A 109,863-nucleotide genomic window follows, 5' to 3' on the forward strand; every position below is an offset into this window, starting at 1 on the left:
GGGGCTTGTTCTGGGAACCTGGAGCCTCAGGCCGAGCTGACTGAAGGAGCTGACTGCCTGGAGTCTCGGATTCATGGAAGGAAGTGAGGCTGTTTCCTGATCCTGTCTCGAAGGACACGGGACACCGGGACGCAGAAAATCAAGAGCTAGTGATCACTGAGGACCCTCGGCCGGGGAGGGGAAAGCATTATGCTTCTGAAGTCAGACAAGGGAGGGGTTTGGAGGACAAGGTCTCAGACCATGGAGATAAACGTGGCCTGAGTATCGCTCAGAGGTGGAGGGGGTGACAGTAACCGCCCCTCCTGCAAAGCTGCAGTAAGCATGCAGATCTGAGCAACAGCAGTCAGCAAACACCCACGTTTCTCCAAAATAAGACCTAACCAGAAAATAAGCAGCCCTGAAAACTAGAGGTCAAAAATGCGAGCCCCAGAACCTTCCCTTAGCTGCCATTATGGAGGAGCCACTGGGCCAGAGGACAGCAAGGTACCTGCAACCTTCTGTAAGCCTCTGGTCATTACCATGGTAACAAGTGCTGATTTTCTGATTAGGTCTTATTTTTGGGAAAACAGTAGCTAACAAATTTAGAGGTACATCTGAAGTTTCAGAGGAAAATCCTTAAGTCTCAGTTAGAATCCTCCTGGGAAGCCCAAGTGACCTGAGAACTGCTGATTGCATTTTTCCCCCTGCTGGGGCACATATTAGGGTGACAGCCTAGAGGGGCAGAGCCTCTGGAACACACACCTGCAGCCTCCTGGCTACAGAGATGTACCCCTTTTATTCCTTCTGCACTCTTCAATCCAGACGAAATATTTCTAATCTGATCTCCAAGAAATCTTTGCTTACACCAAAGCTCATGGAGATATTCTTCTGGGCTTCCTTTTAGAAACTTTGTAGTTTTAGGTTTGGGATTAAATCTATAATTCATTTCAAGGTAATTTTTGTATAGGCAACCAGGCAGAACTGGAGATTCTTGTAGCTCTATTTCCGTATCCAGCTGTTCCTGTATTAGCTGCTGAAAAGGCTTACCTGCCTGGGCTTAAAGTGCCTGCAAACAAAACGTGCCTCCCAGTCTGAGCCCCAGCAGCTTTAGCTTGGGTGTTTCCTGCTCTCAAAACCCTCGGGCTGATGCTGCCTGTGCTCCGGAGCCTGAAGCCATTTGCCTCTTTTCTTTGTCCATTTGTTTGTTTCCCAGCAGAAACTCAGCCCCAGAACTGGCTATTCTCTTGCAGCTGGAAGCAGAAGTCCTTAAAGCTCTTACTCGGCTGTAGGCACAAGTTTTCTGGAAGCAGGGCTGGCTTAGCACAGGTGTGGGCTGCGGGCCGAGCACCTGCACAGCCTCCCTTGGATGGCAGTAATGTCCTGGCTCCCCACTCAACCCGTCTACCTGTACTGGGCACGCACAGCCAAGGCAGGACCAGCAGAGACAATGCCCCTGGCACACGCAGGCTTCATCTGCACAAATGATTCTTGCAATACTACCTCCTCTCCATCCTAACCAGAAGTTTACAGATGAATCAGGCCATATTCTTTATGCAGATTTCAGGACTCTTAACTTCATGGATAATTATATTTGCACAATAGTTTCTCGTGTGAAAGTCACCACAATAGTTCACTGTTGGAGAGCATTGAAGCTGAGTACACGTGCAGGGCTGTGGTGTGGCCTGGGCCTGATTGAACTGAGAACGAGGAGATGCCTCAGGGGGCAAGATAGGCCACAGCTGAAGCCTCTGGAGACTTCCTGGATAGTTTTCCTTATTAGCATCATCTGTTGCTCTGAGGGGTCCTTGAATCCCTCCCAAGATCCTGCTCAGGTTTCCTGCATTTTCCACTCAGCTCCTTGTTTGTTCTGATTAAATACGGGCTGCCCAGGGTTAGTCGGCTGGCCGGCTAGCAGTTACGAGCTCTGCCAAGGATTTCACTCTTCCTGTAGCCCTAACTATGTCCTGTGTCTCATTCCTTTGAGCCTTCAGTGTGCACCCGTTTGGGGGCTTGGGGGCCTAGGCACAGACCCAAACAGTCCAATTCAAAACAAAATTGTCCTTTGCTCCCTACCAAGGGTGCTTCTTCGCTCAAGCTTGGCACTGTACTGTGGCCGGCAAGGCTGACAGGCAGGATGTCTCAGCATGCGCACTATGTTGGCCAGGTAATGCGCAGCAGCCTCTTCCTCTGGGCATCCAGAGTTTATTTAGCAAATGGTTCCAGCAAAGGAGCCAAGAGCAAGACCCTGAAACCGTGTACAGCCAAGGTGTTTCTCTGCATGAGAGAAACAGTGCCATTGCCAGACAGGGCCAGGGCCAGCCTCCGGGGAGCTGGAGGGGTCCCACATTCTGCGCCTGTCTTCTCTCTTCCCAGTACATATGTCCACACCTAGTGATCATATTCATCGGAGGGAATCTGCACCTTCCGTAATGTCCTAATTCTTCTTCCCCGTTCCCCTCCCTCCCTCCCCATTTATACAACCTTTGTTTCCATTTTTCCTTCCCTCCCCACCCGTTCCCCTTCCCATTTGAATGCATTCTTCCTACTACCAAAAGCTGTTCTCCATTTTCCCCTTAGAGTTTCTCATACAAGAGAAACCCTTCATATTTAACCTTATGCGTCTGGTTGATTTCACTGAACCTGGAGGCCCAAGGTGCCCTCATTTTTTGATGGTGGTTGTCTTTCAATGGCTCTTCAGAAGTTTCCCTGTGTCTAAGAGTCTGTATTGTACCTCTTTCTCCTCTGTTTTTATTTTTGTTTGCTTTATTTGTTTTGGTCTTTTTGAAACAGGGTTGTGCTGTGCGCTTCAGGCTGGCCTTGAGCTCACTTTGTAGCCCCGGCTGGTCTTGAACTTGCAGTGATCCTCCTGCCTCAGCCTCCCCGAGTGTTTGGATTACCGGCATGGGCCACCATGCCTGTAATGCCATGGCATCCTGTCACATGCCTGGTCTTGGCAGCATCAGTCCATTCTTTTGAGTAGAATCCTTTACCAGCAGGTGCAATGGTCTCAACTCCTACTCAGAGTCGACTTACCAACAAAATCCATGCAGGAAGACACACAACCACTTTCCCTTTACCATCACGCACACTGTTGCGAGATTCCCTCCTTTCCAGGCCCCCGAGGGTCATGCTCCCAAGGACATGATGGAGCCATACCTGAAAGCCCTCACCCCAGGCATCTGCCTGCCGTCCAGCAACTGATCGGAGGGACGTATTGATAACTGAAAGTTGTGCTCAAAATACTGCATGCATGAGCACCGCTGCGAGAGCTGCAGAGGCCCACAAGGGCACGCGGTGCTCCCAAGACCCAGACGTGCCAGACCTTGCCGGCGGGCATTCTGCACGTTGCATGCAGTGGTCTGATGTGTCGGTGTACACATCTCAGCGTCTCTGTGTTGTTAGAGGCTCCAGGAACTCGGTGTCAGTTCTGTGTGTTCTGTGCAGGTCTGGCCAGTGGCAGAAATCTCAGCCAGTCCCCCAAAGCTGGCTTCTCCAAGGCTGGGTCCCTTCCTGGGCAAGGACACAGTCACACATGCTGGCATTGCCACCCCAAGTGCCTCCCCGGCACTCTCTGACAGAGTCCCACTCCCTCTGCCACCCATTCACACCCTGTGTCATTTCCTACTTCCCACTTGGCCCTTGTCGGTGAAGCCATCCCTACAACATTCACGACATTGAGGGTTCCAGAAGTTGGGTGCTGACTGTGCCATGTGGTCCTACCTGACCCAGACACGCCTGTCACCATCTCCTGTCACCCACGATTCTGCACATCAGCATGTGGAAAGCCTGGAGGCACCATGTTCTCATTTCCCCTAAGTATAAACCACTTGTTCAAAAAGATGTCACCTTATGTGTCCCACAGCAGGGCGGTCTGGATGCTCCAGCCTCCCTGACCACGGATACTTCAGGTACAGCTTAGCCCGGGCCCCAGATACTCTAGCACAGTGTGTTTTCTTTCTCATCGACACATACCAGTAAGACAATGATTTCATAACCTGTAATTCAGAGAAGGCTATTTATTATTCTCTTCTGAATCTTAAGTTCTTAATTAGAGAAAACCTCACAGCAAACAGGAGCTGAGCTTTGCATGTGTGTGTGTGTGTGTGTGTGTGTGTGTGTGTGTGTGTGTGTACATGGCAGAAAAGAGTCTGCAGAATTAAAAGGATGAATAAACTCTTCCTATTCAGCTGACCACACTCACACTGGCTGGAATTCTGGCTTGTGCCATCCTTTCTTTCAACAGAATTATGAAGCCAAGTCTTGAAACTTTCCTTCCAGATTTAGGAGACCCTAGTCAATGTTTGCAGAATGAATAACTGAATGAAGAGGCTCAGCCAAGAGCAGTTGGAACAACTTTGTATAAAAGTTTGAGCATCCAGGTGTGGTGATGCATGCCTATATTCCTATCCCTCTGTGAGACCGAGGCAGGAAACTCGCAAGTTCAAATCCCACCTGGACAATTTAGCAAGATGCTGTCTTGAAATTAAAAAAATTAACAAGTGTTGAGGGTCTAGCTTAGTGTGAAGGTCCTAGGTTCAATCCCTGATACCACAAAATAAAATAAAACCATAAGAAGAGAGGAAGAAACCAAAGCATTCCAGATTCTGCCCCCGGAATCAGCCCTGAGGCAGAAGAAAGCTGCAATTCAGCCCTCGGACTAATTAATTCAACTCTGACAAGTGCGTGCAGACATAAAAAGAAACAGTCGAAAATTCAATCCTAAAAAAGTGATATGGAGGAGAAGGTTTTAAAGCCGGTATTCAGAGGCCGGTGCACAGGCATGCCTACCTGTACTATTCTCGCATCTCTCACGTGAGTTGAAAATATCTCGAAATAAAATGTTTTGCAACTGTTGAGTGGCACAGCAGACTGATTGACACAGTGCCGGTGGGAGCATCCTTGCAGGAGCCTCAAAGAGAGGACAGCTCGGATGGGGGTCAAGATCTGTCTCAGGAAGGCCCGGCATGTGATAGTGATCAGGACCTTCCTATGGGCAGCCAGAGAAGTCAGTGCTGGGGGGTGGGGGGAGGAGGCCCGGCTGGGGAGACAGATGCCCAGGCACCCTGCCATCTGCCAACTGGAGGGCAGTGGCCAGGACCTTGCCTCGGGCTCCTGACTCCAAACACCTGGCTCTGGGAAGCAACGTGGTGGCCCAGCCTGGACCCAGTACAGAGTGCCTGGCACTGGGCCCAGAGGCTGTGCCCAGCAGGTCCGACCTGGTAGATGAAATACCACAGAAAAGGGCGCCACACGTGGCTCCCTCAGAAGCCCCCAGCGATCCCAAGGTGGCGTGAATAACCGTGGGGAGGGTGGTATTTGGGGACATCAGTGACAAGAGACAGCCTTGCTCCAGCACAGCCAGGGCCGAGGAGCTCCCGCTGCAAGTCTCATCCTGTCACGGGCTCAGGGGGAGTTCCTGGGGTAGCAAGGCCTTTCCCCACGAGAGCTCTTTCCACGCTGATTGAAAGTTGGGACACTTGTCATTTTAACGTTAGAGGGGAAAGTGACAACAGGGTAACACTGGGGGTTCCGGGTAATAGGAATGTTACCCAGATATTACCCTCTTATATTCTTAAAATTCCAAATGATAATTATGGTGAGGTTGGCAGGAAATGGTTCCCTGGCCTCGCGTGTGTCCTAACCCCTGGAGCTAGTAGCTATGTCCCATCTCAGAGTCAGGGAATTTCAGGTGCAGCTGGGATGAGGGCCAACCTGGAATGCACTATGGTTGGACAGTGTTGCCTTAGGCTTGGTGTCCAGCCTGCGGTGTCGGTGGAAGGTGGTGGGACCTTTGAGAGGTGGGGCCAAGTGTAAGGGAGTTAAGTCCCCGGGGATGGCATTCAAAGGGCCTTTCCTCTGTTTCCTTCCCACTGCTCTAAGGAGAACAGCCTCTTCTACCACGGGCTCCCGCCACCATGCCCTACCTCACCCTACGATGCAAAGCAACAGAGCCAACCAATCACGGACTGAGACCTCTGAAACCGTAAGCCAAAATAACCCTTTCCTCTTTATAAACTGTTTCTCTCTGGTATTTTGTCATAGTGACAGAATGAGATCTAACACAGCCACTCACCTGACCTCAAAATTTAAAGGGAGAGAAAAAGTATAGGGAGATTACCAGGGTAATACAGCCCAGAAAGATGGTAAGGTCCCTGCGCATGAAAGACCAGGACTGAGACAGAGACAAAGTCAGAGAGACGCCTGAAGATCAGCCAGTGCTACAGGGTCGGAAGATGCAGGGCTGGAAGAGAAGCCTTGAGCCAAGGGCACAGCCAGTGAGACTGGGAGAATCATGAGAAACTTTGAAGTAATTGGTCACAGCAGCCACAGGAAACTGATAGAAAGGGATGGAAACAGAGCTGTGGTTCGGCTGTTCATAGACATTCTTCAGCCTGGGGTTCTTCTGGACTCAGCCGTAGAACACAAACTGGAGGGACGTCATTAGCTGTCATTGCTTGGAAAACGTAACGAGGCTGATTACACAACATACAGCACCGAAATCCACCTGTCGGCCTCGCCTGTTCCAGGTTTGGGACCGGTTCCCTGGGCAGAGAGCTTTAAACACAGGACTGAGCTTCGCTACGGAACACTGGGATGCGGTTACTTCAGCCTGCTTGTATGTCAGCCCAGGATCAAGGAAATGAAAGGTCTCCTAATTCCCCAGGTGACCCGGAGTTCCAGTGTGAAGGGCCACCTGGCCTGTGAGTGCCTATGTGTTTCTGGGTGACAACTCTTCGAATGGGCTTTGCTGAGACCGTGTAGGGGCTGAGTGGCCACTGGTCTGTCCTCACCCTAAGGAGACAGGAGGGCCTGTGTTGGGAGTGGTGCCCGGCACGTGGCAGGAGCTTGGACTCCATCCTCTTCCTCCTGGGTCTGGCAGAATACAGCCGACATACAGAAGCCCGAGGTCATGGAACAGGTGATATTCAAAGTTCAGAAGCACAGAGGAGGAGGTGTTACAGTTTGTGTCTGCATGGCCCCCGAGCCTCATGCAGTCATGGAGGTGGCTGAATCTGGCCCTTGTGACTGGTTCCTTGTTGGATTGGTGCTGGGATTGGCGGTGTGAGTGCTGCACTGGCCCAGGACTGGGTAACCGGCCTACAATGTAGGGGACGGAAAGAGGCATGCATGTCCCTTCTCCTTTGTCCTTCTTGTTCTTGTCACTTGCAGCTGCCATGAATGGCTGCCCCTCAGCCACGCCACCCTGCCTTGGAGCAGGACTGAATATGAATGAAACCTCCGAAAACTGTGAGCTAAATAAACCTATCCTTGCCCAATTTTGGGTGTCAGGTATTTTTTCTCAACAATGAGAAAAAAGTAACCAAGAGGAGCTGGGTGTGTGTCACATGCTTATAATCCCAGCACTTGGGAGACTGAGGTGGAGGATCTTTGCAAGTTTGAGACCAACTTGGGCTACAAAGATAGCTCAAGGCCAGATTGAACTGCACCACAAGACCCTGTCTCAGACAAAAAAAAGAGGAACCAAGACAGGGGTTTAGTGTCTTTGCAGAGTTAGTAGTTTGGCTCAATCTGAGGGCACAGAATCATGAGTGGCTGTCAAGGGCACCTGGGCACTCTGGGGAGGCAAGGAAAAGGGGTGTCGGGGGGTCCAGTGCCTCCACACAGTCACTGAGACTCATGTCATCGACCCCCTCTCCAGGACCCTCCCAGGCTCTCTGTCAGCTGGCCTGACTTGGGTGGGGCCCCTCTGAGGGTTCCATGGGGTATGATCAGCGCACAGCTCCCGAGAGCTCTGCGAAGCACAGCCGCCCTCCCTCTGGGGGACGGGGCCTGGCACATGGCAGAACAATGTTGGTGGCCATCACAGATGGTGCCTGGAGCTCCAGGTGTTGCCACTACACGAGAAGACTCTTGGGCCGGGGCCCTCTGCTCCCCGTCTAAGGCCTTCAGAGGCAAGGCCCCCCAAGAGACTGAAACCTGAGCGATTACTGGTTTGATGAGCCCTGCAGAGCTTCCAGGTCAGCCTTTGGCCTGGCCCTGGGCAGGGGCTGGGTCTCTGGGATCACCAGACCCTCGACCCTTCGATTCTCCACTTGTACCACCGGCCTGAGACAAAGGGGGACTGAAGATTATGGGGGAGCGGGGCAGGGAGGAAGTTAACATCAGGGCCAAGGGAGAAGAAGAAGGAAATGGTCATCAGAAAGATGCACTGCTCTTTAAAATAAAAAATTTAAGAAAAGAAAAAAGAAAGTTAAGCTGTTACTCTCTGTCTTAGCCTTTGGCCACGTTAGACTTCCATCATAAAGTCCAGTAACTCAGACTCCGGCAGAAGGCTTCCAGAGACCAGGGGGCCTGAGGTCCTGGGGGGGCCAGCAAAGAGTGGGCCCAAGGCATGAAAGGAACACCATTTCCCCAGGTACGGCCTGCCCAGGAACATGCAGGTTGGGAAACACCACACCCCTGAAGCACACAGGAGCAGGAAGCCACGAGGCACCCTGCAGGCAGTGTGGCCAGGCCACGCATCCTGAGGCTATTGGAGGAACACCTGTGCCCTTTTAGCAGAAAGCTGGCTTTCCAAAGTCAGTGGGGAGCACTACACATTCTCTCACGGAATAAAGAAAATAGAAGAAAATCCACCTGCCCATGAGACCCTGTGAGTCATGGGAAGCTACCCCAGGTATCCAGACACAGAGGCCAGGACAGCAGGGCCGGGCAGCAGAGCCCAGGAGCCCTGCCGCAGGGACTCATCGCCAGGCAGGTCCCGGAGACTCTTCCACAGTGCCTTCAGGACCTGGAAGTGCCCTGCAGGCCTGGGTTCGGGAGAAGCACACGGTGGATAAGGGCCACAAAGAGACTTCTCGCTTTGGAGTCAGACTTGGGTGTGAATCTGCCTCCACCCTAGAGTCCCATACTGGCACTAACCCCTTCCTGTCTCAGCTTCCTGGGGACGGCCAGCTGCATGTCATGGGGATGCTGAGGGGATTAAGGGTGAGAAAAGGAAGGAAAAGATGCTGGGACACAGGAACTCTCTAAGTTGCTGCTGTGTCTTGCTTTAGATTAGAAAGAAGTGCGGATGCTCGGCCTAGGACTCACAGGCTTCCCTCCAACAGGACACTGCTCATGGCAGTGAAGAAAGGCCCGGTCACCCACATGACTCTCTCTGTCATGTGTCTAAGTCATTCTCTCCTGCAGTCACAGTGGCTTCCAGGAGCTACAGATCAATCAATCAACAGATATTTTGTGACGATTTGCCCCTTCCTTCCCTGCCAGGCAGCACCACTTCCTACCCTTGACAAAGCTCCCTGTGCCCCGCCCGAGATGAAGAGCAAGTGGACCTCGGCTGGCCGAGATGCACAGCTCCTGGTCCACCCTTCGCCTCTGGTCCTCCCCTGAATGACCGGAGTCCATCACCAGCCAGCTGCTTCTCTCCTTGATGGGTCCATACGAGTTCCTTTTCAACTTTACCACTGCCTTTTTCTTCTTGGTCTTTTGGGGTGAATGCTGTCCTGGTCTATTAGTGACACAGCCATGACACAGACACTGTCATAAAGACACAGGAGAAACTGCTGGGCCTTCACCCTGTTACTGAGAAAGGATTTGTTTTATTCTGAGGGAGCCAAAGACTTACAAGTGGTTTTTGCTAAAAGCTATGGTTCTTCGCTTGGGCCCAGGGGAGGTTACAACAGTGACCACCCTCTTGTCCACTTTATTTCCTCCAAGTGCTGGGTGTAAGTAGGGTAAGTCCACTTCATCCCCTTGCAGGACTGAGCACATCCAGGCAAGCAGAGCTGAAGTCACGCTTGGGTCTCAGGCCCCTGCGCTCCGGTGTTGGGTCTGCAGTGTCCCTCCCAAGCCTCACAAGGCAGAAGCAGCAGGTTGCAGGATGTGACTGAGCTCCAGGGGCGTCACGGGGCAGGCCCTGGAAGTCGTGTCCCTCCTCAGCCCCTGGCTCCTGCCCTCACTGTCTGAGTCCCAGCTGTCTCAAAGTGAGCCGCTGTCCCTCCACTGTGCTGCCCTTAGCCTTGGAACCAGCAGCCACGATGGCAACTGAGAGCAAAATAAAACCTCTTCTCCATTAAGTTGTGGGTGTCAGATGTTTTGTCCCAGCCATGAGGACAGTGACCAGGGTAAGACAATCTGGTTGCTGGATTTACCACACCTAGCTCCAGAGCTCCTCCCTGGAGTGACGCCCCTATCTCCAGCTGCTGTTTTAAACCAGTAACAGTGAACCCATAGAGACTGAGGGCACCCAAACCCAGATTTACCTCAGAGCGCCAGCAATGCAATGGAGCCTGCGTGCTGAGGTTTTGGCTTATAAAAACAACACATACATTAACATCTTCTGTCTTAAAAGAAAACAACTGGCGTGCCATAGGTTCCCACCACTGGCCTAAACCTACAGCCACCTAGTCCCAGAAAAAGCAGAGCCCCCCAGGACTGAGACTGCCCCAAGTGGTGACAATCAGTTCATGAGAACAGAATACTCCTCAAGCTGGGAGGACCCCAGTGCTGCCACACCAAGACTGAGATAAGGGTCAACAGGACCCCACCCTGCTGTGCGCCTGAAAGCGTGGTCACCATTCTGAACAGGCCAGTCCAATGGCCTCCTTTGTACCTGTGCAGCTTTCAGTTCCCCAACGTGGGCCTTTTCCCTACCTTCTCTGACTTTCCCTTAAGAGCCCTGCTTCCCTTTATTTTCTCTTACTTTCCCATTAAAACTCTTGCCTCTGAACTAATACTGCTGTTTTAATTTCTGCTCCCATTAAAGCAAGGACCCATGGTAACTGGTGATGTCCCGACCCTAGGAGCTCGGGCTCCGGTCTAAGACTCCGGTAACGAAAGTTTAAGCAGCCGAGCCTGAAGCAGGCGCGTGGCAAACACAGGTACGCACAGCTGAGTCCACACAAGGCGCTAGGCCAAGAGGAGAGAACTGGTTTCAGAAAGGTCACGTGCTGAGATGCAGAGGACCAGAGGGAGGGAGGGAAGGATCCCAGCCCCAGCTGTGACTGTGTCACCTATTCCCGAACCCCTCACGGGTCAGGACGGTCTGCTCCCATTTGTGTAACAATCTGTGCGTTCACGGAAGCTCAAGTCTGTAGAGGTCCTTCCTGCAGCAAGTCACTGCAGATAACCAGGTTAGGAAACTTGGGGGAGGGGGCAGGCAGGGGAACCCCACTCCTCACTCCTGAAATAATGGCCCCGGGCCAAAGGTCCTGCCTCTTTATACTGTCACTCCAGCAACCAAACTTCAACATGAAGATTAAGAAATTTCCAAGCCACAGTCAAATGCTCTAAAGGACATGTTTTAAAAAACCCAAAACAGTGTAAGTTTTCAATTGTGATGAAGTCAAATTTATCTGTTTTTTGGTTTTCACATGAGGCTCCTGGCTCATCATTTTGAGCTCTTTTGTCTGACAGTAGTAGGACAAGATTGTGAGGACCCGGCCCTCATTCTAGAGGGGTGCTGCCCACCCTCTACAGGGAGCCATGCTGCCCAGAGGGGCCACGCCTGCCAAGCAGACAGGCCGGCCAGCTCCCCGCCCAGACTATCTCTCGGGGACACTGCGGCACACAGGGTTCTCTTTATCTTACCTTCGTGACATCCTTTATATTGTCCTGGTATGTCACCCAAGTTCTGCAGCTGCTTGAGCAAGTTAACTGTACTTGACAAGAGGTTGTGGAGCCCCAGTTTATACCAGTTGGTCAAAGCACGGGTAAAAACCACTTAGGGCTTTCTGCAGGAATCAATGAAGTGGGGGTGGCAGTCTTGGGGACTAAGCTGACAATCTGACACCACCAGGATCCGAGGACACGCAGCCGGTACCCACCAGGGAACCGTTGGCACCGAGTGTGAGAGACCCCGGGGCATCTGGCATCACAAGCACCTGTGTGTACGAGGGGAAACTGAGTCTGGCTTGGTTTTCCTTCTATATCCTAGGGTGTCATACTTAACAACTTGGCTGTAGCTTTTATAATGTTTTTGAGAGGTCTTTGAGATGCTTTTTATAGATGAGTCTAACTTCATTCTTTTGCACATGGATATAAATACAGTCCAACTTAATATAAAGATATTCCAACACAGTACTGTTCTTACCTCCACCCGACTGCCTTGGCACCATCTGAAATCAGCTGCATATAAATGTATGGGGTTTTCCTGAACTCTCAATGGATTCTCCAGCTGGTCTGTTATGTTCACCCTTCTGCCAGCACCAGTCTTTTTTTAAAGGTACTTTATTACTTCGTGTTCGAAGCCCCTGCAGTTTACAATCATCTTGGAGAGTGGTCAGAGGTACACACCCGGCTTGTTTCTTTTTTTAATCTCCTTACCCTTCCCTCCCTCCTCCATTTTTCATTCTTGTTCATGTTACGGTATGTTTAATCAGTTGAGGTTGTTAGGTTCCTGTGCATGGCACATCCTTATTTGCTATTTATTTCCCTGCCCCTCCTCCTCACTCCCCTGCCCTGTCCTACGTCCCTGTTGCAAGAGCTCTCTCCATGCTTACTTCACTCAGCCATCTATTTCCCAGGCGCATCCATTTCCCTCCAAATGCCTCACACATGTCATTCTTCACAGCAGAGCAGTGTCCCATTACATAGATACCAAATTTTCTCCTCACAGCCATCCGTCAGTGGGAAGACAGGCTGCTTCCAGGAGGAAGCTATCACACAGTGCGCTGTTGCGGACACTGGTATGCCTGGACTGCTGTGGTACGATGTCTTAAACTCTGGGGAAGACATGAACAGGGACCCCCGAGGCATGTGGAATTTCTACTGTATTTTCAGGAACCTCCATACTGATTTCCATAATGGTTGCACCAGTTTACCTTCTCACTAACAGTGAAGGAGGGCTCTAGGGGCTGGGGATTTAGCTCAGTGGCAAGCAGGCGGTTGTGAGATCCCCGGTACCGGAAAAAAGAAAGAAAAAAATTTTTAAAAAACCCAAAAAACAAAAGCAGTGAAGGAGGGCTCTTTCTCACCACAGCCTCGCCAGCACTTGCTCCCATCTGATTTCCTAGTGAGTGTCATTCTTTTTGGAGTAAGACAGAAACTTAGCATTGTTTTAATTTGTATTTTTCTGAGGGCCAGAGATGTTGAGCTTAAGAGTCCCCATCATTGTGAATTGCAAAACTGGAAGATGTAAGTCTTCTGATTTTGGTTTTTACTATTCCTGGTCCCTTACATTTCCATGTGAACTTTAAGATAAGCTTTTCATTTCCTTAAAAAAAGGCAGCTGGAATTTTAATAAGGACTGTCTTGAATTTGTAGATAAATTCGATGAGTACTGTTATCTGAATATTAAGTCCTGTAACCCATGAATCTGAGATCTTTATGTCTTCTTTAATGTCTTTAGTATAAAAGCTTTATACATTAAGGAAACATCCCTATTTTATTATTTCTAATGCTAATAAAAATTGAACTGTTTTCTTAATTTCTTTTTTGGATTGTTCACAGCTAATGCACTGAAAACAGCTGTCTTTTATAGATTTATCTTATGTCCTATAATCTTACTGAATTAATCTGCTCTAGTAGTCTTTTTGTAGATTCCTCAGGATTTCCTGTCTACATGGTCCTATCACCTGCAAGGCACCTGGCCTCTCGTTTCCCATCTGCTGTCTCCTGCTCCTCCTGCTGCTGTGTCCCGATGCAAACCTCTGGTGTAGCGCTGCAGAGCAGCGGTAAGAGCACATACCTTTCTCTTGCTCCTGACAAAAGAGCAACTTGGGGAGTCATTCCTTAAACAAAACTTGAATATTTTCAGAGCTTGATTGAAAGGAATCAAAGGCACCAGAGAGGGACTCACCTGACAGAGGCAGAGCTAAGACAGGCAGGCAGAAACAAGGTTGCTGCTTTGGGAGACGGAAGGACACAAAGCAGAGTACAGAGTAAGCTGGGCCCGAACGTGGGCAGCTGCTCCTCACCTCTCCTGGCAAATGCAGAGACGAGCCCAGCTGATGAAAAGTCTGCCCAAAGAGTGGGTCCAGACCTGGCTCTTTACTCCAGGAAGCATCCCCAAGGACCTGCTCCTGCCCAGAGCTCTCCCTCTGTACCCTGTCCTGCACATGCCCTGGCACATGTGGGCATCTCTGAAGGGTGAAATATGCTGAAAACACATAGTGACTGAGGCACATTTCTTGATCTTGATGCTGAGTGTCTGACACTCATTTCTTCCTGGAAAGGCAGGAGGAGGGAGACGAAGCCAACTCTTTCACTTGCTCTGTCCTGAAGAGAGGACAAGACCTCCCGCCATCACGGCTGCGCCTGAGACAGGAGTGACAAACTCTGCCTCACTGCACAGCTAGCGGCCCCTGTCCCCTGTGGGAGCCCCCTGAGAAAACAGCCACTGCAGACAACAAAAGTGGTTTGGGCAGAGTTGGAGTTTATTTGCTGCAGTTCCTTGGTGCTAGTTTACAAGGCAAAAACGAACGAACAGAAACAATTGGAATAGTAATTATAATTTTTTTAAAAACCCTGTCAGCAACTTTCAGTTATTTCTTTATATTCTATATTTTGACAAAAAAAATTTTTAAAACAAATACAAAATAATCTAAAAGCAAAACTATACATGGATTATTTACACCTCTGATAAATAGACAAATACTGATCCAGGTGCCTCTGTCCAGGAAACACCAGTGAGAACCAGCGCGAGGGCCTGGGCCTCCAAAGGAGCTCAGGCTGGCGCTGCTCTGGTTCTCTGCTGGAAAGCTCGGGTTTCCAGCCCAGACCCACTTCCACCACCTTCACAAGCTCAGGGTGAAGGCTTGAAGCCACGCCAGGAGGGAGCTATGGGAAGGGGCCAGATGCCACCCTCCCCTGCCTCCCACCCTTTTGCAAAGCTATTTCCAGAGATGCTCCCTAGCCTATGGCATCAGAGGAGCCAGTCCACACCACCACAGGACCAGGCTCCTGCGCACTGACCTGGACATTAGAGGGTGTGCCGAGGTCCAGCCACCACCTGCTCTGCCTGGCCATGTGGCAGGAGCTGCCCTTGAGAGTCCCTGAGAGAACAGCAGAACACTGCGTTTCATGGCTCCCTTCACACCGTACAGGAGGGGCGGCCCACTCACACACACGCTGCAGGGGAGAGGAGGGGGAGCAACCGACCTCCCACTCCACTGCCCCTGCTGAGCAGACCAGGCCCTGCCCTCCGGAGGCCACCACACAGCGCACCAGAGGAGCCCTCTTAGGGCCATTTTGAGGCAGAAAAGGCTGAAGCCCCACAGGAATCAGGTAAGACCTCCTTCCTCTAGAACGAGGAGTAGAGTTTGGGGATGAGACAGAAAAACCAGATAGGAACCAGTGAGGTCACCCCAGAACCTGTTGGGATAACCTCCTCACAGTTTTGGTTATTAGGTATTTAGCTCAAGGAAAATGCTGACTTTCTATTTAAAGCCCAGCAAAACCTGGGTTCTGAGGGAGACAGACGCCGGAAGTGTCCAGTGAGTCCCCTCCGCTGCTCTCCCGGAGGCCCACAGGCACTTGGGCGGGAGCTGCCTGTACCACCCACTGCAGAGCCTCCCTACACTGCTGCATGGTACCAGCCCTCTTTCGCCCAGAGGGGCTGCTAGGCAGCACTCCTGGCAGGTGGCAGCTGGCCCTGACAGGAGGAGCCACAGCAGCCTGGGAGCCCTTCTCCATGGGGGTCTCCAAACAGGCAGGGCAGCTTCTTTTTAGAAAACAAAAATAGATCTTTACAGTACGTGGCTTCGCTTCCTTTCCGCCTCTCCTCTTACCGTACAAGCACACAGCCAGTGAGTGTACGCAGTGCAGGGAGGAAGGCTCCACGCAGGAGGTGACCGAGAGGTACACAGGGCTCGCCCGGCTCTGCCGCAGCCCCGCTGAGCAGACGAGTACAGCTGCCCCGGGTCGGGAGCTCCACTCACGCTGGAGGGAAAGGCCGAGAGCCTGTGCTTGCAGGCGTCAGTCCCCTGCCAGTGACAACTGCCCACCCTTTCTCCCCGGAAGAAAAATGCAAAAGCTGAAGCTCATCTCTAGAACTCAGGCAGGGCCGGCTGAGGACGCCTCTGCCCTGCAGTGCTCATCCGTGGGTGCAGGAGAAAGCCGCAGCGCTGCAGGTTGCTCAGTGTCTCTTCGTGGAAGAGACCTTCTTTTTCCGTGCTGCAAGCATCTCGTAGAAAGGGTCCCTGCTGATGGCTGCTCTGGAGCACAGAAAACGGGAGAAAACCAAACAAGTAAGGGACAGAACTAAGTCAGTGTCCTCAACCCTTGTTTCTACACGTGGCTGTCAAAGAGATGCACCAGACACAGGACAAGATGGGGCTTCTGCTCATTCCAACCTCACACCTATGTTTGATGCCAGCTCCATGTCCGCACAGCCAAGTTCTAATCCAGACCTTATCAGCACACTGTGGCAGCCCTGCTAGGCAAGCTGACTGGGCCCCCGTTCACCAGGGGTGAAGTCTCCACAGCTCTCAGGAAGCACCAAGGACAGGTGGTGAAAGCCTTGCCTCCTGACGTGGCCTGCTGAGGGAACTGCCTGGTTCCTGCCACAGCCGTCACCCAGGGAAGTTGCCAGAGGCCAGGCAGTGCACCAGCCTGCCTCCTGCACGAGCCTGCCTCGTCCGCTCGACAGGGCCAGAAACTGGATGCCCTTCCAAGGGAGACAGCAGCAAGGAGCTCCACACAGGGCAGCCTTCCAAATGCAAGCCCACGACTGGCAATTAGGCGGGGCTTCCCCTAGGGAGACACACAAGGGGCAAATCCCAACGCCAGGACTGCAGGTACAAGAGGAAGATGAGTCATGGTCGGGTGACATCCGCGTTACTTACTTAATGCATTTAATCCACTCTTCCTTCTCTTCAGGTGTAGGGGCTGAAATCCGGTACACGGTGTGGTTCCCTTCCACCACCCGCCCATCAGCCTCCGTCTTACAGGCTTTGATTACTTGGTCTTTATTGTCAGGGATGTAGAGCTCAAAGCAGTTCTGTGATTAAAAAGAAGACAGCGATGGACAGATCTTAGAAAGCTGCAGCAAAAGCAAATGGTAAAATTATTTCCCAGAAAGCTCTATTCTATCATAAAATCCAAGCAGTACATATTTTCCTATGGCACAGAGGAGCTGGAGGCCACCTGTAAGGAACAGGGCTCTCAGCACAGGCCAGCTAGCCAGCAGGAGTTAGGGCCACGCCTAAGGGACAGGAAATGGGCTGAATGCAGGGTCTCTGAAATCTGACCTAAAAACCTTACAGTAGTCCACACCAGGTGTCCCGTGGGTACAAATAACCAGTTCAGTCAGGAGTGGCCCTGCTGACACTGAAGGAGGGCCAATCTCTGTACCTCACCCAAGTGATACTGACGCAGCGGGACCCAGCAGAAGTTGGCTTGAACCCCAAAGATAATTTAAAGTTAGCCAAAACTGAAGGCATGAAAGTACTTTTCAAGCTGTGTTTTTCTTAAAAAGAAAAGTTGTTTATTCAAAAAAAAAAAAAGCGCAAAAACTTTGGTTTTTCAAAGGACTGCTGTCCCTCTCTCTTTTCCCACTCTCCTTTTCCTCTCAGCAGAAACACTCACTGGTTTTTTGGAGTCCTCCACCTCCCGGATGCTCAGGTTCTCCAGGGGTATGATCCCACGGGGCTCTTTATCCTGAGGGGCAGTGCAGACAGAAAGACCATTCAGGGTCACACTTGCTCTTGAGTCCTCCCTCTCTGCTGCCCCCATGCATGACAGTGGCTATCAGCCTCAGCCCACCTCCAGGATATACAGTGAGGACAGGGCCAAGGCTCTAGGGTGTCACAGAGTACGGAGGTCCAACAGGTTCCCTCACAGCCCTATGCCTCCAGCTGGGATGCATAAGCTCCCGGCCTATGCCTTCCTCCTGCTTCTTACCTGGCTCCTCCCTCTCAGCCTTGGTGCTGGCACCAGCAGCTCCTGGAAGCCTTTGCAGCCTCCACCTAGGTGCTCCTGCCCTGCCCCAATGCCGGGACCGCAGCCATGTCACACGACTTTACACTTCACTGCCTCCACTGACCCTCACTGCTGGACTGTGGTAGCCCTCACGGCAGCGCCTCCTGCCTCTGTGCTCATATGCAGAATGGAGCCCATACCAGGCTCGCCCTTGTCTGATCTCTTCATCGAGGCCCATCCTGGCCAAGGCCCCGCCACATCCATGACCACACCATGGCTTAACACTTTGCAAGTTTTCATACTTGATCAGAGTAACACATGCACAAAATCGACCAGTCCTACATGTTTCATAAAAGCAAGAAGTAAAATTTTAAGTCATTCCCTGGCTCCCATGGCAACTATTTTCAATCTTTAACTTTTCTCTGAATCTTAGGACACCATGACTGCTGCTGTGTGTGGCTGATTTTAGCTCCATCTCTGGCTATGAACTTGGTGTGGGCCTATTTCTGGCCATCATGCAAGCATTTGGTAAGCTTTTCAACCTGGAAACAGTTTTTATCTGGAGAAAGTCTATATAATTATTTTGGCAAGGTTCACCTACTCATTCTTATCTTCTCTAAAACATGTGGGGTCTCCTCAACCAGTTCTTGCGCTTTTTTTTTTTTTTTTTTGAATAAACAACTTTTCTTTTATTCCCCCCCCCCTTTTTTTTTGGTCTTTTGGGGAGATTTTTTGGAATTTTTTTTCTGGTGAGATGTGAGTCTAGCACCCTGTTGACTTCTGAGGGCTTTTTGGACTGTCCTGCTGCAGGGTGTGCTGGGGACCTGCTCCTCATTCCCAGCTACAGTGTGTCACCTCAGAGGCTGCAGAAGGGTCTTCGCAGTGTCGTGGGGCTTCCTTCCAATGAGGTCCCTCTCCTCCAGCTGTGCTGCTAGGGGTTAGCTCAGTGATCGAGTATGCTTAGCGGGCACCAGACCCAGAGCTCCACAGCCAGCACCACTCCTGGACCACTGTGGGCAGGAGGGTCCACTGCCTGCTGACAGGTGCTCCATTCATGCCCAGTACCCACCCACCTCCCCACCAGGACAGAGTCAACCAACAATAACTTGTGTGGCATATTTAACTTAAGAGCAACTACTATTTTGTAAAAACTAATATTTGCTCACTTTAAAGAACTTAAAATGAGGGGCTGGGGATTTAGCTCAGCGACATAAGTGCCTGCCTTGCAAGCAGACAGTCGTTAGTTCAGTCCCCAGTACCGATTAAAAGGAAAAAGACAAAAAAAAAAAGAACTTAAAATGCTGCAGAAAACAAAAAAGGTAGAAGTGTTTTACAGCACTCCACATCCAATCACTAATGAATTCCCACTGCTGACGGGGTCATTTTATGGGTACACAGAGGACAAGGATAGGTTTTAGGACAATGGGCTACTCCACATGGTACTGTCAGATACATTCCACCTCAGTGATACAGACTTTAAGAAAAAAATGAAACAATCTAAAAAATATTGAACATCAAAGTAAATTTTCTTTACCCTAAGAGATATTTTCTAAAATGATCATATTCGAAGTTTCTTTAAAACAGCTTATGAGAAACCTTAGGAGGCTTTAATTTTAACAGCTCTTTTTTTCTTTTTCTTTTGTAGATAGGGTCCCACTATGTAGCCAGGCTGGCTATATACTCATGGGGACCTTCCTGCCTTGGCCTCCTGAGTGCTGGGATTACAGGCGTGCGCAACCCAGCTCTGAAAGATAATATTCTTCACACCTCTCTTTCTTCTGGTTTCCTTTCCATGCTGCCCAGATGTGTACCACACAAATCCTGCCCTGCAGCAAATCCATACCGAGACAAATTTACCCCACATCTCAGTACAGCTCTGCATTAGCTCTCCATTTCAGTGTACGTTAGCATCTGTTTGATATTTAAGACTTTTTAAAAATTTAAGTATATTCAAGTGTCAGTTCTTCAAGCATATGTATTAGTTCTACAGTTAAACATAGTAAAGTTCTATTTTCAGTATGTTTTAGCACCAGTCCTGTATTTTGGTGTATTTTGGCACTGTCAGTGTATTTTAGTATTAGCTCTGTATTTACGTGTGTTTAAGAATTAGTTCGGGTGGTGGGCGGACAAGCTGAGCCGGGGCTCCAGGGTCAGCCACGAGGCAGGCAAGCAGGTAGGAAGAGGGTGGCCAAACTCTCCAGCAGGTGTGGGTGGCTTGAGTCCTCCATGCTGTCCCCCTGAGGCCTCCCAAGTCAAGGAGCAGGAGTAAGGAGATGTGACCCAGAGGGACATCAGCTCCATGTACCACATGGTCACAGGCGTGGCAGTGGAGACCACTCCCACCAGGTTCAAGTGAAAGCCTAGGATTGCGAAGTCAAAACTGGGAACAATGCAAACTGCCACCAGCAGTTGGGCACACAGCAGCCTAGGGTTAATTCACACAGCCGCGAGTCGCGGTCAGCCACTGACGGGCGGCAGCACTCAGAAAGGCCAACAGGGATTTACTGATGGAGTAAGCTCTGCGAGACACAAAGACTAAAGACAGCGGTTACAGCTTTCCTGCGTCTAGAAACTCATTAGATAAGAATGAATAATTAATTAGTTGTATGCACCTAAAAGCTAAAACTCGCTAAGGATCCACCACAATCCCAAAAATTACAATTTAAAACCAACCTTTCTCTCTCTTATGGAAAATTATTGTGGAAATTTCTGGAATGTCTGAATACTCCATATTTAAAGGAAAATGATGATATAATCAATCCATCTCACACGGCATCTACCGAGGAAGCGGCTCCTTTGTATGACAAGACCCCTCAGCACTGTGCCTGCCACGTAAGTGTTGAGGCACACATGCTGCTTTCAAAGTTACAATGGCACCAACGCCTAATTTCACAGAAAGCTAACCCTAGCACTCTGGGCAGCCAACGCAAGAAGATTGCAAAGAGAAGCCCGACTTGGCCACCTGAGGGACTCCGCATCTGCAAAGTGTCCGGGGAGTGTAGCTCAGTGTGAGATGTGGGGTTCAAGCTCTGCTACTGCAACAGCAAAAGACCAATTGACAGATGAAAGGATATAGAGACACTTAGACAAAGGTAGTAAGTAAACAGCCACTGATTTACCTAGTATAAGAGATGGGCCATAAGGTCTTCTTATTAAAGGGGGAATTCAGCTTGTAAACCTTAAGACTTCCTTTTTTCTTTTCTTGTTTTGGGGGTAAAGGGAGACGGTCTCACTATGTAGCCCAGGCTAGCCTCAAACTTGCAGTGATCTTCAGTCTCTGTCTCCAAGTGCTGGAATTACAGGCATGTGCCACTATGCCTGGTCCATGCCCTCCCTTCCTTGGCAACACGACCAAAGAAAACTTCCAACCATTAACAGACAACACAATCTAGTGACAGCCACTTGCCCTGCTAGAACCTGCCAACAGCAAACCTGCTGAGCTGCTTCTCTACTTTGCAAAGCTGCAGCCTCAGAACCGCAGGCAGGCAAGCAGCTCTGAGTGACTGAGGTAGCTGAATCCATCCAGGGGCCTCAGGCCAAGCTGTAGGAGCTGGTCAACTGTCACAAACGGCCCAAAACAGGTCTCCCCAGGAACAACCACCAGGTACCCAGAGCCACCAAGGAGCTTGGGGCAACTCTCACTAGGCTCAGCAACACCATCCCAGACTTGGGCATCAGACATACAGAAATACCAAAGAGCCCAGGAAAGGTTTCCCAAGGCTCAGATGCTAGTACTGAGAGCCAATAAGGCCAGGAAAGTTCTCAGGCCAGCCACCAGCCCCCCAGAAAAATCAAGGGTCTCCCTCTCCCGAAAAAATCTCTCTAGGCCCAACTACCAAGAGCACAAAGATGCCAGAGAACCCAGGGCAAGTCTCACCAGACCTGATCATTAAAAGCCCAGAGACAGCAAGAGGCCCATGCAAGTCCACCTGGACCCAGCCACTGCTCCTGGAAATCACTCAGTGGGAGTCTTGCAGAAGCCTGGCCCTGTAGATGGTATGGGCAGTCAAGCTTCGCTCTCTCATGGGGTCCCTGTGCCAGCTTTCCTGAGCAGCTAGCCTCTCTAGGATCCCTCTTTCCCAGCACCTGCAGGACCTAGACCTTCACCTGACAGAGCTTCATGATGGGAAGAGATACTATGGTAACATATTCTTAACTTGCCATCTGCTTTGAGGATCTTTGCAATGAAGTTTGGAACGTGTTCTTTTGACAGTGAACAGCTTTTCACCACGATATGGGTAGATGAGGAGATTCATGTCACATATCATCTAAACAAAAGGTTCTGAGCTCTTCATTCACATATTCCCTTGTGTACCAGAACATCCTGGAACACCCTACCCAAGAGAAGATAACTTCATCTCCTGCAGAGGCACGCACCCGTGGAGAGGACTCTGTCATGAATGCACACTCACTGTGCCATCTGCACTGAGCTACAGTATGGGATTCCCATGCCAGGAATGTATGTGTGTCAACCAAACTCTTAGCTCCTAAGTGTAACAGATGGATCACAATTAAATGTGGGCAGCATTCCTTCCCACCAGAACCCATGATGCTAGTGGAACTGTCACCTACACATTCAGACCACACCCAGAAATGATCCCATCTAATCTTTCAGATCCTGAGAGCTGTGAGCAGGCAGTGAAGAAAAGGAGGCAGAGCCCACCAGAGACTGTGGCGAGGAGCTTTGTCCAGGTTAGGTCGTTAGGACTCCGCTGTGCTACAGGGAGAGGAAGTTACATAAAAGTACTACTGTTTCAATTGAAAAAAAAAAATCGTATTTATACAATCAAACTTGTGAAAAAAGTTTGTCAGTAATGATGAGGATACTGACCGAGTACAAAGAGAAAAGCATGTTTTTTGTTTGTTTTTTTACTTTTCTCTTTTGGTCCCCTTCCCATTTTATTTTCTTCCTATTTAACAATAATTAAGAAAAAAACCCCACATCTTCTTTACCCATTCCTCGGTTGATAGGAATCTGGGCTGTTTCCAAGATTTGGCTATCATAAACTGTGCCGCTATATACATGTGCAAGTGTATGTCACTGTGGTATGATACTTTTAAATCTCCTGAGAAAATACCCGGAAAGTGGAATAGCTGATCAAATGGGAACTCCAGTCCTAGTTTTTTGAGGAATCTCCACACCGATTTCCACAGTGGTTGTACCAGTTGAGAGAAGCATATTTTGAAACAGGCCTGTAAATCCTCCTTTTCTTGCTGGTCTGCATTCTTGCTTTCAGACAGAAAGCGGACTGTTCGTGGCAGGGTATGTTAAGCAGTGGAGATCTACTGTTTCAAATGCATCAATGAGGAAAACTTCCCGAAGGACATGCTAGGTCTTACTCTGCAGAAGTCAGTTTAGCATTATCTTCATGAGGGATAACCTATAGAGATTTGAAACTGCACAACGTATTACTGGACTATCATACACGAAAGGAAGGGTTTCCAGCAGGAAGTATGATCAGCACATTCTGTGGTGCTCCTAGTTACACTGCCCATGAAGTGGTGAGGAGATGGTTATGGTTTCAGGGTGCCTGGCAGGCCTGTGGGGTACGGTTTGAGATGACAGCAGGAAGACTTCCATTTGATATTGTTGGGAGCACTGATAACGCTGATCAAAAACAAAAGATTATCTCTTACAGTTTATGTTGCAAAACCAAATTCACATACAGCATTCTCTGTCTACCAAAGTTCCAAGTGGGGCTGGGGCTTTAGCTCAGCGGCATAAGTGCCTGCCTGGCAAGCATGAGGTCATGAGTTTGATCCCCAGTACCAAAAAAAAAAGTTCCAAGTGTTCTGCAGAGTTTTTCAACAAGGACCCAAAGGAATGATTGGGCTGCCATTCTCAAAGAGGCTTGGCTGACATCAGGATACCTGGTCCATGTTTAAGTGGATCAGAGAGGCGAATGCTGGCCACCACTCCTCCGCTTCCTGGGCTTCTCCTTTGCTTCCTCCCTCCCTGGCTGGCTCTTCACTGGCAGGCCGTGCTCCTCAGGAAGGATCTGCAGCGCGCATTTCCCGTTCTTCCATGTGACAGTGCTGCTGGGTAAGCTGTGCTTTATTAGATGCTAACATGGCTCGACAAAGGCCCCTCTTCGTCCCTCCCTCTGGACTGGCAGACCCTGACCCACTACCCTCAGGCACGAAAGGCTGATGGATGCTTTTTCTCTCGCCCCTTGCTGCATACTCAGCAGGCTGACATGCAGGGCCACGCCTCTCTAAGGAGTCACCTAGGTGGCTGTTTTTCCCGAAACACTGCATTCTTGACTTGCAAATGCATGCATGTTGTTTTCTGGTTTTCTTTCCTTTCCATGAAATAATCTCATTGATTTATCACATCTTTGATCCTGCAGGTACCAATTATTGTGGTACAGATATTAATTTAATGACCTATCTGGTTAAGCCTCAATGTTTTTTTGGGCAGGATACAGCACACCTTGATTATACAGTACTGTAACTTTTGCCAATTGTACAGTACAGTACTGCAGTTTCATGTTGTTATACATTACAGTACTGTATATACAAATAAAAGCAATCATCAAGTTGGACTTTAACTGTTTCTTTGTTCTGAATATTATAAAGTACATACTATATACAGTCGCTCACTTAGTGATCAATCCAGCTAAGATCTAATCAAGGGACTGGAACTGAGGGGTTAAATGAGGAATGTATTGCAATTGTCTCCTTCATAGCTTTATTCTACTTTTTAAACATTTATCTTTTTCAGATACAATCTGGCTGAATTCGTCCTTCTGGGACAGAAACAGCATTGTCATCTAATGTGCTCTACTCTTTAAAGTTGTAATTTAACTAACTAGTAAGCTGCAATTCTATGGCCGTACAGTTACATCCGAAACAGGCAGGTTGAGCTCCTCCTTGCCTGCAGCCTGGAGCCTCCCCGCTCTGCCTGTTCCGCCTTGTCCTGGGAATTCTCCTGACTCTGCCCGAGTGACTGATGCGCCTCGTGGTGGAAGTGCTTCCTGATCTGTGGTGGAAGACTGGGCATTTTGCATTCTAGCACTTTCCAGAGTCTTGCGAAAGAGTCTCGCGAAGAATGACAAGTGGTGGGAGGGCCCGTCTGAGACTCCCAGGCACGGCTCTACTCTGCAGTGTGAGTGTGCAGTTAGCGCTGGCTCACGCACTGGAACACCTCGTGCTGCGGTTTCCCGGTTGCACACCTGGTCTGTGCCTTTGCTCTGCATCACAGTCAGCGAAGCCTGTCTGAGTACTTCCTGTTCACCAGTTTCCAGCCGTAGCAGACTTTACTGTTCCAAGTCAGAGGGAACAAACACGAGATTCCGCTGTGGGACCTCTCAGCTCCCCTGAGCTGTTGCTATCTCCCACTGACCTGGCCAAGCTTTTTCCTTGTCTGGTCACTACTTTTCTCCATGTATTACTAGCTAATTGCTATCTGAGTTAGGTGATTCTGTGTGGAAATTTCAATTACCACCTTTAGCTTAACGACACCTTTCAGTTCCTACCCCATTGCCTAGAGGCACTAACACCACACCAGCCCTAGGAGGAGCACAGGGGCCCCAAACCACTCAGCATCACAGGGCCAGCCAGCACACAGAAGCGCCCTGCGTAGATGCCCAAGCCGGAGGGCAAAGAACAGACTCCAGACGAGACTCCAAAGATGTGAAGGCAAACAACGGGACAGGAGGGCAGACTGATTTACCAAGCAGTTTGCTCACAGAAGTGCTTCGGGGGTACAGCAGGAAGAATCTTATCATTCACTACCATTTGAAAATATTTAAAATACAGAGAAGCCGACACTTGTAGAACTCCCTAGGCACGGCAGCAGCCCCTTCGGTACAGTGCCCTCGTCAGAAATGCCCTTGAACCCATTTGCCGTCACCAGCAGAATGAGAGCAAGACTGACACTGCCATGCAGTTCCTTCCCTACGTGAGGGGCCGTGCTCATGTGACCTCCATGGGGACAGAGAACAGCACAGAGCACTGAACACAGGAAGACCCCCTTCTATTCCTCAAGGCAGCAAACACCAAGGCACAACCAGGAGCTGGCAGGCAGGCTGGAATTTTTATGTCTTTACTAGGGCACTCTTTAGCTCTACTTTTATTACAAAAGAGAAATCTAAATCTTATTCTTCAGTGCCACAGATGACTTTCAGCGCCATGAAGATATGGCTGGAGAAAAGGTCCAGCATCCCTAACTCAGCTGCCTGGGTTAAGGTCAAGACTCACGCACAGCTACTGCACCCTCCTGTGACCAGGAGGGCGGCAGACGCTGTAGGACGTCAGGTCACCTGCGTGTGTAAGTCTGGCAGCAGCTGCTTCGCTGCTGGCTGTCCAGGTACTCTATGTACAAGGGATCCCGAAAAGACTTATTTTTGACAAGACCTGTAGTTGTTAAGGCTTTTGGTGTTGACTAAAAAACAAAAGAATTACCATGGCTTAAGAAAACTTCAATTTCTTAAAACTGCAAGTAATCTCAAACTAACTTTTCCCATTTCACTTCGTTTCTTTTTCCTCTATTATTTTACACCTCCTGAGGCTTCTTCTGAATTAAATCCTTCAACATTTCCAGTACTCCAGAAAATGTGAATTCTCCAAATTACGATTATCTTCTTTTTCTTTTCCATGTGCCTTTCTATCAGGCCACGAACAATTTTTGGCAATGGGTCCAAGATCGTTTTTGCTAGCCCAGCTCTGAAGTGGCTTCCAGCACTGTCGGTCTTCTCCTCTCTGGACCTCTTGATCCCATCCACCTGGAACTAGGTATGGCCTGTGAGTCCAGCTCCTTGCTAGGCACTCTACACCCTGGCTAGGGCTCACATCCTGAGACTTACCTGAGTTCTCCCATTGGCTTCAACTCTGCCCTGACCAATACCCGAAGAGGTAAAAGGACAAATCTAACCATCTCCCCAAGGATCCCTCTCACCATGCTTGGTCTGAGTGGTTTAGAATTGAGCCCTGGCCCATCCCACATCAACACTGGTGCTCACCGTGGTGTATTCAAAGTAGTAAAGGCAGTTGTCAGTCAGAATGAACCAGCGTCTCTTCCAGGTCTTTACCCTGCCACCTGCAGGGCAAAAAGAGATGCACTTGGACAACAGACACCCAGGCAAGCACAGGCTACACCACACACACAGCTCTCTTCTTGGGGAGGGGAGAAGGGGCCGGGGAGGGTGTAGGGAGAACATTTAGACCATGGCAAAGTTTGCATCAATGACAAGGCACAGCCAAGACAGAAGCATCTTTCAGAGTGAGTCTATGATATGAGCAGAGCAAGCGTGTCCAGGTGACACCCCAAGATGAAATCGGACAGCAAGATGAGTGTGTGGGTAGGGAGTAAACCCAGGGGAATAATGACAGGGCAACGCAAATGTGCCTTGGGCTAAAGAAGCCAACCAAAGCCATGTGTGGCAGAAATGGGCAAAGAAAAGAGGAAAGGGGAAGGGTCAGCACCTTGGTGCAGGCTACGCTGCTCCTATTACCTGGGCACCCCAGAGGGTGCCATGGGCATGACTAGAGAACAGGAAGAGGAAGTGAGGCCTTGTGATCTCTGCACAATCACATTCAGCTTTTCTGGGCATGGAACCAAACTACCGCAGCTTTATCCCCTCCTAACTTACGGGTTGTAGTCAATTTCTACATTGGCCTTAGCCATCTGAGCTCGTGTTTTGAAAATAAAATCTCCCCAGAGCCGTGTTGAGAAATCACTGCAGGATTTCTCCACCAGGGAAGGAGTGGCTTGTATGGAGAACTTAGTTCAGCAGCTCTGCAATTCCAAGGTCTTTGCTGGACACTTACAATAAAAACATCTAGGAAAGGCGGTCATGGGCCAGCTGAGCCCTAACTGCAGTGCAGTCTGGTGACAGCTTCCCTCAGGCCTTTAACATTCTTCAGTAAGCAAAATGTGGGAGTCACAAAGTTAGGCTAGGCTGAACACTAAACCTGTCCAACTTGGATGATGCTACACCCCCTCTCAAATCATGATCAGGAGCACCTCTCTTCCTCCACTTACCTCGGGGTCAAGAGGAAACTTTCTTGACAAGAGCCATACAAAATCACTCCTATCCTTTCCTGCATCAAGACATGCATGGCCTTCCATAAACATGCTAAGCCTACTCTTCCTAGCACTGGCCCTTCTGCTCACACCTCACCTACAGACGGCACCACCCTCTGCTCCTCCTGGAGCATGTCTCGCAGGGCCCCATCCCAAGCCCTCTCATACTCCTCACCAACAGCTAAGCAAAGGGCTGGGCAGTTTCACAGGGACTGTTTCTAAATGCCAAGAGCTGCGGGCTTTCCCAGAGAAACCCAGGAGTGTGTGAGCAACGGCACAGGAAGAAAGTCCTCCTGCAGAAGAGCACAGGACTTGGCTTTTCCACCCCACTTGACAGTTCTGCTTTGGCCACCTCAACTTTAGGGAAGGGGCTTGAGAGAGGGACCACCAACCAGAAGGTTCTAAAGGACAGACTCGGGCTCCAAGGGTATGAGCCCGTAAGCTTGTACCACCTGCTGCCTGTCCCTTGTGGATATCAGGCAGTGACTCTCTTCCTCACAATTTGTAAGTTTTATAGAAGCAGCCCAAAGGTTAAGGGAAAAACCATAATGATAAGGACATGCGTGTGTACAGCAGGAAAAGCCAGGCAGAATTAGGATGAATGAGAAGAAAAAAGGCAGGAAATGGGTTCACAGCTGGAGCCAGTATGTCCTTAAAAAGTAACTCCCGCCCCCACTGCAGTCTGAGAGCTTGGGTCTCCCAGTCCTACGCACTGCCCTCGCAGGGTTGGCCACACCCTGACCACAATCTATGCTGACCTCCATGCATATCACAGGATGCCAACTCAGGGGACACTGCAACTTCGGAGATCATGGAAAAAGTGGGCCAGATGCCAAAAAGAACAAGATGGAAGGAAATCAAGGAGAAAAAGCAAAGCTGGGGAAAGCTCTCTGATTTATAAAAGCTTGGTCACCTCCCCTGGACAATTTGCTGTGTCACAGAGCTCTCTACATGAAGCGCTGCTGCAAACCCACGGGAAACATTTCCACGTGGGACGAAAAACAGACATGGAACAAGCAGACAGATAGCTGTGCGCCTAGAACAGTCCCTGTGGAACTCACAGGACCCTCCCCTGCTGTTCCCCATGACTGCCCATGGTTCCTTGAGAACAACATAGCAAGACCCCGAAACCTCTGAGAAAATGCAGGTGTTTGGAGTGGTGCTAAGTGCATCTCTGCTCAGGGCACACCTAAACACAAACCTGAGGAGTTCTCGGTCTCCCCCAAGGCAGCAGAGAGCAGACACCAACAATATAACTAAGAAGCCAATTTCAGGTTTTAAGGAAAGGATTCACTGAAAAAAAGTGGGGGAGGGGGGAGTGAAAAACCAAAGAAAACAAAATGCAAAACCTGAGGCTGTGAGGCCCTTCCCCGACGCCCAGGCACTGAATCAAAGATCCAGGTAGAGCTTCCAGGTTTGAGGCTTTAACGTTCAGTGGCATCGTTTCACCTTGGGAATATCATTTCCCTTCTCCATACAAAGGCAGACGCGCTGTCACCTAAGCTTGTCTTAATTTGATTATCAGTCATGGTGTCGGCACCTGACTTTGGGAAGCCAGGGTTTCAGTCTCCTTTCTCTCTCCTGCGCCTCACTTCAGAAACCACCTTCCATGAGGTTGACCCAGAGGTGTCAGTTTGAGTTCAGTACACAGTGCATGCCTGGTGACCCTTCTCTGCCTTACAGAGCTGCTCTAAGCATGGTCCCTGCAAGGCGGGGTGCAGCGGGGTCAATGCGCCTCTCTGTACCTAGCTGTCTGCTCCACTGTTTTCCTCCAGCACGGGAGGACATGGGCACTGTCCAAACCCTTGATCCTGACCAGTTCCCTAGGGACTGTACAATACGTTAGAAGCAGCGTTAACACTACCACCAGCAAGTAAAAAACAAAATAACCAAAATAACAAAATAAGAGAACACTGCAGCAATGACAGTGGCCTGGGCAGAGCGAGCGAGCAGGTTGCGGGGTTACATACCTCCTGGAGTTTGGGGCAAGGAAAAGGAGAGCCAAAATCATGGAAACATACAAATGAGGGAGAAAAGAAAATTAAAACAAAGAAATTAAAGCCGATTTCTTCATCTTAAAGTGCAATGCATCAGTCACATTCATGTCTGCCTGTGGAGGGGCTGGACCGGGACAGGCAGGTGACACTGGAGGCACTGCTGAACCCAGCGCCAGTGACGCCACTGATGATTTTACAAAGCTGAGGTCTGTCCAAGATTCAGAGCAAAGAGGGTGAAGATTACTTCGGGGAAATTTTACTAACTTTCTTTAGATGGCACTGTCAGAGTGTGTCCAAGAATGCACTCACATATACCCATGAATATGCATGTACATATGTGTATACACAGGAATACACGTGCTAATGGCTGTATGCATAAACAAACATATACACACAGTACAGATGGCTGAAGACCTGCCTCTGCAGCACGTAAACACACAGGAGCAATTCCAAGTGTGCTACAATGAAAACACAATATTAAAGAGTTTGGTGAAGGGCTTGGTAAAGGTTTAGAAAAAGTAATGCAATGATCCCAAAGTGAGCCCTACATTTAGTTTTTAAAAACAATTTTTTTTGAGCTAGGTTCTTTCTATGTTGCCCAGGCTGGCCTTAAATTTCTGGGCTTGAAGCATCCTCCTGTCTCAGCCACCCAAGTAGCTAGAACAACATGAGCACACAGTCACTCCTGGTTTATTTTTTTTTCTTTTTAAAAACATGGGATGTCTCATGAATTTGCATGTCATCCTGGTATAAGAACCAAGATAATCTTTGCCTGTTCTAATTTTAGTATGTGAGCTGTCAAAGCTAACACTTAGCATTAGCATTTAAACAAATTTTGCTGGAGGGGGAAGTAAATCCAAACTTGGATACACTTCTAAAATTTTGCACATTTTTAACTCTATCCTCTTGGCAACAAAAATGCGGAACAGAAGGTTGCCGGTAGGGTTAGTAATTTTAGAGCCCTAACTTCAAAGATTCTACCGGCTTAAAGGTATATGAAATGTTGGGCGATTTAAGAGGAATATAAGGCACTGATCAATGAAGTGGTACTTTACAGGGAATTTATGAATTAAGTCATAATCTGTAAACACAAGCCCTTGGGCTTTTCCAAGGAAATGCAAATCTTTCAGTGGTAGGAGTCTGTTCCAGTCTTCCCAGATGTTTCAGTTATGGCCAAGAGGGTAATGACTAGTAATGCTGGGCCAATAACCAAGGCGGGAAAGGGGGGGTCTCCAAAGGGACACCCCCTGCTCATGCGTGGTTATAGCTCATTAAAGGCAAAGGCAGGAGAAAACACAGGAAAGTGCTCTTTCATGGCCCAAAAAATGAGCATCACTACGTCTGAGAGTCCAGAGATGTCCCTCTGTGCCGCATGTGGACATGAGTGTGTGTCAAGACCCTGCTAGTTTTCTTTTTTTCTTTCTTTTTTTCAGTTTGGCTACTCAGTCACCTTCATAGCAAGGCAGAAACATGAATCTAGACATATAAATTCCCATTCGGCAAAGGAAAAGGAATACATTCTCAGCTTTTCTGAATAAACAAAATCATTCAGGGGGCTGATCTGGACGGAAAGGGCGGGGACCACTGCCCGGAGAATGAGGAAGAGTGCTGTGGGTTGAGCTGCAGCCAAGGGCTCTAGGTTTGCCATGCAGACTGCCTGTGGGAGCCAGATGCAGAAGGAGGCGATGATGTACGGAGTGGGGCGGGGGTGCCGGGTGTGATTCCGGGGTGGGAAGAAGGAATACGGACACAGCTAGCCACCCTCCCAGAATCAAGGCGGGACGCCAGGGCACCAGACTGGGTCCTTGGGAGACCCACCGGAAAGAACCTGGCCATGGGTTCAAGAACAGACACACAGGGCCCAGACACACGGGGCAGTGTTCATGGGGGCAGTCTGGCCCCACTGGTCTCTGTCCTGTGAGGCACTGGCTATGCAAATCACTCCCTGTAGAAGCGGGCCTTTTTGGAACAGTCTCTTCTGCAGGGCCCGTCACCCCAGCCCTTCTGCGCCCCATGGGTATGTACCCACACAACCTTCTTTCCTGCGTTTGGCTGTATGTGCTCCAACCCAGGACATGACTTACCCAGTTTTAGCAGCCAGCCTTCTCGGTCGGGATTGAAGAAAGTGTGAGTGAGATCATTTCCATCGTCTTCTGGGATCTTAAAGGGTTCATTTTTTATGCTCTCATACAGATTCTGAGATGAAAGATAACACTGCATGGCTCTGATTCTAGAAGTAACTTTTCTCCTCCCTCTCTCTCCACTGACTGCAGGGATGTGCACTCACTCTGCCCCCACAGTTAACCACATGCCCACAGGGCTCAAGACTAGAGGAAGAAAATGACCATTTCTGCCTTCTGGATGTTCCCAGGGACAAAGTCGGTAAGACGCATACTGGATAATTAAGAAGGAAAAGAAAGCAGTTTGACTTCTGCTCAAGCCTTTAGTTTACGGTTTACAAATGACCTCTCCTGTTCTTGCTGGGCCTCACTGCCAGCTTAGTGAAACTCACGTAATTAAATGAGTTAAGAGAGGAGGCACTCAACACCTTTCTCCTTTCCTACAAAACAATATTGTTCCAAGCGAATTCTTGGGCTGGGGATACAACTCAGCGGCACAGTACCTGCCTGGCAAGCCCAGAGTCTTGAGTTTGATTCCTGGCACCAAAAAAATAAAAGAATCCAAGTGAATTCTTCCCCCAAAGGAAGAATTCCGCTTACCCGGAGCAGCTCCTCAGGAAGGTCACCGCCATCGTTGATACCGCGATTCATGGCGATGAACCGCTCCACAGTGGGCTTATCTTTGACGTTGGGGTTGTGCAGGCTGGTGTTGAGCATGATGATGGCAAAGGAGAGGACGTAGCAGGTGTCTGAGACAGGGGGAGGAAGGCAGAGGGTGGTTAGAGACCTCTCCAGAGGGTTGGGAGTGCCCCATGGTGTCACAGAAAGCCAGGTCCCAGAAGGACGGGACAGACTGCACGGGCACACGTGTGGCCAGGTGTGTGCTAGCTGAAAACCAAGTGCGTGTGGAAGTACATGAGCCAAACAACAGGACATGGCAGGAAGTGTGACACACAACACATTGGCTAAAAAACTACCTATGACATCTCTGCTTTGTAATAAGGTACTCTGCCTCACTTCCTTTATATAAACTACCTTTATGTCACAAGTGTTACCTCAGAGATACATAATTTGGATCAAACAGATATTGATATATACAGAGATAGATCCAGACACCTCTCATTTAATGACCAAGTTTAGCTCCTGATACAAGCTTGTTAAGTGAATTGGTTGCTAAATGAAAAAATGCATACAGTCTGTACATTACAATATACCCAACAAAACAATGGTCAAAAGAAACTCCACTGATGATTTTGCTTTTATCTGCGTAACTCTTATTGCAGCACTGTAAATTGTATGAGAACATAAAACTATACTAGGGTACAGTATAATCAGCAAAATTGCAGTCCTATATAAATAAGGTGCACTGTACAAAAGAAAGACATTGAAGCTCTATAAATAAGATGCACAAAACTGTACCAAAAAAAAAAAGATGCATTGTTAATCCAAACAGCATACCTTGGTTACAAATTCAAAAAGCTGTTAAACAAGTAGGTCAGTAAACAAGGAATATCTGCGCGCATGCATGCGCGCGCACACACACACACACACATTTGCTAATCTTGCCATTTTCTCATCCCAGTACAAATTCTATATAATTTGGGGTGGTTTAAGTCTCACCAAACAGTTCAGGCTGGCCTCAAACTTGCAGTAATCCTCCTGCCTCAGCCTACTGAGCTGGGATTACAAGTGTGCACCACCATGCCCAGCCTAAAATATCGTGTTTTTAAAAATTGGTCTTATTAAAAAAAAAAAAAAAATTGGTCTTATTATGTTGGCCAGGTTGATCTTGAGCCTCCTGCCTCACCTATGTATCTGCAGTTACAGGCATATATGCCCCCATGCACAGCTTCTGAACATGTGATTTTTTTTTTTTTTTGTCTTTTTCATTTTTATCTGTACCAGGGATCAAACTCATGACTGCCTGCTTGTAAGGCAGGCGCTTATGCCGCTGAGCTAAATTCCCAGCCCCTGAACACGTGATTTTTGATCATTATGTATATCCTGGTTCAGAAGAACCCTTATATATATATCCCTAGTACCTGAATGTTGGGCTTAGGGTTGCTTCTAACCTTTTACTATCGTAAGTACATGATATACACATGCCATGAACTTCAGCCCTTTACTTTAGAAATTCTCCAATGTCACAGAAAGAACCCAGTGGGAAAATTGCCAGACCCAGAGGGCTGCCTCGCTCACCCGTGGACTGGAAGACCCCACTGTTGCACTGGCAGTAACGCTGGGCGAAGGCCTCCATCATCCTGTCAATCTTCTGTGCCTCCCCAGGGAGCCGGAAGCTCCACAGGAACTGCCTGGGGGAGAGGACAGTTTATCTGTGACTGCTGAGCCATGGGTAATTTGCAGCGTCAGAGGGTCCGGGATGTCTTCTGTCACAGCAAGGCTGAGCAGATGAACAGCAACAGTCCACACTACTGTTACTCTAACTGAAGGGAAAGTGCTTGCAACAAGTGGGAAATTAGTATCTTTTGACTTCACACTACAGTTCTCTCTAAGACAACAAAATTGAAATGTAGAAAAATGCTCCTTTTACACCCACACAACACACAGAGTGGCAGGTAAGGCAGTCACAATCACTCCCCCCCCCCCCCCACGTCAGAGGAGACCCATGGCCAGCAGGTCTAATCCTGCTTTCTCTTCATCTACCTAAATGACAGCACCAAAGGTAACCCTGTTGTTCACGCTTGCAGCAGTGAAAACACAGGACCGCTTCTCATAAGGCACCAATAAAGATTCAGTAAAAAATTCAAGTTTTTTCACTAGTTTCCTAAGTCCACAGTGCAGGTAGGTGTAAGCTGAGGAAGGCTGCATAGCGTCCCCCTGCAGAGTGTAGTCCCGTCCAGTCCCTGAGCTGCCTTCCACTTAGAGGCTGAGACTGCCTCCCTTCAGCATATCCTTAGATAGCTACAATTGCCCCCCAAGATGCAACTTCAGTCCAGCAGCCCACAGATGAACCCAGGGTCACAGGACCGCCTCTCTAGAGAGCCCCTGGGAACACCTACCGCAAAGCCTGGACGAGGTTCAGGTCTGTGAACTCGTGCAGCTCCACAAAGGCGTGCAGGACCTGGATGTTAAACTCATCTCTATTAGGAGCAGAAGGAGACAGAAGGAGGCAGAAATCAGACACTGATGCTGAGGACCCGCCTCCTTCAGGTAGGGTGCCCAAACTGAGTCCCAGCATCACATGGCCTCTGGGCACAGCCACGCAGTCAGGAGGGTGTCCAACTCACAGTGTTTACTGGGTGAACACAAAAGGTGCCCCCACTTCCAACGCGGTCCCTCAGGGCCAGCATGGACAGCAATGTGCCCTAGGGCTCCGGGTATGCAGGAGCTTGAGCATCAAGGCCTCACCTCTCCCCTAGGTAGTCGCCGATGGCCGTTTTGTTGAGCCCCTCCCCCTTGTAGAGGAACTGGGCGATGTCTTCACAGGTGTTCTTCAGCAGGTCATTCTCTATTAGGAACTGGATACCCTAGAGAAAGACCACAAAAATCCAGTCATGTCTGCCTGCAGCAGCCGGAACGAGGAAGGAGCGGGGCAGGCAGCAACAACATGGATCCTGGACACAGAGGAAGTATCTGATAAATAGGCACCAATGGATATATGAACAGGCCTCATGGCCTGAAGCCAGGGCCCCTGGGCTGTGCCAAGTGACAAAAGGCAGCTTGGGAGAAATACTTCTGGGTTCCATCTGTCCACCAGAAAACCCCATCTTAAAACCTATGGGCCCCTGCCAGTTCCTTCTGCTTACCTTTTTAGGGTCCATGTTAAATTTCTTCCTGCCCATGGCTACCTGTTTGTTCCTCTGCATGTTTTTCCTGGAAGACAACCACCAGCGCCATTACTGCTCTGGCAGGGGAAGTTCTGAGAGGCTGTGTAGACCCCACATGGAGTCAGGGCTACACACAAGGTTTTGTAAGAGTGGTCTAGGAAAGTACTGTGCATGATTTGGCCCAAGAAACCCTGAAACCTTCACTTTGCTCTGGGCTCATCTGCTTTTCTAATCCGATTTTTCAAAAATGTTACCCAGTTATAATTCACCTATCACTGTAACATGCCATGTTAAGTATACAGTTGCTAAATTGTGCTAGCATCATCATAATCTGGTTTTAGAGCTTTCTCAGCAATCCAGTGAAATTCCTCACACTCACTTTCAATTAATCCTTTGAGGCAGGATTAACTTTGCCCCCAGGCAACTACCAACCTGCTTTCTGCCACCACACACGTGCTTGTTCTGGACATTTCATAGGAACAGCACCACACAGTAAGGGAACTTTTGCAACTTTTTCCTCTCACCTAGTGTAACGTGTTCAAGTCTCCCCCATGCTCTGAGAGTCATCAGTACACGTGTCCTTCTGTGCTGAGTAACCCTGCTCTTCCACCCACGTACCAGAAGATAAGAAACCATCTGAAGTCTGCAGCCATTATGCATAAGACTGCCATCAGCATGTGGACACCTCCTGACGTGGGTGTGTGTTTTCATCCTGCTCAGACAGACACCTAGGGTAGGCACTGCTGGGCCATATAGTACATTTATATTATATTTACTTTTCAAAAAAACCTCTCAAATGAGCAGCATCAGGATGAAAAATGCAAATTCACTGACCACGCTTCTCAAAGTATGACCCACACCCCCGGAGTCTCTGAAGAATCTCAGGTCTCCACACATGCACCATCCGGGGGCCCGCTCAAGGCCATCTGTGAAGGATCCTGAGTTTTACACAACCCCACATGTGGACTCTAGCAGCAGATCCTGAGCCGCTCAGTTACTCAGATATTCCAGAAGCAGAGCCTAGCAATTAGAATTTTTAAGATTTCCTCCAATAATTCTGGTTTGTACCCTAATTTGGCAACGTCTGCCATCAACGACAACAGTAATTTTATAGCTTCAGAGAACAAAACATTGCTCAGAAATAAAGCACAGAATGCTACCGCCTTGAGGAACATGTCTGCACTGGCTAAGCTCACTGGCTGAATCCATGAGGGGCTCCTGTTTGAGGGTTTTGAAAGGAGCATGGGAAAACTGAGGACACCAGGACACTAAGACACCAGGTGACAGAGAACATGAAGGGAACATCAAGTTTCACTTCAGCTAGAACAAATGGCTGACACCAGATGTCTAGCAATTCTTACTGAATCTAAGCGGTTGGCTAATCTTTTTTTTCTAAATCCAGGAAGCTTACTTTGGTTTGTATTTCCAAACAAATACCACAAGGGAAAGCCTGCTTCGGGACTTCCTGTAACAGTGTGGGGCAACCTCATGGGCCCCACAGAGGAGGGTCCCTAATCAGCAGTGATCCACAGCGTCCAGGCCTCAGTGTGGTCCCTAACTGAAACCCTCCTGGGACTTAGAAAGCACAACAGACAAGCCTGCCTGTCTGCCAGCTACAGTCATTGCTCACTCTCGTGCTTGCCTGGACATGCCCAGAGATGGCTGACCACTTCTACCAGTTTCCTCTGAAATTTACAAAGCTTTGAATCTCGTGGTATAAGCACATCATTTCCATTTGATTAAATAGTATTTAGGGTCACTTATACAAAATGGTGGCATTAGGCATCAGGCCATCAGACAGCGGCCCTGTGGAAAAATCAGAATGGCCGTGGGTCCTATCTAACAAGTCCTCCCTGTCTGGACATGCTGGGATCTGCAGAACCACACCCATTCAGGACTTTCAATATTAGACAACTATTTTAAGTTTAAAAACACAAATCATCAAATTATAGCTGCCTGACTTACACCTTCAGATGCAGCTGATGAGAGACCCAGTTTTGATAAACTTGCTAGCTAGCTCACTGTACTAGCCCATAGTTCCGACATTTTCATTTTCTGGGTGCTCTATGATGCCCCCAGACGTTAAACAAGCAAATGGGTACCCTAAATCCTGCATGTGTATGTACACTAAAACATACAAAGAATATGCCAAAACCTGTCTGGATAACTGATTATGGGAAATGTGTTTTCTTCATGCTTTTTATTTTACCATCTTTCTGCAATAAACGTGTATTACCTTTAAAATCTGAAAAGTTTCTTCTAAAAATTCAGGTATACTTAATATTCAACACAATGTACACATCTTAAGTGTGCATTCCATGGTTTTGACCAATGCCCTCGTGACTACTGCTCCAACAAACCTGCCTCATCTTTCCTTGGGTCCCTCATGCCCCCTTCTGGCCTGCCCTCCCCCTGCCATGAGGAGGCAGCCACTGCTGCCATCTCCCCCTGCTGGGTTTCTTCCATCTCAGGACCCCATGAACTGCACGTGTGGTCCCCTGAGGGCGTCTCTGAGCCAATGCGATGCTCATGAGACGAAATCCATCCACACTGCTGCAGGCAAGCAGCCCCTGCCCTCTGTTCCTGTTCCTGGTCCTGGCCGTCACTCACCTGCTGGTCAGCAGTCAGGCTTTTTCTAGTTCTGGGCTGTTTCAACCTGAGAATGCTGTACTCTTGTATGAGTCTTCCTGGAAACGTGTATTCATCTCTCTGGATAAATACGTAGGAGTTGAACTGGTAGGAATTGGCCAGCATTTATGCTTCACATCACACAAACCGGTACACTGTTTTCCCGAGTGGTTATACTCTTATTCTGGTTTGGGCTCACCAACACCAGCTACCAGCAATCTCAGCCATGCTAGTGGGTGTAAAGCCACACGTCCAGGCAGGTTTATGTCACACTCCTTTACACCTCACCACGATGACCACTTTTCTTATGTCTATTGTACACATGGTTTTCTGGGCAATGTGCCTGTCCACCTTCTATTTGGGCAGTCTTCTGCTTTGTTTTGTTCTTGGTCTTCTTGAGACAAGGTCTTGCTTCGCAGTTTTGGCTAGCCGTGAACTGACTTTGTAGCCCAGGCTGGTAGAGAATGGGCAGTCTTTTTTAATTACTGAATTACATGTATTTCTTACATGCATTCTGAATATGGGTCCTTTCTTGGATATACGTATCACAGGTATTTTCTCCTACTGTGGTTTGCCTATTCATTTCCTTTTCACTAGTTATCCTTTATAAAGACAGAAGTTTTAAACTTGGAGGAACTAATTTATCCATTTCTTGTACACTATGGTTTTTAAATGAAAATAGGAAAGCTGCAACCCCAAAGTCCAAGACGACAGTTCAGAGACTAGAAGCAGTGACCTGAAACACACAGCCTCATTTGTCCCTATGGTACTACCCACCGGAGCTTGGAACAACAAATCAAAGAACAAGACAGAAGACTTGAGCTTAGCACAACACAGACATGGAACGCACTGCAAACAGTCCACTTACATTAGGCACTTCACAAACGGTCTAGGAACCCCATTAAGTTCTCATCATCTTACACTATAATTTTTTTTATTGGTACCAGGGATCGAACTCACAGCACGCTTGCAAGGCAGGCGCTTATGCCGCTGAGCTAAATCCCCAGCCCCTATAATTTAACTTCTACACTATCTTCCCTTTAGTAGTAGGGATGGAATGTGTGAATAAGCTAAAAAATGTACCCACATAACTGGGCACACCAGCCTTCAGAAATCTAATTAGCAGGGTTCATTAAGCTTTTCCCTTACATGAAGAAAGAAACAGAAACTCTGTAATTCAAATAGAGCAGACAACAAACAGTATTTCGCACAGAAACTGCAGCACACTTTAAGGCTTTCTGGGACCTCTGAAATTTTCTAGTTCCAATCTTCAAGTGTGAAAAGCACCTACATGCCCCCTCCTTACGAAGGAGAGCCCACTTTCCCCATGGGGACAGTCTGTGCAAGGAAAGGCCGGGCACCCCAGGAGTCTCACACCACAAGGCCCCGCCGCAGGGCAGACTCACCTTTCCTCTGTGGAGCCAAGGCTTTCAATTTCATTAGCGACCTCTGCGATCTCGTCCTTCAGTCTCTGCAAGGATATGGTCCAAAGTTACCCAGAGGGGAGACACAGACCATGGGACACTTCCAAAGCCCCATGTAACCCTGCCTCCAGCAGAGACAACATAAAGCAAAAGCACAGAGAAACAAAACTAGGCAACCAAAAGAAATCCAAAGACTGGGAAAATTCATGTATTCAAGATACTGACTGCATTCCTAGAACAGAGTAAGTCCTGAAGGGATACTGGGGGAAAAGGCAGCTCCCGGCCTCTGGGTACCTAGCATAGAAAAGGAGTCTACGCACCATGTCTACACACCATATACAATTGCACCTTTGCTAAGGAATGGCTCCCTCAACCCAGTGTCTTTCCTAACATAGCTATGGCTCACCAAACACAAGCGGAACAGAGGCCAGGAGGGACACTCTCCTCCCCACTGAGGCGCGAGTGGCAAAGGAACATCTGACCCAATCCTCGGTCAGCTGCCACCTGCCTTTGCCCTTCAGCCAGCCTTGAAATGAGGGACTGTCATAGTGAAGGGGGCTGAGTGAGACTTGCGCCACTTTCCAGCATTTACCAATGAACTAGGAACCAAAGGATCAGACAAAGTGTCATACTGCTCTTAGACCAGCACTCCGGTCCTGTCTTTTCTCTCATGCTGAGCAGCTCATTACTGCAGGCCCTCCTCTCTCCTGGAGTTTTACAAAGAATTCTAGAAGAGTAACATTTACTGCCTCAGGGTTAAAATAACTTAATATGTGGCTTCTGTGGCTTCTGAGTCTTATTTCCTATACAGCTTGGCAGTATGAAACCTAACTTGGAGAAACAATAAAATTACAAAATAAAATTGACAAAGTATCTCTTGGAGCCAGAAACTATACCAAGTCTTCATAAATATCAGCTCATTCAATACACATATCAACCTGTGAGGGTGTTTTCATTCTTACCCTATATGGAAGAAACTGAAGCCCACAGAACCAAAATGCTGCTTTCTAATTACCTTGCAGGAAAGTGGCAGAGGCAGGACCCGCACAGGGTCTAGGGAGCCTAGAAACAGCAGAGAGGACTTTGCTCAGGGCCCCTCAAGCTCTGACAACCTGCAATAGCACAGACCTCACAAACGACTTAAAACTCTTTGAGACCCTGCTTTTCTGCCTATAGACCAGTAAAGGTGAGTGCAGGTCCAAGATGCCTCTTGAAGACACTAGGGTCAGACATACAGTGTGGCACAGTTGCTTCTACTCCAGCCAGCCTCCCCACGTCCTCCCACCTGAATGTCGGCCAGCAGCTCCTGCTTCCTTCGCCGGATATTCTCCAGCTCTTGACGCTCTTCTGCAGTGAGGTCACTAGGAACTGCAAAGAGAGGCAAATGTTACTACCTTCATCTCACCAAAAATAAAGGCAAATCCAAGAGTGCAAAGGGACACAGGTCTCAGGAAGGAATATAGAAGCCTGCTGAGAAACGACCTCCTGCTAGGAATCAGCTGGCCACAGTTTACAGCAGGTTTGCTCAGGACAAGAAGGGACCCGAGTTACACAGCAGAGTTCTGAGAGAGGAATGCTGGGAAAGAACAGGAGAAGATGATGGCTGGGGTTAAGTTAGGCTGCAGTGGTCAGGCTGGTGCATGGCTGGGAGACTTCAGGCTGCTGCTGATCCAATCTTAGCTGCGTCATGGCTACAGACGAATGCAGAGCGGTGAGGCGGCACGCGCTGGTAATCCTGGAACTCTGGGCAGCCAAAGCAGGATCGCTGCAAGTTTGGGTCCCACCTAAACAGTTTAGTGGCTTAGCAAGACCCTGTCTTGAAACAAAAAATAAAAAAGACTGGGGAGGTAGGTCACCGCAAAAGCTCCAGGCTTAACCCCTAATACCAAAAAACAAAACAAACAACAAAAAACTGGAATGTTATGACCCTGTGTTGAACTGCAGTATGGAGAAATGGGTTTTGGAGGCAGCTGCAAAGCACATGAATGGCTCCATGCCATTCCAGGGAGGGATAGGGACTAGGAGACGCATATACAATAGAACAGCCCTTAACTCTAGAGAGAACTCTTCTCTTTCTGCTTCACATCCTTCTACACGGTTTGAATGATGTTTTAAGAAGTGTTCTCATCATCAGAGCACAGCTACCTAAATTCCCAGATCACGGTTCCTACTATGAAACATACACACAAATAAGTCTTCACATTCCTTTGAAAGGGGGGAGCCAGGAGGCCCTGCAAAACCAGCTCCTGGGTGTGCTGGGAACTAGGTGGCTGAATGGAAAAACAAGCACCAGAACACCAGAACTAGGCAAACCAGGTGTAAACCTTATTCCAATCTACCACAGACTACATTAGCCCCTTCAGAGAAGTGACTTAACCAACCTGGGCCACATTTCATCGGCAGCAAAGGGGACATGCATCACTGACTTTCCAGGGTAAAGACAAAACAAACAGTACACACACACCCCTTTCCCATTTCAAGTCCCCCGGTGGCCTGAAGCCATGACAGTGCCGGAGCCTGTGTTGGCTGTCTTTCCTGGAACACATGCACGTACTGGTGCCTTCCCCATCTGAAGTACACTACCTCGCGCTGTGCCCAGATCTCGTACAGTTTGAGGTACGGTGGTGCCTGCACGTGTTTCTTTCCCTCCTTCACAGTTTCACAGTATTTCATGAACAGAAGGATGGAACAGTGTGATGCAAGATATCATCACACTACTCCGAGGGCATGCAACCTAAAATTTACAGTTTATAAACTGCTTATTTCTGCAACTTTATTTAATATTTTTGGGTTGTGGGTGATCAAGGGTACCCAAATTCTCTGACAACTGGGGAGTAATAAAGTGCCTCAGATCCTCCTCAGTAAGGAACAGGGCACCCACAGGTAGGAGGGTGGGTACAGACCCTGGAGAAGAATCCAGGCTGGAACAACACTCACTGAAATTCCAGAGGGGAAAACAGATGAACCGAAATGTGATAAAGCACCAAAAGGAAGCAGCGAAAGGATGCGAGTTGTACTTGTCCACAGTCAGAACAAGGCAGGAGATAATCTTTAATTCTGACAAAATGATCAGTGATATAAGACTCAGCAGAACCTACCACACCTAACACCAGAAAGAGCCCCTTGAGAGCACCGGTTCCAGGAACAGGTCCGGGAATGGAGAAAGAGGACATCTGAGTCCCTGGACACACACACACACTACTGGTTTCAAAGTGAAAGACACAAAGTTAATCTATAGCTACCAGCAAAGACAGGCTTCTGTGTCCTTGTATCAGACAGAAAAGGCTTCTAGTCAATTTGCAGCTAGAATAAGCAAGGTATTTATTCTTGTTTATTTTGATACAGGTGCCTGACATTAATCATGTGATTACTTCTTCACCTTATACTTAAGTAACATTAAGTTATAATGCTGCTTCTCTTCTGATTCAATAAATCAATGCAACATCAATTTTGGGTTTTTTTGAGGATCTTGTGATGTAGTTCAGACCAGCCTTGAACTCACTCTACAGCCCAGTCTGGCCTCAACTCACAACAATCCTCCTGCCTCAGCCTCCCGAGTACTGGAAAGATGTGTCAGCCCTAGTGCCCAGCTCAAATCTTTTTTTTTCTTTATCGGTACCAGAGATTGAACTCACAACTGTGCGCTTGCAAGGAAGGCGCTTATGCCGTTAAGCTAAATCCCCAGCCTCCCCAGCTCAAATCTTTTAATTCAAGCCTTCGATCTCAAGCCACCCACGAGAAAAAGAAATCCCCATGACAAAAGGCGTGGTTTCATTTGACAGAACCAAGGGTTAGCAAGCGCTGTTGCTGGGGTATGGAGGAGGGGCTGGTGCCTGGGACTTTGGCTGCCACCCAGATGCTGGAGGCAGCAGGTGAGAGAGGCCTTCAGCAACCACATCTACTCTGCACAGGATCCAGAAGGGCAGAGCAAGAGCCCCTGGGCTAGGACAGGCCAGATGGCAAAGTGACAAACAACTGCTCCCTGCCAGCCTGCCACGTGCTGCGGCCACACATCTGTGCCAGAGAGGGGACCAAACCCTTTCTCTAGAAGAATGGATGGTGGGGAGGGCAGCAGGCTGTCCCCACCACCGGCGGACAATGGCAAGGGACTAGAGAAGGAGCTGTTCTGTACCTCACCACCTGCCCCTCTGCCCAGGGACCTCTGAGGGCCAGGGAATCTAAGCCCCCAAAGGTTAATCTGCAAGGTGTTGGCTGCAGCCAGATGGCCCTCCAGCATCAGGCCCCTCACCCTGCCTTTCCAAGTGACAAAAACAACAAGGGGCCATTGTGCTCACTGTGAACAGAAAAGCCACACAAGGGAAGCTTTACTTATTTATTTATTTACTTAAATGCTGCTCTGCAGATTTTAACAGTCACTGAAAGCAGAGCTGAAACGGTGTGCATACAAAGGAGGACTGTCTTAAAGGCACAGGGCACTCTTTCCAAGACCAGAAGGTATGCGGGCCCAGGAAAGCTGCTGCTACTCTCAAGCCCTGCGATCCCTGGTCTCCTGCCACAGCACCATTGAGGCCTGCTGAAGAAGCAGCTCCTGTGACAGCAGGTTCTGTGCAGTGGACACAGCAGGTGTTACCCAAACCCCCATGGATGCTGAGAAATCAGAGAGGCCTAGGCATGCGCTGGGACGGGGACCTCACTCTCTGAAATCATCCTGCTATCTGTAGGGACTTGTGCCTGCCTTATTTTTTCCACCAAAATAATTAACCAGCTTACTTTCATGCCCATTTCTCAGCAGGATAAAAGGGGTCACATTTAAATTAGCACAAAACATTCAGAAAAATAACTGAGAAGTGAGGTCCACCTGAAAGGCCCACTTCTCTTGATAGCAGAGAAGATAAATACACAAAAGATCAAACTGCCCTCACCAGTGTTCTGCTCAGACCAGAGAGACAGCTCGGCCTCCTTTCAAATCTAGCCCTTAGGGTAAGGAGTGAGGCCCAGCCTCTCCTTCGTGTGCTGGACACTGAATCAATCAATCAATCAATCAACCTCTCTCTCTTACACACACACACACATACACACACACACACACACACACACACACACACACACACTTTAACCCAATCCCTCCTTAGAAGAGCAGCAGTCGTGGGTGGGGAAGGAAAGCACGGTTCCCTCACCCTCCCCAGCACTGACACCTGCTCTGAGGGTTCAAGTCATTATTCACACACTCCACTTCTGTGGTCCCAAATGGAACACAGGAAACTGCCCGGTGAAGAACACGTACTGCTCTGGGCGACCCAGTGCACCACCCCAGGCCTTCCAGGAGCAGGAACTCCAAAGGCTGATAGGTGGGGGCAGCACTGGGCACCAACCAGCCACCCTCCCAACTGGACCCTGCTAATGGACCTCAAAAGCAGGCCATAGCCTGTTTACCTCTAGAGGCCCGAATCACTATCTTCTGGTAAATCTCAGTGATCTGAAATCTGAAGAAACACTTCAAAGTACAGAAAGAACTCAGGCTTTTGGATCTATGCCAATGTTTGGCAACTGGGCCTTGGAACTACGGGTCTCCACTGCTGCGAGGGCCAGGTGTGGGCTGAACGAAAAAGCAGCCACAGCAGGCCCAAGGAGGTGCCTATGAGAGCCTCGTATGCAGATCCAGCTTGCACTCTTCTCCAGTGTCTTCCTCCTAGACCACTGCTGCTCACTGTGCCGCTGACTCACACAGGTCTATAGCAGACCCAGCTCTTCCTGCAGGAACCACAGCCCCAGGAAATACCCACAGTTGCATGGGGCATTTCAAAAGGGCTGTTAAGGAGGCCACGCCTTGAGTACCCCACCCAACCAGTGGCACCACAGACTGCCTTAGGTCCAGAGCCCAGCCCTGTACTCACCAGCCATGTGAGCCTGGGCTAGCTACCGCAGCTGTGTCCCTCAAGGTTAACAGTAAGACCAAGAGTTGCTTCCAAAAGTGGCTCTTCAGACCTGCCTAACCTTTATATGGCTTTCACATCACAAGGCAACCCAGAGCACCTTCATGAAATGACTCCTGGTACATCAGAGACTGCAGGAGAAGAGGAACACACTATGAGGTCCCCTTGGGACTACAAGATGGTGAGACACTGGATAAAAGCAGCTGCAGACCCAAAAGAATCATGGGTCACTTCTGCAACGGGCAGCGGGCTGGTTTGCGAGAATGTGTTTTCCTCACTGAGAAGAGCAACTTTCAGCTTTTCCAAAACTCACTTCCACACCAATGTGACAAATGTGCGCACAGCATCAGGTCTTTAAGACAGGGATAAGGGTGCAACCAAAACTTTTAAGTAAAAGGTAGCAGCAGACAGAGGTAAAACAAAAACTGTAACCATTCAGAATTTCACTGAGTCACAAACTCAAGAGTTCTCAGGATACTAATCAGGATCACTAGGCAAGAGAGGGTGCATGATCAAAGTTAGAGACTCAGTAAGACACTGAGCAGTCCACATCACACCTTTATAGAAAGCCTGTCAACCCTGAGGGACCAATCACATTTCCTTCCTCACTAAGTTAGAACCTTAGCCTCCTTTCTGAATTTAACACTACACCACTGGGGCTTCCTTTTGAAAAACAGGAATCCTGACACATGTTACAACATGGATGAGCCCTGAAGTGACCTCAGTGAAACAGCCATCCACAAATGGGCAAATACTGGGTAGGTATGGCGGTGCATGTTTACAATCTCAGCACTTATGAGGCTGAGGCAGGACGGCCACAAGCTCAAGGCCGGTCTGGGTTACCTGGTAAGCTCCAGGCCAGCCTGATCTACAAGGCAAGACAGCCTTGACGAACAACAAAACCAAATAAGCAAATGGGCAAATGCTGTCCACAAAGACAGAAGTTAGGGCGGGATGTGGCCTGGTGGTAGAGCCCTTGCCTAGCATGCATAAAGCCCTGAGTTCCAGCCACAGGACCTCAGGAACGAGGGACACTAACAAAGATAGAAAGCAGAGTTGGGGCTGCCCAGTGGTGAGGAGGTAAGGCCTAATGGGGACAGAGCTCTGTTTGGCCAGGTGAAACAGTTCTGGAGGTGGCTACAAAACCATGTGAATATACTGAAAACTACTGAACTGTGTACTTATAATTGAAGTGTTTTATTTTATGTTCTATATGTATTTTACAATTAAAAATAAACAGTAACCTAACAGCATGTTTTAACTTCCTAATTCTGCTAACTTTAGTCTCTTTGATTTCACTTCTGTGAGGAGCGCTTCAAGAATCTTACCACCAACTTGTAGCCTAACGGAGTTTTAAAGTAATTTACAGATACTCCCAAACCAAGAGTTGTATTAGTGCATAGCTAGCCAACACTGGGAGGCAGAGGTATCTTCTAGTAAACTGCCAATATAGGTATTTACACAATTCTAGCTTAATTTTTTTCAGGCAAAAACTTCTCAATCTCCTGCCTAGAAGTCCATCAAAATTTCATGCCACCTTCTGCGTGTGTGTGGTGCTTGGAATTGAACCCAGGCCTTCTCATTCGGCTACATCCCCAGCTCTTTTTATTTTGGGACAGGATCTCACTAATTTGTTCTGGCTGTGCTCAAACTCTGTGATCCTCCCACCTCAGCTGCCCAGAGTGCTGGGATGACAGACATGTGACACCACACCCCACACCATGCCTGGCTAACATTCTGCATTTATAAGGAAGACTTCATTTTTGTTTTCACTTTTAAAGACTGTTCCCTACTTAGTACCATGACAAGCAGGCCTCTGAGTTCTCAGAGGACACTGGCCAGAGCTGAGACAGGGAAGAGTTCAAATAATACTTGCAGTTTCACTGACTTCTCTGTGACTCTGGTCAAACCATACCTCTCCTCACATCGCTTTCCTCATGCATGGTGGGGACGCCACTATTCTAACCCTTAGTACAGAAATGTGTATTAAAAAGCTCCATAAACTGTCTTTTAAAGTGAAGATATTTATCTTACAGAGAATCCACACATTGTATCTCATAAATCCTAGAGTTTGCACATTATGATTCAACCAACAGAGGGAAATGAGATCAAATTTCAAGGTAGTAACAAATAAGTCATAAAATTTTATCCTGAAAATGTTACAAAAACAAAGTTAACATCTGCTTTCAATAACAGCTAAATGTTAACCACTGTAGGGACCTTTTCTTTTTCTAAAACTTCGAAGCTGGGATTCCCAGCAGCTTTCCTCCAGCCCCAGGCAGTGAGCCTGTCACATTTGCTGTTTTCCAGAGGACCCAGGGGCTGAAGGCAGGGCTGGGTCACAGTCACTGAATGCCTTCTTCTGCACCAGCCTCCTGAGCCAAGCAGACAGGCAGTGTGGCCTCGGCTCTCAGTGAGGTCTAGGAATTCCCCACTCGACTGGAGACCCAAATTATCACACTTGCTTCTCCTTTAGGGGGGCAGGGGACTGTGTCTCCTGGGTGAAGCTCTGCTGCCAGCTGCAGCCACTGTCAGCCTTCACAGCTGGGTCATCACACCCCTTCAGTCCCAAAAGAGGTTCAGCTCTTGCACTTCACCTCATTTTTAAAATCTATTTGTATGCTGGCTCCTTGAACCACCCTGAATCTTCCTGTAACACTTAAACATTCCTCCTCATGCTGCAGCTAGATAGGACGCCTATGATCACATTGGATGGTGAACTCCAACTCCTCACAATGTGCATCACTGGAACCAGGGCTGCCCACATCCAGGAAGGGCTCTGAAGCCCAGAATGAGTCAGTAAAAATCCCCTAAGCAGGTGGGCAGGGCTGGAGGGGAGATGCTCAGCCTGAATGTGTTCCTCTGTTTTCTGCCATTCTGTTTCTAACCTCACCACAGAAGACCCCAGAAAATAATCATTAGCTTATTCCTAAGTCTACGTATCCTCGTATCTAAGGATATGAGAAATTTAAAACAAGTCCAAGAAGAAACAATCCCAATGTCTGGGAGCCAGAGGACAGACATGCAGAAGATCAGCCCCACACATAGCTCCTGCTGCTGGCAGCAACGCATAATAGAGCGAGCTGCAGACCTGGTTGCCCACGCCACCCACCCCGCCTCTTACCCGTGGCGCGTCCCCTCTCCAGTGGCCCCAGTGTCCCGGCAAGCCCTGGGCAGCAACATCAAAGCCTCTGCTGGTCACGGCTCTCCGCATCAGAGGCCATAGTGGCTCTGTGCAGCGATCCCACAGGCCCAGGCTCCCTGGAGCTCCCCCAACCCTGGGTGCAGGGAGAGCTGGAGCAAGGACAGCATGTGAGTGCCAGCACAGAAGGGCAGGGGAGGAGGCGTCCAGAGGAGACAAAAGCCAAGCAGCCCAGCGGCGGGTGGGAGCAAGCTGCGCCTGGTGGGGAATGCTGGCTTGGCCCGGGGATGGGGGCGCTGCGCTGGAAGCGCAGCCTGGCTGACAGTCGGTGCCGCTGGCTTGCTCCTCGCAGGCTCATTTCCATGAATGCAATCACGCCGCCCCTCCTGCTACCCCCTTCCTGGCCTCCTGGGGGAGGGGAGGCACCACTACCATTCGCTCATAAGCTGCGCTGGCTTTCTTTTCCCCTCTAGAAGCAAAACCTGATGGCTGCTCTCACCGGGAGGACGTTAACCCTTCCTCCAGAGGCCCTCTCAAACAAGAGGTCGGTCAGCTCTGCAGAAAGGCTGTCCTTCCAAGACCCTGTAGCAGGCCAGCAGGCAAAGGGGCACTGGCCAGGCGTTCTCAAACCATTCTGAAGAGCCTCAGAAGCAGTCCTCTTCCACCAGCTGACCACGGGGTGAAGGTGTCACACTCTCAGTCTCCCAGTCCCTTTGCCAAAAAGAACTCGCCTATAATTCTTCAGGATGACCAGAAACAGAGGCTGCTGTGCTGCTCCTTAGGCTGGCCTGCTAGGATGAGCGGAGCAAACTGACCCTGGGGATGATCACCTAAGATGGCTAGTGACAACAAGCAAGGCCACCGCCCACACACAGTGGCTCCCAGACCTCAAAGGATGTGACAGTCACCGAAGGTACTTGTTAAACACAGACTTGGGGTCCCCCGTCTCCAAGACATAAATTCCATAGGCCCAAGCTCCTCCGTGAAACAAGATCCAAGGTGACTGCAGACCACACTGAGAGTAGCACTGCCTTTGACAGTAAGGGAAAGGATACAAGGAATTTAAAACAAGGGCCAAACAAGCTGGGAGGCTGAGAGGCAACACAAACCAAATTAATGCACTAGGTCGGTTCTTCCACGGACACTGTTGAAACCTGGGGCAGACCATTCTCTGAGAGGGAGGGGAAGCATCCTCCCCAAGCATTGCAGGGTGTCTAGCTGTACCCTGGCCTCTACCCACTAGATGCCAATAGCACCCACCACCACCACAAGGTATGTCTACCAAAAATGTCTCCAGACATCACCAAACATCCTTGGGGGCAGGACTGCCCTAGGGAAACAACTGCAGGGAACTCCCTCCCCAATTCCAGCCTCCAGCCATTGCAGAGTCACTGACAGAGGGCACCCTCCTCCCCCTTCAAGCTGGCTCTACCACCTGACCTCCCTGGAGGTTTAGCCCAGTTGGAATGTGGATGGACACCCTCATTAGCATGGCAGTGCCACCAGGTCAGACCTAAATACTTTGGTCTCATACCAATCTGTTTTCTAAAAACAGTCACAATATAACCTTATTCTTGTGTCAAATGGTAGCACTCAGTTAAAAGAATCATACTGAGTCTGTGAAAAACCCTAGAACTATTTATGAAACTTCCACTTTTATTTTGCAAGTTTTCTTTTTTTTTTTTTTTTGTCTTTTTCCTTTTTATCAGTACCAGGGATCGAACTCACAACTGCCTGCTTGCAAGGCAGGTGCTTATGCCGCTGAGCTAAATCCCTAGCTCCCTATTTTGCAAGTTTTCAATACAAATGTGAATTGAGAGTCCCACCTGGACACATGTATGGAGCTTCTAGCTTTTCCTCCTCACATCTGGACAGAGATTCACCTCTCATACTGCTGAGATGGACCCCACTCTCCCTTACCTGCCAGGGCTGCCAAATCCAGTCTCTCTTGGGCTCTTCCATGCTCACAGTGCATGGGACCTGCCTGCTAGGGGAGCCTTCTTGCTTATTCCCACCACACTTCTGACTCAGCCTTAGTGTTATCCTGTCTTCTCTGAATCTGTCTGCATCGTGCAACTCCCCACCAGGTCCTACGCTCCTCTGTCCCTGGGGATTTCATGTGTACATGACATTAAACTCCTGCTTTTCGGTGCCACACCAGTGATGATAAACGTACAGCCTGTGTGCAACAGCTGACTGTTTGTTATCACAGAAAGCTCTAAAAGGTTTGCCATCACTGACATACCGTGAATAGTCTCACAGCACTTTACCTAGTCCCAAGAGTTATGTCCTTTTTTTCTAAAGATAACACCACAGAATCAAAGTTAGTGATTTTGCCTCAAAGAGCTCACAGGTCACTATCCATTATGTAGAAAGAACCAAGTGCCCAAAGGATACACCCAAAGAGTGCTACTGGGCCAGGGATGAGACGAGTGCAGCCTATGTTAGTCCAAGATGGCTCCACACAACAGCTGAACCTGGTGCTCAGCCTCAGGGTATGCTAGGAAGCAGAAGGCACCAGGGGCCAGCAAAAGCTACCGGCAGCCTACACAGGGAAAGTCTGGAAGGCAAGCCGGAGTCGGCTGGTGCCTCTGAATTTGGTACAGACACTGATTCTCTTCTGTTGCTGAGCTGGGGACGCAATACAAAGAGGGGCACTCCGGGAAGAGCACGAGTGGCAGGGAGGTGCCGGAGAAGGAAAGCACTGGAAAGCTGCCAGCAATCAGGAAGGAAAAGTACAGAGACACAGTTCATCTGCATGGTGCGGTCAGAACTTCACAAGTAGAAGCAAAGAGTGTTTTTGCCCTTGCAGGTTCAAGGTTTTCTTCTCTGGCACTAACTCTCCAAGGGTGCTGCTGACTCCTCCCCTCTCTGGTCTATGTCTAGGACACAGGATCAGCTGGAGCAGACAGTGACTTTCTTACAAGTTTGCAAGCAAATGTACACTGTCCCTCCGTTATTATTTCTGATGAGGAAGGCACAGGGTGTGGCATACTGTGTATCCTTCAATTTTGCAACTGCAAATTTGGAATGCAAAACGCTGCTCACAGATCTCTCTACACAAGAGGCACTGGCCCCCACCCTACACAGCCAGGCCCCAGCTCCAGTGTTGGTGCAGAATGTGCACAGAGTCTCTGGCCACTGTTGGATTCTTAGCCCCCCTTCCTCTCGAGTTTCTATCATTCTATTCTGTTCTGAAAAACACTTCATGAGTCTCTGGTAGAAGAAGCATGAGATGCTTCTTTAAAGAAGCACCCACTAGTGTCTGCTCTTACTCGAGAAGGGCCTCAGGGTCTCAAAAGAGAAGTTATTTCTACTCTTACCCCAGAGGAGAAATGCTGACTCCCAGGCCTGGACACAATTGTCCCGGGATGCCTGTGAGAGAAGCACAGGAGCCCTGGGGAGAGGCGTGAGAATGCTGAACAGGACCCCAGGCCCAGGCCCAGCTGTGGGCCCATCTCCCCCATGCTCCTCAGCAGCAGGCCAAGGCTGGGGCCTCCTAGCTGGGCTTGGTGCTGGAGAGCAGGCTTCGGTTGTTCCTGGCTGGCCCTAGGCTAGTGGACAGTTCAGCCAGGAACAGAGCGACAGAGAACAGAGAACAGAATCACACCAGGGGCAGGTCCAGGAAAGTCAGCAAGGAGGAAGCAGGAGGCAGGCAAAGGTCTGTGCCTCTGAGACACAGGGCAGGATGCAAAAGGCTGACTACAGAAGTGTAAATGGTCGAGCATGGAAAAGAGCCCTCCCTCAGTCAATTTTCCAAAGTGCAAACTACAGTGTGAACAACGTCCCATTTCCCACAAGTCTCACAGACATCAATATGTGTGGTTATGCAAACGACAGTCCAGGGTGGGTGCACAGCAGTGCTGCACGCTGCCATCAGCATGCACTGGTGCTGCCTTTTGCACTATCACGTATAAAACGTACATATCTTACAATGAGTTTGAATCTGAGAGTTTGGTTCTTAAGCTTTTAAATATAAACTAAATTAAAATCTTAAATTATATACAAGAATCCACCTAATGGATGTGGTACCAAAACTGTAAAAACTGAAAATAACAGTATACAGTGATTACAGAACGAGGTTCTCCACAAAGGCTGATACTAACACAGATGGTCAGAACACCATCAGAACTTCTGCTGTGCATGACACGTGATTGGTAGATGCACTAGAAACTGCACACCATGACACCGCTACATCAAGGACTATGGGTAGGAGGGGAACTTTGAGCCCTCCCTCCCTTCCATTCCATCTGAATACACAATGAACACAGCATTTAGTGCTACGGTTCCCATTCAAGGAGCAGGCAGAGAGCTGCAATGCCACCAGTCACATACCTCTGCCCAGACTAATGCTGCAGCATTCGTTCTTGAGTTCTGTTGTGACACCGAAGAAACCCCTGGTGGGATTACTCCCTCCTGCACCACCGTGGGTACACAGGGAGCCCTTCATCTACGCTCTCTGACCTCGAATCCTGACTGAGCAGAAAACACAAGGGAAAGAGGCTCAGGGAAGAAAGAGGATTCAGGAGTAGCCATTAACTTAGAAAATAAACTCACAAGAGCTTTCTGAGGTCAGGTGCTAAGCTTTTATGAATTCTCTGTAAAGAACAACAAGACACAGGAAAAAGACTATGTTCTTTTTTCTTTTGTTGGTGCCTGTGTGTGTGTGTGTGTGTGTGTATACCAAGAATCCAACTCTGGACCTTGCACTTGCCAGGCAGGCACTGTGCCACTGAGCTATATCCCTAGCCATACTCTTCTTTCAAAGGGGAAGGAATGTGCTGGGTGGGTCCTGGCACCCAGCCCACTTGCAGGGCAGCAGAGGTTGCTGGTACCGTACTTCTGGAGCTCTCCTAGTCTATCACATCAGCCTATAGAATCAAACACTTGTGTAAGCAGGAGAAAAATGAAAACCTAATTGGTAACTTCTTGTATTGGTCAGCTTTCTGGTCACTGCCACAAAACAGTTGACAGCCACAACTTCAAGGAGAAGAGGTTTAATCTGACTCTCAGTTTGAGGTTTGGTTCATGGTGCGCTGGCAAAACACAGCAGGAGGGCATAAGGAACAAAGCTGCTCATTTCTGAAAGCAGAGTAGGGGAGAACCACAGAGGAAAGCACCACCGACCAGGTACAGTTGCCAAGGTCACTCCCCAACAGCCCACCAGACACACTCCAAATGTGCTTCACTAATCTGCAAGGTGTCTCTTAATCTAGTCAAGTTCATGATCACAGGTAACCATCACATGCATGAAGATATGGGACCATCAGGATCCCAACAGTGGCAGTGTAATGCATTCTTGCTGATGCAGGCTCACAGGGACCCTCTTTACAGCCGGCTAAGGCTGGGCTAGATGATGCCAAAGGTACTCACTAACTCTATCTGTGACTATACCGTTGCTGTAGACTCTGACCCAGCTAATCACTTCACACTCAGGCTACATAATGAAGTCACATCAAAGTCCCAAAGCTGAGCAGTCCTCAGAAGTGAGCAGATGATGACAAAGTCACAAAGTCTCTTCCTAAAAAAGCAGTAAGGTGCTGCACTAACGAGAGAAGAGCAGATAACACAGCACTGCACATTCAGTGAGCCAGCTTCTAGGGGCTTATCATGGAGCAAGGGAAACGAGACTCGGACACTCCTGAATACTTCCGGGAGGGCTGGCCCCCATCTGTCGTATAGCCAGCAGCACGCTGAGCGCATGTTTTGTCAGCCCTCGCCACACACGTTCTGTGGCCTTCTGAGGACACAGCGAGCTGGTTGAAAAGAGGGTGGACAGCCTCCTGCTCCAACTGCTCCCACTTCACCTGGACTTGCAGACCCCAGCTTTGTCCTTTGTCAGGAGACCGTTGTGCAGACCAGCAAGGCCTCACAACCCCACACCTCAGCCTAACAACACATACCTTTCCTTTCCACCAATACTGGCTTGGTAGAAAATCCCACCTGCTATCTCCTACAAACTCTATACCTCAATCCCAGGTCTTGACCACATGTAGCTGGCCCCACACATCTACATTCTGCCACCAAGGGGAAAACCTGGGAAGATGTAGAAACTCCCAGACAATGGGTAAAAATAAACTTTTCGCAAGTACAGAAGCCAAGCCCTTATTTCTGTTCTTCTTCACCAAGAAGAAAAGCCAGTTCCAAACCTCTGTATGACACTGCACATTTGTTCCCAGTGTGTTCAACAAGGAAGTCTATAGTATCAAGTCAGAGCAACACCACTCCAAAACTGTCACAGCAGATGGTGACAGGTTTCTTACTCTAGAATGTACTTTGTACAAAGCCAAACATGTTCCTGCTTAAAAACAAAGATGTAACCATTTTTTATTTTGTAAAATACAAAATCTATGTAAGGACGTGGGTAAAACTACCTACAGGGTATTAATTTACAGTTACGGCACCTCAGGTCTTTCTGCTAAGACTTTACCATAAAACCAGGCTGTATGACCACCTGAAACACAGGCTAACTCAAGGGGAGTTATTTTAGCTGCAACCTGAAAATACAATGCATTTCTGGAGAGGCATTCTATTTAGTTCTATTTGGCCTATTTTTCTATGCACAATCACTATTCTAAATCCTCATGGTTCCTTATGGCTTTAAATGTTTTTCCATGTTCATTTTTTAAAAACTTGACAACAACTATAAACTCTGCATATTTTCCAACAGTGAACTGTTTCTTCCAGACCCTGGCACTTGGGAAGGCTGAGATAGGAGGACTGCTGTGAGTTTGAGGCCAGCCTGGGCTACACAGCAAGACCTCAAAAAAAACAAAAAAAATACCCAAATGGAGAAGCAGAGTGAATGGATAGTCCCAAGCAAGGTAAAGAGCGCAGGGACAGTGAGCACACCACATCAGGGGCCAGGGAGCACGAGGATGGGCGGCCCTGCAAAGTGTCTGCTTGTGAAGGGCACTGGGTTCCACACCAAGGAGCCTAAGTTCCAGCTCAAAGAGAGGATGAATGGCAAATCAAAGAGGACTGAACATTAAAGATCTAAGACTAAAAACCCAATTTATGGCAGTTAACAAAACAGGGCCCAATTAGTTATACTGGGTACATCTCACAATTCTGGCGTGAAGATGGGTGGGGGTGGCACCAGGTAAAGGGCAGAGACAAGGACATTTTCAGTGTGAGGACCTAGGACTGCGATTCTATAGTGGGAACGAATCTGACTTCTCCAAGAGTATTTTCGAAAACCCTTACTTGACTCTGCTAGGCCTGAACTCCAGGACAGCGAGCCTGGCAGGGACAGCTTTGAGAGGCACCATGCTGGCTCTCACTGCTCCCTTCCCAGGAGCTTGGAGACCTGCTACGGAAACTACCGTTTGTCCATTCTGCAAAACGCCACTCGGCTCACAGCAATGCCATGGGGTATCCAGTTTAGCAATGGTTAAAAGGGCAATGCCACCTCCCCCATCCCAGGTAGACAGTGTGAGGGAAACACAGAAGGGCTGCAGAAACAGAGAAGCGCCAGGTCTTCAGGGTTACTTATTTAAAGCAAAATGAACCATGAAACTCACCTCACTATTCCTTCCCATGAAGTCACACCCCAGCTGCATCATCCCCACCAATGGGCCAAGCATACACACACTAGGCAGCTGGCGGTGACTTTTAAAACTCCTAGATAAGCACATGTAACTCTTCTGATTTACCTCTTAAAGTGAGTGACGGCTGGGCCACCTCTCCTGGGTGGATCTGAGACCAGGCTCACTGCAAGGACCAGTAGCAAGTAAGCATAAAAAAGTGGCATGGTGGGGCTGGGGATTTAGCTCAGTGGCATAAGTGCCTGCCGTGCAAGCAGGCAGTCGTGAGTTCGATCCCCGGTACCGATAAAAAGGAAAAACACACACAAAAAAGTGGCATGGTGACCACTGGTCACTGCCGCCTGCACCCAGACATCCTCATAGCTACTATCCCTGAACAATCACTACAGTGTCTTCAACACTGTTCCCTCTGAACCCGAGACCCTGGCTAGCTTGGACTCACCTTTCAGATACAAAACTTTCTAGCTGGGCAGCTCAGCCCTGACCTGGCATCAAACCTCATTACTGTCCCCCTCTTTGAATGCAAAAAGATTATCATAAACACCCATATGTCCCTCTCTGAAACCTTCCACAAATGGTGCACCTTTCCTAAGTACCCAAGGACACTGTCCAAAGTAATCTGTGTCTCAAGGCAGGTCAGGCGCTACCCTTAACAACATGCAAGAGTAAGTCTGTTCCTCTCACATCAGCTGTGAGGGTTAAACAGGCAAAGTTTTATAGAGAATAAGATGTTTTATAGAGAATAAAGAAATGCGTAAAAGGGACTCCCACAGACTCTACTGCAAAGTGTGGCCTAATTTTTATTTCAAACTTATTCCTGTAATTTATTACGAGCTACTCTGCTCGACCTTGTCCAAATGTCACTGTGAAATCCCCATGCCCATTCTGCTCATCCAGCTATAGCACTGAGCTCACCTTCTGCAGTCTTTGGGACTCAGCAGCCGAAGCTGTCGCCTCCTCATTCAGCTTCCCTGTTGGCAGTGTGAGCATCTAAGGCTCCAAGGCTGCAGTCTTTACCCAACACCGAAAGAGGAAGCCCAAATTTCCCCTTAGCTACATTTAAGAAAAATGACTGCTCACTACCATTTACCCTAAATCTCCCTGACACTGTCCACCTAACCTCTAGCCTTGTTACTTTTTAGCTCTGGTTCCCTTTGGAGGTATGTAGTTCCCAGACCTTTTCTGACCCACTGCTAGTCAGAGAGAAGATAGAGCTACCACACAGCAGGCTGACTGCCACCAAGAAACACCCCCATGGAGCTGATGCAAAGGGGTAGGGGGGCTTAAACAGTTTTAAAACACACTGTGGCCCCTACACACACACACACACACACACACACACACTGCCTCAGTGTGCTAATACTGCTCAGCACTCTGCAGTCTTCCTCCTGAAAAGAACATAAGTAAAAACCAAGGGCCAGGGATCTAGCTCAGTGGCCTAAGTGCCTGCCTGGCAAGCACAAGGTTGCGAGTTCAATCCCTGGTTAAAAAAAAAAAAAAAAAAAAAGGAAAAACAAGAGTCAAGCCTGGTTCTTCAATTCCTCCCAGCAGGCCCCCATACAGCCCAGGACCCTTGGACCTCCACTCCATGTACCTTGGGGTCCAGGGCTGGGACTGGCACTTACCGTCCTCCTCCTCGGTTTTAAGGACCATCTTACTCTCCAACAGGATACACACAGGTCTGGTGTGTCTGCCCTCTGAGGGAAAAGTGCAGCTCACTCAGAGCAAAGTTTATGGGGATTCTGGCTGGGTGGGGCTGTCCAGCCACAAGGACAGCTCAGAGCAGCTTCCTGAGCTGACAGAGGAAAGGCTGGCCACGCCCAGCCATCAGCCCGAGGCAGGCAGGCAGCTGGAAGCGTCACTGCCCTCACTGCCAGTGTCAGGTTCCTGAAGTCAAGCTCAATCACCTGGTTAAGTAAAGGTTACCCTCCTCCCTCCCTCCGGAACCGCCCCACCTTCACGGCAGCCTCTCACTCATCAAAGCCAAGGCCGAGCCACTGCGCACTGCACACGCACTTCCTCTCCTTTCAGCACACTTCTTAGAACAGAACCGCCTGAGACCTCTGCTCTTCTCACAAAGAGAACACGCATTTCCCAAGAGGATGACTAAGATCATGGTCATTACAGCATGCTGAGGTCATAAGCTAAAAGCAGAAGGCAGGTGTAAGAGGCAAAAAGAAAAGAAAAAAATCCAAGGGCCAAGCTCTTAATCAATACAAGTTCAATCCTATTTGCATTCTAATTTCTGTATTTTTTTGTATTACTTTGAATTGACACATAACTGTACCTACCTACTTACAGAATACACTGTGATAATTCATACATGGATACAACGTGTGAGGACCCAATGAGGATAAGTAGCATTTTCCTCTCCTTTATAACACCTGTAGTAACTTGTAAACTATGCTATGAAATATTTCTATTTACCTGTATTTTGGTACCTGCTCCCCCTTCCTCTTGACCCTTTCTAGCCTCTAGTAACCATTGTTAGACTTTCTAGCTTCTACATAGAACATACAGTACTTGTCTTTCTGTGCTGGCTTATTTCATGTAAGTGTCCTCCGATTTCATACGTGTTGTCGTGAATGACAGGACTTCATTGTTTTTATGGCTAAATCACATTCCACTGCACATACATGCCCTATTTTCTTAAGCCATTCTCTGCCGACAAGCACTTCAGCTGATCACCTATCTCGGCTATTCTGAATAGTGCTGCAATATATGGCAAGTGCAGGTGTCTGTTTGGTATGCTGATGCCATTTCCTCGGGATGCAGATACAGACGTGGAAACAGCTAGACATATAGCAAATCTATTTTTAGTTTTAAGGAATCTCCATAGTTTTTCATAATAGCCGCACAAATATACACTCCCATCAAGATTGGATCAGAGTCTCTTTCTTCACATTCTTGCCAGCATTTGGTGTTTTTTGTCTTTTGATAATAGCCATCCTCACTGGGTTGAAACGATTATTGTGCTTTTATTCGCATTTCCCTTCTGTGTACACGATGTTGATCATTTTTAATATAGCTGGCCATTTTCCTATCTTCTTTTGAGAAACGCCTATTATATCACTTGCTGAGTTTTAAGTTAGATTACTTAGGTGCAATTTTTCACTATTGAGTTTTCTGAATCCTTTATTTATTCTGTATAGTAACTCCTGAATGGTTTGTAAATATTTTCTCTCACTCTGTAAGTTGCCTCTTCACTCTGCTGTTTCCTTTACTATGCAGACAAATGCTATCCCATTTGCCTCTTTTTGCCTTGATAACCTGTGATTTTGGTGTCCAGTACCAGGGATCAAACTCACAACCACACGCTTGCAAGGCAGGCGCTTATGCTGCTGAGCTAAATCCCCAGCCCCTGGTGTAAGTTACTAACCAAAACAAAGTTTTATGAATGTTTCCCTTCTGTTTTTTTCTAGTACTTTCAAGTCTTACATTTAGAACTTTGATCAATTTTGGGCTGACTTGTTTTAATATGGTGAAAGAGGTCAAGTTTCACTCTTCTGCATAGGGCTGTCCAGACTTCTAAAGACCTCTGTTGAAGAGACTGGCCTTTGTCCATCCTGTTTTTTGGTGCCTTTGTCAAAAAGCAGCTGCTGTAGAAATGTGATTTCTGGCTTCCCTATTGTGTTCCATTGTCCTTTATGTCAGTTTTTATGCCAGGACCATGCTGTTTTTGCTACTATTTCTTTGGTTTATGTCTTAAAAGTCAGATACTATGATACTTCCAGATTGATTGAAAAACTAATGAATATGGGATCTTCTGTGATTCCATATGAATTTGAGTTATGTATCCTATCTCTGGGAAGAAAGCAACTTTTTCAGTTCATATTTAAAATGAATATATCCTTACAAGTAACACTGATCAGGGCTGAGGATTTAGCTCAGCAGCATAAGCGCCTGCCTTGCAAGTTGAGAGATCAATCCGCGGTACCGATAAAAAAGAAAAAGACACACACACAAAAACAACAAGTAACACTGACCTAGATTCAGATTAGATAAGAATGAGGGTTTTTTGTATCTATTTTTTTGTTTGTTTTTTGGTCTCAATAGGTAGTTGAGGTTGACCTTGAACTCATAATGTAGCTCAGGCTGGTCTTGAACTTATAAGGATCCTCTTGCCTCAGCTGAGACTACAGAAGTATACGACCAAGCCCAGCGCCTAAAGTGACCTGGAGGGGCAGGCCCCGCATAGGCTGCCCGGTCCGTAACTCCCTGGTGCACTGTGGTGGGCAGGAACACCTAGCCAGCACAATTCAATCAGACTGTGGCCATCAGGGAAGGAAGCTGGGCCTCCTATATACGCTTGTATATACAAGGAACAAAGAATATGGGAAAAGGGAGCAACAAGAAAGGCCCCTCAGCCCCCAATCCTGAGAAACAGGCAATACCAGACACATCACCAACAGACATAAAGCGCTATCTCCAGAGCCTCAGACAAGTTCAGGAATGAAGTTATTAATGACCTGAAGCTAGACATAAGCAGAATAATTAGAGAAATGCTAAGCACCACCCAAGAAAAAACAGATGGTGGAATGGAAGGACAGAAAAAGAGGAGAGAACTGTTTGATGGAGAAAATAGAGAAAGCATAGAATACGTGAAGCAGGTTCAAAGAGATTACCAGGAAACTAAAAATTCTATCGAAAGCTGGCATAACAGCTTGAAAGAAACTAAGGATAGATTATCTGAACTGGAGGCCAGATTTGTAATATGGGAGCATGAAATGAAAAACTTCTTAAAAATAACAAAGAAACAAACAGCAATAATACAAAGACTAGAAGATGATAAGAGGATCTATAACTTAAGAATTAAGAACATAAAAGAAGAAGTAGGGACACAAACAAATGAACTACAAAAACTACTCACAGAAATAATCCAGGAGAATTTTCCTAATTTAGCAAAAGGTAAAGATACTCAGTTGTATGAAGCATACAGGACCCCAGCCACCTACAACCCAAACAGAGCTACACCCAGGCATATAATAATCAAAATACCAGAAATCCAATATAAGAACAGAATATTAAAAGCCGTCAGAGACAAGAAACAGATCACTTACAAGGGAACACCCATCAGAATTACAGCAGACTTACTGGCACAAACCATCAAGTCACGAAGAGCATGGGGGGAAATAATTCAAGCTTTGAAAGGTAACAACCTCCAGCCAAGACTGATATATCCTGCACAACTATCCCTGGAAACTGATGGAAAAACAAGGTGCTTCCAGGATAAAGAGGAACTAGGGGAATATGCAACCACCAATTCAACTCTACAGAGAATACTGCAGGATATTCTAAAAAAGAAAAATACAAAGAATCCAGAAATAGTGGCAGAGAGGCCACAATGAATGGAGCAGAAAACAAAATGAAGAAAACAAACTGACAACTAATGACAGAAAAAGAGCTCAATAGAAATGAGGCAGAGAGGGGCTGGGGATTTAGCTCAGCGGCATAAGCACCTGCCTTCCAAGCAGACAGTCGTGAGTTCGATCCCTGGTACCGATAAAAATGAAAAAGACAAAAAAAAAAAAAAAAAAAAAAAAAAGAAATGAGGCAGAGAAGATTGGATGATAAGAGCAGCTATTTTGGAGAAAATGACGTCATAATAGGTAATGCTGATTTAATATCATCTTGTTTTGAAGTCCCATCAAGCTTTTGTTCTTCTGTCTCCATAGGTCTTAACATGTTGTATCTTATTGGATTTTACTATATGTGATAGTATAAACAAAAACTTTTATAGACAAGGAGATTATACAGAAACCATTGTTCATTTTCTGTTAGTTGATTCTAAATACCCTATAATACTGTCATTCTCCTAAATGGTTTTACATTGTTTTGATATATTTGATGCTACAGTATATGAAGTTATACTCAAAGATTTCAAGGAAAGAGACAATATGGTAACTACTTTTATGTTGGGATTATCTTGTGGTGAAATACTATTTTGCTTAAATGGTTATGTTTTGATCTGTGCTATTTTGTTGTTATGCCCTCTTTTATCTCAATCTCCATTTTATTATTTACTTTTTTATTTTTATCCTTTTAATTAAAGGAAAAATAAATTTTAAAAATAGCAGGATATACTATAGTAACCCACTTTGATTTTCTATTGACTTGATTTGAAGCCCTGTATTGCTCTCACCATCTTGTTTTGACTGATGTCCCTCTATTCTGTTTTGCTTGATAGTACCAGGTTAGAAAGTTTAGGAACAGCTGTGAAGATAGTGGGATTCATTATGACGCCCATTCTGGTTGACTATTATCTACTTTTGAAGACCTGTAATGTCTCCAATGTTTTTGGTTCTGTTGGTTTTGTTCTTTACTGTTTTGTTCAATTTTATTATAACTGATGATATAGGCAATTCTATTGGAGATAGCGGAGGCATTATGGTAACCATTGTTGATCACCTTGTATTATGTTTTTATATTATCTATTATGTCCACCCTTTTGATTTGACTGACTCTGTTATGTCACATTTGGTTTTACTCTCTTCAAAAAAAGTAATAAGAACTGTGGGAGTAATAAAACCCAAAAAGTGTAATAGTCATTGTACAAAAGAGAGGAAAAGAAAGTGCTCTAGATGATATAACTGCATGTATATTTAAGTGTATAAGATAGACAATGATATTACTGAGTTTTGTTGGATCATTGAACAGAACTGTTTGGTCTCACTGTTTGAATGTCCACTGTATAAGCTTTAATTTTGTAACTTGAACAAATATTTCTAAGATGACAATATGTAATCCATTAACTAGTGATTTCCTACTGTTTATTTTTTTTTCTGAAATTCTGTATAACTTGTACCCTTTTTCTGCCTTTTTTTCTTTTTCTCCTTAAATAAAATTTTAAAAAATTTAAAAAGTAAAAAAAAAAGGAAGGAAAACAACAAATAAATCACTTGCCTCGGGTTTTTCCGTCAGCTTCTTAACCTGACTGTAAGTAAGCACAACCTTAACTGAAATGACCCTCAACAGCAGAGGAGCTACCAGATTCTGACAGTGACTGCTTTGAATCTGTAGCTGCTTTTGGGAGAGAGTCCCTTTTCTAATGGTTACCATGTTCCATCATAATGCTCTTTCTGCACATTTTATTACACTGACGATAAAAACTCGTGGTTAAAAATTAGAAAACAGCAATTAAGATAATAACTACTTTTATTCTGTCCTTCAGTAATAACACTAATGACATTTTATTTTCCAGACTCCTGTCACATTTTATATACGAGACACATACACAATAAATATATATTTATGACATGATACATATACAAAATTGGGTATTTTGCATGTTTTTTCTTCCATAATTGTAAATCGCCATCACATTTTCTGTTCTTTCGAATCTAATGTATTTAATTCCCTATTGTAAGGCTTTTATGTGGGTCCCAGTTTTTCTGCCGATCTGAATACCCGTATGTACCTATTCTAACATATCCCTTTAATTATCTCCAAAAAAAAGTCTTAGAATTGCAGAACCCAAATACAGCTTCTCACATGTCCTTGGGAAGAAGTAAGCAGCGCCTGCCTGCCTGCTTGCCTTCCTTCATCATTATCTATGCTGATGGGGGACAAGTAAAAGGGGAACACACAGTACCCAAGGCACGGTCATTGTAAGGTCGCCTGCCATGTAGGTCTGTATTCAGACCTACCTTAGCCAATCTTGAATGGCCCGTGAGCATCCTCTCCAGGCCCCAGTTCACAGGTGTGAACACCAGCACTCAACGGGCTATGGAACGTACCAAAGGTCTAAATCTGGCTGCCCCTTCCTCTAGGTGGACACCCTCTCTTTTCTCCTGCCAGCAATCTTAGCTGTCATTCCAAGTCCTGCAGCAGCTCTGCAGGAAGCCTGCACCTGCTAGGGACTAGTCAGGTCCCCATTACAGGTCTACTGCCTCCACACACACTCTGAAGCTGATCATGGAGCTGATGCCTCCAGGGCAGTGACTTTTCCCACCCTCTCCCTTCTTCCCCACTACGTTTCATATTCCAATTCAGTTTGCCACCAGAACAAGTTATATATCTCAAAAGAAGCACTTGCTTTTCCCTAGCTTCCACAGGAGCTAGGGAAGGTGGGAAAACAAGAAAGTAAAGGATGCAGTACATCAGACGATCCTGCAGGTACCACAGGAGGCGGCTAGAACTATCACAGCACAAAGAACTGCAACAGGTGGGTTGGAAGATGAGGTGAGGGATGTGAGGACAGGCAGAAGGGATACAGCAGGGCGGGGCTTAAGACTATTTTAAGGACTCCAGTTTCCATTCTAGGTAACTGCCAGGAGTCTGGGTAAAGAAAAATGATCTGCATTTCTTGGTAATTAAGACCACTCTGGCTGCTGGTAAGAACAGACTGCAGATACCTAGAGCGAAAGCTGGGAACCTTGGAAGGCTGTTTGAGCATCCAAGTGAGAGATGAAGGCAGCCAAAACAATAAAATGGTCCCTTTCTTCTGTATTTTCTTATATAAGGTAGAGCCAAGAGCCACTGATGGACACTACAGGAGGCACAAAAGGAAGCACAAAAGGAAAATGTCCCATGTAAAAACCACCATCCCCATCTGGGCTCAGCAGACTCTTTCACAGGGTCTCTGCCCTCAGGAAATGCTTGTGCTACGGCAGACAAGTGGCCCCAGGACTATTTGAGCCAATTCAGCTTCTCTTGGAACCACAGTGTGGCAGATGTGGCAGATGTGGCAGAGCAGACCAGCTCACACCACACTGTCCTCTGCCTGATTTCAGTTTTTCTCAAGCTAGTGTAACAACACGGTTTACTAAAAAAGGAAATCATGAATGAAGAGGTGTGTCTTCACCTGCTTAAAACTGACATTTAACCACTAAAGCACCAAATGAGTTTGACGCCTCAGCAAAGTGACCACACGATTTATCATTTACAGGGGGACGTTTCTCAAACTAAAATGAGTGTCACTCACATCACAGCACTCAAGCAGCATGTGCTGGGACTACTCAGTGACCTTGCTCACAATGCCAAGGCCAGACAGAAGATTACAGTACACCACTTCAACAGGAACTGTTACGACAGCTGGGCCACGTACTCTGAAATCACCTGAAAAACCAGAGCACATTCTAACACAGGATCTGAGCAAATGATATGGGGTGGACACCAAGGCTGGTGGTGCAGGTGTAGGGTGGACACTAAAATACAGAGTGGACGGCTGGAGATATAGTTCAGTGGCACAGCGCCTGCCTAGCAAGCACAAAACAAAAAAACAGCATGGGGCAGCTGTTTACATGAAAATCACATGTCAGAGCATTGAGGTAGGAGTTTGGCTTGGTTTGCTTGTTTGTTTTTTTTATCAGAGATCAAACTCACAACCTTGTGCTTACCAGGCAGGCGCTTATGCCATTGAGCTAACCCTTAGCCCAGAAATTTGGTTCTTTAAAATAAATTTTATTCCATATACTTAAGATATACAACATGTTATAGAAGACATATAGATAATAAAAAATACAAAGGTTGCTAAAAATAGAAGCTAGTACATTCAAGCAAATAAACACATAAAAAGGTTACTACTGTGTAGCAAATAAACACATCCCTCATCTGCCATGATTACCTTTTTGGCTCCATCACAAGAACAGCTAAAATTTATTCATTTAGTGAGAATCCCAAATGCAGACAATCTGACCACCTGTAGTGCTCCTGTTGTAGAGATCTCTGGACATGCTCGTCCTACACAGTGACACAGGCGTTCTGAATGAAGACACTTAGGTTTCACGCCTCATTGTGGACCTACTCCTTTGCTCCAAATTCTCCCCTCCAGGGATAGATAAGGTAAGAACATATTAACATGGAATGCTAGAATGATACCAGACGAAAATGTCAGTAATGCTTATGAAATAACCTGGGAGAAACTTGTTTTTAAGCCTGATTCCTAGCAGGGCATAGTGGCACATGCCTTAATCCCAGTGCTTAGAAGGCTGAGGCAGGATGATCACTCTGAGTTGAAGTTTGAGGCTAACCTGGGCTACAAAGTGGGTTCAAGGGAACCACGCAGCGAAACTCTGTCTCAAAAAACAACAATAAAAAAGGCCTAGTACCCATATCAACTACAGTTCCAAAGAGACAGAAATATACTCGAAGTGGGAGCACAGGCAGAGTTAAGCAAGCATGGAAAGAGCCCTAAGGCGGGACTGGATTTGGAGCAGCTGGGATTTCTTTTTTTTAATATTTAATTTTTTTTTTAATATTTACAGCTGGGATTTCTAACATTTTCTGAGTGATACACACAGAGCATATAATTTACCTAATCAGTTCTACTGTTCCACTTTTACCCCTAACCTCCCCAAGTCTACTTAACCCTGAAATACCATTGTTTTTGCCCTCTGCTGAGTCTAACTAGTTCCTTAGACTAAGTAAGTCCCAAGAAGCAGACTTAAGGAACAGACAAAAGATACAAACTATCGCTGGTGCACACTTGTAGATCCAGCACTCCTGAGGTAGAGGCAAGAGATCACTGGATATTGGAGGCCAACCTGGGCTGTCTAAAAACACTTTGGCCCTGAGCAAGAGAGAGACAGAGACAGAGAGTCAGAGAAAGAGAGAGACAGGCAGATGAGCGGAGGGAAGGGGGAGATACAACAAGATCTTAAGCTCACTACACATGATAAAGTCATCTCTAAAGTAACTGTTTCCACTTACCCATCTTCAAAAGTGCCACCCTTCCAGACCACTTCTTGCCCATTGAGGACTATCATTTAAAATATTTGCTAAACAGACAAAAAACAGTATTTTAATGTCTATGCCTCTGATTATCAGTAATGTCGTGTTTGTTGAGTTAATTTAATGGACATCTTTCCTTCTGCGCATGACACTTAAAATGCTATAGATATATTTTTGTAAAAAGGAAACTAAAGGAAATAAATCACATAACAAAAATACATACATAGTAAAATTTTATTTTTCTTAAAAATGAAAAAAGAAGCATATATCAACAACTTTAACAACTTCCTTGTGTCTGGGCGACAGGATTATAGGCAATTCTCAGCTTGTTTCCCTCCAGGAGGACTCTGCCATAGATCCCCTCAGGCATGCTTCCGGCCCCCACACCCTCCTACCATCTCTGGATCCCCTAAGGTAACCCTGCACACGCCACACCCAGTATGCACCACTGCAAAGGTTGCCAGATACTTCCCGATCTGACACTGCACTAGCCAACTCTTCAATATCTGGTTTGTTTTTTTAATTTTTTTTCCTTTAAGTAAGCACACACACAACGAACTACTTAAAGCAAACTGGCTTTCTAAGGCTTAAACCTGGGAATACTGGGTGCTGTAGGCTTTAAAAAAAAAAGGGGCTTAAACCTGAAAAAACAATTCTCCTGCCTAACTCTAACCCTCCATGCAGAATCCTGCTTCACAGTGGCTGCCTACCTCCTGCTTCTAAATCCTCACACACTTCACTACTGGTTCTCCACCTCTCAATGCTAGAATGCTAGTGCTTGCTGTGGCACCTCCAGCACCACGCACCCCACCTCTGTCATTACATTTACGTGTATTTCTGAGGAACCCACTACTCAGCATCTCCATAAACACTGCCTATACACTGTACTGTGACTAAAGTTATCACAAAGGAACTGCCTTGTGGCCTGTTTGCCTAGTTTTCTATGTCTGTCACTGATTACTGCCAAACTCAACTGCAGCACGAAAGGCTATCAGCAGGGCCAAACACCACACTTGTGCTCGGGACTGTCCCCCCAGAAACCTCCCCATCCCGATACCGTGGCACCCGGTGGCTCTGCAGGTCAGTTCAACGCGTAAGTCTGTTCTTTGATTTTCATGTTTCTTTCTTGGATACTTTCACATGTAGGCACATACTTTTAAATAATAGGATTTTTCATTGTGGTTGGGAATTTTGCTATTCAAAAATACCTCGGGTCTTGTATCACACCTGACTGATGTCTTGGCGGGATATAGCATTACACCTTGGAATTATTTCCCTAAGAAAAACGAAGGTGTTTCTGTGCTTCTGGGAACAGCTTCCTGTGTGGCTACTCATCATGATGCCATCTGATTCCCAGTATTTCATACATAACCCTCCCCCCAAGCAAAAAAAAAAAAAAATGCTTTTAGGGTACTATATCTATCCTCAGTGCTGTAAAGTAAGTCTCATATTCCTTAATAATTTCCTGTCCTCCTTTTATTCAGCTCTTATTTTTGGAATTTCTATCAGCCACTGAACCTTCACTATAGACTCTCATTTCCTCATTTTTGTACTCCTGTCATTACTTTTATTTTTTAAATCTACTTTCTGTTTTGTTTTTAGAGATGATCTAGCCAAGTTCCCAGGGAGGCCTTAAACTCAGATCCTCCTGCTTCAAGCTTTCAAGTGTTGGGTTTACAGTCATGTACCACCATGCTTGGTCTTACCTGCTTTTTAGGAAACATTCTCTGGTTCACCTTCCAGACTATCCAAAAAAGAAAAAATAACATCTCAAAAACATTAAAAATAAACAAAAAGGGGCTGGGGATTTAGCTCAGCGGCATAAGCGCCTGCCTTGTAAGCAGGCAGTCGTGAGTTCGATCCCTGGTACCGATAAAAACGAAAAAGACAAAAAAATAAAAAAAATAAACAAAAAAAGCCAAAACAGGTGAATGAAACTCTCACTTGGGGTTGGGGATATAACTCAGTGGCACAAGCGCCTGCCTGGCAAATGCAAAGTCATGAATTCAACGCCCAGTACAAAAAAAAGAAAGTAGTTGCACAGATTACAAGACTTAGGTATGAAAAATGATTAAACAATGAAAGCAGACTGTCTACTGCATGTCTTGTTATTTTTAACTTGCACGAATTTACTCTTAATCTCTGAGTATTTCTTGAGTGCTCTTATTCTTGCATCTTAACATAGTATCTGACACTCTTTAAATATGTGGTTTTAATGTTTTTTTCCTACATCTTCCATGATCAGTTGCCTCCAACTTTTCTTTTGTCTGCTTTGTTCCTGGGACCACTGCAGGGCAGCCCTGGCTGCTGACCAGTGGCAGCACTGGATTACAATACAGTAGCCAAGCCTTGGCACCACAAGGGAGGCTCTGTAGGTCTTTCTGTGTGGCTTCAGCTGAGATATTCTCCAGTCTCCTCAGTGTGCTGTGTGGTCTCCAAACAGGGTCACTGCCATCTGGGGAGTGGGGCAGGAGGAAGATGGTGCTTTCACAATCACAGTCACTGACTTGCATTACTTCTGAGCTTTCACTGTCGTCTTGATGACTAAAGCCTTCACTCACTGAAAGGCTGAGAACAACTTCCTTGCGGCAGCACTCTCTCACCTTCCCAGTTTGGGGCCTCACTTCATGGCTCCATTCCCAAAGGTTCTGGGCACCCTGACATCTCTGGAATCTGTAGTACTTCACTTTCACTTCCTGGTGATTTCCCCCTGCAGCTCTGGCTTTCCCAGTGACTTATCAAAAGGTGAGGATACAATCATGGAGGGGAACCCCTGGGCTTGCATAGAGAGTGGTAAACATTTCTCAGGCCTCTGCACTTGGAAACCCAGACATCTGGAGATACAGCAGCACTCTTCTAAGGATCACTTCTGCTCAGGTTACCTAGAAAACACAGCTCTGCACTGTTTTTCCTCACAAAGCTTGAGAATAAGAGACTAAAGGACAAAGGACATAGGCAGTGTGTCATGAAAAAAGTCAAATGAAAAATCCAAAGAATGCTGCTATTCTTTGACATACAACTATCTTGTACCTGGCAAAGAAAACTATGCAATTTCTAATCATTGGTCAGTGCATGTCTTTGTAAATCAGAATTTTCAGCATCGGGGCTAGGGATTTAGCTCAGCGGCATAAGTGCTTGCCTTGCAAACAGGCAGTTGTGAGTTCAATCCCTGGTACCGATAAAAAGACTAAAAAAAAAAAAAAAAAGAATTTTCAGCATCAAAAGTCAAAGCCAATTAAAGGTTAAATATATGAACCAGCCCAAAACATGCCCCTTGTCTTATACATGCAATTTGAATTCATTTGAGTTATTTTCTAGGAAGGGCCATTAACTTTTGAAGAAAAAAATAAAGGTATAATGCTCCATAAATACTTATATTTATTTCCTATGTGAAGAAAATCCATTATAAGTGCCATAAAGCACTACACAATGGGGGGGGGGGACCTATTGAGTTTCCATGTATTTTGGATATTTCTTTTCTAAAAGAAAGCCAACAGCATTGGAGAGACATACCTTATCTTAGATTACTTTTCTCTCACTGTGGGACAAAATAGCCAACACTCAAAACTAAGGGAAGAAAGGTTTATTTAACCCACAGTTTGCAGCAGCTGTCCACAATCAGCTGGCTGCAAAGCAGGAGGGCATGGGACAGGGACAACACTTCAAGGTGTCGGAAGACAGGAAAAGCAGCAAGAGCAAAGGGCAGGGGGATGGAGCTAATGCAATATCATGTTGATAGTCTTAATACTCATTCTTAGAGATGGTTAAACCTGTATTATAATGTTCAAGTTGTGAAATAAGTATTAGCATGTCTTTGCATATAGAGACTGATTTAAAGAAATGTTGCCAAGTTGACAAGGGGTGGATTGTTATGGTTGGACACTTTGTCAACCTGAGAAATCTAGCTTACTATGGTTTGCGTCTAGGTAGCCCCCTAATCTTCATGCAGTCATGGAGGCAGCTTCCATCTAGCATTTGTGATTGGTTCACTGTCCAGTGCTGGGATTGGCGGTGTGAGTGCTGCACCCGCTCTGGGGTGGAGTAGGCATACAATATAAGGGAGGGAAGGAGGCATATTTTTTCCTCTTTTGTCCTGTTTGCTCTTTTCCTTTGTGGTTGCAATGCACAGCTGGCCCTCAGATACGCCACTCTGCCTTCGAGCCAACTGAGTATGAACTGAAACCTCCAAAAACTGTAAGAAATAAATTTTTCCTTCCTTCATGTTAGGTGTCAAGTATTTTGTCTCAACAATGAGAGAAAAGTAACTAAGACAAAGCTTAACTAAGTAACTCTACAGCTCTACCTCCTGGGGTATAGAAGAGGAGCCTTACTGCTCTAGAATGTTGTTCGCTGTATCCATTTGAGATAGCCAGAAGTTTAATTAAATGATTCAGCAGGGGGCCAGGGTCCTTACTTTGTAAACATTCGGCTGGTACAATAAGAGGGCACAGAAACATGTGAGTGCTTTACCTATCCCAGGGGCATAGCCTGCTTACAATATAAGGGAGGAAAAGAGGCTTGTTCTCCTCTTTTTGCTCTTGCTTCTTTTGCTGTTTTCTGCTGGCTCGAACTGTTGCCCCATACCATGCCACCCTGCCTTGGAGTCAGATAATAATGGATTGAAACCTCCACAAACTGCAAGCTAAACAAATCTCCCCTTCCTTAATTTTTGGTGTTGGGTATTTTGTCTCAGCAATGAGAGAAAAGTAACCAAGACAACACCTTCACGTGTGGAGGATCTAAGGGCCAGGACGACAATCCTCCTGACAGACCTAAGGGCACTGCAAAGACCAGCAGAGCCCTGGTTAAGGTAATCATAGCTTTCCGGAGGCAGTGAAAGAGGCCCTTTGGTATCACCTTGTAGAACTACCAACTGAATGGAGTCCTCAGAGATTTCTGAAAAATGCACCTTGAATATTTCAGTTAACATAAATTCGACACATTCCTGATGCTAAACAGGAACTCATTCTCTATAAAGACAGCAAAATATATGATCTACAAATAAGAAACACAAATAAACCTGAGGCTGAAATAAACTTCACACTGCCTCTGAAAGTGCCTGCTATGCGAGTTTTAAGTGCTCTTTAAAAATCAAATCAGAAAAGGCTTTAAAATTTTAAGAAGAAATAAATAATGAATCAATGAATTAATGAATGTGGAGACTCAATCTGTGCTGCCCTCTGCTGGCTAAAAGAAGAGGCTTTTTAAAGGCTAATTCCCTTCTGCTTACTAACTTATCTTTAAACATATGCAGGGAGAAAACAGGTGACTCATGTCTAGCTTGTACAAAGGGCTATTCAGTAGTGCTAATACTTGGAAGCACTCTGTGGATAACAACACCTCACACACATTAACCTGGAGGAATAGGGAATAGCGGTCAGTGGGAACTTACATTGTCAGGCAGATTATAGCTGCAAAAAAAAAAATGTATACACAATAATAAGTTAAATAGAATGTCAGAGAGTGAGAAGTGCAGTGGGGAAGAGAAAAATGAGCATGTGTAAGTTACAAGGAGGTGCCACTAAATATTAAATGAGGGGTCAGAACAGGCATCACTGCTGATAGGACAAAATCTAAACCTCAATTACTTCCCCACTTCCCAGACTGCATCTAGGCTTTCCTTTTTCAAACGTCTATGGTGCCCAAAATGCATTTATACTGTCCTCTGAACTTATTTCTATTCTTCACCATGGAGACTGATGAAGTTATGCACTATGCATGAGATCTGATCACAAAGACCACAGTGACTATGTGGCAACTCTAAGCTTCACTCTTTCTGATGTCTTCTCAGGACAAAGTCTCCCCACCTCATGATCCTTACTGCCTACCTGAAAGCGTCTTGTACACTGAGAACAGTCACTCAACTGTCTAGCTGGTGTCTCACATATTTTATGCATTATAAAAATGAGAATGTGTGTGCTGAATGTTGTACACTCGTTCAACAAAGATATGTTGCTCTTTACTGTTCACTCTAAACAGTGTCTATTAACCTGTGCTAAGAACCAGGTTAGAGAGGTGCCAGGGTGACATACATGACCAGAACCTCCTCTCAAAACACGGTGGCTTCCCAGAAGTGGTAGCAGCACTAAAATAAATGACTACAAGACATGCTAAGGCCTTGGGTGCTCCTGTGAAGGCCCAGGGCGCTCCAAAAACACAGAGGGAGAACACCAAAAATGTTTAAGTAGGTAAGAAAGAAAGGGATAGCTTTTGAGAAAATCCACAATCTCTGGGGTGAGAAGCACTGTTTGGGACAGGAAGGATCTTTTTAGAAAGACTTCCACAGCACAAGAGCCCTCAAGACTTGGCTCTGCATGGCTCTCCAATCTCATCTATTACAACAGCTCCCAACAGTGCACCCACTACCCAGAGACCCATCTGTACTTCTGCACTCAGAAGGGTGACATTTCCTTCCATCTTTCCAGGAATCTCGCCCTCAGTCTAACTTTCCTCTGGTGAGCACATCCTCAGTCCAGTGACTCCACTCTTTTTGGAAATAATTTTATGTGCAAAGTCCCAGAACAAATGTTTCTGTTGGCTGCACCACATATCCTCTTTCCCGCCAAGGAACCACTTAGACAAGAAGATGACATGAAGGCGATATGGAAGAAATGCCGAGTAAAGGTGAAAGGACACAGAGGGCTGGACAGAAAGCAAGCTCCTCAGTGTCAGATGGCCTGGGAAGCTCTGTTAACACCAGTCAGAGCGACCCAGACTACTGAGAATCTATCAGGTAAGCTTACAAAGCATGTATCAGTTTGGGAAAAAAAATACAGAGACACTTGTACAAAAATACAGAATCTCTTTTGAACATCACAATGTCCCTGTGAAGCAAAGCCATCCAACCTGGACCTGGCAACACAGATTTGCTCAACTCCTCTGGCTCCGGCGTGACGCCTTCCCCCTGCCTTGGGACCCTTCCACCTTGTATTTTCCCCTGCTGCCCCACTTCCCCGGACGTGCGCTCCTTCCACAGAAACCAGACAGACGCCTAGAGCTAAAAGGCTTTGAGTGTCGTTTTTCCTTACCTATGACAATGCCCAACTGACAGTTCTCTACTAAAACAAATCTGAGTCACAAACGTGAACTGGCAAAGTTTTCCTAAAAGCTGGATTCAGGCTTTTTGACTGTTTTAATCAAAGTAAACTGCTCATTAAATACAGCAAAGTTATTAAATGTTTATCCTTTTTCTTTTTAACAGAAAATAAAAAAGAATTATCTCACCAAAGGCAAACTATAGCATACTTAATTTCTTCTTGTGTTTAAATTACATAAAAGAAAACATGTGTAAAGGTACTGATAGGGAGGAGGAGAAGTGCAGAGCATATAAAATCCAAAAGCTGACTGACCTTCTGTTGGTATCTCCCAAGCCCACTGAGGGCCTCAGAAGAAATCACTGACAACACTTTGATACATTCTTCCACCATTTTCTTTTAAATTCAGCAAATAGGCCGGGGATTATAGCTCAGTGCCATAAGTGCCTGCCTGGCAAGCACAAGGTTGGGAGTTCAATCCTCGGTACCAAAAAAAAAAAAAAAGTAAATTCAGCAATATATACATATACAGTAGTTCTGTAAGCGTTGTCCAATGTAACAGATTAAATAACATGTGCTTATATGCTACTTTCTTCAGTTAACGTGTCTAAGAGATTTTCCTGTGTCAGAGCAGGTAGCTCCACTTCAGCTTTTGAGGGAGTACTGGGGATGGAATCAGGGTTTTTCCATTGAGGTACTTTTTTTTTTTTTAAGACAGCATCTCAAAAAGTTATCCAGGCTGTGATCCTCCTTGCTTCGGCCTCCCAGATCACAAGCATGTGGTGCCAGGCCCAGTTCACCTCAGCCTTTTAAACAAGCACACTCCCACAAGAAAGTCTATGCCCTACTTAAATTTCCTTCTAGCAAGGCTTTAAATTGTTTCCAACACTACTACCTGAACCCGGGCTACTACAGCATTCTTTACCCATTTTTCTGCACCTGAGGAAATGTATCTGATAAGAAAATTCAGACAACTGAACTACAGTCTGAACTACAGTGGTCATTTTTATTTTGAATAACTTTAGAGTGGCTGAAAACTTGCAAGAACACAGACAGAGCTTCTGTTTACCCTCCACCCAACTTTCCCCAACGGTAACATCTTACATAACCACAGCACAATGATAGAAACCAGAAAAATCAAGACTATCATACTAACATTTGGCCTGGTAGTCCTACTTGAACTGTGATGGTTTTCAAACTAATGCCCTTTTTCTGGTCCAGGATCCACTGCATTTAATTATCATGTCTTAGTCACTTCTAATCTGTGACAGTTCCTCAGTCTTCCTGCATTTCATAGACCCAACACATCTGCACAGCTCTGGTCAGTTAACTTGCAAAATGTTCTCGGTTTGGATTTGCCTGAGGTTTTCTTCTGATGAGATTAAAGCCACACAGGTTTGGCAAGAACAATACCAGAAATGAGTTCATGTCTTTCTCAGTGGTCAGAGGTGCATGATGGGAACCAAGTGAAGTTGCATCTGCCTGGAGTCACTGTTCACCTTTGCAGTCAGCACCTTGCTGAGAGACAACTCCACAGCAATACACCTCCTGCTCATCATCCTTTTCTGCCCATCAACGTCAGTGTCAGTAAACAGGCAGGTGCTTCCCCATTTCACTCGTTCTTGGAATTTCTGAGCACTTCATCAGTCTCTGGCATTACAGGACTTTTCCCAGACTGGCCCACTTTATATTTTCTCTGCCAAGCCTGGGATCAAACACTTCCCCCAAAACACCCAGGTCTTTTTAATGGAGAATGGTGTTTAGAAACTGAGGTACAGTAACATATCTAGAATCAAAGATACAGTAAGAACCACGATGTCCTAAAAAGCTGCTCAGTTAGGCCCACCACCCTAGGAGACTGCCCACGCCCCACACTGTGCAGTGCTCTGTCACATGCCGGTAGTCTGAGGGCTGTTTTACATTTCTTTGCTTTTTAGGAGTACGGAGCACTCATTTATCTTCCATGAACTTACACCTCAGTCCTTTTTTCTGTCATATGACTTTTATTGTTTTAAAGGTACTCTGCCATAGTAATCCTTTGCTTAAATGTGCTGCAAATATTTTCTCCAACTGTACTGCCCATTTTCAACTTTATCTGAGAGTTTTTCTGCCACATAAAAGATCATTTGTATGTACTCTGTCAACTATTGCTTTGACAACCTATGACTTCTGGGTTTTATGAACTACTTCCAAATTATAAAAGTGTCTGCTCTAAAATGTAACAGATAGATAGATCTTACACATTTGACCTAAAGTCTACCAGTAGTTGCTTTTAAGGTACAGAATGACAAAGGGATTGTAAACTTTTTCTGAATGGGTAGTTAACAGTCATCACTGTCTACTAAAATAATCTGAAATGTTACCATGGCCAGCACAGGCTCAGGAGTCAATTGCTTGGGTGTTGATCCTGGCTATACTATTTCGAACGATATTTGTATACAAGTTACTTGCTTTCTCGATGCCTTACAGTTTTCTAATCTATAAAATAGGAAAAAAATTTCCATTTCATAGGATTATAGTATAAGTGCTTAAAACAGTAGGTACATTTAGTAACAATACGTGATGATTATTATAAACTAAATTTACATGCAAACATTCTATTTAGATAGGTGTTGTCCCTAAAAGATAAAATTAGACAAATACATAATTTAAAATGTTTGAGTAATCACATTACACAACTAAAGTGATCAGGTAAAATTAATTTTAATAATATACTTTGTTAAATACAATATATCTGAGACATTATCGGTTCAGCACAGAACTAACATTAAAACTATCAACGTAGACTTCTGGGAAAACATGGCGGACAGATAGCAGCAGCTACAGAGGCTCTCTGAAAGACGCAGCTTAGAATCCAGTAATGATGCGGAGTGAGGAATCCTAGAGAGGAGATATGCCCTGCTGACCCAAGAACGAGCTGGGCTGAGAGAAACCAACTGGGAATGCAATCCTGGTGCTATAACAGGAACAGATAAAGCCTCAGTGTGGAAGCTGGAGCCCACGCCATTGGACACCGCGATTTGGGTTTCCTGCTGCCGCGGCTGCGTCTAAATCCGCTCGGCAGGGAGACAGACACACGAAAGCTCTGAGAACGGGAATCGGTGAATGGAATTGAGAGCAGGATGGGCGGGGAGCCGTGCATCGACCTGTGGTGAGTAAGAGAAACTGGGACTTTCCACAATCTAGGAGGCTCCAACAGAGGACATTTTGGGACCGGGCAGACTTGCCAGAAAACGGCGCTGTGGTGACTTCAGTCACATATCCCCCTCTCAAGCTGGTGAGCAGTGCCTACCTTATGTGACGCTGCTGGCTGAGACCCAGTAGGCTAGCACAGCCCAGGTCAGGCACCTGAAGGTGATCTGGAGGGGCGGGCCCCGCATAGGCTGCCCGGTCCATAACTCCCTGGTGCGCTGCTGTGGGCGGGAAACCTAGCCGGCGCAATTCAATCAGACTGTGGCCAACAGGGAAGGAAGCTGGGCCTCCTATATACGCTTGTATATATAAGGAACAAACAATATGGGAAGAGGGAGCAACAAGAAAGGCCCCTCAGCCCCCAATCCTGAGAAACAGGCAATACCAGACACATCACCAATAGACATAAAGCGCTATCTCCAGAACCTCATAGACGAGTTCAGGAATGAAGTTATTAATGACCTGAAGCTAGAAATAAGCAGAATAGTTAGAGAAATGCTAAGCACCACCCAAGAAAAAACAGATGGTGGAATGGAAGAACAGAAAAAGAGGGGAGAATTGTTTGATGGAGAAAATAGAGAAAGCATAGAATACGTGAAGCAGGTTCAAAGAGATTACCAGGAAACTAAAAATTCTATCGAAAGCTGGCATAACAGCTTGAAAGAAACTAAGGACAGAATATCTGAACTGGAGGGCAGATTTGTAATATGGGAGCATGAAATGAAAAACTTGTTAAAAATAACAAAGAAACAGCAATAATACAAAGACTAGAAGATGATAAGAGGATCTATAACTTAAGAATTAAGAACATAAAAGAAGAAGTAGGGACACAAACAAATGAACTACAAAAACTACTCACAGAAATAATCCAGGAGAATTTTCCTAATTTAGCAAAAGGTAAAGATACTCAGTTGTATGAAGCATACAGGACCCCAGCCACCTACAATCCAAACAGAACAACATCCAGGCATATAATAATTAAAATTCCAGAAATCCAATATAAGAACAGAATATTAAAAGCCGTCAGAGACAAGAAACAGATCACTTACAAGGGAACACCCATCAGAATTACAGCAGACTTCTCGGCACAAACCATCAAATCACGAAGAGCGTGGAGGGAAATAATTCAAGCTTTGAAAGATAATAATCTCCAGCCAAGATTGATATATCCTGCACAACTATCCCTGGAAATTGATGGAAAAACAAGGTGCTTCCAGGATAAAGAGGAACTAGGGGAATATGCAACCACCAATTCAACTCTACAGAGAATATTGCAGGATATTCTAAAAAAGAAAAATATGAAGAATCCAGAAATAGTGGCAGAGAGGCCACAATGAATGGACCAGAAAATAAAATGAAGAAGACAAACTGACAACTAATGACAGAAAAAGAGCTCACCAGAAATGAGGCAGAGAAGACTGGATGATAGGAACAGCTATTTTGGAGAAAATGACGTCTTAATAGGTAATACTGATTTAGTATCATCTTGTTTTGAAGTCTCATCAAGATTTTGTTCTTCTGTCTCCATTGGTCTAAACAGGTTGTATCTTATTGGATTTTATTATGTATGATAGTATAAGCAAAAACTTTTATAGACAAGGAGATTATACAGAAACCATTGTTCATTTTCTGTTAGTTGATTCTAAATACCCTGTAATACTGTCATTCTCCTAAATGGTTTTACATTGTTTTGATATATTTGATGCTACAGTATACGAAGTTATACTCAAAGATTTCAAGGAAAGAGACAATATGGTAACTACTTTTATGTTGGGATTATCTTGTAGTGAAACACTGTTTTGCTTAAATGGTTATGTTTTGATCTGCGCTGTTTTGCTGTTATGCCCTCTTTTATCTCAATCTCCATTTTATTATTTACTTTTTTATTTTTATCCTTTTAATTAAGGGAAAAATAAATAAAAAATAGCAGGATATATTATAGTAACCCACTTTGACTCTCCATTATCTTGATTTAAAGCCCTGTATTGCTCTCACCATCTTGTTTTTGACTGATGTCCCCCTATTCTGTTGTGCTTGATAGTACCAGGTTAGAAAGTTTAGGCAACAGCTGTGAAGATAGTGGGATTCATTATGATGCCCATTCTGGTTGACTATTATCTACTTTTGAAGACCTATAATGTCTCTAATGTTTTGGTTCTGTTGGTTTTGTTCTTTACTGTTTTGTTCAATTTTATTATAACTGATGATATAGGCAATTCTATTAGAGATAGCGGGAGGCATTCTGGTAACCATTGTTGATCACTTTGTATTATGCTTTTACATTATCTATTATGTCCACCCTTTTGATTTGACTGACTCTGTTCTGTTATGTCACATTTGGTTCTACTCTCTTCCAAAAAAGTAGTAAGAACTGTGGGAGCAACAAAACCTAAAATGAGTAATTGTCATTGTACAAAAGAGAGGAAAAGAAAGTGCTCTAAACGATATAACTGCATTTATATTTAAGTATGTAAGATAGATAATGATATTACTGAGTTTTGTTGGATCACTGAACAGAACTGTTTAGAGTCTCACTGTTGGAATGTCCACTCTATAAGCTTTAATTTTTTAACTTGGACAATTATTTCTAAGATGACAATATGTAATCCATTAACTAGTGATTTCCTACTGTTTTTTTTTCTGTAAATCTGTATAACTTGTACCCTTTCTCTGCTTTTTTTCTTTCTCCTTAAATAAAATAAAAAAAAAAAAACTATCAACGTATTTTGCGTTCTTTATGTGTGTGTCACACCCTGAAGCACATTTCAGATGCTTAGCAGTGGTTTACCGCATAGGACAAGTGGGGCAAACTATTTCACTGACTTAGCTGCACATTCTTCTAACCCTACCGTGCATGTAACATAGAGGAGCAGTCTTCAAAGACTGAACAGCCACGCTTGGTTGGGGGAAATCTCCTGGCAAGCCAGAAACAGAAAGGGTGGTAAAGAGTGCCTATAAACAACTCATAGTAATACTCTGTCAACTGTCCGTACTTCACGGACATCAGTGAAAATTTTTCCTTTAAAACTGAGGAAAAAGGGACCGGGGATTTAGCTCAGAAATGCCACCTGGCAAGAACGAGGTTGTGAGAATCGATCCCCGGTACAAAAAAAAAAAAAACCTGTGGGGAATGGCTATTCACTACCATTCCCCATGGTATGGTGGGGGACACCCTACCAACAACTTTGATTCATACTAACCTAGAGGACTTTCTACCCCAAGCCCTGAATCCCTGAGAGAATAAAACCTTCATGCCCTCCTCAGTTAAATAGAACAAGAAAAACACTAGTTAGAAAAGCAGTTACAGCTGATTTGACTGTCTACATAGAAAAGGTAAAAGAACCTAAGGATAAATTATTAGACTCTTTAACAAGAATTTAACAAGGCTGCTAGCTACAAAATCAACATATAAAGCACAATGTATTTCAAGGCATTAGCAACCAAAAGTAAAGTAACTAATCATCTGTTGCCAATGTATATGATACTTACAGAAAAAAAATTTAAAATTTTTATTAGAATACTTGAAAGAAATGGGGAAACAAATTGTGCTCATAGATAAAAAGATCCGGCACACTAAAGACATCTGTTTTCTTCCAGATGATCTATAGGTTCAGTGGCACTGAAAAACCACAATCCCAGCAGGTTTTACTTGTTGATTTAGGGATTATGAAATATTGCTTTCTTGCATCAGACAGACCAACAGAACAGGATATAGAGCCCACAAACACCTCAAAAACAGACAGAAATCCTCAACATGATGGAGTAGACAATGCAGATCAGTGGCAAAAACGCTGATTTCCCTAAGTACTGCTGGGGATGTAGCTTTTTATGAATACCAGGAAATGTGAGTACGAAAGTGTAAAGCAGCAACCTCAGCAACACTACAGAACTGGAAACTACCTAAATATCCATCAAAATGGGACTATTGCCGGAGACTTAGCTCAGTGGTATAAGTGCCTGCCAGGCAAGCATGAGGGAGGGCACAAGTTAAGTCCTCGTACCAAAAAAAACAACAACAAAAAAGGACCATTGTTTTTCAGTCCTTGGGTATGTAAACAGTGAGATAGTGTAGGTCAGTAAAAGTGAATACAAGACATGGACAAACCTCAGGAACATTATACTGACCAACAGCAACCCTGAAGACTTGTAAGAAAACTTTACACTGTATCAAACACAGTGACCACAGAGGAACCAAAACAGAGAAACTGAAAACAAAGACCTCTCAAGGCCCTTTCCCAGGAAACTTCTAGAGAATGCACTTTTTCAAACTCAGGATACACCAAAAGCAAGAAAGATGTGTAAATGGGAAAAAGTGATCTCCCCGAGGGCGTAACCCCAAACGGCCCCCAGAAGAACTCTGAGAAGTTGAAACTCACAGGCTGTACAGATTTCAGCAGAAAAATGACACACATCATCCAGAGGAAGAGCACAGCTGAGCAATGTGAGTAAGCAGACAGAAAACATCACAGACAAGCATGAGGGAGAGATGAAGTGTGTTCTTTTAAAACATAGTAATTAAAAGAAAACCATGAGAATGACAAATTGAGACAATTAGCAATTTCAGGGGGAAAGAAAGTTGCACCAGAAAGGCAGAAAGGTTATAGATTATTTTCGATCTTTAAAGAAGAGGCTGAAATTAAAGTCTTTGCAAACATAAAAGACCAACTAGAATGCAATTTACATATTTATACATTTAGAAAATGACTTCAATCTTAAAATAGTATCAGCATGTCAAATTTCATTAAAGTAGAATTCTTTTTTTTTTTTTTTTTTTTTTGTATTTTTCTTTTTTATCGGTACCTGGGATCAAACTCATGACTATCTGCTTGCAAGGCAGGCGCTTATGCCGCTGAGCTAAATCCCCAGCTCCATAAAGTAAAATTCTTTAAAACATAACTCATAAGCATAAAATTCATTCTTTTAAAGCGCTCAGGGCCGGGGACACAGCTCAGCAGCACAGCGCCTGCCTGTCAGGCATGAGGTCATGAGTTCCATCCCCAGTATCAAAAATAAAAAGTCCAGTAGTTAAAGTGCTCAATTCAGTATAGTCACAAAGTTATCTCACCAGTACTGCTACCTAATTCTGTCATTTTCATCACCCCTAAAAGAAAACCCCGATCCATTCCATTCACTCCTAAATAAACCCTAGCAGCCACTAACCCACCTTGCCTATCAATGGATTTGCTTATGTGTGGTTTCTCTTCAGTCTGGTTTCTCTCACGTGGCAGAACACTTCAAATCCAGCCATTCTGTAGCAGGTACCAAAATGGCACCCCCTTTTACCGGTTCACAATCCGCCACTGCAGGAATACACCTCAGTTTGTTTATCTATCTGCCGGCTAATGGATGTCTGGGACATTTCCACTATTTAGCTGTAATGAACAGCCATGTAAGTTTTCATGTGGTACATAAGCTCTACAGCTATACTAACACGCTTTCTACCTTTCTGAATCCCTCCTGCTCTCCAAGCTAGCTCCAGAAGCTCCTCCTACCTTGGCTCTGTTATCACTGGGCCTAGCCCTAAGAAATAAACCAAACATACTGGGCCTGGACTTCTAAGCTGCACCTCTGGACACTCTATACATGAGTCCCATTCTCCAAGACGAGCATCCGCTGCGCCAGCTTTCCATGGCTCTAGGTGACTGCCCAGCAGTCACGTCAGGTGTCCCACAGCACAGTGTAAGTACTGCCCATTCAACTAGGTGATGAACAAATGGAGTCAACACAGTCCTGGATTGAAAGAAAATGTTTAAAAGATCCAAGAAGCTTCTGGTTGCTTTGCCTTCAAGAAAACTTCTGTTCTGGCTTGCTTTTGTGACATGGAAGTTGAACCCAGGAGCACCCTACCAGAAAGCTACATCCCCAGCCTTTTTTTAATATTTTTTCATTTTGAGGGAGGGTCTTGTTAAGAGGCCAAGGCTGGCCTCAAGCTTGAGGTCCTCCTGCCTTATCCTCCAGGGTACCTCAATCACCGGAGTGCCTGGTGAAAGCTTGCTCTTTAACTAGATCCAAATAATGTAAGTCCCTGTCATTTAATAAACACAGTGAACATTTCCAAAACGATCTCTCCAGTACTTGTGCTAGCTGAAGAATATAAGTTTCTGGAGGAGGGATAAGAGAAATAATTACACTGTTTCACTGGTCTCTTTGCCTCTTTTTATTTTGTTCTTGAGACAGGGTTTCATTATGCTGCCCAGGCTGGCCCTGAATTTGAAATCCTCTTGCCTCAGTCTCCAGAGTAACTGGTATTATAGGCATGTACTACCACATCCATTTTGTTCTATTAGTTCTATTATTAACTTTTAATTAGTTCTATTATTAACTTTTAGTTAAAAACTTTTAGTGAAAAATTTTCAGCCTTCACTAAAAAAGTTTTTAAAAGTTTATAAAATTTTCATGGCGTGAAATTCTAGCCTGTTACATGAAAGTAAATCTGTGTGGCAACTCCAACAAGAGGAAGCGACACTACGGTGGAGATGGGAAGGGGGTGGCTTCTTTTTTCGGTGCTTTGGAGACCTACTTTGATGCACAAGCACTGCAGATCCCCTCGCTGTTTCTCTGCTGTCCTTCTGCCTTTGCCTTTCTCTGCAAAACCACTAGACCAAGGTTACAGAATCAGTGTACCCCACCCATCCTCTTACTCAGCGATGAGTGGAGTGGCTGAACCAGCAGGGCCTGCCGGTGCCACACGTGACAGCAGAGCCTGCGGTCGGGCACACAGAGCACAGCCAACGGCAGCCCCACTGAGCCAGTCGGTCGACGACTTCTGACACCGGCTGCTGATTTGGAAATAAATGATGCAGAAGCCCCTGGTTGGCTAAACCCTTGTATTAGTAGGTCAGCAATTTCAGGAAGGGGAAAAAACTCTAAAATAATCTGTTTCTTGCGTGGCTTTAACACTCTACAAATTTTTCCAAGATTTAACTTCAGCCAGTGTTCAAATGTTTATCTTAAAAGTACCCTTCCAGTCACAAAAACATCTCTAGCAAGTTAAGACGCGGCTTCTGTTTGCATTAGTGAAGATGGGCCCGAGGCACAGCTTGGTGGCAATAAGCATGCGCCTGGCAAGCAGAAGGCTGAGTTTGATTCTGGAACCCAAAAAAAAAAAAAAAAAAAAAAATTTATCTCTTTTGTGTTTTATAGAGATTTTCATAGAAATTACCTTTAAAAATACTCATTAAGGGAAAATCTCCCCAGCCCTCACAGGTCTGGGGCCTGTAGTGAACTACATGCTGCGGGTGACTAAGGAAGATAAAGAACTCTGCATACTAAGTCTGTTACTGAGACCAACTAGGTGGAGTAGTGTCACACCCTCACCACAGCCCTGAAGTAGCAGCAAATGCCCGAACTAGTACACTGCTGTGCCCAGGTGACAGTTCCTGTTTCATTTCCGGTTGCTTCTGTCTCTTAGCAACGGCTGGTCAGTGATGCTTAGCTGGTCGCTATGATTCATGTTATAAAAACCAACCAAAGACAGTCAAGTACTCTGCCTCTCTACTTCTCCTTGAAGATCCCAAAAAACCTCCCTCCCAGAGCCTTTGGAGCCTCACATTTTGAGGAACAGTTTATTCCTAGTTTAGTGTTAAATACATCTGCCTCCAAATCCTGGGCGTCATCTGCTTGCTGTTGCAATTACACACACTAACAGCACCTGTACTGAACACAATTAAATATAAATCTACAGGTAGCACTGTAAAACATGAAACTTTCTTTGTGTAGTTTCAGACCCTTCAGGCCAAAACGGTAGGTATTATCTTAGAAACAAGACATACAAGAACACATTAACAAAAGAGTATATGCACCATCACCAATCTTCCCCGAAGATGTAGTGCTCCTCTTCCCAAAGTTGTTTTTGGGGGTCTTGCTACGTAGTTCAAGCTGGCCCCGAACACACTATATAGCCCAGGCCAACCTCCAACTCGTAGCAATCCCTCTGCCTCAGCCTCCCAAGTACCAGCTGTTCCTGGAGTGCTAAGAATGTGCTTGAGGAGCCCCAGGAGCAGGAAGCCGGCTAGATAGATCTGGAAATGAAGGGTCAGAGAGGGCTCTGGTATCCCTGGTTAAACACAAGGGGTTTACACACTGACTTCAGGGACTCCAGAAGATTACAAACACTAACTATGTAGTAGTAACAATCGAGACAGAAAAGAGCATGTAGTAACATAATAAATAGATTACTAAATGATACGGTAATGTTATCATTATTAAAGGAACAATTTCCCAAAATTCAAACTATGTGTAATTACTTTTAACTTGTGCCATCCAACTCACCACTGCTTGTTTAGAATAACCTTTCATTAAAACCTTAGTTCCAAGTACTGTAGATCATCTACCTGGTAGTTCAAATACTAAAATGCACAAAGAGACTTGTCCTCAAATGTTTTTTGTTGGTCTGTCTTTTTGAACAGGGCCTCACTATGCAGTTCAGGCTGGCCGTGAGCTCACTCTGTAGCCCAGGCTGGTTTTGAACTTGCAACAATCGGGATTACAGGTTCAAATGGTTTTTTAAATAAATACTTTAACAATATATTCCCACTCTGAATGGTGACAGGTTACAAAACCCAGCTGATGACACATGGGATCCTGGCCTCTAGCTACCATAGGGTGCAGAGGGAATCGGGTCATGCTAGGTTGTGTCATAAATGTCATGGGCAAAGCCACTGGTATGGAGAGAAACATCCAGACAGACAAACTCTGAAGAGGAAAAACATGCATGCAACACGTCCCCTGACCACTCCTGAACACCAGTGCTCCACAACAGACCTCTCATATAGACTTGCCTGCCTGTAAAAATTAAGTTAGACTCCTAGGATGGTGATTTAGCTCAGTGGCATAAGCGCCTCCCTGGCAAGCACAAGGTTGTAAATTCAATCCCTGGTCCAAAAAAAAAAACCAAAATAACACTCCTGAATGTCTGTAGGATTTCCCCAATTTAAAGGAAATACTAAATTGTGATTTTTTAATGCAAGAATAGAAAAACATTTGTGTAAATTTGTGAAGTTCTATTACTTGCTGAAGTTAGTTTTTTATTGAAAAAATTACATACTTAAGACATTCCTCAACTGATTTGCACATTTATATAAAATAAAAGCTTTTCTAAGGCTTATTTTAAACTAGTTACATAACATTTATACACATCACTGTTTGCTTGTTTGTTTTCTCTCCATTAGATTTTATGCGTAATACAACATTTTTACGGGCAAAAAGGAAGAAACCATCCCACATAACTAGCCATCCCACTTTGGGTGTTAGAGGACCCAAGAGAAATAAAAGCAGCCCTCCCCGGGACGTGGACATGAACGTGCACGGCAGCCCCCAGTGGAGCTCACGCACTCACCGTAGAACACAGAACAGAGAACGTGGGACAGCCATATGGCAGGCAGTGCTGAGCAACAAAAAGAACTATGGACGGCGCCCAGTACTGCCTGTTCAATCCGACATTCACTATGTAGTGTACACTGTATGACCCACTGGTACAAACACCAACTAATCTGCAGTGACAGAAAGCAGGTCAGAGTACAGGGTGAGGGGCACAAGTAGGGAAGGTCATTGGGTATCAAGGCTAAGGAAATATTCTTCACCTTGATTGTGATAGCAGTTTCCCTGTTATACAAACCTGTCAAGCATATTTCACTAAATTACATACTTCAGATGGACACAATCTATTGTATGTTTCTTATTGCTGAGACTAAACATTCAACAAAAAGGTTAAAGGAGGAAAGGTTTATTTAGCTCACAGTCTGTGGAGGTTTCATACTGTAATCAGCAGGCTCCAAGGCAGGGTGGCACATGGCGCAGCAGCAACAGCTCGTGGCAGAAGACAGAAAAAGGAACAAGACGTGGGGGAGAGGAGTCTCTCTGCCTTTTTATCTTACCCAGATCACTGGGGCTAGGGTGATGCCAATCCAATCAGTAGACTGATCCAAAACCCACCCATCTTTAATCCCAGAACCCTTACTCCAGCATTATTCCACAAATCAAATACTCTAGATTCAGCCACCTCTGGAAAATCTCTTATGACTGCATGAGGCTTTAGGGGGACATTTACACACAAACCATAACAGGAATACCTCAAAAAATTGAATGGGAGGGTTTAAGGTCCCTGCACACACTAAATAAACATGCATTCGATCACTGAATTGCACCCTCTCAAACCCTCAAAAGTTAATTAAAAAAAAAAATTATGAGGAGGAACTGGATGTGGTGGCAGATGCCTATAATCTTACCACTCTGGAGGTTGAGGCAGGAGGATCCCCAGAGAGTTCAAGGCCAGTCTGGGCTACATAAGTTCAATACTAGCCTGAAATACATAGCAAGACTCTGTCTCAAAAAAACAAAACAAAAAAACAAAGCCACCAGAAGGAATAATCTGAAAAGTTTGTAGGAAATGGATGTGAATCTAATCTACTCCTCATCTCTAGTTAAGAAGTCTGAAATGTCACTGTTGGTGTCCTAAGTTCGTGCTGAGCGGTCTGCAGTCCCTGAGAGCACTGGCTGCAGATGTTGGATGTTAATCATGGCTGCTGCTCCCCAGGCCTCCTTCCCTTCCCAGCAGCCCTACGCTCCCCCTAGCTGCACACGCAGACAAGTGTCCACCTCCACCTCCACCCTGACCGTGGAGGAAGGTATCCCTCAGAGAAGATGGCTACCGGGCAGGCGCAGGACAGTGCAGGGTCAGTGGCCAGGTGAGGTTACAGCTGTGGTGAAAGGTCCGTAAGGATGCACTGAAAGACAAAACCACCTAGTAAAACTCAAAGAAGTCCCAAGGCTCTCACTGACCAGGGGTCCTGAAGGACAGAGCCCTCCCTACACAGATACAAAGTAATTTTTAAACCTCTCTCTCAGAACCAAATCTTGATCTTTTTTGCAGGTTCATTTTGAAATCTTTAACGCATTCCTCTGGACACAAACATGTATAAAAAATGCTGTGTTGGCCATAAGGGCATAGGAGAATGCTGAGAAGTTAGGAAAAGTTCAACCGCAGTCCTGTGTTCAGCAAACAGCAGACATTACACAAAGATTATTCACAAGGTAGAAAAACAAACGGCTTTTCATTGTAACTGTAACTCCTAAGAAACTCTTGACTGAATTCAAAAGACACATAAAACTGGATAAAGCTTTCACTGTGAGGAGGAGGAAGGAACTTCCTTTCCTGGTTAAAGGTCAAAGTTCCCCTTTCCTGCCTAGCATGGTAAGGCCCCTGAGAATTCTGTGCTGACCTGAGTCTCAAAGGTTGTGCACTCAATCAGTATCTGTTGAGGGTTGGTTAGCACTGTCTATCACTAAGTGGTAGAGTGCCTGCCTAGCACGACAAGGTCCTGGGTTCAATTCCCAGTACTGCAATAAATAAACAAATAAACATGTACCTATTAAGTGACTGTTTTTTGGGGGGAGTTGCTTGTTTTGTCTTTTTGGGACAGGGTCTCACTATGCAGTCTGGGCCAGCCTTGAGCTCATTGTGTAGCCCAGGCTGGTCTCAAACTCACAAGGATCCTCCTGCCTCAACCTCCTAAGTGCTGTGATTAGAGGTGTGCACCACCATGCCCAGCAGAAGTGATTGCTTTCAAATGGCCTGGCAAAGGAGCTACTATAATTTTGACTAATACCAACATGGGGCAAGGTTCTTGGAACAAAGTTCATCCTATCAATAAAACAGAGAAAATATTTACATATTTAAAATTGTAACAAAAACTACCATTAAGAAAAAAAATTTTTCAATCCCTGGTGCTGATAAAAAAGAAAAAGACAAAAAAAAAAAAAAAAAATTCAGAGGCCGGGAATTTAGCTCAGCAGCATAAGAGCCTGCCTTGCAAGTATATGATCATGAGTTCAATCTCCGGTACCAAAAAAAAAAAAAAAAAAAAAAATATTCAAAGTCAGGTGTGAAGATACATACATGTAATCCTAGCACTCAGGAGGCTGAGGCAGGAGGGTCTCTGTGAGTTTGAGGCCAGCTTGGGGGTAAATAGAAAGTTCAAGACCATCCTGAACTACATAGCAAGACACTGTCTCAAAACACACTAACAAGCCACACACAAAAAAAGCAAGTCAAAATTGTAAAGGAACCATGTACTGCACATCATGTACTGGCAGTAATGTAAACTGACAGAACTTTCCAGAAATCCATTTGGTAGCGCATACTGAGACTAAACAGTTAAACTCCTGACCTTATGCATCTAATTACAATGTAGCCTAAAAAAAAAAAAAAAAAAAAAAGGAAAGGAAAAGAAAAAAGAAAACTCTGCCTGTGGGCAGAGTTTGCCAACAGGAATGTTCTAGGGTCACCACCACAGGAACACAGTGGAAAGGGTGGCTAATGCAATGAGGACACCCTGTCTGCTGTCTCTGGCTGAGCTGTTCTCCACAGACCCCAAGAGTGCCTGTGCACCCTCACCCGGCAGGCCCAACCTGCTGTAGCTACGAGAGGACCTGGCGGGAAGATTCCACATCCCTGGAGGTGGCCTGCCTCATCTGCTCCAAGAGGTGACAGGCCCTTGGCCCTGGACGGCTCAGACACTGATCCACCAACGCATAGGCCGCCCCAACCCGGCCCATAATGATCTCCACAAAACTTGGGGTCACCAGTGGCATCCTAGGCTGATGCTCCTACCACCCGTTGGGTGATGAGCGCTGGGCTGGCTCCTTGTCTATGGGTGGCATCTGTGGCACCATGCAAGCCAAGCTGCCTGCTGGCATCATTCTCCCCTCTGGAGTCCTGCTCCTCCCTGCGGCACTCACAAGGGAGGACGTCACTAAAATTTATATCAATTTTAGTAACAGAGAAAATTTTTATTTATTTATTTATTTATTTTTGAGACAGGGTCTTGCTATGCAGTTCAGGCAGGCCTTGAGCTCACTTTGTAGCCCAGGCTAGTCTCTTAACTCTCAACGATCCTCCTGCCTCAGCCTTCCGAGTGCTCGGATTACAGGTGTGAGCCACCACGCCCTGCTGAAAAACATATTTTTAAAAAGCAAATTACAGGGGCTGGGGTTTAGCTCAGCGGCATAAGCACCTGCCTTGCAAGCAAGCGGTCGTGAGTTTGATCCCTGGTACTGAAAAAAATGAAAAAGACAAAAAAAAAAAAAAAAAATCAAATTACAGGGGGCTGGGGATTTAGCTCAGCGGCATAAGCGCCTGCCTTGCAAGCAGGCAGTCATGAGTTCAATCCCTGGTACCAATAAAAACGAAAAAGACAAAATAAATAAATAAAAATAAAAAGCAAATTACGACTTCCGGAAGAACATGGCGGACAGATAGCAGCAGCTATGGAGGCTCTCTGAGATACCCGCTTAAAATCCAGGAATGGTGTGGTACGAGGAGTCCTAAGCAAGGGGAGATATACCCTGCCGACCCAGGAATGAACTAAGCTAAGAGAATCCAACTGGAAATCCAATCCTGGTGCTATAACAGGAACAGATAAAATCTCAGCGTGGAAGCTAGAACCCGTGCCACTGGAAGCCGCAATTAGAATTTCCTGCTGCCGCTGCTGTGTCCAGGTAGAAAGATGCACGAAAGCTCTGAGAGTGGGAATCTGCGAACAGAGTTCAGAGCGGGACTAGCAGGGAGCCCTACATCGACTTGCGGTGAGTGAGCAGAACGGGGACCCTTTCATAGAGTAGGAGGCTCCAGCAAAGGACATACTGGGACAAGGCAGACTTGCCGGAACAGGGTGCTACAGTGACATTAGTCGCATATTCCCCTTTCAAGTGGGATTGGTGGGGAGTGCCTGGCCTGCGTGACGCCGCTGACTAAGACCCAGTAGGCTAGCCCAAACCAGGTCCCAGCACCTAGAGGTGCACCCTAGCGGTGAAGCCTTCGGTAGGTTGACTTGGAGGAGTGGGCCCAGCATAGGCTGCCCAGGTCTGTGTCTCCCTAGTACACTGCAGTGGGCGGGAACACCTAGCCGGCACAATTCAAACAAACTGTAACCGAAAAAGAGAAAAAAATTGGGCCTCCTACATTCACTTGTACGGAAGGAACAAAAAGTATGGGAAGAGGAAGCAACAAGAAAGGGTCTTCAGTCCCCAATCCTGAGAACACTGATCCAGGAAAGGGAAATGCAAAGGAAGACAGAAAACATGCAATATCAGACACGGCACCAATAGACATAAAGCGATATCTCCAGAGCCTCATGGACGAGTTTAAAAATGAAGTATTTAACGAAATAAAGCAAGATATAAGTAGAATAGTTAGAGAAATGCTAAGCACTGCCCAAGAAAAAACAGATGATGGAATGAAAGAACAGAAAAAAAGGGGAGAATTGTTTGATAGAGAAAATAGAGAAAACATAGAATACGTGAAGCAGGTTCAAAGAAATTACCAGGAAACTAAAAACTCTATCGAGGGGCTGGGGATTTAGCTCAGCGGCATAAGCGCCTGCCTTGCAAGCAGGCAGTCGTGAGTTCCATCCCTGGTACCGATAAAAACAGAAAAGACAAAAAAAAAAAAACTCTATTGAAAGCTGGCATAACAGCTTGAAAGAAACTAAGGATAAATTATCTGAATTGGAGGGCAGATTTGTAATATGGGAGCATGAAATGAAAAACTTCTTAAAAATAACAAGAAAACAAACTAATAATACAAAGGCTAGAAGATGATAAGAGGATCTATAATTTAAGAATTAAGAACATAAAAGAAGAAGTAGGGACACAAACAAATGGACTACAAAAGCTATTCACAGAAATAATCCAAGAGAATTTCCCTAACTTAGCAAAAAGTAAAGATACTCAGATGTATGAGGCATACAGGACCCCAGCCACCTACAACCCAAACAGAGCTACACCCAGGCATATAACCAAAATTCCAGAAATCCAATATAAGAACAGAATACTAAAAGCCATTAGAGACAAGAAACAGATCACTTACAATGGAACATCCATCAGAATTACAGCAGACTTATCGGCACAAACCATCAAATCACGAAGAGCGTGGGGGGAAATAATTCAAGCTTTGAAAGATAACAACCTCCAGCCAAGATTGATATATCCTGCACAACTGTCCCTAGAAATTGATGGAAAAACAAGGTGCTTCCAGGATAAAGAGGAAGTAGGGGAATATGCAACCACCAATTCAACTCTACAGAGAATGCTAGAGGATATTCTAAAAAAGAAAAATACGAAGAATCCAGAAATAGTGACAGAGAGGCCACAATGAATGGAGCAGAAAGCAAAATGAAGAAGACAAACTGACAACAAACAACAGAAAAAGAGCTCAACAGAAATGAGGCAGAGAAGACTGAATGGTAGGAACAGCTATTTTGGAGAAAACAAGACATCATAATAGCTAGTGCTGATTTAGTATCATCTTGCTTTGAAGTCCCATCAAGCTTTTATTCTTCTGTCTCCATCGGTCTTAACAGGTTGTACCTTATTGGATTTTTATTATATGTGATAATATAAGTAAAAACTTTTATATACAAGGAGATTATACAGAAACTATTGTTCATTTTCTGATAGTTGGTTCTAAATACCCTATAATACTGTCATTTTCTTCAATGGTTTTACATTGTCTTGATATGTTGGTGCTACAGTATATGAAGTTATACTCAAAAGATTTCAAGGAAATAGACACTATGGTAACTACTTTTATGTCAGGATACCTCGTGGTGAAACACTATTTTGCTTAAATGGTTATGCTTTGACCTGCGCTGTTTTGTTGTTATGCCCTCTTTTATCTCAGTCTCCTTTTTTAACTTGATTTGAAATCCTGTATAGCCCTCACCACCTTGCTTTAACTGATTTTCCTCTATTCTGCTTTGCTTGATAGTACCAAGTTTGAAAGTATAGGCAACAACTGTAAAGACAATAAGATCACTATAACGCCCATTCCGGCTGACTATTATCTTCTTTTAAAGTCCTGTAATGCCTCCAATGTTTTGGTTTTATTCTTTACTGTTTTGTTCAATTTTATTATAACTGATGATATAGGCAATTCTTTTTAAGATAGCAAGAGGCAGTATGGTAACCATTGCTGATCACCTAATATCTTGTTTTTACATTATCTATCATGTCCATCCTTTTGATTTGACTGACTCTGTTCTGTTATGTCACATTGGTTTTACTCTCTTCAAAAAAAAAGTAATAAGAACTGTGGGAGTAATAAAACCAAAAATGTGTAATTGTCATTGTACAAAAGAAAGGAAAAGAAAGTGCTCTAAAGAATGTAACTGCTGGGGCTGGGGATTTAGCTCAGCGGCATAAGCGCCTGCCTTGCAAGCAGGCAGTCGTGAGTTCGATCCCTGGTACCGATAAAAACGAAAAGGATCGGGGGGGGGGGAAAAAAAAAAAGAATATAACTACATATATATTTAAGTGTATAAGACAGATAACCAAATTACTGAGTTTTGTTGGATCTTGAACAAAATTGTTTCCAGTCTCACTGTTTGAAAGTCCACTTTATATGCTTTAATTTTGTAACTTGAACAACTATTTCTAAGATAACAATATGTAATCTATTAACTAGTGATTTCCTATTGTTTATTTTTTCTGAAATTCTGTATAACTTGTACCCTTTTTCTGTTTTTTTTTCCTCCTTAAATAAAAAATAAAAAAATAAAGCAAATTACAAAACATTCCACATCTCAGATTTTCCAGGAAGGAATTCAGACAGTTAGACACTCAGGAATATGCATGGAAGAAAAGGTGGAAGGAGATGGTGGCAGGTGTTAAAGGAGATGGCTGCGGAACCTTATACCCTCTCCTCTTGACTTCTGTATATGTTTGAAATCTTCCACAACAATAATTTTGTCCCACTTTGCCCAAGGGCTAGGTAGAAAGGCACAACCCAGCCAGTCCCAGCACACGGCCTGCAGTGGCTGGTCTCCAGACCTTTACCAACACCCTCGGAGGAGAAAACGTACCCAGAAAGACCCCCGTGGGAGCGACTTAGCCTCACTCTCCGCAGTTCTCCTGGGCCAGGTGATCTGTCTCAGCACCCAGCCTCTCCTTGGCCCAACTAAGGAGGCGGACAGTTCTTCTGGGCCACTTCCCCTCCACTATGCACACCAGGGCTCTCAGCTGGCACCCGTCCCAGAGCTACCTAGCAACAACAGCGGCCCGAGGGAAGGCATTTCTTCAGGGAACAAAACAGAAAACTGCACAAAGACACTCGGGGAAGGTAAAGTAGGTGGGTTGTTAAACTGGTAACTACAGTATAATAAAGGAGCTTAAAAATTTCAAGTTGGGGGGCTGGGGATTTAGTTCAGCGAGGGGCTGGGGATTTAGTTCAGCGACATAAGCACCTGCCTTGCAAGCAGGCGGTCGTGAGTTCGATCCCCGGTACCGGTAAAAATGAAAAAGACAAAAAAAAAAAAAAAAAAAAATTTCAAGTTGGTTATTTTTTGCCTTTTTGATTACTGAGCCTCTTCACAAAAACCTCTGAAAATCAAAATCCTCTAAAGGGACACTGAATGGCCCAAACACACAAGTCAGCTGGAGGACGGCATTCACCGCTCAGCGTCCCTTCCTCGTCACACACCAGTAACCCTCCCACAGCCACTCTCTACAATCAGCACAGGAAACTCAGGGACCATCTGTGACCCCGCTGGCCAGAGCCAGAGCCCAAATGCACTGCACTATGACCTCGAAGAGAGCAGGCTGGGGCTGGCAAGGGTGGGTCTTCTATATCTGGAGTCCCCAAATTTAGAAGCCTTAAAAACACACATCTGTAACAGTGGTACCTCAGCACCTGTCAGTGATGGTTACAGCAGGTGTGATGAGTACCAAAAGCAAGCACCAAACAAGCTGCTTTGGCTGGAAAAGGAGACGAGCCATGAAGCCATCAACGTCGGCAAGCTCTATCTTGTGTGTCAAATCCCAAAAAATGATGAGCACTAGGACAGAATTTTCTTGTCAAAATCTGCTGACTAGCAAATCTAATGAGTTTCAAAGCACTCTAGTACCATAGTATAACCACATGTGTGTGCTCTTGAGCGCACATTCCCTGCTAGAGCCTGGCTCAGTAGATACGGCTAGAGTAGAAATGCAGAATAAGACGTTTTTCAAACAAACTTACCAAGTGATTCTGCAGACTAGTAAAGTGTAGAAACTACTATCTCAACCCAGACTTACCAAGTTGCATGTGGTGGCACATGCCTATAATCCCGGGGCTCTGGGAGGCTGAGGCAGGACAATCTCAAGTTCAAGCCCTGTCTGAACAAGTTAGCAACTCAGCAAGACCTTATCTCAAAATAAAAAATTTAAAATAGGGCTGGGGATGTAACTCACTGAGAAAGGCCAATTCAATCCCCAATACCACAGAATTAAACAAACAAACTGGGGTGTAGCTCAGTGCAGGTACCAAGTTTACTCCCTGATACTACCACCCAAACAAAATGTTATCAGATTACAAACTTGAACAAGTTTTCTACAAGACCGTAATTTCTATGTCGAGCTTCCAGGTAGCTCTGAACCACTGGTGGTACACGTACACAAGACAGCAAGAGGGAGTCCCATTGGGTGGTTCACGCTGCCTGGTGGGACAGTCGTTCACGCACTACAGCGATGGAAGACAGCTGGAACATGTTAAAGTGGGGAGTTAAACTGAGTTTGTGTGTTCACTACCTCAGATACGTGAGTACTCTGACTACACAGGCATTCATCTGGAATAGAAAATACAGTCATTTTACCAATTTAGCTATAGATAAGCAAAAAACTCAGGAAATATTGAAGTCCCTCATTTGAAAAAAAAATTTTTTTTGAAGTCCCTCATTTGACCACAGAAATTTAATTCCACCCTCATCACAACATCTAGTTTTTTTTAACAATCTAACAAAGAATGCAGTAGTATTTATTAATTTAAAATGCTTCTTTCCAAAAGCCAAAAAAAAAAAGCCAAAACCCTGCAACAGACCTTAACTTTCTTTTTCCTTTGAGATGGGCTCAGTTGATTCCTCTGTCTCAGACTCTTGAGTGGCTGGACTACAGGTACATGCCACTATAGCCACTCAGACCTTAACATTTTAAACAGAAGTGAAAAAGTAATTTAAATTTTCACAAAGCTGAAGGTTTGGTCCAGCGGTAGAATGTACACTTAGTGTGCATAAGTCCCTGGCTTCAATCCCCGGTACCAAAACCTAAAAAACAGTTAAGATACCAAACAAATCAAATGACATCACTTCTCAGAAGTAAAATTTATCCCATTATTCAGCCCATCATTTTGATAAAGGCCACAGTACATGCCTTTATACTGCCCATAAGTATCTGTAAATGGCAGAGGACACACGTGCCCAGCGCCCTTCCTGCCGGTACTCCCACCTCAGATCCAGACTCAGGTTTATGCCAGGGCTGGACCCGGATCCCTCACAAAGGATGCAGGAACTTCTGCACTTGCACCAACTCGAGCTGATAAAGCTTTGTACTTCATAACGAGGAGATTTCCGAGCACCCAGCTTTTTCACTCAGCACCAATCCTCCTCACACCTGTACTCTTTAAAGCTCACCTAAATGCGCCACAAGGTATCTCCTACTGGTGAAGGCTGAGGCCCCTAAGTTCCCATCCCCACCCTGAGAGGGGTGAAAGTGCTGCTCACATGTTCACACACACAGGAGCACCTCTGGCCTGTCACTCCAAACTGACTGTCTCCAACGGTGATGAACCTCCTTAGGAGCTCTGCTCTAGACAGCAGATGTGTGACCACTTTTACGTGAAAATCAACTGACCTCGAGGAGATGATACAGTTAAGTAACCTCATAAAAACCTGTTAAAGCCCCTTTAGAAACCATGTGATTTTTCATACCAGGGATCGAACTCATGACCAACCTCGTGCTACACCTGCTGGCAGTGCCAGGCAGGCGCTTACATCACTGAGCTAAATCCCCGGCACAGAAACCATGTGATTTTTAACTGAGTTTTTCTCTGTAATGGGTTGCCAGTATAAAGCTGTTACTTATGTAATGTCCCTTAAGTAGAAGTTTAAATTCCTCACAGTAGGATACTAAATACACACGCACCTATTTGTTTAAGAAATGGGAGAATAATGGCAGAAAAAGGAAAGAACAGTAGCATTTAGCCACAGGATTTATTTTTCTGTCCTTTAAATCTATCCAGGAGAAAATTAAACCAACAGAACCTTTCACCCAACCCAATAAAACAACAATATCCAGCCTGCTTCCTCCACAAGAGGCATCCGCCATTTGATGTGGGGGCGGGGACGTCTGGGAAAACACCCCAAGAACCTTGCCAGTGTCTCCTCCTGAGGGACCAGCTGCTTTTTCCTATCAATGCCATTCTTGAGGCAAGTTTCCATCTCCTCAAAACAGGAAAACGTATCCTGACTCTTGAAGAGAGCGCAAAAACATCCCTGGGACCAGGCAGCGATAGCGCTCCAGCTCAGGAAGTTCTGTGACCAGTACTGTGATGACCACAGAGCTGCAGCCAGCAGAAAACCGGCTCAGGGTCAAGGCTGCTGCGGCTTCTGTCATGGCTCCCCTTCCCCTCCAGTTAGGAGCCTTCTTCCAAAGTCGTCCACTCTGCGACACTTAGTACCCCTGCAGCACACTTCCTTCAGGCAGAACAGCCCTGCGGAGAGAGGTTAAGGGCTCACCTTACCAGGAACTGCAGGGGAAAACACCAGGGTGTCTGTGGAGGGTGAAACAGGGAAACCTGGGGACAGGAAGGCAGCACACAGAACCCAGGCTGCTGGCCACCAGATCTTAAAGGAGCTAGATTAGCCTCAGACATCCAGGGGGGCCAGAATCCACACAAGAGTGCCAGCTCTGTGGAATGTGACCCCCACCAGCCCTGGCCACTTTGAAGTGGAGGAAGGGGCTAAGGGCCAGGCAGGGGCCGTGGCCCTAGAAGGTGAAAAGGCCAGGAAGCAGATGGTCCCCAGGGACTCCCAAAGGCACACAGTCCTGCTGACACCTGGCTGGCAGCCCAGTGAGAGCTACTCTAGACTTCTGACCTCCAGATCTGCACAAGAATAAAAGCACTCGGTTTTAAACTACTGAATTCGTGATTCCTGTTAGAGCAGCAATAACTAACTTACACGGAGGAGCCACGTTTTCGTCTCTGTGACGTGCTGAGGCCAGAGCTGCAGCCTACCAAGATGTCTGTGCAGCTGCTCTCTTGTGTTTTTGTTTCTCACACACATTACCACATACACACAACCCATTTGTCCAACACCTTAATACTTCCTGACCTGGACTCTCAAACACATCATCGTAATGCAGGTTGTATCAATCCCTCCTAAGTAATTTCTCTGCTACAATCATCTTTCAAGTATAGAATAACTGCAGTTTTCAAGTAAATGTCTGTTTAGCCCTATGTGGTAGTGCACATTGTAATCCCAACACTCAGGAGGCTGAGCAGGAGGATCATTGTGAGGTCAAGGCCAACCTGGACTACACAGGGAGTCCATGGCCAGTATGAACTGCATAATGCGACCCTATCTCAAAATATGTGTGTGTGTGTGTATACACGAGCACACACATGCACATATGCACACCCACGCAGAAGCTGGGTATGGTAGCCTATTTCTATAATCTAGCACCCTGGAAGGCTGAAGCAGGAAGATTGCCAATTTGAGCCTAGCCTGGGGAAACTTAGCAAGACTGTTTTAAGGTAAAAAGGGCTTGGGCTGTAGCTCAGTGATAAGGCCTTGGATTCAATTCCCAGTACCACAAAAAAATTAAAATAAAATATGGGAAGTCCAGTGCAGTGGTACACAACTGTAATCCCAGCACTCAGGAGGCTGACGCAGGAGAATTGCTGAAAGTCTGAGACCAGCCTGAACTATATGGTAAAACTCTTGCCTCTAAAAAATGAAAACAACAGAAAAAAACAAGAAGGACGACAAAAACAGCTGCGTGGAGCAGCACTTTCCTATCACGAACAGGGCACTGGGTTCAATCCCTATTACTGCCAAAATAAATTTTTTTTAAAATAGATGAGAGGAGAATACAGATTTAATGATTCAGTCACCAGATGCTGACAGCCGATGTGCCCAGGTCTCAGTCTGCTTGAGTCCAATGCTATGTTAAACAGCTGGAGACTCCAGCCACAAAGGGCTCCCCCAGCTGGAGAGGCCCCACTGCTCCTCACACCTGTGAAGGCAACGGACTCAGGACTGTCTTCAGGCAAAAAAGGAGACCTGACACTAAGGATACACAGAGCCAATACGAAAGAGGGGGAGGACAGGGAGGGGTTGCTTTAAGCACGGTGAGGCGAGGCATTTGTCCGGCAGGAAAGCAGAGGGGAGGCAACAGCAGCAGGATTACCTGAGCCCTGCAGGGCTCAGCAGCAACCCTGCAGCCCCAGGGCCTTCCTAGTTCACCGGGGACAGCCCCAGGAAGTTCTGCCTCCTTCTGAGGGACAACAGGTTCAAAGTGGAACCTACTACAGCACCTTTATAAAATAATCTTCTCATACCAACCCTAGCAATCTTTCCAGAATTTCATTTTCTCCAAGCTTTGTCACTACTGTCTAGACGAAGAGAAACTACGATTTCATTGTCCAAGATATAGAACAGGTGATGAAGGGAGGGAAGTAAGAGAGAACAGAAGACAGAACACAGCCCCAGTTACAAGAGACTGAAGCAGGAGGCCAGTCTGAGGCCAGCCATGTCAACTCAGTGTGATCCACTGAAAAGGGCTAGGAATGTAGCTCGGCACTGCCAGGTTACAATCCCCAGTAGCACCCCGCCCCCCCAAAAAAGAATCTTTCCAAAACACTTAACAGTTACATATCAGGGCACCAACATCTGCCACTGACCTGTGGAGTACAGTCCTACTTTGGGACTCTTAGTGACCCGCCCCGTTAGCTGTGTCCTAATGAGACCCTACTCAAAACCTGCCTCTCCCTGGACAGAGGCAAGCTGCCACACCAGAAGCTCAGCTAAGCAGCTGAGGATCCGTAACTGCCAGGGCTCTGTCTCACTCCAGCATGCGCTTCCCAAGCCTGCCTATGGAGTCAGGAAAGATGGAAAGGCCAGGGAGTGCCAAGGGAGGCCGAGAGACACACTCAAGAACACATCTAGGAGGCTGGGCCAGCAACGCTGACCTTTAACCAGGTCCTGGAATCTCTGGCAAATTCTAGTTGCCCAATGACAAAACTCATTCTGGCTCAGGTCGGGTAAACCAACCTGTTTACCAGAGGCAATGTGAGGATACAGGATTTCCAAATAATTTTGGAGGAAAGAAACTGTCTTTACTGTGATCCCACAAACTCCTCAAACCTCAACACTAAGATTAAGAACATCTTTCAGTATAAACCATGCAGCTACTCACAACAGGAGTGTAACCAGAAACTACCCAAAACCATGGACATGGAACACTATATACAGTTCCAGAAGAAAGACTGATTTTAGAACTCAGATGCACAATCTATCCATATACACAAAAAAGTACATAAAATAAAGTATACAAGCAAATAAAGCGGGTGGGAAACGGAACCAGAATGCGCAGACAGCACACAGAAGTGTGAGCCCCGAGACTGGGCAAGCCAGGTCCCACTGCCAGCTCTACTGCTCACCAGCCCCATCACTCTGTACAGCAACCATCCTGCACTTTAGGGTCTGTTTCCTCGCCTGGAAAATGGGCATGGGATTTGTTTCTAGTACAAGAATAAAAGTGAGGTCAAGACAGAACCTGGGAAGAGTGAGAGACAATGACCTTCATGCACCCCAAGAAGGTCACTGTCACTGCAGAAGCAGGTATGGGCAGGAACCCTGCTCAGTTCAGCAGTTCACTCAGAAGTCTGTCTCGAGCTGGAAGGCTCCAGCCTCGCCAGCATGTGTTTACCCACTGAGTACCGGTCCAGCAGTCCTGAAATCCCCAACTTACAACTCTGCCACCCAGGAGCATCTTGGAAGCAGGGCCTATATCCTGAAACTTCTCATAGCAAGTTCCTGACACAAAGACTAATTTCAAAGGCTGACTAGACGGACAAGCGGAAGGGTGGAAAATAAATAGATGACAAGAAAAAGAATCACATTTTTTTCACCCTTGAAGGACTGGGGTGTCAAGTGGATGGTGATGCAAGTGAGGCTGGTGCTGTTGGGGGATCCTATAGGGGTCCCCAGAATGAGAGGGACATGGGTACTCCTTGGAGGGGCTCACTTTAGATACAATGGGACAGCTAGAAGAAAATGTCCAGGAAGTCGCTGAGAAGGGCCAGGATACAGCCAAAAACCAAACACATTCTTTTCTTTTCAATCATTAGGAATCTTGGAAATAGTGTTTCAGGGAATTAGAGGACACAAGAGAAAGTAATTTAAGCTAAACAGATCCCCAAAACACATGTGGTCTGCAGCTGCTGTGCACAGAAGCCCAAATAGAAAATGAAACCTGAGCCTACTCCTCTGGAGGTTCACAGCACATCCTATATGAACACTTGAATTCAACATTGGCTCAAAATAATTTTCAAAATGGGCTGCTGCATCTTTTGTTGTTACTGGTGTTTTCTGAGACAGGGTCTCCCTAGCATCCAGGCTGGCCTTGATCTTGCTGCGCACCCCTGGGTGGCCCTGATTCACAGATGCTCCTCCTATCTCAACCTCCTAAACACTGAGACTACATGTCTGCACCACCATATGTCGCACAAAATGTGTATTTTGGGAAGCTGCCATAAACTGTCCTAAATTACAATCAAAAAGTGCTCCAATCTGCACTGCCTCCCCGCTACTGACCCACACCCCATACCCCATCATGGTCTGATGAGCAGTGAACACTCCCCTTTATAGCTCACCCTCCGCCATCCCTGCAGTGGACTGAGTCCACAGTTCCCATGGTCTTCTCAATGTGGTCCTCCCACTCGTGCTGGTAATCTCTTGACTTCTAGCTGAAATCCACATGGGCCTCCATAAGCAGACATTCTATGAGACCTACAAAGCTGAGACAGTATTTTCAAGGCCGAGATCCAAGGTTCACACCGAGACTTTCCAGAAGCTCTCTCCAAACAGTCATCCAAAGACAGAAACCTGGACTCACCCGAGGCCCAGTTCCGTCACGTCCTCTCAATGCCATGCCTCCTACTAATGTCCTGTCCCTGGCTTTCTTTACTCTCTCCTTGCACTATTGTCCCAATTCAGGCTGTCACTATCTGTCTCACCTGGAGGTGTTGGCTGAGGAGACTCCACACTGTCGATACTAAATACACTAAGTCAAAGAATCTTCCTAAAATGCAAAATACAGTACTGAACCTCCTTGAAGAGTTTACACCTGTCTTGATGGCCCAAAGAATAAATAAGTCCTTACCAACAACCCACCCCGAGGCTCCATGGCTCTGTCCCTTCTTCTACCTGGCCTTTGGCCTCCTCCCACTACCTGGTTCATAGGACCACTGCCCCTGGTTCATAGGGGCTACATTACTGCATAACCTCATCACTCCTGTTTACTGTCTCTGCCTGGAATGGACTTGCGTGCTATCTTCGCCTAGTTAACACAACTGATCTGGAGGGTCCAGCTCAAATGCCAGCTCCTCCTTTGCCACACTGATGCCACACACAGCTGATTCTGTTCTCTGTGTCCACTGGGGATTTCATGTACATGCCTGCACGTCCACTCTGACATACTCTTTCATGGCTTGCGTCCATGTTTGTCCCTTCCCACAAGGCTCAGAGCATATAGGATAAAGGTACTGGACAGAGCAGAGTGATTAGACTGTTCACAGAAACAGCTTGTGATACTACTAACAAAGGAGAGGGGTTTTGCAGAGCCACAGACCAATTCCATCAGTCATGCATAATATTACTAAAGACCACACAATCGAACACAATCGAAGACCAAAAACATCCTGGACCACACAAGTGTATTTCGGTCAGGGAAGTATTTCCCCCACCCTTGCTACCAGTGTCAGTCATCACAGAAAGCAGGCAGTATCCACCCCCCACCACCACCACGGAAGCAAAAGACATGATGTCACATCCTCCCGATAATGAAGAGTGATAAAAGTCCCCTGCTGTCTTCCCCTAGGTTGTGTTTTATGTTCAGTGCAAAGAGACAAGCAAAACAACATTGCCAGCAGTTTGAGAGGATGTGGGATTCACTTCTTGAACATTTCTAAATAATTTTCCACCTACTTCAGTCCTCTATTATTACAACTGAAACAAGGCAACAGTAACTAGAGAAACAACCAAGCAGCAGTGTGGAGACAGAGCACGCGGACGGTTTGGGCAGTCTTCTTTCATAGGCCCTCTGCAAGACTCATGTCGGGGTGTGTGGATAGCAGGAAAGGGGAAAGCCACCCAACCTCACCTCCTAAGAGTACGGAAGGCATGCCCTGGTGGAGAACGCCACCTCTGTTCCATCGTGCAGAAGCCGATTCTGTCTTGCATGCCTGAACTGGGTGAAGTCTGAAGCAAGAGCTCCAGCAGAACCAAGCTCAAGGACACAATGGCACTATGATTCCTGACTTTCCTAAGGACCCGCCCTCAAAGAGCTGCTGCTTCTGTCATCCTTCTAATGCCGAATCATCACTCCTAATACCTCCATCTGTCATGCCCAGCTGACCCTGCCAGTTCCCAGCTAACAGCTGTCCTGAAAGAGAGGCATAAACCACACCATCCACCTCTGGATTAGTGATTCCTGGAAGCAGGGCGGGGAGAACCACCCAAAATGCACGTGCACAAACCTCTCCATATACTTCAGGCTGGTTCAAGTTTGGAAGTCACCAAGAGGAAACACAAAAGCATAGAGCCTCTGAGGCTTTCTTTTCTTTTCCTTGAGCAGGGTACCAATCAGGGGAAATGCCTCTTCCTCTCGTGGCTGAGAACGGGAAAGTCTGGCAAGTACAGGGCTCTATCTAAGTAATGGGACTCTCAAAGGGAAAAAAAAAAGAAGCCAATTATTCAGCGTGCAGAAAGAAGCTAGGAGACTAACCAGCTATGAGAATGAGATGAACATCGTTTACAAAATCAACAACTCCACACTTCAAAGGAAAAAAAAAATTTTTTTTTTTGAAACAGAGTACCACATATGCACTCTGTGTAGTTCAGGGCGACCTTGAACTCACCATGTAGCCCAGGCTGGCTTCAAACTCACAGTGATCCTTCTGTCTCAGCCTCCAAGCACTGGGATTAAAGGCGTGCTGGACCACACCCAGATAAAAAAAAGAATTTAATTCTTTATCAATCTTCTCATTGCACAAAGGCACAGGTCTCCAAAGTTTATCATGCTTAATAGCATGATCAGGCCTTCCCATAATTTTGATATAAATTCACTTTTTATTTAGGTCTTTGTTTACAAACCACAAGACAACACGTGAATTTCGCACTGCAAACATCCAGGGTGGTATCCATGGCATGACTCCTCTCTACTGAAAGAGAAGGAACTTTTCCTTTTGTGGTCAAACCTGTGAAGTACCTGCCTAAGCAACCAAGTCAGATCGGCCCAAAGGCCCTGCTCCCTCACACAGCCTATGCAACTGCCCTCCATGTACGTGTCTGGCCAGGGACATCACCATCCAGCTCTGCAGCAACGCACAGACTGCAGGGCTAGATCTGCCGAGACCCTATGTGCTTGGTGGGCCACGTCACCCACGCCCAGAACCTAGGCCAGCCCCTGGAAGGGACCATGGGGAAGGAATGGGTGGGTGCTAGAAGCCACAAATGCAAAGTGACCTTGAAAGTCTCAGGAGGATCATTCTTCAAATGTTTGCCCTGTGTATCCCCATTCACTTCCCTTAGGGACAGAGACAGAGACAGCAGGTGTATTTTTGTGCGACCACCTATCAGGAACTTGCTATACGCAAATCAACTATTTGAATGCCTTACCCCATCGCTCTCCATCTACCAAGAAACAGTATTCTCGATCTTACTAAAACACTGATAACCTAGCTTTAAATCAGTTCTATTTTACTTGCCTTAGCAAATGAATCTGGGAGCTGAATATGAAGATTACATCAAAACACAATGAAAATTACATTTTGCAAAGGTATCTCCTTCCCTCTCTCTCCCTTTCTCCAACTCATTCCTTTTTTTTTTGGTCTTTTTCCTTTTTATTGGTACCAGGAATCGAACTCACGACTGCCTGCATGCAAGGCAGGCGCTTATGCTGCTGAGCTAAATCCCCAGCCCCTTCGTTCCTTCTTCTCTAGCGAAACTTTTGCTATGTTGCCCAAGCTGGCATAGAACTCCTAAGCTCAAGTGGTGCATTCCCAGCCTCCTTGCACAGATTGTATACTACAGATGTACACCACCACACCTGGCCAGGCATTAGCTTTAAGAGGAAGCCTTCCTTTTCATTTGAAAATGTACCTAAAAATTATAATGAGTTAATCATCTGTTAACAACTTGCCTAAATGAAACTTTTTTAAAAATGTGCTATTGGGTGTTGAACCCAGGTAGGCAAACACTATACCACTAAGCTACTTCCTTAGGCCTCTGGATCTGAGACAGCATCTGGACAAGCTGTCCAGGGAGCCTCAAGCTCTCCACATTCCTGCCTCATTCTCTAAAGTAGCTGGAATTACAGGCACATGCCATCATACTCAGCATAAAAGCTAATTTCTGAAAGAAGCAAAACTTAAAATATACAATATGCATTTGTTATGATGAATGTGGTAGATTCCAAAGACTCATTTTAAAACTTTATATAAAAATGATATTTTTTTGAGGAAAAAAAAATATATATATACACACACACACACACATATATATAATTGAATCAAGGCAAAAATGCAATCCTTAGCACCAAACTGATGACTATTACATCAGGATACAGCAGGATGAAAACACTCCGTGGAAAATCCTGTATACATTTCCCATTAAATATATTTATTACATGTGGTTTTGTGTTTCCAACTCTGGACAGTATTCCACAGAAACGTGTGCTGGTTACAGTCCTACAGTATCTATATAACAAACAGAACACGTGCAGAATTAAATTTTGCAAATTCTTTTCTTTTTTTCTGTGCACAAATAGTTGACTGTAATAAGTTAAAGATTGTCTGGTGAGACTCCATCGTGCCATAACACAGTTTTCCCTAAAATCAGTAAAAGCACATCCCACACATATGTAATTACCGTATTATCCCTGTGTAGTGAATACCGGAGGACTGCTGTCAAAGAAAGGCCCTTTTGTTTGTTTTTTAAATTCTCTTTAATTGAATGGTAAAACTCTAAGGCCCATTCTTTCTTCAGCATATTATAAATAAATTGTGTTTCAAAAGCATCTTTCTTTAATACCAAAATGGCATTAATACCAAATGCATTCCCCCAAAGAAAAACTGCTGGAGCGGTGAAGTACTGTGTCCTAGGCTGACTCACACAACTGAACCAAGGTAAAGGCAGGAAGGAGACAATAAAGCAAGGCAAGCATGGTTGAAACGCTGGTGCGTGAAATCAGTCTTCATTCCAATATTCTGAAATCCAAATATTAAGGTTTAAGAAGTTTATTTAGGGGCTGGGGATTTAGCTCGGCAGCATAAGCACCTGCCTTGCAAGCTCGCAGTCCTGAGTTCGATCCCCCGTGCCAAAAAAAAAAGCGGAAAAAAAAAGTTTATTTAGAAGAAAACAGCAGAGGCTGTGAGGGAACCTCTGCAGGTAGCACGGTGTGTGTTTCATGTATGTGCTCCTTTATGTATGTAGCACTGTGTGTGCTCCTTTTAACATGTGAAAACCGTCCCAGGTAAAGCCAGGTGACCCTCTGAAGGAAATGCACGGTCCCACAGACCACAGCAGACCACAAAGCTCAGGACGCTGGTACAGAGGCACACACCTGTAATCCCACTACTGTGGGCGGCTAAGGCAGGAGGCCTGCAATCTGACTCCCACACCTAGACAACTGGGTGAGACCCTGGCTCAAAATAAAAACATAAAAGGAATGGGGGTGTTACTCAGGGGTAGAGTATCCCTACATGAGTTCCCCAGCACCCACCGCTATCACAAACACAAACCATCTTACACCATCAGGTAATTTTTGTGTACTGATCCTATGGGTGGGTATCTTCTTTAAATCAATCTTTTCGGTCTCTCCAAAACAAAAACATGACCTTTTAAAAACACGCGAAGGGGAAGATAAACTTCCTTCTCATCTCCCAGTATGGTCAGCAGAACAGCAGCCTGCAGAGATGTCCTAATCCCCAGAACCTGTGGCTGTGTTACCTGACACAGCAAAAGAGAGATTAAGATTGTAGATGCAACCAAAGTTAGAATCCTCATCCTGGACCCTCTGGAAAGGGGGGCTGACAGAGGCGAGAAGATGCTTCCCAATGGCTTTGACGATGAAGGCCCTTGTAAACCAAGGGAAGCAGGAGGGCTCCAGAGCTGGAGAAGAACAGGAAGCAGACAGTTCCCTCCGCCTCCAGAAGCAGCGCAACCCAGTGGAACCCTGGTGTCAGCTCTGAGGTCCAGGTTGGACTTCTGACCTGAGGAACTTTAAAATAACTTTATGTTGTCTGGAGCCCTGGTGCTTATCATTTGTTAAAGCAGCCACAGAAACTGACACACTCTGCTTCCATTTACTCTGCTCAAGTACAAGTCGTGCCTGGTAGCAAACCAGTCACTGCATTAAAAGCAACCAGACCAACAGCTTCCTGCCTCACCCACCGGGCAAGAACACACCAACAGGGCAACAACAAACCAGGGCAGAACTCAGGGGCCCCAGCGAGGGCTGGAGGAGGAAAACACCAGCAAACAAAGTCGAGAGAGGTTTCTCTGAAGTGCACAGGGCCAAAGTACCCGGAGGAGCTGACTGTTTTCCAGTAACACACACAAAAAGTACACACTCTTTTTACTTGGAAGCCGGCAGGCAGGCCCGCACACCACCACTGGTGCTCAGGGACACACAGCTGAGGTTCCCAATGAGTTGCTAGTCAAGTTGCCTATTTACTCAGTAAATAGTCCTTCTATGACTTACTTAGTAAATAAACAGAAAACTTAGCAAAGCACTTCCTTCTTTACATTTTAACATACCCTCTATCGAAGACTGCTCCCTAAAAATCAACAAGTTTTCTGTTCTTGTTTTTTGGTACAGGGACTCGAACTCAGGGTAGATGCTGTGCTGGTGAGCTATGCCCGCAGCCCTACTCCCTGAAAATGGTACAAAATCCACACCAGTCTATGGCATGCGAGTTAATAATCTGGGATTCGGTTCCTAGAGCGTGTTAACTTCTGTATGTGTACTTCCCTACCAAGCCACAAAACTTCAGCACACGTCCTCTGTGCCATTCTTTAATTCCTCATGAAAACAATAAATTCTCGAAGGTATTTCAAATAGCCTTTTGCAAACCCTGAGACTTGAAATTTAGTGACCTGGCAGGAGGCCAACAAGCAATGCTAACAAAGAACCTGAAAGTGAGTTTCTGTCCAGTCGGAGAGCGGCTGTTGGTGTCACCCTGAGTCCACTGCTGACAGGAGGGAAACTTGGTCTCTGACAGGTGCCCATAGGCCCCCGGGCAGGCGGCGGGTCCAGGAGCTGATTCACGGCGCGACAGTGGGCAGCAGGAGCCCGGCCCGCGGTCCCCGCAGCCCCGGGCCCGGACGGCGCCTCGGAACGCCCGCCAGGGATCCTGCCGCGTCTGCTCCTGTCGTTTCGGAACAAAGAGCTGGACCGGGACACAACCTCAAACTCTGGGAGGGCCGGAAACTGCGGGGGCCGTGGCGGGTGGGTGACAGCGGCCATCGGCGGCCTCCCCGTGGACCCCGACAACCCTGCCCATCAAAGCCCCGCCGTATGACCCTGGCCCTGGCGGCCCTCGGCACCCGAATGACCCTCGACACCACCAAAAGCCTCGGCCACGCGACCCCGCCGAGAGCCACGCGGGCCCAGCGACCCTCGCCAGGTCACCCTGGCCCCGGGGGCTCCCGCTCGTCCGAGGCCCGAACACTGCCCAGTCGCCCCGGGCTCTGCGCCCCGCACCGCCGTCCCCGGGAAACCAGGCCGGGCGAGCCGCAGACCCGAGCCCGAGGGCGATGGCTAGCGAGCCGCGGGCCACACTGACCGTAGCTGTCGTCCTCCTCCATGGTGCGGGCGCCGGCTCCGGCAGCGGCTCGCCACTCGCCCACCGCCACCCGCGTCCCGCCGCGCTCCCGCTCGCCTCAGACTGGCTCGGAGCCCCGCCCCCGAGCCGCGCACGCGCCCACCCCAGACCCGATCACCGGCACGTGGCCCCGCCCACCGCGCGCGCGCGCGCACCCTTACACCGAGGCTTCTTGGGCCGCGCCTGCGCACAAGCGCCAGCGGGGCCTCGCCCCCTCCAGCACGCCTCCAACCCTAAGCCCCGCCCCGCCCCGCCGCCTCCGCTGGGCCGAGCAGGTTTCAGGTTTCAGGTTTCGAGTTTCGTAAGGGCGAAGAGGGAGGTCGTGGGTGGCACCTTGGGCAAGGCCCACGAACAGGATGCCTAGCTGGCCACGAAGGCCCAAGGTCATGTGTGCCTCTGAAGGGCAGAGGGGTCTCCCTGAAGTGCGTATCAAAGTTGGGTCCCAGCCCAGCTTGCCAGAAGGTGAAGCTGTTTTGAGTTAATTTATTTCTTCACATGTTGAACGTGGGGAGTTCCCCTGCTTTCATCCAGAGTCAGCATTCAGAGGGCACCTCATCTCCTGGCTTCACGGTTTTAGTGGCGCTCATTCTGGCGCCCTTAAGTCACAGGTGTAGATAGATAGCTCCCTACACCTTTTGTCTGCACTGAACAGACCAGTCGAGGGGCCCTTTGCAGACTG

At 46.3% G+C, this 109,863-nt stretch overlaps 1 protein-coding gene across 4 annotated transcripts; it reads right to left on the reverse strand.

Moving 5' to 3' along the window:
• Window positions 1–14,297: 14,297 nt before the first annotated feature.
• Window positions 14,298–109,302, reverse strand: Cyth1 (cytohesin 1). Of its 4 annotated transcripts, none has more exons than XM_063242192.1 (13): window positions 109,146–109,302; window positions 41,072–41,154; window positions 39,769–39,833; window positions 35,714–35,780; window positions 35,316–35,434; window positions 34,967–35,047; window positions 34,146–34,258; window positions 32,547–32,695; window positions 31,911–32,022; window positions 26,766–26,842; window positions 17,470–17,541; window positions 16,728–16,882; window positions 14,298–16,097 (listed from the first exon to the last, which is right to left on the reverse strand). In XM_063242192.1, the coding sequence occupies exons 1-13, from the start codon at window positions 109,165–109,167 to the stop codon at window positions 16,019–16,021; spliced, it is 1,194 nt and encodes a 397-aa protein (XP_063098262.1). In that variant the 5' UTR covers window positions 109,168–109,302; the 3' UTR covers window positions 14,298–16,018. The 4 variants fall into 4 exon arrangements, with proteins under 4 accessions (XP_063098262.1, XP_013002564.1, XP_063098264.1 ...); XM_013147110.3 differs by lacking the exon at window positions 109,146–109,302 and adding an exon at window positions 57,995–58,201; XM_063242194.1 differs by lacking the exon at window positions 109,146–109,302 and adding an exon at window positions 57,285–57,303.
• Between the last annotated feature and the right edge of the window lie 561 nt (window positions 109,303–109,863).

Source organism: Cavia porcellus, unplaced genomic scaffold, assembly GCF_034190915.1.
Source record: "Cavia porcellus strain 051 isolate PalLab524CR breed Dunkin Hartley unplaced genomic scaffold, mCavPor4.1 scaffold_32, whole genome shotgun sequence".
NCBI lineage: Eukaryota > Metazoa > Chordata > Mammalia > Rodentia > Caviidae > Cavia > Cavia porcellus.

Bases quoted from the DNA above. Each gene is read 5' to 3' on its own strand.
- Cyth1 (XM_013147110.3), bottom strand. From the start codon at position 58,022: ATGGTCCTTAAAACCGAGGAGGAGGACG. The intron at 39,834-41,071 runs GTGGGAGGACGT...ATATCCTTGCAG, and splicing joins AGCTGCTGGCCGACATTCAG to AGACTGAAGGACGAGATCGC. The intron at 17,542-26,765 runs GTGAGCACCAGT...ACTGCCCCTCAG, and splicing joins ACTACTTTGAATACACCACG to GATAAAGAGCCCCGTGGGAT.